Genomic DNA, 144,179 nt, shown 5'->3' on the forward strand with positions numbered 1-144,179 from the left:
TTAGAAGTCTAGGTTAGAGACGTATTCTGGCGTCGTAAATCCTGGTAACTATCGCTTTCATCGTAGGTTGGGTGATTCCTCCTCTTTGAGATGACAAGTGCCAGTACGGACTTGTGCTCCCACATACCGTCGAGTATATATTGGGAGACCACAATAGGCTACATCCTTTATCCTTAGGAAGCCATGTTTGTCGCCCTATCGATCACAATGCACTGAACACATCATTCGGGAAGATTGACTGCCATACAGCAAAAAGTATTATGTAGTTTTTTGATTGGTTTGGTAATCCCTCTATCTAGATTTCCAGAGTAGTCACTTTCGCTCCTTTTCAGACTCCTTAAAATAAAAGGTCCATCTGAGCACTTGTCACTTCAGGCTCACTAAAAATCGAAGGCGACTAGAGTCATCTTTAGCTTTTTCTCGACTCTTAGAAAGTGAAAAAGCAAGTTGTGTCAAAGCGTCATAAAATTCATTTAATTCGGAATAACATTTTCCCCTTTTTATTTTGAGTTGATCAAGTAATTTGCAATCATGGAAGAAAGTCAATCAAAACCTCGTCGTTTGCGGAGACTAATGAGTCAACCGTCTTTGACTCCGGAAACGAAACCATTCCGGGCCAAGTGATCTCATTTAACTGGGTCAAAGTCTCCTGGTTTATTTGAAACTTGTGTTTCAACATCCTCAGAGACTCCAGTTACTCCAACTATTTCTAGTATCCTTGCCTCTACAGAAGAAGTTCCACAGTTACAAGAGGACACTAGAATTGATCCTAGTGTAACGGTAAACACATCTATTCCTGAACCAGCTCCATCTAGGACTGATTCGGAAGGTGTCAACCTTGCAACATCTATCACTGCAGAGTGTGTACCTTCTTCGGCACCAGAAATATTTTACGGACCTGACGGTCTCTCTCTTCCACCTGGACTGATTGCTATAGAAGAGATTGTGGAGGATCTTCCATCCAGTACATCATTGCATTTTGGAACTGGGATCCACCTATATCCTTCTGATACAGAAGTTAGTCACCCTTCATCGCAAGTTCCTGTAGAATCACTAGGAAGTCTTTTGGATAGACTAAATATGTCTGAACAACCATCGACATCTAGGACTGTGTCCTCTGATACAGCAGCAGCGGAACCTCCCGCCACTACTCCAACAATGTTCACTGGTATACCGTCTATCCTAACTATCTCTCAACTGCTACATGGAGTCGACCCAGGGATTGTTTCGATAGTATGGTCTGTTCCTATTTGTTCGTCCGAAATATTATCTGGAATTTCTTATGTTGAGTCTCAGCAAATTGATCCTTCACAAGAGTATCAATTTGGGTAGTCCAGTCTACAAAGACCAATTTTCCCTTTGAACACTGGATTGCCACCATATGGGGGGCAGTATGCCTTTTCCTTGTTCCCTCTGGGAGAACAACCATATGAGAGTTCACAACAGAATTCGAGTCAAGCTGGAATTGCATCCAGTAGTTGGGTGCAAATACTGCCTCAGCAACCAAGAGTTGTATATTCAATACAACCAAATCAGCCTGTGTCGAATATTCCCACTACACCGACTATTGTGACGGTGTCGCACGTACAAGCGCTACCTGTTGTATGTCAACCTCAAGTCTCTCAGGTCGTAATACAATGGCCTCTTGTCTCAATGACTCAACCACAATCACCAATTAGTGGCTTCTTAACTGAAGCAACTCAAGTGAAAACATGTACTATCACCCCTCATCTTGGTCAAACATCCAGTATTGGTCAATTCCAGCAAGCTTACCGAGAACCTGAGCAACAAAACTTTGCGGGTAATGGGCAACCATATATTCAAAACAGTTACCATCAATCATATCATAATGGTTATGCCCATCAACCTTATCAAAGTTATCAGCATCAAATACATTATGCTGGTATGCAAAGACCCACTGCTCAGGCGATCCCATCTTATCCTGGGTATGCTTCACCAAACCTGAATCAACAGTTGCCTTTCATCGCAACGTTGGAATTACCAAATCTGAATCGGCTAACAAATGATCCAATTGCTTACACCCCTTGGTGGTCGATGATTCCTCATAAACTTCCGTCAGATATTCCTAAATTCAATGGAAATCCAGGTGAAGATCCATCGAATCATGTGATGACCTTTCATCTATGGTGTTCATCCAACATTCTCAATGATGATTCAATTAGGCTTTTCCTTTTTTAGCGAATGCTAATTGGTCCGGTGGCGAAGTGCTACATCGAATTGCCTAGAGCTTCATTCGATAACTTCAGTGCCCTTTCCACCACCTTTTTAACCCATTTTCAGTTACCAATAATGTACGAAACATGAACGGAGCTTCTTACCAATTTTAAGAAGATGACAGCCACTCACATATCTAATAATATTCATGAGTGGTGACATCGTCGTCGAATGGTAAAAACATATGTTCCTGATCAGCTGCGAGCTGAATGGTTTATTAAGTCATTGTTACCTTCTATTATAGAAGATGTGGCTAAAGGGGGAGTTGTCACTGAAGAGCAAGTCATTGCTTGTGCGCAATATCTAGACTTGATCTATACTCAGTCTAGCACGCTCTATGACAAAATCCTTGATGCTCCTAGACCAGAGTTTTCTGTTCCTCCTCCTCCTAAATCAAATAAAGACTCTCATGTCGGCGATGGCATGATAGATACGACCAGCGCGAAAACCGTAAAGGCTACATCTAAGAAAGCCCGTAAGGTTTCTGGTCAAAATGCAAATGAAGAACTTCTTACCTCGGAGGTTAATGTCATGTCAACCGACAAAGGCAAAGAACCGAAGCAACCAGGGGCCAAGAAGAAAGGGAAAAGCAAAAAGAAGAAACAGGATGATTCGTCTCTTGAAAAATATTCTGCAAACCCTTCTGGGCAAAAGAAACCTCCTGGGCCATGTCACATATGTGATGAAGACCATTGGACGAGAGATTGTCAGTATAAAGCTGAGATTAAGAAATTCTTTAAGAGTTCAAAAACTTCAGTGGTATTGACCGATCCATTTCCAAACCCAGAAACCAATCTGGTTGCTAGCGACAATGCTTCCCCATCCCAAGTGCTTATGTTGTCCATTTCAAAAAAACAAAATGATGCTTTGATATCGACAAGGAATAAAGATTACGGGAATCCACAGCTGTCGAACAACAAGGCTGCAGATCAACCTAGTAGTTCGACAACAACTTCAACCGAAGTTGTGCCACCCATCATTCCTGAGCTAACAATAAAGCCGCCAAAGGGAGTAGTACACAAATCAATATTTAATCCTCGTGCCTGAGTAGCACAAAATTATAATATAGTAGAGGATCTGGCCCAATCGCCATTCGCTATGTCGACACTTGAAGTACTACAAAATTGCCCCTCCCAAAAGCAGGCTCTATTATCAGCAATAGGTGGGATTGACCCAACGGATTCCAATCTTGTGGCCTTTAATCATAAAGGATATGAACCTTAGTTACTAGCTCAACTCGCTTTCCTCATACAAATGAAAGCCCTCAACAAAACTATTCATCGAACAATTAATGATGAGGGGGCATCTACCTGCATTATGTCAATGAGTTGTTGGAAAACTTTAGGCTCACCACCCTTGTCAAGATCATCAACGACATTAAAAGCATTCGATGGAAGAAAATACACCCCGTACGGGATTTTAAGTAACTTTCAAGTTGAACTGGGTGGCAAGACAGTAGAAATTGACGTCGAAGTTATTGATGGAAACCTCGATTACAATATCCTACTAGGGAGGCCCTGGATTTATGCTATGGCTGCTGTTGTATCAACTTACTTTAGTAAGATTGCATTTCCTTTTCAAGGAGGAATTACAATCGTTGATCAACAAACCTTTCTCCCCAACAGTTCACAAGTTACAGGAAGCATTCCAATGATCCATGGAAGCTCTCAAGCCCAATAGAAATTTTGTATCAATCAATTTTCTTGGCATGGGTGGAAAACCCAAATCAATGCTCATCGAGTGTTTGGATAGATAGGTCAAAGGAATATGGCACCTCCTCAGATCCTTGGTCACATGTACATTCTATAGACGAAGGAATTATTCAGTCGATGATGATAGGAGAGGCACCATGGGAAGATTACCACCATTGTTCCCATCTTCTGGATTACAACAAAGATTATTCCAATGACCTTGATCATCCTTCAGTTTTTGATTTTCTATCAAATACTGTAAATATGGTGGATTTCAAGCAAAATTTTTCCAATATTGAAGAAACTATCGCCATAAATATCTCGACCAAACCTAATGTTGTAGAGAATATTCATGTTGGCAAATCTTGTTCTTCTTCAGAATTGGAAGTATATTGCGCTCTCTTTCGCGAATTCAGAGATGTCCTTGCATGGTCATATGAAGGAATGCAAGGCATTGACTTGAGCATAGTTGAACATGAAATCAAGAGGTATCCAGATGTCAAACCAGTATGACAATGGCTTTGGCAAGTGCACCTGAAGAAAGCCGCTGCCGTAAGGCAGAAGTTGAAAAACTTTTACATGCTGGTTTCATTTACCCGATTCCTCTAACTGATTGGGTATCGAATATTGTTCCTGTGATGAAAAAGAAAGGAACAATTAGAGTGTGTGTTGATTACAGAGATGTAAATCAAGCTTGTCCAAAGGACAACTACCCTACACCCTTCATCGACCAGATAATCGATGAATGTGCCGGATGCGAATTCTTTTCATTTATGGATGGATTTTCCAAGTATAATCAAATAAATATCCGCCACAGGACCAGTCGAAGACTACATTTATATGTCCGTGGGGCACATTCACGTACCGTAAATTACCTTTCGGTTTAAAGAACGCAGGGGAAACCTTTCAGAGGGCTATGAATTATGCCTTCCATGACATCAAGAACATCGTTCAACCATATCTTGACGATCTATCGGCTCATTCGCGAAAGCAGACTAATCATCCACAGCATTTGAGAGCTATATTTCTACGTTGTTGACACTACAAGATACGACTCAATCCACACAAATGTGTGTTTTGTGTCGGTTCTGGTCATTTACTTGGCTTCGTGGTTTCTAAGGACGGAATTCGACTCGACCCATGTAAGGTTCAAGCAATCATCAATATGCCTCCACCTTCAAATTTGCTTCAGATTCAGAAACTCTAGGGGAAAGCAAACTTTCTGAGGAGGTTCATTCCAAATTACGTAGAACTTGCTAAAGGTTATATGCGTCTTTTGAAAAAAGAAGTACCCTTCAACTGGGATCAGGTTGCGCAAGCTTCTTTTGATGCTCTAAAGGAATCCCTAATAAAAGCATCCTTAATGTACACTCCTAACTATCAAAAAGACTTTAACCTGTATCTAGCTACAGCAGATACAACCATCGCAATGGTTTTAGTTCAATAAGAAAATGGAATCGAACATCCTATCTATTATTTAAGCTGAAACTTAAATGATACAGAAAGTAAGTACTCCTATGATGAAAAGCTGGCTCTTGCATCTGTTCAAGCCATACAGAGATTTCGACACTATATTCTCTTTCGCAAAACTACCAATTTGTCAGATTTCAACCGTATGACTTACATTCTGTCGCGTCAGTTACTTGTGGGAAAATATTTGAAATGGATAGCTATTTTGCAAGAGTTTGATCTGGAATTCATAAAATCCAAAATGAAGAAATCTCTAGTTTTCGCATAATTACTATGCGACTTCCCATCGTCGTCCAACGATTCAACATCCAAAGCATCAACCGTGGATGAATCTTTGTTTCTGATATCATTGAGTGATCCGTGGTATGGAGATATAATCATCTATCTCCAAACCCAAACATACAGGCCTAATACCTCTCACTCAGAACAATGACGTACTCGATACCAAGCAAAATACTACATGATCGTCAGTGACACACTTTACCGTCGCGGTATCGATATAGTTCTGCGAAGGTACCTCACCCATGAGGAGGCCGAAAAAGTCCTGAATGATTGCCATTCAGGCGCGTGTGGGGGGCATCAATCTGGTTACACTATGGCACAAAGGATTTTAAGAGCAGGTTACTTCTGGCCGATTGCATAACTGCACTCAGAAGTTGCCATGCTTGTCAAATCTTCAACCGCAAAACCAGAATACCACCCACACCTCTGCATCCAGTAGTTGCTATTGGGCCATTTGCGAAATGGGGCATAGATTTCATGACATGTAACCCCACCTCAGCTAGGGGGCATGGGTATATCATAGTCACAGTTGACTATTTTACAAAATGGGCCGAGGCGATGCCTACATTAAACAATAGCGGAGAAATGGCTACTCTTTTCTTTTTCAATCATGTAGTCTCTAGGTTTGATGTTCCACAGGCTATAGTCACAGATCATGGATCACATTTTCGCAATCACATGATGGTTTAATTAACACCAAATTAGGACTGTCCCACGATAGTTCTACTCCATATTATCCACAGGCTAATGGACAGGTTGAAGCGATCAACAAAGTCCTCAAGCGTATGCTGCAGAGAATGATTGGAGCCCACAAATGGGATTAGCATTTAATCCTATACTCAGCTCTATGGGCATACAGAACCTCGGTAAGGAATGCAACCGGGTTTACATCCTTTCAGCTGGTGTACGACCTGGAAGTCATCTTACCAATTCAGTGTGAGATTTCATCTCTCAAGCTCGCAGTCAACCTTCTCCCCGAAACTTCAGAGGAAGAGGCTCATTTCTTGGAACTAATCCAATTGGATGAAACCCGTTGTAACTCCAACTTGGCTAACAAAGCTTATAAGAAACGAGTTAAGGCGCAATTTGACAAAAATGTCAAACCATGTGTCTTCTCAGAAGGTAACCTAGTCTTACTTTACGATTAGGAATCCAATAAATTGGGAGCAAGTAAGTTCCAATCTTTGTGGATGGGTCCCTGCATTTTTAAACGAGTGTTAGAAAAAGGAGCCTACGAGCTAGTAGATTACGATGGGATTCCACTGGCGCAACCTTGAAACGGGTTGTACCTTAAGGGTTACTATGCTTGACTAAGTGTAGTAATCTCTTTATATGCTTTTGTTACGTTTTTTTTTTCATCAAGAGTGATCGTTTTGGTTAGGTAATCCATTTTTGCATTTGTTGCAGATGTCGAACCTATTGGAATCATTTGTTGGATATGTCGATGGAGCTAGTCATAGTATGCGGAACCTATCTTCTGCAGCCTGGGCCATTTTTTATCCAAGCGGTGAGTTAGTGAGTTTCAGAGGGGTATGTATTGGTCGGTCAATGAACAACATCATTGAGTATAGCGCGTTGATAGAACTTCTCTCTGATGCCATCGCACGTGGCATACGTCGACTTATTGTCAGGCTAGACTCACAACTTGTCATCCTACAGCTTACTGGCATCTATTCCATTCGAAATCCAGCTATCTATCGTATGTTCCTAAGGGTCAAGATTTTGGAAAGGCAGTTTGATTCTATTCAATATCAACACATTTCCAGAAACTTAAACACATTAACTTATTCATTAGCAAATTATGTGTTAGATAGACATTTGCAACATTTATAGAAGAAGGCATTTCAATCAAGATTTGCATCAGGATCATATAACTTAACCAAAATAAAGCTCCGAAAATCAAAAATATATATAACTGTTTATAGTTTGTCAAAATGTTTTGTGTCCAAGACAAAATTGGTCACATGACCCAAAAAATAAAAAATGCAGGAAAAGCACCCTAGACTAATGGTGCTGGTGATAACAAGTCACCACTTGTGCAATCATACGTAAGAGCCTAGTCCATCCGCTCGACACGCCAGTAGTATGGCGCCGATATCTCATAGGTAACTTGTCGGTCCTCACATCCTGAATACCAAGGGTGAGACCCTTGATCTGATCCTGCAATACTGCAAGGGTCTTGGCTACATCCAGATCACGAGGGACAACCCTCCCTACAACCTCTCTTATTGGAACGACAGCTGCTACCCTCGGGTGCACTGCTGGTTGCACTGGTCGAATATCTACACAAATATATGGGTTTGATTAGTCTTGATAACATTTAAAAGACACAAGAACATTATAAAAACAATAATTAGAGATATGGTCAAATTTTTTTACCTATAACACCCTACTGCTCGCCCGCCAGCAACACCAAATCTGGGTCACCCCGGAAATCCATCCCAGCATACGAATACTCGACAAAGACCATCTGCTAATGGTTGAACCACTCAAAGAAGGCATCAAAGAATGAAATCTGCGATTGACCAGCATGCCTGGCCATAAGATCAACCCATCTATGCATCCGTGGTTCTGTAGGCGCTGGCACCCCGAGTGAAATGTACTGTGGCTGCATCAGTGGGATTTTCTCCAAGGTGAAAGCGGTCAGAATAGAACCATAACCAAAGTTCTTGGATCTTCCGTTCTTCACCTTGGTAAGCTGTTCTTTTATAACCAGAAGTACTGCATCACACCAGTTGAATACCTTTTGTTCAAGGCATTCCAGAGCATACTGCATATAGGACCTGTTGACCAAATGAAGAGTCACACTACCTGCCAATCTAGCAAAGGTGAATAAGATAGTCCTCAAGGACCGATCAGTGACATCTCGAATACTGATCTTGCTATCCCTGCTCGGTTGAGATCCATCTCTATAGAATCGTGAATATAATCCCTCACGAATTCACCTCCACGGGCGGATCCTGATAGTGAGAGAGGGGCACCACGCCTCGATAAACCGGTCAATAAGTAGATATCCTCAACTATCAAAGGGATGGATTTACCTCGAATTCGGAACACTTGGTTGGTAGGATCCCATGCATCGAGAAAGTATTGCAACAAATTGATTTGTTGCTTCATGCTGGATATGTGGAAGAATTTGAGCAAGCCACAGTTCCGCAATGCAGTCACCGTCCTGGATCATGTAAGGCAACCATATCCTCTTCTTCATGCTCACATTCACACCATGTAATGACCATCTTGATCCGATGAATCTTTGAAAGACAAACAAGAGAAGAATTAGGATCCTGATTCAGGCAAAAACAAGCAAAATTTCCATGAAAAAACAATGCATAAACTTTCCTCTTTGCACCCATCGCACCCTAGCTGTGTACTAGGTGGGGTGCATACTGACTGGCTAATAGCCAACTCAATATGCATCGCACCTTTCGATGTATACTAGGTGCGATGGGGAAAGAATGAATTGTTCAAACCCCATAGGCCCAAAAGAACAGGAAAACATGCTCAGAATCAGAAAAGGAAAGAATGCAATTGAAGAGCTTAGGATTAGCTCCTACCTGGTCTAGACGGCACCGAAAATAGTCCACAGAATCTCCCGAAATCAGCTGGTGAAAATTGAGGGGGGAAACACCTCCAGAGCTCCAAAAATCCCAAATTTGAATGAAATGGTAAAAATGAGAGGTAAAAACTACTTTTATGTTACTATTCACATAATTCAAGTAAAATATTTGTGTTTAGCTCATTTTTCAAGCATGTATTTACATTTCTAAATCAATTTGATGGAGTAATTGAACAAGCAGTACGACCGTTAGAAGAACATAGTGTTAATGGTGAAATCAACATCTATGACTATCATCACGAGCAGTTTTATGCGAAGTTCAAGCTCGTTAAAAAATAAACCTAGCAATGAGAAAATGTCCCCCCAGAGTTCAAGCTCGTTAAAAAATGAACCCACCTTCGATAAATAGCCATTGCGATCGCATAATTATTAGCTTTTGAACCTTGGTTGTGTTCTTACCATCACCTCCACTTTTTTTTAGCGGATCATATGCCTCCATTTGATTGTTTACCCTTTTGAGGAACAGTTGCGACGAGTGATTCTATTAGCCACCTTCTTTACACTGCCATGACTGAAAAGTTCCAAACCTTACCTAGAACTAGTTACTATCCAAAAACATCACTCGTTCCTCAAAAAACAAGTCTCCTTTAAGCTCTTTTCATCTGACTCGTAAAATATGAAAAGATTGCCAAGCAATTGGCCTCTCCAGCTCGTTAAAGCGATCGGAAGTGCCATCCCTCCTCTAGATTTTAATCTTTTTGGACTTGAGAGATCATTACACAAAAAGATCTACCGCTTGTCTTGTTCGGCTCATTAAAATTATCGAAAAGTCATCCCTTTCATATTATTTTATACTTTTTTGGACTTAAGGGATTATATTATGAAAAACGACTACTGGAGTTTCCTTTCCATCTCTTTTTAGATTCTCTAAAATTGAAAAGGACCGAGTTATCTTTGTCATTAAACTCGTTAAAACAATAGCGACAAACTTGTCCATGCAGACAAGAGCGAGTTTCACTATCGCTAGGCTCGTTAAAACATAGCGACAGGTTTGCCCGAAGGGCAAATTATAGAACAAGCATATGTTATCCTCCTCAAGCTTGACAAAAATAAAGAGGTACTGGTCAGCAATGACTGGGGAAAAAGGGAAGAAAACTTGAATAACTTCATTGGTAGCAGGTCACTCTTGAACATGACACTTTCACTCCATCACCATGATTGAGTTGGGTTGGGTTATTCTGTTCACCGGTCATATCACCATTGGTCCACCGTACCATCCATTTTGGGGTTAATGCTACCAATCCATTTCAGTGTCGCCGATATGTTCAAGAGAAGTCACTCAGAGAATTCACCAACCCAGCTAACACCTCATCCGCTGCAATACCTAAGCGCTCCATTCTTTCATGATCGCCACCCTAAACCGTGTATCATCAAATCGTTTTCACCTCCACAAAATCATTTGCTTCGTTCTGTGTCATAGATGTGGGATTCATTAAGGCCCTCCTACGACGAGTCACTTCTTGTCGACATCAGCTCATTATCTAAGAAGTTGACTTAGGAACAACCCTTTCAGTACTTTGAAGCTTGCATGCCTCAATGGCAAGCTTCTCACTTCCGGCGACAGGTTTACATGAATGGCCTTCGACCGAACGATTTTGCGTGGCGTTCAACATCGACTCATGTATTCACGCCATGTGAATTGTACTGCAGTACCTTGAGGGTCATTATCATTATCGGTGACTCCTCTCACGCCTGTTAACAGCTTACATCATTGGCTGGTAATCAGGTGATGTCTTTCCATGTTTGACATCAGAACATCTTTTCACATGGATCGACTTGTACTTCGGGCGAAGATTGAATGAGTTTGAAGACCAAAAATCTAGTTTCATCCATCCGGGCTGCGATATATTCAAGAAAATAAAGACATCAAATGTACATCATTGCTGCACAGATAATCATCCAAGCTAAGGGATGATGGTTCTACCAGAATCATCAGTCTGCCACATAGACGATTGTCTGTCCTATGTACATGAAAATGAATTTATAAAGCTGAGCATGGGATGCCCGACTCAGCTAGATCATGAAAATATTATGAAGATAATGTATTGTATTATGTCTTATTATAGGTCACCTTCCAGTTCGAAAAACCTCAGATCCTCGTAATAAAGCATTTCACCCGACATCAGAAGATTTGCGACCTCATGCTTTAGGGGGCAGCTACTATAGACATATTTGGGCACTGCAACCCCAATCATGTATTTCCATAAACCAATGGCTTGTGTTGTTTCATACTCTAAAGGAACAAGGTCAGCTAATCACATCATTTCCCAGAAGTTCTCCCTGAAAAACTACTCAGAACTAGTCAAAACTGGACCATATAGACTGCTCCATGCTGAGGGTGCAATGCATATCACCTGTTACACACGGGGGGTGCGACACATACTGAAAAAGCCCTTCTGTAGGGTGCGATGAGCGAGGGCAGACAAATGGCAGAAGCAATTTGCTAGGTGGAAACTCAGAATATTTTCGAAACTGCTCATATGACACTTGCCTCTCTGAATTCAACCATTGATGAGTAAGAGATCATGAAATCTCCAAGTGGAACCAAGAACTATCAGTGAAATGACACTTGTCCTGACGATGAGCCACACTGGTTGGTTCGAAACGCATCAACAAATGTCTCTCTTTATGTGATTTATGCCGAAGTCCTACTTATAAAGAAATGACACTAATCAAAATCCCTGAAGCTAACTCACTCTCCTGCAAACATCTATATATGGATCCCTCATCCTAGAGATCCAGAGGCTGGAATTTGGTAATTTGCAAGGAAGTGTTGTTGGTTTCTCTTTGAAGACATTGTTGGGTGATCTTGCTTTGTATGAGGTGAAGAGGGCTTTCATGCTGGGAGGATGATGCTGGATCAGATAGCTTGGTTGTAATCCTCTCTTCTACTACTTCTATCAATAAAGCTATTTGAGTTTTCCTCCATATGCTTGTATATCTCTGAATCTTGTATTTGTATATGCATTTATATGGTTAATGTACATCTGATCCTACATTGTTTATGGTTATAGATATCTATGCTTTGATGGTATTTTGCTGCTTTGACTCTACAGGTGTTCTTTGAAGTGGGACAAGTGAGAAAGGAGTGGCGAAAGCTCTATCAAGGGAGAGAGGAAATGAGCAAGGAGACTAGCGAAAGATTGAGGTTGGTACTCTCTGCTTCTCTCTCATCTATCTCTCATAAAGGAAAACACAAGTAACTTTAGTTTTTTTGTTTCTAAGATAGCTACTCGTCTTAGTGGGACTAGCAGCTCTGAATGGACACTAGTTTTCCTAATAACATGCCTTGCCTTGTATTTGGCTTGGCTCTTTTCCAGTTGTTCGTGCACTACCTGGTGAATTTCTTGGATCTATTCAATGAATCTAGTTGCTTTGTCCACATCACTGTGTCCAGCAACTGCTATGTATTTTTCAAAGACAAAATACAAGGGATACCTTGGTATGAAACCAAAGTAGGTATCAAAAGGAGATCTCTGTGTAGAAGAATGTTTGGCATGGTTGTAAGCATGTTGCACATAACATAAGTGTTCATCCCAAAGCTTGGGATGCTTGCTGCAATAACCTCTAAGAAACTGTATCACTGTCCTGTTGACTACCTCTATTTGGCCATCTGTCTGTGGATGAAAGGTTGTGCTTTTCTTCAGTCTGGTGTCCATTAATTCCCATGGAATTGACCAAAACTTCCCAACAAATCAAGAGTCTTGATCAGATACTATGGAAGTGGGTAACCCAAAATGCACCCAGACAAGCTGAAAGAACAATTTCGTTGTTTGTTCAGTTGTAATCTGCTTATTACAAGGTATTAAAATACATATTTTGTTGAACCTATCCACAATAACATATAAATAGTCATGTCACTTTCTAGATTTTGGCAATCCCCCAACAAAGTCCATGGAAACACTTTCTCAAGGACGGGAAGGAACTGGTAGTGGGGTGTACAAGCCTAGTTTTCTATTGTTGGGCTTGCTTTTAGCACACATGGTACACCATCTTACATATCTAGAAACTGTTTCATGCATTTTTGGCCAATCGCAGTATCTTTGCAGCTGTGCAACTGTTTTACTTACACCAAAATGACCTAATATCAAGGAAGTATGTGCCTCCCTAATTATGTTAATTCTCTCTGTTTGTGGAATGCATAGCTTTCCAAAATGATACAAGAGTCGGTCCTTAACATAGTAATCCAATTCTTCTACCTTTTTTCCATTACTTAATGCTGCATATACAACTTTAAAGTCTATATCTTGAGCAAATTGTTCAATGTAGCTTTCATGCATTACTGAGTTATGCTTAAGTATAGTATATGCATTTATGATTGGTCTGGACAACATATCTGGAACTTTATTGTGTATGCCCTTTTTATATCTGATGACTAAGTGAAACTGTTGTAGGAAACCCATCCACCTATAGAGTCTTGATTGCTGCAATTTATTTTGTGAGTGCAAGTACTGAAGTGGCTGATGATTAGTATGTATTATTGTTTCTTTGCCCATTAAGTAATGTTTCCACTTCTTCACACTCTGAACTAATGAATACAATTATTTATCATATGTAGGATAATTAACTACCGCATAATTAAAATTCTCAAAATGATAGCATATGGGTTTACCTTGTTGTATCAACACTGCTCCCATGGCATAATCACTAGCATCTGTTTCAATCTCAAATGGTTGTTGAATATTTGGCAATGCTAGTATTGGTGTTGTACTAATTTTTTCTTTCAAGGTGTCGAAGGATTTCTGCTGTTTGCCTCCCCACTGAAACACCTTGTTCAATCCTGTCAAAGCATGTAAGGGAGGTGCAATTAAGGAAAAATTAGCAATAAACTTTCTCCAATATTGTGTTTCTCCTAGGAAGCTTCTAACTTCAGTAGCAGACTTGGGTTTAGGTCAGTTTACAATGACTACAACCTTAGAGGGATCTATCTTCAGTTCACCACCCCCTACAATATGACCCAAATAATTCAAAGATGTTTTACCAAATTCACACTTTGATAATTTAACATAAAGATTTTCTTTTTTCAAAACTTCTAGAATCTGCTTTACATGCTTCAAATGTTCTTCCCATGTGTTACTGAATACAAGAATGTCATCTAGATATACAATTAACAAATCATCAATAAAAGGCATGAATACATCATTCATAACCATCATGAAAGTGGCAGGAGCATTAGTTAAGCCAAAAGGCATAACTAGCCATTCATACAGCCCTTTCTTTGTTTTGAAAGCAGTCTTCCATGCATCTTGCTCTGCTACTCTGACCTGATGGTAACCACTATGTAGGTCCAACTTGGAAAAGTAAATAGCCTCTTTCAGCTGATCCAATAGATCATCAATGCGAGGAAGGGGATAACGATTCTTGATCGTTATTTTATTCAGTGCTCGGTAATCAATGCACATCCTCCACGAACCATATTTCTTCCTCACCAACACGATTGGAGATCCGCATGGTGATGTGCTTGGTCTTATGAACCCTTTCTCAAGCAACTCCTGTACCTGCTTCTTGATTTCTACATTCTCTAAAGCGGATAACCTGTACATTTCGATGTTAGGCAATGGAACATCTTGTTGCAAATTAATATCATGTACAATTTCCCTTTTTGGTGGCAGACCTTTAGGTTCTTGAAATAAGATATCATATTCTAAAACAACCTTTTCTAAATCAGCTTTTTGTTTAGCATCACAACCCTCAAATACATTGGTTTTTTCAGGTTTCTTTTCCTTTACAACCATCAGTGAAAATTGTTTGAATGAATTTACAATCCTTTTCATCTACCCTGAGTTTATGAGAGTATAATTATTTTTTAGTTTGTGAGCTCTTACAGTATATTCTATTCCATCTTTAACAAGTTGTTACTTATTTTCAGCTCTATATGGCTTTTCTATCATACAAGTAAGGACTTCCTAAAACAATTCCACATATATCCAAGGGAATTACATCTAACTTAATGTTATCTACAAATGTTGAACTAATGGCAAACCTAAGTTTACATTGTCTAGTCACTTGTAGCTTTGCTTTATCACATAACCAACCCAATGGATATGGATTCTTGTGAGGTGTGGTTAGTAATCCCAGCTTCTTTACAATTGCTTCAAAAATTAAGTTTACTTGTGAGCCACTATCAAATAAAGTATCAATCTTTTGATGCTTGGAAATAACTCTAATATGAAAAAGAAATCTTTTGATGCTTGGAAATAACTCTAATATGAAAAAGCTCATGCCGTCTTCTCTCATTTTCTTCACTATCAATAGTTTGGGCAGAATTACTAGTAGATGCTTCAGAATTTTTACCTTGTATACCTGTGGTTGTGATGGTTGTTTCATCACTTGAGTCTAACCCCAAATCTCTCTAAACAGCAGCAGCAACCTTCTTCTTCTTGCCATTGAACTTCTTGGGTTTTAGCTCCGGATGCAAAGACCAACAATGTTCATCATCATGTTCATCCTTCTTACAGTGAGTGCATGAAGGTTTGGCCTTTTGTACAACATTTGCCTTCCTCTCTTTCCATTTCTGCTTCCTCTTTTCCTTGTTCTTGCTTGTAGTGGGTTTTGATGATCCCCCAATCTCTGGGTTCACATTCTTGCCTCTAGCCTCTAGATGGGTAGCCTGAACAGATACCTCATCTATGCTAGTAGGGTTAAACATGAGAATGGTGTGCCTCAAATAACTATGTAGACCACCTATATACTTCAGCAAAGTTTCAGGTGAGTCTAAAGAAATGCCTAGAATCAAAGATCTTTTTCTAAATTCTTGGGTGTAGCTTTGTACACTCTGCCCTTTTAATTGGCGAAGAGTTTGCCAACTCATCATAGCTTGCTACATATAAGCTAGTGGATAGAATTGTTTTTTAATTGCAGAAACAAATTCACTCCAGACAGAAAGAATTTTACCATGCTTCTTCAAGTCAGCTTGTGTCCTACCTTCCCACCATACCAAGGCAGTTCCTCCAAGGCGTAGGCTGGCTAGCTGAATTTTACTCCTGTCTGAATCAATGCTCTGCACCCTGCAATACACATCAATCTATCTAATCCAGTTATCTAGCTTCTCTGCATTTAACTCTCCATCATATATTGGAAAATTAAATTTAACATCTGATTTAATCAAAGATGTCTTCTTCTTTGTATTTTTAGGGCTATCATGAGGTGTGGATAAAGGAGCCTCTTTTCCTTTCCCTTTTCCTTCAAAATGGCCATCTATAAGAGATTCTTCTATTCCTTTGTCTTGTTTGGAAGTTGAAGAATCTTCACTTTGACCTTTCTTAAATTCTCTATACATTTCTTCTACCATGGCTCTCATGGTCATGAAACTATCCATGAACTGAGAGTCTGATTCCAAGGGAATTTCTTCTGTCATTTTCCTCTTAGGATAGACTCTACCAATTTCTGGGTTAGTTTCAACCAGTTCTCCTTCTCCTAATTTAAGCTTTGACCTAGTTATCATTCACAAACAGTCCAGCACAAGCTTGTCTAACCTTAGCAACCTAAAGCTCTGATACCACTTGATCTGATAATGAGATCTAAGACAATAATAAGGTATTACAGACTTATGTGCATGGATTAGTCTATGTCATTTTATGCAATGGATCGATAAGATTTCGAAATTCATAGACACCAGGAGTATTGGGTGAACCCCTCATTAAATTTGTTGTGTTATGTGTTGTCTATTATGTTTTGTTTACTACTTCAACATCTCCTAGTCTAGCCTTCAAGGGTGGCCTCTCTATTATGTCTTCAAGCAGAGTTCTTTTTACAACAGTGAGCTCTATTTGAGCCTCACACACAACAGGATACAATAACAAGAGCTTTACTTGAACCTCTCAAGTTCTCTATGAGTACACAGACTCCCTCAATGCTCTCTATCTCTGTGCTAACTCTGTCCTAGCATTTGCCTGCAATACTGCCTCCTCTGCTGTACTCTGTGTCTGTGGATTTATAGCCAAAACTGCACTGCTTGTTCGTTTCAGGTTCCTGTCTATCAGTCTCCCTGGCCTCTGTACACTTCGAATCCCCCTCTTAGCGTGATACAATCATTTCTTAACGCATAGAGAGGAGGCGGCCACCCATTCTGCAATGCAAGAGTGCCTCGGGCCTCTACAACTCCTGAAACGGCCGCACTTTGTTTTCACAGTGAAAATGTGTTTTAACAGAGAAAGTCTACCAAAACTCAATGTATCGAACTTCAAAAGTCCTTAAATCCTCCCTATTCTTCTATCGAGTCCGCTTATAAGTCACCATCGCATGTCGCAATGGCCCTACTCCAAAGTCCCCTTTGTATTTTTGAAATACGTTAAAATCATGAAAATAACATAAGAAATGGCTTATGGCAGATCTGAAAATATATTTATTAGCCTTAAGGAACCCTTTCGAGTCCGGATTATCACATCGGCCTTCCTCCTTCATATTTCATTTAATAACGAAAATCACGAAAATACATTGAAAATGTGTTTGTTGTGGATGTCAAATTTTATGAAACATTACCGATAAACCCGTCGGGTCCGGTTTATCGAGTCGCACATTATGGTTTCTCTGATTGCGATATCACAATCACTCATCGCAATAACCCCTGGGTCGTTGTAAACACTCCTCCGATAGCGATCTTGTGATTTAATATGGGTCGTAGATCTGCGCACTTGATTGATGGTCCATATTAACTCTGCCAATCGTCGTCGCCATATATATGTGTTAAGTGTCGATATCGCTATTCGCCATCGCAATTTTTAAGTAGATCCCGCCGATCTCTGCCAAAAGTTACCGCCGATTGCGATTTCCAATCCGATTTGGATCGTTGATTGGCCAAATCGGATGGCTACTGTGCATTACTTGTTCCGCCTCCAATACTCTGTTTTTCATTGATTTCACGGGTTTTTGCGTCCCAATAGTGTTTTAAAAGGCTTCCTTATGCGATTTTTCTTTGGTCTTTGGCATGATTTTTGAGTTTTTGAAGACATAGAGAGTGTTTCTTGGATCCTTTTGGATCAAAACCTAAGGAATTAATAAACCCAAGGGAAAAATATTAGAAACCAAAGGGATAAAAAATGGCAAGGGATCAATATTAAAAACAGAAGGGATTAATGGGAATTATTTTTTTAAACCCAATAGATTGATCATTCCACATGACTATGAATATTATAAACCTAAGGGATAAATAAACTCTAGGGATTGTTAACATTATGAAAGCAACACGTTAATAAATTGGAGGGATAAACATTGTAAATGTAGGGGATTAATATTAAACCTTGGGGCTACTATTTAAACCTTAATATTGGGGATTAATAAACCAAAGGGAATAAATGATAAACCGAAGGAATTATTAATATTACAAACTTAAAGAATAAATAAACCTAATCATTTAATATTATAAACCCAAGGAAATAGTAAACCGAACCTAAGCCTTATATCCATGGCATCAATATTATAAACACAAATAATGTTATAACACAAAACAATAATAAAAAACATAAACCAAAACCAATATAAAAACCACATTGCAAACCATAAAGCATTAAAACATGATAAATCATCATTAAATTAATAATAACACATTTAGATCGCTACATTGTAAACAATAAATAAATTTTAAGCCATAAATACATTGATATCAATACATGAATGTATTAATAGTATAAATCTCAAGAATATTGATATAAACACCTAGAACATGAAATCCCAACAATAATATTATAAATGTAAACAATATTTTCATTTATGAAAGACGTGAACAAAGTGAAGGGATCCACACAAAAGACCACAACAATCACAAATGCAAGAGAAAGATATAAAATAGTAACACTGCCATTGGAGCAAAGCAACATAAATGAAAAAACCACATCTAAATTGCACACATTGGATTTAAAGAAGAACAACATAATAGGACATTTTAAGACCAAAGATATAAAATTTTGTACATAAAAAGAACATTAGTGTTTAAAAAAAATAAATTTAACCAACATTGCAACCATAGAAAGAACATTGAGTCTTAACATATATTTTTTGTTTTCTTTACATCAAATAATTCCACTACAAACTTGAACTTGTTGACAATTTTTCAAAAGTCATCTATGGAGTTGCCTCTTCCAAAACACAACCAGACCGATGACAAAAGCAAAACCAATTCAAATCAACAGGATAATGATCACAATACTTAACACTTTCTCACCAATTCCTTCTTGTTCTCCTCCCAGACACCCTCTGGTGCACATGTTTCAAGTATTTTACATGTGTTTTTGTTTGATCTAGCTCACAAATATGATCATCCATAAATGCATGATGTAACCCACATTTTCTATCAAACTTGTTCTGAAGATAGGAAAGAAAGCTTATAGCTCCAACAATATCGTGTATTGTTCTGGAATAATATATGACATCATTATTGTCCATATTTGCATTTGAAAGACACAAAAACAAAAGCAAAATCAATAAAGACATGCACAAATAAATAAGCATATATATATATATATATATATGTATGTATGTATGTATGTATGTATGTATGTATGTATGTATGTATGTATGTATGTATGTATGTATGTATGTAAAACATAACACCCTATTTGTATTTATGTTTAAAAACTTAATGTTATAGTGTTACATGAAAAAAAAAGAAAACAACAATAGGCACTTAATAAAAAATAAGTAAATTGAAAAACAATGTAAACAACTTTCTCAAATATTACTATGAATATGATGAATTTATTAATCTAATAAATATATGAAAGTGATTATTATATTAAAAATAAATCAAGAGGACAATAAAAGCAATTCAAAAAACATACTATAAAGAAGGTCACAATGTTATTAGTTGTATGTCATAGAGATATGGACTTAATCGCTCCTCTTCCTTCTTCCTAATTGTAACATATGCACTATCTTTCATCTTGGCACAACGTTGAAAAGAAAAAGGTGGTGCAATGCATAAACCATCGATTGATTTCACTCTTGATATGGCTGTGAAGGTAAGGCCTTGCTGCTCTTTATTCTTGATATCAACTGACGTTCGTTCTAAAGTCAATCCCTGTGACTTGTGGATTGTAAGAGCCCATGCCATCTTCAAAGGAATTTTCTTTCAATTTCCTCTAATCACTGGTGTTATAGGGACAATGTTTGGATTACTTGCATCAAATGGAAGGAGACAAAAATTATTTCTTGGAAACATGTGAACTGCTGCATTAAATAAATCTCTTTCTCTAGGATGCAACCTCATATCAGCCCGTGACATAAGAAACTCCCAATCTTCAAGAACAGGTTCTACATTTCTTATGTTATTGAGGACTCTACGAAAACAAGATTGTTTCTCATTATTCCCTTGTTGGCAAAAGATTGTGTCAAGAGTGACAACAATGTTGAATTTGTTCCACAAGACTTTCCCTGTTGTATTACCTGCATACAAAGGCTTATCTCTCACAGGAGGTAGTTGGCCAAGGTCACCCACAAGGATGATGGATCTGCCACCAAAAGGACAATTCTTTTTCTTTGGAAATGCTTCTCGTAATCGAGCATCTATTTGCATAAACAACCTTGATCCTAGAAAGCTCATTTCATCAATCAATATATATCTAACATGTCGCATTTCTTCTTGGAATACTACAAGTGACTGCCCCTGTAGTGGCTGCATATCTTTAATTGGAATTTTTAGAGCTGAGTGTATTGTTTTTGCATGTATATTAAAAGCATTTATTCTTGTTGGGGCAAGAAGAAGAAAAGGGCTTCTTCCATTACTTGACAAATTAGAAAGAGCTTCAAAAATACAATGGATAAGGAAAGACTTCCCAGTGCCCGTAGTTCCCTAAATAATCATAAGAAGAGCTTCACGAATCTCATATTCAGCAAAGTGCCTTAAGACAATTTCAAAAGAAAGTCATTGTTTTTCTGACAAAGAATTTGGAGATGCAAATGTTCTGTTTGAAAGGTCAACAATATCACCCCTTGATTTTTCATTCCTTATAAAATTAATAGCTTCTTCTGCAACATCATCAAAAATAGTTGTACTTTCCCAGTCAAAGGATATATCAAAGTCCCTTCAACCAAGGGTGTGAAGATCAGAAACATTCACATCATTTGGTGGAACCAAGCGAGAGAAAATCTATCATTCTTGAAAATCATCTTCAAGATTCATTTCCTAGTTAGAAAAATCACCATCTTCTTCATCGGGAAACTGTAAATGAAAAAATGAGAAAAATATCAAATGCACTCAACATTTACATTTTTTTGGTGATGTGGATGAACGCTATGAGATGGTTCCTCTTCACTTCTAACATTAGTAGATGGAACATCTACGAAGTTAATTTGTATGCCTCTATTGAAATGACTTGTGTCTTGTTCAAAGAAAATAAAATACGCCATAAAATTCAATGTCCAAGCAACTAGAAATTTAAAAAATGAAAAGAAAATCAAAAACATTGAAAATTTACATTAGTCTGGCAATTTGATCGTCGAGGAGAATGCACAGGAAGGTTATGACATGCTTCATCTTCACTTCTCAGATTAGTAGATGGAACACTTTGGGAGTTAATTTCTAGACCTCTATTAAAACAAGTTGTATCCTATTCCAAGAGAATAAAATAATATAAGTTTAGTAAACAAAACTTTGTAAATATAGGAATGTAATAAAACAACCACTATTGCAGCGAAAATCAAAATATCATTGTGTTACCTCCATTGTTCCATGTGAAATGCTATCAGGGATGACTGATTCTCTTGGTGGGACCACATTACTTTGAGAAGCGGGATTTGAAGATCCGATGTTTCGAGCAACTGGATCCAAATTATCAAACAAATGGCCAAGTAAACTATCATCCAAATCATCACACAAAATGTCATCATTACCTCCACCATGGATGTTTTGCAACCTTTGGCCATCAAAACATGCAATTGGACACACGGAAGGGTTAGGGTGGACATTTGCATCCACATTATTGATATGGTGTTCTTCCCGATTGCAAGATGTTTCCCCAATGTTATGAACATTTTCAGGAGAGCATCAAACAACAAGATTATGCTGACAAGGAGCATATCCTGATAATGAACTATCAACAGGAAATGTTCTTTCCATTATATCATCCATAGTATGATACTTACGAGGAATTATAAAATCATTTTCAAGAGTGGCTTCACTCGTTTTTCTATTATATGTAGCTCTCCTATGCTCATTTATGGCATCCTTATTTTGTTGATACCGTAAACGATGACTTTCATTAGACCTCTCACGTGATTTTGGTGACAAATTTCATTTTCTTGTACGCTTGCTTGTGCCTTCAGATGACATGTCTACAATGAATAATAAAATATTCATTATGGAATCATAAACATGGAACATAACAAATATCTAATATAAACAAACAAAAAAGAATGAAAAAGGCACAAGTTTTTTTTGGGAAATTGTAAAAAACATAAAAAGTGTATATGTTATTTTTTTCCAACCATATAAACTTATCAAAATGTATAAGGCTTTTTCCAAATGGCTAAAAACGAAAAACAAAAAAAATTCAAAATGGCAAAAAACAGAAATGAATTCTTCCAAATGGCTTAAACAAAAAAGTCTAAATTTCCATGTATCATATTAGAATCAAAACGAAACCCATACTATTGGGACACAATACTCTAAGAATTATATGAATTGGAAGTATATCTAAAAATTTGGAACTATATACTATCAAAATATAAATGTAAATATTAAAATGAACATAAACATATAACATTGTTTGAGAATCAATGACAAAAACCAATACAAATAATATGTATAACATAACTCATAGAAATTATAATTATACAAACAAAGAAAAATGCATAACATCGAGAAACATTTACATGTAAATAAGAAAAATTTAGGGGAAATAATATGAAATATTTTACATCACAAAGATCGATACAAATATAATTTTAAAGTATTACCATAAAGACCCATAGTATGTATAGAGACAAAAATGGAAATATTTTCCACAACCATAGAGAGTATATAAAATGGAAATATTTATAAGAACTCCTAAGAATACTAATATCGTAAGAATCCATATCCATATCCAATGGTGGAATCTCATCAACGGAATCCATACGGGGAGCAATTGCAAAAACATTTCCATACTCAATCAAATCATTGCAATCCTCCAATGTTGGGTACCAAAACCGAGACATCTGCTCATTAGTTGAATTATCAATATCTATTGGAAAACATATGTGAGTCATCATGTCATATAATAAGAAAGGAACTTCACTGCAGTTGCACATAAGAACGAGACCATGGACTGTTCGAAACAGAAGATAACCAGGACATTTTCTATTTATATATGCAGAAATTTCTTCCAACAACTTCCATCTGAAACCCCAATCATCTTCAAAGTAGTCAATTCTTCATTCAACACACAGTTGACCAAATTGGAAATGTAGAAATTCTCACTGTAGATTAATCTGATTATGCAATTTACTAAAGCAAAATACTTAATCTACTTCTACCATCAAACTTGCATAAGCTTAATCGATTTGAGCAAGATCAAACAGAACACATATAACAAAGAAGAAGAATCAATACACATGAAACACAGAAGAATACTCTGGAGAAAGCCTCGGCTAAAAACCCTGCTATATGTATTATCATACAAGTGAAATATCTCAGGATTACACAAAGCTTTAGCTCTCATAGCTATCCATTTATCAGTACAATCCCTCTCACTGCTCATAGACAAACTAGACAACTCATATGCCTTTCCCTCTGTCCTCCAAGCCTCCTATTTCCTTGCGATGTTTTCCTTGGGTTCTCTAGCTGTAACCTTGTGTGACACTTATCTCACACACTGCTCCAACCCATTGTAAAACTGCGCAAATCTCAAGGAATGAATTCCTTCTGCATGCAAGAGATTTTCTTATAGGAAAATTCTTACAACTGCTAGTACATTGTCCCTGCCTTTAATCTCAACTGGGTCTTTGTCTAAACTGAAATGCATGAGTTATTTATGAGAGAATATTCAGTTACCTGGAGTAAGCTAGTTTCATGCATGCAAGCATTAACTGACTAAACTCACAATTAGTTCCACAAAATGTTTGGAACTAATTTAACTGGACTTAACTCAGTTAACTGAGCTAACTAATTACAATTCATCCTTATCTCCTTAATTAAGGAATAACTTCCTCAATCAAAGGGATAACTATTGCATGACTTCACAAAGACTTCATGTTTGATTTTCTCCAACTAATTAACTCAAGATGAATTAATTAATTATTTTTCAAACAGCTAGTGAGACTAAATTCGAATTTTAATTTTCAAGTTTAATTCGAGGACAAATTAAAATTTGAATATTCTTGTTGCCACATTTCAACAGGAAATGATCTAATTCTTCAATTGACCATACAAAAGTGGAGCCATCATTGACAAGGCATATCAACTGATTCATGTATATTACTAACAACATACACCGTATGTCACTGATTGGAACAAATAAAAAACCCCACTCATTTTTTATTACGTCAAACTAGTAGATTGTATACCCGTACCGAGGATAATCTTCATACTCCTTGTCAATATACAACCGAAACAATTTACTTTTATAAAACACTACATTCTTCGGGGGTGAAGTGCCACCAAATGGAACAACAACCCTGTTCCATACCCTATCAAGACTACCACAAACATAAAATTTAGACTGCATTCTGTGATACATATGTTTTAGAACAACCCAGTCATATTTTCTGTTGCCTACATTTTCCAATAATGAAAAGAATCCCCAGTCTCCAATTCGTATTGGACCTATGTTTTTAAATGCCTTTGTAAATGGATTTGTTACATAATAGTGGTATGTTTGGGAGCATTCTGTTGGTAAGGATAAAACCACAATTGGTCCAACAATACACTCTACTATGTATCTTGAATCTATGAATAAGTTATGAAACCAACTCACAAAATATAGAAAAGATAAATAAATGCCTTCAAAATAAGCCTCTTCGAGAGGGCAACCTCTTTTACATTACACAAATGAACAATTCTTGGATGATATAAATGACAAGACCTCCTTTCTATATATAGTAATCTAAGGGGTCATAATATAATCAGAGTCGACATAACAATAATAATGTAAGGGCACAATAATAGCAATAGTGGGATTCTATGGGGCACAATAATAACAATATGGGGACTACATGGGCACAAAGATATAATAAGGGGGTTGTACTAATAACAATAAGGGGTTACGCTAGTAGTATAGGGACCTAACATGCCCCTCTCCTTCAAAAAGTGTTGTCCTCAATGCTTGAGTAGTTCTTGATGCTTCTATATAAATTCTTGTCCTCCCATGTGGAATCTTCAGCGGGTAATTTCTTCCACTTGATGAGATACTCTAAAATTGATCTATTTCATAGCTGTTGATTTCTCAGTTCTGTGACTGCTTCAGGTTCCAATATGATTTTTTCTTCCTTGTCAAGTTCTCGCAATACTATTTGAACTGGGATCTTCTGCAACTTTTGAATGAGTTCCCACTCCTTTGGGCATATGGATCTCTGTAAGCCCTGATGTTTGGAGGAACACTTCCTGGAATCAAATGAATAGCATGATCATGATCACGAATAGGTGGGAGGCCTTTGGGAGTCTCAAATACCTTGGAATGATTGTCCAAAACATTTTGGAGATCTGGATAAATACATGATTTCGATGTGGGATCTTCTAGTGAACATAATTGTGCAATTACACCCCGTTTTTCTTTATTTAGAATCTTTTTCATGCTGTTAGAGTTGATTAGCTTTCCAGTTTTCCCTTCAATACTGCTCAATTCACTTCCTTTCCTTCCCAAAAAAAATTCAAGAAAAGTTCTTGAAAATTAAAAGCTATTGTACCCAAAGATTGTAGCCATTGGACTCCTAGTAAAACATCAGCACCGCCCATTGGAATGGAAAGAATTGGGCTATTCAATACATATTCTCCCATGGATAGCTTGATATTATGGCACTTTCTAGAGCAATTTATGGTTCCTCCACGCAACCATCACTTGACACTCTAGTGCTGGATATAAGCAATTCAATTCCTTGGCTATCTTTCAATGAATAAAAATATGGGTACTACTCGAATCAATCAATGCTATTACCTTTTTCTTCTTGATATGTCCTTCTATCTTAATAGTTTGAGGAGTGGTAATTTCTTCCAATGCATTACAAGATATGGTCGGATTCATTTCTCGATTCTCAATGTGATCTTTCAATTCTTGAACATTTTTCTTCTTGATATGTCCTTTTATGTTGATAGTTTGAGGAGGGGTAATTCTGGCCAATGCATTACAAGATATGGACGGATTCATTTTTTCTTTCTCGATGTGATCTTTCACTTCTTGAACCTTTTTCTTCTTGATATGTCCTTCTATCTTGAGAGTTTGAGGAGTGGTAATTGTTTCCAATGCTTTACAAGATATGGTCGGATTCATTTATTCTTTCTCAAGGGTGGGTTCCTAGTGTATATCCTCTTCTTTTGATGTTTCTTGATCCTTTTCTTGATCCTCTTCATAATCTATGTAAAATAATATCTTCTCAGCACACTTATGACCTTTAGTGTATTTGCTATCACAATTGTAACAAATCCCTTTTTCTCTTTTTTCTTCCAATTCTTTTGGTGTAAATCTTGTAGGTTGTGGAAGGCTAGGAGAAAAAACACTTCCATAATTATAGTCGTGAGTGGTGGGATTCCTTGTTTCCATAATTTCACTTTCAAATTTTCTTGCCAACTTGAATGCCTTCTCCAATGAATCAGGTTCCCAAGGATGAACATCGTGCTAAATGTTATCCTTTAAAGTCCCTATGAAGACATCAACCATTTTCTTCTCTGAAATATCACTTACCCTTATATTCAATTTTTGGAAGTCCTCAATGTGCTCTGCCATTGAATCCTTTTGTTTGAGATTTATCAAATGGCTAAAGAAGGTGTTTCTCTTTGTATCCTCATAATGTCTATCATTTCCTCTGTGAAAATTAACCATGTGACAAGTTGTTTATGAGAACAAAGCCCTTTATACCATAAAAATTGATTCCATTCTAAATAATTAGATGCAATATGTACCTTTTGTAATAGTGGTACACCATGTAGATCAAAATATTTCTCCATCTGTAGTATCCAATTTACCAGACCCTTGCCATCAAACTTCCTCATCTCGCCTTTTCTTGATTTTAGGAGCTCAATCTTGAAACAATTTTAACTTTGTACTTTTGGATATTTAAGTTCTAAAATTTCGGTCTGTAATAACCCTCTAATTCCTCTTTCTAACTCCATAAGTCTGATCACAATTGGATTCCTGAAGAAAGATCTATTCCCAATCTCCTGCGATGACCTAATTATAGACTGGTTCAGTAGAGCGAACTTGTACTAAGTACCACGTATCACTGTTTCAACCTTAGGTTCTAAAACTCATACCCAACAAACTACAGTCTGTCTTGTTTCTGTCACTTCTTACGAAATTTGAATCAAATGCTCCGAGAGAGAGTTATTAGGATTTTCCCAAGGTCACCTATTTGGGATTTAATTCGAGAGCCTACAAAAACCCTATATTTCTTGGACTGTATATCCGAAAATATAGCAAAACAAGCTCTGCCACCAAATGTTATGAAACCAGCTCACAAAAGATAGAAAAGATAGATAAACACCTTCAAAATAAGCCTCTTCGAGGGGGCAACCTCCTTTACATTACACAAATGAACAATTCTTGGATGATATAAATGACAAGACCTCCTTTCTATATATAGGAGTCTAAGGGGTCATAATATAATCAGAGCCGACGTAACAATAATAATGTAAGGGCACAATAATAACAATAGTGGGCTTCTATGGGGCACAGTAATAACAATATGGGGACTACATGAGCACAACAATATAATAAGGGGGTTGTACTGATAACAATAAGGGGTTACACTAGTAGTATATGGACCTAACAGAATCACAAATGAAATTGAGATATGTGTCCATTCTGATTAAGGTATTGAGCAACAAAACAATTGCCTTCACTATTGAGGAAAGGAATGAGAAATCCAAATTCATTCATAGAGACATTCTTGCAACGTAAAAAGAAAGAAGGGTTTTGCAAAGCATTCTTCCATTTTTTACAAACAGTGCTAAACTTCATCATAACGGATAAAGGGAGCCACAGGAAGACAAGTTCAAGAACTTTGAATGGAAGACAGCTCCAAATAGCTGGATCCATGATGAAACAATGAAATCACCTAACAGTAAAAAAAACACATTTGATATCAACAAAACAATTTAATGTTGAATAAAATTAAAAGTAACATACATGCATAATTTACCATACGCAATTTTTCGTTTTGTTAAGAATAAAAAATGTTAATGGTTGTGTAAGAGTAAAATTTTAATTAATAAAAAATAGTTGGAGAGCAACTTGGTTTTCTTTCTAGATTCAAGATCACATGGCTACCTATTTTGTATAGTAGTAAATTTATTTTAGTTATATGTTTTAATTATGTATGTAATGTGAATCATAATTAACAATTTGTCAATTTTGATTAGCTATAATAACCACCTAAATAAGGAGTATTCTTTAAGGTGTAATAGCCACCTAAATAATTTCTGGTTGGAATTTGACAAAAAAAAATGACTTAATCATAATGAATCCAAAAATATCAAATTAAAATTATATTATTAAATTTCTAAAACAAAACCCCCCGATCGGGGTGATAAAAGGGGAGAGTATGAGCATGAAGACAGCGCAGGTGAAAGGACGACCAGGACGCCCACCTATTGCCATCAAGCTGGATCAACTGGACGTGGTGGCGTCCTGCATGACTGCGGGAATTTCGAGGAGGAAAAGTGGTAGGAGTATGGGGGGAGAGGTGGGCAAGAACGACGGCGGTAGTGGGATGGGACATAGGGTAGATGGGAAGGGGTACATGAGGGTGGTAAGTTTAGAAAGAAAGCTCAGATTGCAGCGAAGGAAGGACGGGAATAGAGCAGCGCGAGCGACGAGATCTTCTGTGGCCGAGCTCAATTCCGGGTATGTTTCCTTTGGCTTACCTCCTGCAATTCACTCTGTTAAGCATAGTATGTTGGAGGAGGGGGGAAAGCTGGGAAACGCAGGGGAGGGGCTGTGTCAGGGCGGGCCTGAGGACCGCATTGAGAGGCAGCGAGAGGATCAGAGCATAGGCATGCCTGGGGAATGTATGGCAGATGGCTTGACCACCAACCTTAGTCCAGGGGGGGCGAGACCTTCGATTCTCCAGAGAGACGGGGGAGGCTGGAGTGGGGAAGGAATGCTAAGAGACAAGGATATGTTGGCTTACGAAAAGACCAAAGTTCCTAGAATGCTAACGTTTTCTATTGATAGTTGTAAGCAGGAGTCTGTAAAGGAAGACATGGCACGCCTGGGTAGGGGCCGGGGTTGTGGGGGCAGAAGGCGCCAGAGCCAACTGTTTGAAAGGGATCCTACAACTTCGACACCAGCAGGTCAGAGAAGAGGCAGGAAATCTATCAAGATAGTTGTTCATGAAGAAGCTCGCGCATACAGAGAAGGGATAGATGCTGACATTCATCAGCTAATCTAGGAGATGGAGGATAGTGTCATGGAAGAAGATTTTGAGCCAGAAATGGAAGAATGGGGTGATATAGTCCTTGACCCAGGGCACACTAGAGGCAGGATGACGCTATATAAACAAGCTCTGCACGTGTACTGGGTTATGAAGCGTCTACTAGCCAGAGCCCTGCAGCAGGTGGCAGGGGAGGTGGCGGAAATAGCACAAGGTATGCCCACTATCAAAAAGGACATGAAAAATCTGCAAATTATCTTCTTAATTCAAGACAACAAGCTGGATGAGATCCAACAATGTTTGATGAAGCTGTCTCCAACGCCAGGTGACTCTGATGCTACACCGGTTATTGTGGAATCTAATAAAGATGATAGAAAGGAATAGTTTTTTAGTTTCCAGTTTTTAGTGGATAACATTTTCTTTTCCTGTGTTTTATGTTAGGTCGGAACCTGAACAGTGTTTCTAGATGTGAAGTATATTTAGCTTGGATTGAAAGACTGGTAAAATTTTGCTACTGGATGGCATATAACAGACTCAGGTGGCCAACAGACTTGGTTTCCAATTTGGGCAAGTTGAGGCCACCAAAATTCTGTACATGGAACAACTTGCTTTATAAATAGAAAAAGAAGGAACTACCGCAGCTTACAAAAAAAAAATTCTAAAACAACACATTAGTATATATTAATTTTTTTCATATTTAGAATTAATCTAAAATCATTTTACTTATTTATTAATAAAACAATAGATTGTTAATATCATAAGATAATCCTTGTAATGGACTGCATTAATATCACAACTTAATTATTCTAATGGACTACCTTAATATCTACATGATTATGATTATGTGGTATACGGAGGTTAAATTAATAAATATTAGGAAATTTAAATAATAAAAAATGTAATATGTTTTAAGTTTGTGAGATTTTTCAACATAATTTTATATATTTATAACTTTTTTTAATTATTTGAATTTCTTAATATTTATTAAAATAGTATTTCTTATTTAATAATGTAATTTTTAATCATACACTAATCATAATAATTATAATTTAAATGTTCTTAACCATTAAGAAAATGTGTTTCTAAAACAATTAATTCTATATGTCTCCATTGTTTAAAAAAAAATAATGATATATAAGTTGATCTTAATCTTAAAACTAAATTATTATTTTTATTTTACGTGTTTATAAATATTTTTAATGGGTTGTCTAACATGTAGATGTTTAGGAATTTTTGGTTGGAACTAACTACATTTTTTGTTGACTCAATCTTAATTTTTATTGTTTATTCAAATTTACTTGTAATTCCAAACAATCTGTACTAAAATTTACATGTAATTTTTAATTTTTTTTGTTGAATCAAATTTACTTGTAATTCCAAACAATCTTTGCCAAATTATAAACAATAGAAAATCTAACAACACATGAATTTAAACATATATTAAGTAAGGTGTTTAAAGTTTCTTTAAAAAAAATTGAAAATATTTGTTTTATTGAATTAATCTATTCTTATACATATTTTTATTATACAATGTTTTTTTTTTTTTAATTATAATTTATGAAGGAAAAAAAAAGGGTTACAGTAAGAGATTTATTATAACGTTTTATAATATAATTTTATAAAATCCATATCTTATTTTTTTAACATATTGTGATATGTATGTAATATAATGAGAAGAGTTTTTTTCATTATTCTCTTATATAATTATATTATTCTATTTCTTTCAAAAAAGTTTAAAAATAAAATGTTTAAACAATTCTCAATAACATATTAAATACATTTAATTATTTAAATTAATACATTCCAGCTAAACACATATACATTATACAAATTCCTATAATATTAATAACAACCAATTACATTACCCATATTACACATATACATTATCCAAATTCCTACAATATTAATGACAACCAATTACATTTAAAACCCATATTTGTTCATTAGTCAATGAAATTTTTATTCAACAATACACATGTAAATATTCATAATTATACCTCACACCCTTTTATTGAATCCAACAAAATTTCCTCAGTCAAGCAACCACACACACATAAGATTTGACATTATCAATTAGCAGGAAACTTGGATTTCTTTATCCACTTGATTATGATTATGGGGTATATGGAGGTTAAATTAATAAATATTGGGAAATTTGAATAATAAAAAATGTAGTCTGTTTTAAGTTTGTGAGATTTTTCAACATAATTTTATATATTTATAATTTTTTTTAATTATTTGAATTTCTTAATATTTATTAAGATAGTGTTTCTTATTTAATAATATAGCGTTTAATCATACAATAATCATAATAATTATAATTTAAATGTTCTTAACCATTAAGAAAATGTGTTTCTAAAACAATTAAGTCTTTATGTCTTCATTGTTTTAAAAAAATAATGATATATAGGTTGATCTTAATCTTAAAACTGTATTATTATCTTTATTTTATATATTTATAAATATTTTTAATGGGTTGTCTAAAACCTAGAAGTTTTGGAAGTTTTGGTTGGAATTTGACAATTTTTTGTTGAGTCAATCATAGTGAATCTAGAAATTTCAAATTAAAATTATATTATTAAATTTCTAAAACAACACATTGTTATATATTAATTTTTTTCATATTTAAAAGTAATCTAAAATCATTTTACTTATTTATTAATAAAATAATAGATTGTTATATCATAGGATAATCCTTGTAATTTACTGCAATAATACCACAACTTAATCATTGTAATGGTACATTAATATCTACAGGATTATTATTAGGTGGTATATGGAGGTTAAATTAAAAAATATTAGGAAATTTAGATAATAAAAAATGGGTTTATTGTGAAATACTTTCCTAGTTATCCAAAATTTCAACATCTTTTAGATAATTATCTATTATTTTTTATTTAGATATTTTAGGAAAAAAGTAAATGCACCATTGAATTTGATATCTAAAGATTTTTTAAAAATAAAATTTTCTATAAATCTATGTACCAATTTACCTTATGCTAATGGACCACAGTAACCAAATTCACTTTAAGTACAAAAATGAATACATAAATTTCCTAAAATCCATTATAATCCTCACACCTTAGTGCATTGAAATATGGATGAAATATGGATAGCATATGTGAAAGTTGGAAAAATAGATATTATTGTGACAATGAAGTAATATTTATCCCAAATAACTTGATGAATCTTCAACCATCATAAATAAGTGGATACAACTAAGAACTCCACACCTAACAAGGCCTTCTTCAAAGAGGAAATGTCTATATCAATCTCTAGGTTTTCTCTGGTAATATCAAAATCAAATGTTTAAATTCAACCTTGAATTCCTATTCCATATAGATCTAAATACTTTAAGTAATTTTAAAAGGTCTATCTATCTCAACAAATCAAATCAAAAAGAGAATTTAATTACATTGATAATTGGCTAATACAAATAGACACTTCTAGAAATTTTAAAAGGCCTATCTATCTCAACAAATCAAAAAATTGAATTGAAATGTATTGATAGCTTGCTAATAGAAATGGATATGCCTTTGATACAATAGTGTTTAATAGTGATATCTATTTTTTTCAAAAACTTGTGAAAATAAAAAGATTTATAATTATCTTAAAACATTTTAACTATTTATATATATTTTTAAAGATATTCAAAATCGGACCATACAGACTGCTCCATGTTGAGGGTGCGATGCATCTCACCTGTTACGCATGGGGGGTGCGATGACAAAGAGCAGACAAATGGCAGAAGCAGTTTGCTAGGTGGAAACTCAAAGAATCTTCTAGAAACTGCTCATATGACACTTGCCTCTCTGAATTCACCCAGGGATGAGTAAGAGATCATGAAATCTCCAAGTGTAACTAAGAACTATCAGTGAAATGAAACTAATCAAAATCCTAGAAGTTGACTCACTCTCCTGCAAACATCTATATATGGATCCCTCATCCCAGAGATCCAGAGGCTGGAATTTGGTAATTTGCAAGGAAGTGTTGTTGGTTTCTCTTTGAAGACATTGTTGGGTGATCTTGCTTTGTATGAGGTGAAGAGGGCTTTCATGCTGGGAGGATGATGTTGGATTAGACAGCTTGGTTGTAATCCTCTTTTCTACTACTTCTATCAATAAAGCTATTTGAGTTTTCCTCCATATGCTTGTATATCTCTAAATCTTGTATTTGTATATGCATTTATATGGTTAATGTACATTTAATCCTACATTGTTTATGGTTATAGATATCTATGCTTTGATGGTATTTTGTTGCTTTGACTCTACAGGTGTTCTTTGAAGCGGGACAAGTGAGAAAGGAGTGGCGAAAGCTCTATCAAGGGGGAGAGGAAACGAGCAAGGAGACTAGTGAAAGACTGAGGTTGGTACTCTCTGCTTCTCTCTCATCTATCTCTCATAAAGGAAAACACAAGTAACTTTAGTTTGTTTGTTTCTAAGATAGCTACCCGTCTTAGTGGGACTAGCAGCTCTGAATGGACACAAGTTTTCCCAATAACAAAATGGCAACTCTACTAGGAAGCGAATAGTTTGTTTGTTTTGTTACTGTTGTTTGCTTTATAAACCACAAGAGCTTGAAGTTAAGCCAGCTAGCCTTCAAACTGCTTTTGCTATGCAACTACAATGTAGATCAATGTTGCTTCAGTCAATCTCCGGGTTGGTTTATGAACTGAACATCTGACTTGAAAACATCCTAAATGCCCTGGTGGTAGCTCAAATAACCTCATTAGATCAGCCCCTATACTTTGTGTTTACTGACTATCATTAGCTCAGCCTAAATCCCTGAACTTAGCTGCAAACTGTGAGTGAAAACCAAGCCCAGTCTCATCCCTGGACCATCGCACTGTCTCTCATTGGAAATCTGGATGCATCGCACCTCCCGTGTGTTGCAGGTGAGATGCATCCCTGTTTCCCTATGTTATAGGTGCGATGATTGAGTAAGACTGTTTCTGCCTCCAGATTTTGGTTTTTTCTTCATTGTCTTCAACTTTATTCAGTAGTTTTATTGTCTATGATCAGTATATCACTATCGAAACCATCTTCCTTTGCATTATTCAGCCTCCACTGATAAGGAATTGTGAATGTTTTTTATGTATTTTTCATCATTTACAGTCCTCCTTTGCAAATAGTAGCTTAATCGAACTGTCATCTTTTGATTTGAAAGTGTCGCAAGTGTCGTTTTCAGTCAAGAAAAAGAGTGTCATAAAGCATTCCTCTTTTAGATAGTCGATTACACTTTTGCCATTGTATTTGATTTGAATTAATAGTATTTCAAGTGTCGAAAGAAATTTTAAATTCGAAATCGCAAAGTGTCGTCTTAGTCTTCCTTTCGTTTTTTGAATTCGAAATCACAAAGTGTCGTCTTAGTCTTCCTTTCGTTTTTTTGAATTCGAAATCGCAAAGTGTCATCTTAGCCTTCCTTTCGTTTTTTGAAGAGAAAATTGTTAGTATTGTCGCTTTGAAAGAAGATAGTTCAAATCTGTACTTAGTTTTCTTTTGTCATTCTCACATTAAGGAAACTGAAAAACAATACATGCATGTGCATTTGCATTTAGACTGCATGCTGAAATTGATTTAGGAAAAGTGCATCTAGTGTGTGCTCTCTACTCTATGTTGAAAGAATTTCATCTCTCTTTCCTTAGTAGCTAGGATTTTCATTGCAAAAAGAAAGTAAATGACTGTTTATCATCTTAGATTGCATATTTAGGAATTGTATATCTACATCACGTGGTGAACCTTAAAGGCAAACTTCTTAAGAAAGATCAACTGTAAAATAAACCTCAATGAACATAAAAACGCTTTGGAACCTAACGCACAACATTTAGAAGTCTAGGCTAGAGACGTATTCCGGCGTCGTAAAGCCTGGTAACTATCGCTTTCATCGTAGGTTGGGTGATTCCTCCTCTTTGAGATGACAAGTGCCAGTACGGACTTGTGCTCCCACATATTGTCGAGTATATATTGGAAGACCACAATAGGCTACATCCTTTATCCTTAGGAAGCCATGTTTGTCGCCCTATTGATCGCAATGCACTGAACACAACATTCGGGAAGATTGACTGCCGTACTGTAAAAAGTATTCTGCAGTTTTTCGATTGGTTTGGTAATCCCTCTGTCTAGATTTCCAGAGTAGTCACTTTCGTTCCTTTTTAGACTCCTTAAAAGAAAAGGTCCATCTGAGCACTTGTCACTTCAGGCTCATTAAAAATCGAAGGTGACTAGAGTCATCTTTAGCTTTTTCTCGACTCTTAAAAATTGAAAAAGAAAGTTGTGTCAAAGCGTCATAAAATTAATTTAATTCGGAATAACATTTTCCCCTTTTTATTTTGAGTTGATCAAGTAATCCGCAATCGTGGAAGAAAGTCAGTAAAAACCCTGTCGTTCGCGGAGACTAACGAGTCAACCATCCTTGACTCCGGAAACAAAACCATTCCGGGCCAAGTGATCTCATTTATCTGGGTCAAAGTCTCCTGGTTTATTTGAAACTTGTGTTTCAACATCCTCAGAGACTCCAGTTACTCCAACTATTTCTGGTATCCTTGCCTCTACAAAAGAAGTTCCACAGTTACAAGAGGACACTAGAACTGATCCTAGTGTAACAGTAAACACATCTATTCCTGAACCAGCTCCATCTAGGACTGATTCGGAAGGTGTCAACCCTCCAACATCTGTCACTGCAGAGTGTGTACCTTCTTCGGCACCAGAAATATTTTACGGACCTGACGGTCTACCTCTTCCACCTGGACTGATTGCTATAGAAGAGATTGTGGAGGATCTTCCATCCAGTACACCATTGCATTTTGGAACTGGGATCCACCTATATCCTTCTGATATAGAAGTTAGTCACCCTTCATCGCAAGTTCCTGTAGAATCACTAGGAAGTCTTTTGGATAGACTAAATATGTCTGAACAACCATCGACATCTAGGACTGTGTCCTCTGATACAGCAACAGCGAAACCTCCCGCCACTACTCCGACAATGTTCACTGGTATACTGTCTATCCCAACTATCTCTCAACCATTAGATGGAGTCGACCTAGGGACTATTTTGATAGTATGGTCTGTTCCTATTTGTTCGTCTGAAATATTATCTGGAATTTCTTATGTTGAGTCTCAGCAAATTGGTCCTTCACAAGAGTATCAATTTGGGCAGTCCAGTCTACAAAGACCAATTTTCCCTTTGAACACTAGATTGCCACCATATGGGGGTAGTATGCCTTTTCCTTGTTCCCTCCGGGAGAACAATCATATGAGAGTTCACAACAGAATTCGAGTCAAGCTGGAATTGCATCCAGTAGTTGGGTGCCAATACTGCCTCAGCAACCAAGAGTTGTATATTCAATACAACCAAATCAGCCTGTGTCAAATATTCCCACTACACCGGCTATTGTGATGGTGTCGTAAGTACAAGCACTACCTGTTGTATGTCAACCTCAAGTCTCTCAGGTCGTAATATAATAGCCTCTTGTGTCAATGACTCAACCACAATCACCGATTAGTGGCTTCTTAACTAAAGAAACTCAGGTGCAAAAGGGTACTATCACCCCTCATCTTGGTCAAACATCCAGTATTGGACAACAGCAAATGGCCTCACAACCATGGCTGGTGCAATATCAACAACCGCAATTCCAGCAAGCTTACCGAGAACCTGAGAAACAAAACTTTGCGGGCAATGGGAAACCGTATATTCAAAACAGTTACCATCAATCATATCATAATGGTTATGCCCATCAACCTTATCAAAGTTATCAGCATCAAATACATTATGCTGGTATGCAAAGACCCACTGCTCAGGCGATCCCATATTATCCTGGGTATGCTTCGCTAAACCTGAATCAACAATTTCCTTTCGTCGCAACGTTGGAATTACCAGATCTGAATCGGCTAACAAATGATCCAATTGCTTACGCCCCTTGCTGGTCGGCGATTCCTCATAAACTTCTGTCAGATATTCCTAAATTCAATGGAAATCCAGTTGAATATCCATCGAATCATGTGATGACCTTTCATCTATGGTGTTCATCCAACATTCTCAATGATGATTCGATTAGGCTTCACCTTTTTTAGTGAATGCTAACTGGTCCGGTGGCGAAGTGGTACATCGAATTGCCTAGAGCTTCATTCAATAACTTCAGTGCCCTTGCCACCACCTTTTTAACCCATTTTCAGTTACCAATAAGGTACGAAACATGAACGAAGCTTCTTACTAATTTTAAGCAGACGACAACCACTCACATATCTAATCATATTCACGAGTGGTGACATCGTCGTCGAATGGTAAAAACATATGTTCCTAATCAGCTGCCAGCTGAATGGTTTATTAAGTCATTGTTACCTTCTATTATAGAAGATGTGGCTAAAGGGGGAGTTGTCACTGAAGAGAAAGTCATTGCTCATGCCCAATATCTAGACTTGATCTATACTCAGTCTGGCACGCTCTATGACAAAATCCTTGATGCTCCTAGACCAGAGTTTTTCGTTCCTCCTCCTCCTAAATCAAATAAAGACTCTCATGTCGGCGATGGAATGATAGATACGACCAGCACAAAAACCGCAAAGGCTACATCTAAGAAAGCCCGTATGGTTTCTGGTCAAAATGCAAATGAAGAACTTCTTACCTCAGAGGTTAATGCCGTCTCGATCGACAAAGGCAAAGAACTGAAGCAACCAGGGGCCAAGAAGAAAGGGAAAAGCAAAAAGAAGAAACAGGATGTTTCATCTCTTGAAAAATATTTTGTAAACCCTTATGGGCAAAAGAAACCTCCTGGGCCATGTCACATATGTGATGAAGACCATTGGACGAGAGATTGTTAGTATAAAGCTGAGATTAAGAAATTCTTTAAGAGTTCAAAAACTTCAGTGGTATTGACTGATCCGTTTCCAAACCCAGAAACCAATCTGGTTGCTAGCGACAATGCTTCCCCATTCCAAGTGCTTATGTTTTCCATTTCGAAAAAACAAAATGATGCTTTGATATCGACAAGGATTAAAGATTACGGGAATCCACAGCTGTCGAACAAAAAGGATGCAGATCAACCTAGTAGTTCGACAACAACTTCAACAAAAGTTGTGCCACCCATCATTCTTGAGCTAACAATAAAGCCGCCAAAGGGAGTAGTACACAAATCGATATTAATCCTCGTGCCTGAGTAGCACAGAATTATAATATAGTAGAGGATCTGGCCCAATCGCCATCCACTATGTCGACACTTGAAGTACTACAAAATTGACCCTCCCAAAAGCAGGCTCTATTATCAGCAATAGGTGGGATTGACCCAGCGGATTCCAATCTTGTGGCCTTTAATCATAAAGGATATGAACCTTAGTTACTAGCTCAACTCACTTTCCTCATACAAGTGAAAGCCCTCAACAAAACTGTTCATCGAACAATTAATGATGAGGGGGCATCTACCTGCATTATGTCAATGAGTTGTTGGAAAACTTTAAGCTCACCACCCTTGTCAAGATCATCAACGACATTAAAAGCATTCGGTGGACAAACATACACCCCGTACGAGATTTTAAGTAGCTTTCAAGTTGAACTGGGTGGCAAGACAGTAGAAATTGACGTCGAAGTTATCGATGGAAACCTCGATTACAATATCCTACTGGGGAGGCCCTGGATTTATGCTATGGCTGCTGTTGTATCAACTTCTTTTAGTAAGATTGCATTTCCTTGTCAAGGAGGAATTACAATTGTTGATCAACAAACCTTTCTCCCCAACAGTTCACAAGTTACAGGAAGCATTCCAATGATCCATGGAAGCTCTCAAGCCCAATAGAAATTTTGTATCAATCAATTTTCTTGGCATGGGTGGCAAACCCAAATCAACGCTCATCGAGTGTTTAGATAGATAGGCCAAAGGAATATGGCACCTCCTTAGATCCTTGGTCACATGTACATTCTATAGACGAAGGAATTATTCAGTTGATGATGATAGGAGAGGCACCATGGGAAGATTACCACCATCGTTCCCATCTTCCGGATTACAACAAAGATTATTCCAGCGACCTTGATCATCCTTCAGTTTTTGATTTTCTATCAAATACTTTAAATACGGTGGATTTCAAGCGAAGTTTGTCCAATATTGAAGAAACTATCGCCATAAATATCTCGACCAAACCTGATGTTGTAGAGAATATTCATGTTGGCAAATCTTGTTCTTCTTCAGAATTGGAAATATATTGCGCTCTCTTTCATGAATTTAGAGATGTCTTTGCATGGTCATATGAAGAAATTCCAGGCATTGACTCGAGCATAGTTGAACATGAAATCAAGATGTATCCAGATGTCAAACCAGTACGACAACAGCTTCAACATGTGCACCTGAAGAAAGCCACTGCCGTAAGGCAGAAGTTGAAAAACTTTTACATGCTGGTTTCATTTACCCGGTTCCTCTAACTGATTGGGTATCGAATATTGTTCCTATGATGAAAAAGAAAGGAACAATTAGAGTCTGCGTTGATTACAGGGATGTAAATCAAGCTTGTCCAAAGGACAACTACCCTACACCCTTCATCGACCAGATAATCGATGAATGCGCCGGATGCCAAATCTTTTCATTTATGGATGGATTTTCCAAGTATAATCAAATAAATATCCGCCACAGGACCAGTCGAAGATTGCATTTATATGTCCGTGGGGCACATTCACGTACCATAAATTACCTTTCAGTTTAAAGAACGCAGGGGAAACCTTTCAGAGGGCTATGAATTATGCCTTCCATGACATCAATAAGATCGTTCAACCATATCTCGACGATCTACCGGCTCATTCGCAAAAGCGGACTAATCATCCGCAACATTTGAGAGCTATATTTCTACATTGATGACACTACAAGATACGACTCAATCCACACAAGTGTGTGTTTTGTGTCGGATCTGGTCGTTTACTTGGCTTCGTGGTTTCTAAGGGTGGAATTCGACTCGACCCATGTAAGGTTCAGGCAATCATCAATATGCCTCCACCTTCAAATTTGCTTCAGATTCAGAAACTCTAGGGGAAAGCAAACTTTCTGAGGAGGTTCATCCCAAATTACACAGAACTTACTAAAGGTTATATGCGTCTTTTGAAAAAAGAAGTACCCTTCAACTGGGATCAGGTTGCGCAAGCTTCTTTTGATGCTCTAAAGGAATCCCTAATAAAAGCATCCTTAATGTATGCTCCTAACTATCAAAAAGACTTTAACCTGTATCTAGCTACAGCAGATACAACCATTGCAATGGTTTTAGTTCAAGAAGAAAATGGAATCGAACATCCTGTCTATTAGTTAAGCTGAAACTTAAATGATACAGAAAGTAAGTACTCCTATGTTGAAAAGATGGCTCTTGCAGCGGTTCAAGCCATACAGAGATTTCGACACTATATTCTGTTTCGCAAAACTACCATTTTGTCAGATTTAAACCCTATGACTTACATTCTGTCGCGTCAGTTACTTGGGGGAAAATATTTGAAATGGATAGCTATTTTGCAAGAGTTTGATCTAGAATTCGTAAAATCCAAATCGAAGAAATCTCTAGTTTTCGCGTAGTTACTATGCGACTTCCCATCATCGTCCAACGATTCAACATCCAAAGCATCAATCATGGATGAATCTTTGTTTTGCGTCAGTTACTTGGGGGAAAATATTTGAAATGGATAGCTATTTTGCAAGAGTTTGATCTGGAATTCGTAAAATCCAAATCGAAGAAATCTCTAGTTTTCGCGTAGTTACTATGCGACTTCCCATCATCGTCCAACGATTCAACATCCAAAGCATCAATCGTGGATGAATCTTTGTTTCTGATATCGTTGAGCGATCCATGGTATGGAGATATAATCATTTATCTCCAAACCCAAACATACAAGCCTAATACCTCTCGCTCAGAACAACGACGTACTCGATACCAAGCAAAAGACTACATGATCATCAGTGATACACTTTACCGTCGTGGTATCGATACAGTTCTGCGAAGGTGCCTCACCCATGAGGAGGCCGAAAAAGTCCTGAATGATTGCCATTCAGGCGCGTGTGGGGGGCATCAATCTGGTTACACTATGGCACAAAATATTTTAAGAGTAGGTTACTTCTGGCCGATTGCATAACCGCACTCAGAAGTTGCCATGCTTGTCAAATCTTCAACTGCAAAACCAGAATACCACCCTCACCTCTGCATCCAGTAGTTGCTGTTGGGCCATTTGCGAAATGGGGCATAGATTTCATAACATGTAACCCCACCTCTACTGGGGGGCATGGGTATATCATAGTCACGATTGACTATTTTACAAAATGGGCCGAGGCGATGCCTACATTAAACAATAGCGGAGAAACGGCTGCTCTTTTCTTTTTCAATCATGTAGTCTCTAGGTTCGATGTTCCACAGGCTATAGTCACATATCATGGATCACATTTTCGCAATCAAATGATGGTTTAATTAACTGCCAAATTAGGATTGTCCCACGATAGTTCTACTCCATATTATCCACAGGCTAATGGACAGGTTGAAGCGATCAACAAAGTCCTCAAGCATATGCTGCAGAGAATGATTGGAGCCCACAAACAGGATTAGCATTTAATCCTATACTCAACTCTATGGGCATACAGAACCTCGGTAAGGAATGCGACCGGGTTTACACCCTTTCAGCTGGTGTATGGCCTAGAAGTCATCTTACCAATTCAGTGTGAGATTTCATCTCTCAAGCTCGCAGTCGACCTTCTCCCTGGAACTTCAGAGGAAGAGGCTCATTTCTTGGAACTAATCCAATTGGATGAAACCCGTCGTAGCTCCACCTTGGCTAACGAAGCTCATAATAAATGAGTTAAGGCGCAATTTGACAAAAATGTCAAACCATGTGTCTTCTCAGAAGGTAACATGGTCTTACTTTACAATCAGTAATCTGATAAATTGGGAGCAAGTAAGTTCCAATCTTTATGGATGGGTCCCTACATTGTTAAACGAGTGTTAGCAAAAGGAGCCTACGAGCTAGTAGATTACGATGGGATTCCACTGGCGCAACCCCGAAACGGGTTGTACCTTAAGCGTTACTATGCTTGACTAAGTGTAGTAATCTCTTTATATGCTTTTGTTACGTTTTTGTTTTCATCAAGAGTGATCGTTTTGGTTAGGTAATCCACTTTTACATTTGTTGTAGATGTCGAACCTATTGGAATCATTTGTTGGATATGTCGACGGAGCTAGTCGTAGTACGTGGAACCTATCTTCTGCAGCTTGGGCCATTTTTTATCCAAGCGGTGAGTTAGTGAGTTTCAGAGGGGTATGTATTGGTTGGTCAATGAACAACATCGTTGAGTATAGCGCGTTGATAGAACTTCTCTCTGATGCCATCGCACGTGGCATACGCCGACTTATTGTCAGGCTAGACTCACAACTTGTCATCCTACAGCTTACTGGCATCTATTCCGTTCGAAATCCAGCTATCTATCGTATGTTCCTAAGGGTCAGGATTTTGGAAAGGCAGTTTGATTCTATTCAATATCAACACATTTCCAGAAACTTAAACACATTAACTTATTCATTAGCAAATTATGTGTTAGATAGAAATTTGAAACATTTATAAAAGAAAGCATTTCAATCAACATTTGCATCAGGATCATATAACTTAACCAAAATAAAGCTTCGAAAATCAAAAATATATATAACTGTTTATAATTTGTCAAAATGTTTTGTGTCCAAGACAAAATCGGTCACATGACCCAAAAACTCAAAAATCCATGAAAAGTACCCTAGACTAATGGTGTTGGTGATAACAAGTCACCACCTGTGCAATCATACGTAAGAGCCTAGTCCATCGGCTCGACACGCCAGTAGTATGGCGCTGTAATCTCAGAGGTAACTTGTCGGTCCTCACATCCTGAATACCAAGGGTGAGACCCTCGATCTGATCCTGCAATACTACAAGGGTCTTGGCTACATCCAGATCGCAAAGGACAACCCTCCCTATAGCCTCTCCTATTGGAACGGCAGCTGCTACCCTCGGGCGCACTGCTGGTTGCACTGGTCCAATATCTGCACAAATATATGGGTTTGATTAGTCTTGATAACATTTAAAAGACACAAGAACATTATAAAAACAATAAATAGAGATATGGTCAGATATTTTTACCTATAACACCCCACTGCTCGCCAGCCGGCAGCACCAAATCTGGGTCACCCCGGAAATCCATCCCAGCATACGAATACTCGGCAAAGACCATCTGCTAATGGTTGAACCACTCAAAGAAGGCATCAGAGAATGAAATCTATGATTGACCAGCATGCCTAGCCATAAGATCAACCCATCTATGCATCTGTGGTTCTGTAGGCACTGGCACCCCAAGTGAAATGTACTGTGGCTGCATCAGTGGGATTTTCTCCAAGGCAAAAGCGGTCAGAATAGAACCATAACCAAAGTTATTGGATCTTCCATTCTTCACCTTGGTAAGCTGTTCTTTTATAACTGGAAGTACTGCATCACACCAGTTGAATACCTTTGGTTCAAGGCATTCCAGAGCATACTGCATATAGGACCTGTTGACCAAATGAAGAGTCACACTACCAACCAATCTAGCAAAGGTGAATAAGATAGTCCTCAAGGACCGGTCAGTGACATCTCAAATACTAATCTTGCTGTCCCTGCTCGGCTGAGATCCATCTCTACAGAATCGGTGAATATAATCCCTCACAGATTCACCTCCACCGGCGGATCTTGATAGTGAGAGAGGGGCACCACGCCTTGATAAACTGGTCAATAAGTATATATCCTCAACTCTCAGAGGGATGGATTTACCTCGAATTCAGAACACTTGGTTGGTAGGATCCCATGCATCGAGAAAGTATTGCAACAAATTGATTTGTTGCCTCATGCTAGATATGTGGAAGAATTTGAGCAAGCCACAGTTCTGCAATGCAATCACCGTACTTGGATCATGTAAGGCAACCATATCCTCTTCTTCATGCTCGTGTTCACACCATGTAACGACCATCTTGATCCGATGAATCTCTGAAAGACAAACAAGAGAAGAATTAGGATCCTGATTCAGGCAAAAACAGGCAAAATTTCCATGAAAAAACAATGCATAAACTTTCCTCTTTGCACCCATCACACCCCAGCTATGTACTAGGTGGGGTGCATACTGACTGGCCAATAGCCAGCTCAATATGCATCGCACCTTTCGATGTATACTAGGTGCGATGGGGAAAGAACAAATTGTTCAAACCCCAGAGGCCCAGAAGAATAGGAAAACATGCTCAAAATCAGAAAAGGAAAGAATGCAATTGAAGAGCTCAGGGTTAGCTCCTACCTGGTCCAGATGGCACCGAAAATAGTCCACAGAATCTCCCGAAATCAGCTGGTGAAAATCGAGGGGGAAAACACCTCTAGAGCTCCAAAAATCCCAAATTTGAATGAAATGGTAAAAATGAGAGGTAAAAACTACTTTTATGTTACTATTCACATAATTCAAGTAAAATATTGGTGTTTAGCTCATTTTTCAAGCATGTATTTACATTTCTAATCAATTTGATGGAGTAATTGAACAAGCAGTACGACCGTCAGAAGAACATAGTGTTAATGGTGAAATCAACATCTCTGACTATCATCACGAGCAGTTTTACGTGAAGTTCAAGCTCGTTAAAAAATAAACCTAGCAATGAGAAAATGTTCCACTAGAGTTCAAGCTCGTCAAAAAATGAACCCACCTTTGGTAAATAGCCATTGCGATCGCATAATTATCAGCTTTTGAACCTTGGTTGTATTCTTACCATCACCTCCACTTTTTTTTAGCCGATCATACACCTCCATTTGATTGTTTACCCTTTTGAGGAACAGTTGCGATGAGTGATTCTATTAGCCACCTTCTTTACACTGCCATGATTGAAAAGTTCCAAACCTTACCTGGAACTAGTTGCTATCCAAAAACATCACTCGTTCCTCAAAAAACAAGTCTCCTTTAAGCTCTTTTCATCTGACTCGTAAAATATGAAAATATTGCTAAGCAATTGGCCTCTCCAACTCGTTAAAGCGATCAGAAGTGCCATCCCTCCTCTAGATTTTAATCTTTTTGGACCTGAGGGATCATTACACAAAAAGATCGAGCGCTTGTCTTGTTCAGCTCATTAAAACTATCAAAAAGTCATCCCTTTCATATTATTTTATACTTTTTCAGACTTAAGGGATTATATTACGAAAAAGGACTACTAGAGTTTCCTTTCCATCTCTTTTTAGACTCTCTAAAATTGAAAAGGACCGAGTTATCTTTGTCATTAAACTCGTTAAAACAATAGCGACAAACTTGTCCACACAGACAAGAGTGAGTTTCACTATCGCTAGGCTCGTTAAAACATAGCGACAGGTTTGCCCAAAGGGCGAATTATAGAACAAGCATATGTTATCCTCCTCAAGCTTGACAAAAATAAAGAGGTATTGGTTAGCAATGACTGGGGAAAAAGGGAAGGAAACTTGAATAACTTCATTGGTAGCAGGTCGCTCTTGAACATGACACTTTCACTCCATCACCATGATTGAGTCGGGTTGGGTTATTTCATTCACCGGTCATATCACCATTGGTCCACCGTACCATCCATTTTGGGGTTAATGCTACTAATCCATTTCAGTGTCACCGATATGTTCAAGAGAAGTCGCTCAGAGAATTCACCAACCTAGCTAACACCTCATCCGCTGCAATACCTAAACGCTCCATTCTTTCATGATCGGCACCCTAAACCGTGTATCATCAAATCGTTTTCACCTCCACAAAATCATTTGCTCGGTTCCCTGTCGTAGATGTGGGATTCATTAAGGCCCTCCTACGACGAGTCACTTCTTGTCGACATTAACTCATTATCTAAGAAGTTGACTTAGGAACAACCCTTTCAGTACTTTGAAGCTTGCATGCCTCAATGGCAAGTTTCTCACTTCCGGTGACAGGTTTACATCAATGGCCTTCGACCGAAAGATTTTGCGTGGTGTTCGACATCGACTCATGTATTCACACCATGTGAATTGTACTGCAGTACCTTGAGGGTCATTATCATTATCGGTGACTCCTCTCACGCCTGTTAACAGCTTACATCATTGGCTGGTAATCAGGTGATGTCTTTCCATGTTCGACATCAGAACATCCTTTCACATGGATCGACTTGTACTTCGGGCAAAGATTGAATGAGTTTGAAGACCAAAAATCTAGTTTCATCCATCCGGGCTGCGATATAATCAAGAAAATAAAGACATCAAATGTACATCATTGCTGCACAGATAATCATCCAAGCTAAGGGATGATGGTTCTACCAGAATCATCAGTCTGCCACATAGACAGTTGTCTGTCCTATGTACATGAAAATGAATTTATAAAGCTGAGCATGGGGATGCCCGCCTCAGCTAGATCATGAAAATATTATGAAGATAATGTATTGTATTATATCTTATTACAGGTCACCTTCCAATTCGAAAAACCTTGGATCCCCATAATAAAGCATTTCACCCGACATCAGAAGATTTACGACCTCATGCTTTAGGGGGCAACTGCTATAGACATATTTGGGAACTGCAACCCCAATCACGTATGTCCATAAACCAATGGTTTCTAAACCCTTAAAAGTGTTGTTTCATACCCTAAAGGAACAAGGTCAGCTAATCACATCATTTCCCAGAAGTTCTCCCTGAAAAACTACTCAGAACTAGTCAAAATTGGACCATACAGACTGCTCCATGCTGAGGGTGCAATGCATCTCACCTGTTACACACGCGGGGTGCGACACATACTGAAAAAGCCCTTCTGTAGGGTGTGATGAGCGAGAGCAGACAAATGGCAGAAGCAGTTTGCTAGGTGGAAACTCAGAATATTTTAGAAATTGCACATATGACACTTGCCTCTCTGAATTCGCCCATGGATGAGTAAGAGATCATGAAATCTCCAAGTGGAAACAAGAACTATCAGTGAAATGACACTAATCAAAATCCCAGAAGCTAACTCACTCTCCTACAAACATCTATATATGGATTCCTCATCCCAGAGATCCAGAGGCTGGAATTTGGTAATTTGCAAGGAAGTGTTGTTGGTTTCTCTTTGAAGACATTGTTGGGTGATCTTGCTTTGTATGAGGTGAAGAGGGCTTTCATGCTGGGAGGATGGTGCTGGATCAGATAGCTTGGTTGTAATCCTCTCTTCTACTACTTCTATCAATAAGGCTATTTGAGTTTTCCTCCATATGCTTGTATATCTCTGAATCTTGTATTTGTATATGCATTTATATGGTTAATGTACATCTAATCCTACATTGTTTATGGTTATAGATATCTATGCTTTGATGGTATTTTGTTGCTTTGACTCTACAGGTGTTCTTTGAAGTGGGACAAGTGAGAAAGGAGTGGCAAAATTTCTATCAAGGGAGAGAGGAAATGAGCAAGGAGACTAGCGAAAGACTGAGGTTGGTACTCTCTGCTTCTCTCTCATCTATCTCTCATAAAGGAAAACACAAGTAACTTTATTTTTTTGTTTCTAAGATAGCTACCCGTCTTAGTGGGACTAGCAGCTCTGAATGGACACTAGTTTTCCTGATAACATGCCTTGCCTTGTATTTGGCTTGGCTCTTTTCCAGTTGTTCGTGCACTACCTAGTGAATTTCTTGGATCTATTCAATGAATCTGGTTGCTTTGTCCACATCACTATGTCCAGCAACTGCTATGTCTTTTTCACATACAAAATCCAAAGGAGACCTTGGTATGAAACCAAAACAGGTCTCAAAAGGAGATCTCTGTGTAGAAGAATGTTTAGCATGGTTGTAAGCATGTTGCACATAACATAAGTGTTCGTCCCAAAGCTTGGGATGTTTGCTGCAATAACCCCTAAGCAACTGGATCACTGTCCTGTTGACTACCTCTATTTGGTCATCTGTCTGTGGATGAAAGTTTGTGCTTTTCTTTAGTCTAGTGTCCATTAATTCCCATTGACTTGACCAAAACTTCCCAACAAATCGGGAGTCTTGATCAGATACTATGGAAGTGGGTAACCCAAAATGCACCCAGACATGCTAAAAGAACAATTTCGTTGTTTGTTCAGTTGTAATCTGCTTATTACAAGGTATTAAAATACACATTTTGTTGAACCTGTCCACAATAACATATAAATAGTCATGTCCCTTTCTAAATTTTGGCAATCCCCCAACAAAGTCCATGGAAACACTTTCCCAAGGACGGGAAGGAACTGGTAGTGGGGTGTACAAGCCTAGTTTTCTATTGTTGGGCTTGCTTTTAGCACACATGGTACACCCTCTTACATATCTAGAAACTATTTCATGCATTTTTGGCCAATAGCAGTATCTTTGCAGCTGTGCAACTGTTTTACTTACACCAAAATGACCTAATATCAGGGAAGTATGTGCCTCCCTAATTATGTTAATTCTCTTTGTTTGTGGAATGCATAGCTTTCCCAAATGATACAAGAGTCGGTCCTTAACATAGTAATCTAATTCTTCTACCTTTTATCCATTACTTAATGCTGCATATACATCTTTAAAGTCTATGTCTTAAGCATATTGTTCAATGTAGCTTTCATGCATTACTGAGTTATGCTTAAGTATAGTAGATGCATTTATGATTGGTCTAGACAACATATCTGCAACTTTATTGTGTATGCCCTTTTTATATCTGATGACTAAGTGAAACTGTTGTAGGAAACCCATCCACCTATAGTGTCTTGATTGCTGCAATTTATTTTGTGAGTGCAAGTACTGAAGTGGTTGATGATTAGTATGTATTATTGTTTCTTTGCCCATTAAGAAATGTTTCCACTTCTTCACACTCTGAACTAATGCATACAATTATTTATCATATGTAGGATAATTAACTACCGCATAATTAAAATTCTCAGAATGATAGCATATGGGTTTACCTTGTTGTATCAACACTGCTCCCATGGCATAATCACTAGCATCTGTTTCGATCTCAAATGGTTGTTGAATATTTGGCAATGCTAGTACTGGTGTTGTACTAATTTTTTCTTTCAAGGTGTCGAAGGATTTCTGCTGTTTGCCTTCCCACTGAAACACCTTGTTCAATCTTGTCAAAGCATGTAAGGGAGATGCAATTAAGGAAAAATTAGCAATAAACTTTCTCCAATATTGTGTTGCTCCTAGGAAGCTTCTAACTTCAGTAACAGACTTGGGTTTAGGTCAGTTTACAATGACTGCAACCTTAGAGGGATCTATCTTCAGTTCACCACCCCCTACAATATGACCCAAATAATTCAAAGATGTTTTACCAAATTCACACTTTGATAATTTAACATAAAGATTTTCTTTTTTCAAAACATCTAGAATCTGCTTTACATGCTTCAAAAGTTCTTCCCATGTGTTACTGAATACAAGAATGTCATCTAGATATACAATTATAAAATCATCAATAAAAGGCATGAATACATCATTCATAACCATCATGAAAGTGGCAGGAGCATTAGTTAAGCCAAAAGGCATAACTAGCCATTCATACAACCCTTGCTTTGTTTTGAAAGTAGTCTTCCATGCATCTTGCTCTGCTACTCTGACCTGATGGTAACCACTATGTAGGTCCAACTTAGAATAGTAAATAGCCTCTTTCAGTTGATCCAATAAATCATCAATGCGATGAAGGGGATAACGATTCTTGATCGTTATTTTATTCAGTGCTCAGTAATCAATGCACATCCTCCACGAACCATATTTCCTCCTCACCAACAAGATTGGAGATCCGCATGGTGATGTGCTTGGTCTTATGAACCCTTTCTCGAGCAACTCCTGTACCTGCTTCTTGATTTCTACATTCTCTAAAGCGGATAACCTGCACATTCCGATGTTAGGCAATGGAGCATCTTGTTGCAAATTAATATCATGTACAATTTCCCTTTTTGGTGGCAGACCTTTAGGTTCTTGAAATAGGATATCATATTCTAAAACAACCTTTTCTAAATTAGCTTTTTGTTTAGCATCACAACCCTCAAATACATTGGTTTTTCCAGGTTTATTTTCCTTTACAACCATCAGTAAAAATTGTTTGCATGAATTTACAATCCTTTTCATCTACCCTGAGTTTATGAGAGTATAATTATTTTTGAGTTTGTGAGCTCTTACAGTATATTCTATTCCATCTTTAACAAGTTGATACTTATTTTCAGCTCTATATAAAATGGATTTTCTATCATACAAGTAAGGACTTCCTAAAACAATTCCACATATATCCAAGGGAATTACATCTAACTCAATGTCATCTACAAATGTTGAACTAATGGCAAACCTAAGTTTACATTGTCTAGTCACTTGTAGCTTTGCTTTATCACATAACCAACCCAATGGATATGGATTCTTGTGAGGTGTGGTTAGTAATCCCAGCTTCTTTACAATTGCTTCAAAAATGAAGTTTACTTGTGAGCCACTATCAAATAAAGTATCAATCTTTTGATGCTTGGAAATAACTCTAATATGAAAAAGCTTATGCTGTCTTCTCTCATTTTCTTCACTATAAATAGTTTGGGCAGAATTACTAGTAGATGCTTCAGAATTTTTACCTTGTATACCTGTGGCTGTGATGGTTGTTTCATCACTTGAGTCTAACCCCAAATCTCTCTGAACAGCAGCAGCAACCTTCTTCTTCTTGCCATCGAACTTCTTGGGTTTCAGCTTCGGATGCAAATACCGACAATGTTCATCATCATGTTCATCCTTCTTATAGTGAGTGCATGAAGGTTTGGCCTTTTGTACAACATTTTCCTTCCTCTCTTTCCATTTCTGCTTCCTCTTTTCCTTGTTCTTGCTTGTAGTGGGTTTTGATGATCCCCCAATCTCTGGGTTCACATTCTTGCCTCTAACCTCTAGATGGGTAGCCTGAACAGATACCTCATCTATGCTAGTAGGGTTAAACATGAGAATGGTGTGCCTCAAATAACTATGTAGACCACTTATATACTTCAGCAAAGTTTCAGGTGAGTCTAAAGAAATGCCTAGAATCAAAGATCTTTTTCTAAATTCTTGGGTGTAGCTTTGTACACTCTGCCCTTTTAATTGGCGAAGAGATTTCCAACTCATCATATCTTGCTACATATAAGCTAGTGGATAGAATTGTTTTTTAATTGCAGAAACAAATTCACTCTAGACAAAAAGAATTTTACCATGCTTCTTCAAGTCAGCTTGTGTCCTACCTTCCCACCATACCAAGGCAGTTCCTCCAAGGCGTAGGCTGGCTAGCTGAATTTTACTCCTGTCTGAATCAATGCTCTGCACCCTGCAATACACATCAATCTGTCTAATCCAGTTATCTAGCTTCTCTGCATTTAACTCTCCATCATATATTGGAAAATTAAATTTAACATCTAATTTAATCAAACATGTCTTCTTCTTTGTATTTTCAGGGCTATCAAGAGGTGTGGATAGAGGGGCCTCTTTTCCTTTCCATTTGCCTTCAGAATGGCCATCTATAAGAGATTCTTCTGTTCCTTTGTCTTGTTTGGAAGTTGAAGAATCTTCACTTTGACCTTTCCTTAAATTCTCTATACATTTCTTCTACCATGGCTCTCATGGTCATGAAACTATCCATGAACTCAGAGTCTGATTCCAAAGTAATTTCTTCTATCATTTTCCTCTTAGGATAGACTCTACCAATTTCTCAGTTAGTTTCAACCAGTTCTCCTTCTCCTAATTTAAGCTTTGACCTAGTTATCATTCACAAATAGTCTAGCACAAGCTTGTCTAACCTTGGCAACCTAATGCTCTGATACCACTTGATCTGATAATGAGATCTAAGACAATAATAAGGTATTATAGACTTATGTGCATGGATTAGTCTATGCCATTTTATGCAATGGATCGATAAGATTGCGAAATTCATAGATAATGAAGTAATAAACAAAACATAATAGACAACACATAACACAACAAATTTAATGAGGGGTTCACCCAATACTCCTGGGCTACATCTCCTGGTCTAGCCTTCAATGGTGGCCTCTCTATTATGTCTTCAAGCAAAGTTCTTTTTACAACAGTGAGCTCTATTTGAGCCTCACACACAACAGAATACAATAACAAGAGCTTTACTTGAACCTCTCAAGTTCTCTATGAGTACACAGACTCCCTCAATGCTCTCTGTCTCTGTGCTAACTCTGTCTTAGCATTTTCCTGCAATACTGCCTCCTCTGCTGCACTCTCTGTCTGTGGCTTTATAGCCAAAATTGCACTGCTTGTTCATTTCAGGTTCCTGTCTCTCGGTCTCCCTGGCCTCTGTATACTTCGAATCCCTCTCTTAGCATGATACAATCATTGCTTAATGCATAGAGAGGAGGTGGCCACCCATTCTGTAACGCAAGAGTGCCTCGGGCCTCTGCAACTCCTGAAACGGTCGCGCTTTGTTTTCACAGTGAAAATGTGTTTTAACAGAGAAAGTATGCCAAAACTCAATGTATCGAACTTCAAAATTCCTTAAATCCTCCCTATTCTTCTATTGAGTCCGCTTATAAGTCACCATCGCATGTCGCAATGGCCCTACTCCAAAGTCCCCTTTGTATTTTTGAAATACGTTAAAATCATGAAAATAACGTAAGAAATGGCTTATGGCGGATCTGAAAATATATTTATTAGCCTTAAGGAACCCTTTCGAGTCCAGCTTATCACATCGGCCTTCCTCCTTCATATTTCATTTAATAACGAAAATCACGAAAATACATTGAAAATGTCTTTGTTGTGGATGTCAAATTTTATGAAACATTACCGATAAACCCATCGGGTCCGGTTTATCGGGTCGCACGTTATGGTTTCTCTTATTGCGATATCACAATCACTCATCGCAATAACCCCTGGGCCGTTGCAAACGCTCCTTCGATAACGATCTTGCGATTTAATATGGGTCGTAGATCTGCACACTTGATCGATGGTCCATATTAACTCTGCCAATCGTCGTCGCCATATATATGTGTTAAGTGTCGATATCGCTATTCGCCATCGCAATTCTTAAGTAGATCCCGCCGATCTCTGCCAAAAGTTACCGTCGATTGTGATTGCCAATGCGATTTGGACCATTGATTGGCCAGATCAGATGGCTACTGTGCATTACTTGTTCCACCTCCAATACTCTGTTTTTCATTGATTTCACGGGTTTTTGCCTCCCAATAGTGTTTTAAAAGGCTTCCTTATGCGATTTTTCTTTGGTCTTTGGCATGATTTTTGAGTTTTTGAAGACATAGAGAGTGTTTCTTGGATCCTTTTGGATCAAAACCTAAGGAATTAATAAACCCAAGGGAAAAATATTAGAAACCAAAGGGATCAAAAATGGCAAGGGATCAATATTAAAAACAGAAGGGATTAATGGGAATTATTTTTTTAAACCCAACGGATTGATCAACCCACATGACTATGAATATTATAAACCTAAGGGATCAATAAACTCTAGGGATTGTTAACATTATGAAAGCAACACGTTAATAAATTGGAGGGATAAACATTGTAAATGTAGGGGATTAATATTAAACCTTGGGGCTACTATTTAAACCTTAATATTGGGGATTAATAAACCAAAGGGAATAAATGATAAACCGAAGGAATTATTAATATTACAAACTTAAAGAACAAATAAACCTAATCATTTAATATTATAAACCCAAGGAAATAGTAAACCGAACCTAAGCCCTAAATCCATGGCATCAATATTATAAACATAAATAATGTTATAACACAAAACAATAATAAAAAACATAAACCAAAACCAATATAAGAACCACATTGCAAACCATAAAGCATTAAAACATGATAAATCATCATTAAATTAATAATAACACATTTAGATCGCTACATTGTAAACAATAAATAAATTTTAAGCCATAAATACATTGATATCAATACATGAATGTATTAATAGTATAAATCTCAAGAATATTGATATAAACACCTAGAACATGAAATCCCACAATAATATTATAAATGTAAACAATATTTTAATTTATTAAAGACGTGAACAAAGTGAAGGGAACCACACAAAAGACCACAACAATCACAAATGCAAGAGAAAGATATAAAATAGTAACAGTGCCATTGGAGCAAAGCAACATAAATGAAAAAACCACATCTAAATTGCACACATTGGATTTAAAGAAGAACAACATAATAGGACATTTTAAGACCAAAAATATACAAATTTGTACATAAAAACAACATTACTGTTTAAAAAAAATCAATTTAACCAACATTTCAACCACAGAAAGAACATTGAGTCTTAACATATATTTTTTGTTTTCTTTACATCAAATAATTCCACTACAAAATTGAACTTGTTGACAATGTTTCAAAAGTCATCTATGGAGCGGCCTCTTCCAAAACACAACCAGACCGATGACAAAAGCAAAATCAATTCAAATCAACAGGATAATGATCACAATACTTAACACTTTCCCACCAATTCCTTCTTTTTCTCCTCCCAGACTCCCTCTGGTGCACATGTTTCAAGTATTTTACATGTGTTTTTGTTTGATCTAGCTCACAAATATGATCATCCATAAATGCATGATGGAACTCACGTTTTCTATCAAACTTGTTCTGAAGATAGGAAAGAAAGCTTATAGCTCCAGAAATATCGTGTATTGTTCTGGAATAATATATGACATCATTATTGTCCATATTTGATTTGAAAGACACAAAAACGAAAGCAAAATCAAAAAAGACATGCACAAATAAATAAGCATATATATATATGTGTGTGTGTGTGTGTGTATGTATGTATGTATGTATGTATGTATGTATGTAAAACATAACACCCTATTTGTATTTATGTTTAAAAACTTAATGTTATAGTGTTACATGAAAAAAAACAAAGAAAACAACAATAGGCACTTAATAAAAAATAAGTAAATTGAAAAACGATGTAAACAACTTTCTCAAATATTACTATGAATATGATGAATTTATTAATCTAATAAATATATGAAAATGATTATTATATTAAAAGTAAATCAAGAGGACAATAAAAGCAATTCAAAAAACATACTATAAAGAAGGTCACAATGTTATTAGTTGTATGTCATAGCGATATGGACTTCAATCGCTCCTCTTCCTTCTTCCTAATTGTAACATATGCACTATCTTTCATCTTGGCATAACGTTGAAAAGAAAAAGGTGGTGCAATGCATAAACCATCAATTGATTTCACTCTTGATATGGTTGTGAAGGTAAGGCCTTGCTACTCTTTATTCTTGATATCAACTGACGTTCGTTCTAAAGTCAATCCCTGTGACTTGTGGATTGTAAGAGCCCATGCCATCTTCAAAGGAATTTGTTTTCGATTTCCTCTTATCACTGGTGTGATAGGGACAATGTTTGGATTGCTTGCATCAAATGGAACACCAACATACTTATCAAAAACAACAGTTGTGAACATTGGAAGTTGAGGTGGCTTAGAGGTAGGCGGATAAAATATATCCTTAACATAACCAAGTGCACCATTCACCAAGCCAGCTTCAACCCATAAATTACATGTCAACATAACATGCTGACCATGACACAACAAAACTTCACGGTCCAATTGATCATCATCAACACCACTGATTTCTGAATGCCTTGAATGCTCAACAACACATCATGCAATTGGAGAATTTAATGATTTTAACATATGCCTATTATGGAAGGAGACAAAATTATTTGTTGGAAACATGTGAACTGCTGCATTAAATAAATCTCTTTCTCTAGGATGCAACCTCATATGAGCCCGTGACATAAGAAAATCCCAATCTTCAAGGAAAGTTTCTACATTTCTTATGTTATTGAGGACTCTACGAAAACAAGATTGTTTCTCATTACTCCTTTGTTGGCGAAAGATTGTGTCAAGAGTGACAAGAATGTTGAATTTGTTCCACAATACTTTCCCTATTGTATTACCTGCATACAAAGGCTTATCTCTCACAGGAGGTAATTGGCCAAGGTCACCCATAAGGATGATGGATCTGCCACCAAAAGGACAATTCTTTTTCTCTGGAAATGCTTCTCGTAATCGAGCATCTATTTGCATAAACAACCTTGATCCTAGAAAGATCATTTCATCAATCAATATATTTCTAACATGTCGCATTTCTTGGTGGAATACTACAAGTGACTGCCCCTGTAGTGGCTGCATATCTTTAATTGGAATTTTTAGAGCTGAGTGTATTGTTTTTGCATGTATATTAAAAGCAGTTATTCTTGTTGGGGCAAGAAGAAGCAAATGGCTTCTTCCATTACTTGACAAATTAGAAAGAGCTTCAAAAATACAATGGATAAGGAAAGACTTCCCAGTGCCCGTAGTTCCCTAAATAATCATAAGAAGAGCTTCACGAATCTCATATTCAACAAAGTGCCTTAAGACAATTTCAAAAGAAAGTCGTTGTTTTTCCGACAAAGAATCTGGAGATGCAAATGTTCTGTTTGAAAGGTCAACAATATCACCCCTTGATTTTTCATTCCTTATAAAATTAATAGCTTCTTCTGCAACATCATCAAAAATAGTTGTACTTTCCCAGTCAAAGGATATATCAAAGTCCATTCAACCAAGGGTGTGAAGATCAGAAACATTCACATCATTTGGTGGAACCAAGCGAGAGAAAATCTGTCATTCTTGAAAATCATCTTCAAGATTCATTTCCTAGTTAGAAAAATCACCATCTTCTTCATCTTCAATATTGTCTATAATTGATGGATTTCGATCAACATGCCATCCTCGATATGAAAATTCCTCCAATTTTCAATAATAATTTCAGCTAAAAGGCCAATTTCTGTAGGAATGTCACAAAATGGCTTGTACAAGAGCAATTATGTCCAGCAAAAGGTTTCAAATTCCTCTGAAGCCTCACCAGGAATAGAATAAAACCGTGGCCAAACTTGAACAATAGCATGAACATCTCTAGGCTTCCATGGATCTTATTTATGCTTGTTATCAAATGTCCAAGATCTTGTTGTTTCTATCAAAGATAGATGTTCACAGAAAAAAGGTCTCTTCTGATAATGTTGAACAAAAGTATTCTCATATGAACATTGCAATCCATCCCTTGAGATTTTCCTAAAAACATTTCTTCCAACATTTAAGGAAACAAATTTCCGACTACAAATAACAAGAGGTAGCTTAAGCAACCTATGGCATGTTTCTTGTGCTCCAATGTCATGGTCAATAATCATTTCGTCAAGAAACTTTCTATATACACATAAAGCATGATCCTTATAGCCAATAGAATTTGAAATTCTAGTTAACATATGATGATAACTTTTAGACCTTTTTTCTACTTTTGATGCATACTTAGCAATTTATTTCAACACAGCATAGCGAGAAAGCACTAGATGGCAATTAACATTTTCACGCCACATTGTTAGAAGGTCAATGTTATGTACATTATGCCTGTCATCATTTTTTGCTGGATCATATTTTTTCTTCCTTGATCATCTATGAACAATCTTGATTCATCACAAAGATCCCATGGAGCATTGTACCGACATGTTAGAATAGTTCCCTTTTTGCGCAAACAAGAATCTACAGTACACTTTGTGTGCCTTTGGACACGGTTTAACAATTCTTTGTAATCATTATGAGGATTAGAAGAGAAAATCTTACCAGTATTCAATAGGCAAGGGTCATCATTGAGGCTTCGTGGAACCATTATGTTGCAATGATGTATGTCATGTGGATTCCATGCAGTTACATATTTTTCGAAGAATATCTTTGCAAGTTGTACATCAAAACTATTTGACCAATCAAGTATTTCCATGTCAAGAGCACCTTCTAACCATAGGAAACCATGGATATGTGTTGAAACTCTATGTTGCCACTCATATCTGAAAAAAATGAAGATATAGTTACTACAAACAATATAAATAGAATCATAATAAAAGTTGAAAAAGTATAGAAAAAAAATTGAACACAAACCTGTACCAGAAGTCTTTAGCTTTAAGATATTTTTGGATAACTTCCTCTCAAAAAATATTGAATCTGTGGTGCATAAATGTCGCAACAATATGAGGGTACTGGATAACATTCTCAATTTTCATATGATGCTCATTTGAAGAACGAGAATGTGAATGTATGGGCATGAGGTTATGCAACTATGGCCACTTTGTGTCAGCTACACTCAAAGTAAAAAATAAAGATGGACATCCTAACTGAGTAATCATGTCCATCAATTCAGATTGACACTTAGTCCAGTATGCCCTTGTACCTCTCAGAGAAGAACCAAACCGCATAAGATGCTCAGCCAACTTATTATTTGGTAAATCAGATAGTTGGTGATGCAACTCTTCAATTGTTGTAGGTGAGTTATCATGTAAATGTTTATTTGAAAAAACTGCAGTAGTTGATTGGCTCCGATGCTGCATTATCATGTTTAATAGGTAATATCGAAAGCGAGGATGGCTTCTAGATCTCTAATCATAGTACCTAAGAAGATGCAAAGCATACTCATGAAGTTCAACACTACAAATACGTGGTTGCAACCAATTAGCATCACCAATGGGGAACAATGTTAGCAATGCCATATCTAATACCCCTCTATATTATATTCATTCACTGGAGAGGTTCCAATACTGGGCCAATCCATGTCTTGAACATGTGAAGAATCAACATTATCAAGAAATGCTCTAATTTCTTCCACTTCTCTTCATTCGTTTGGTAGGTGAGCAACAAAAGAAGAAGGATGAGAGGGCAAATGCTCAATAGGAAACCCTTCATTATTAGTTTCATTGATCTCAGATTCTTCAATATCACAATCAACAAATTTAAGCCTGGAGGAGACATTTGTTGATCTTTTGGGCAGAGCATTCACTGAATCATAATCAATTACAACATCTCAATAATATTGATCATGTTGGATTTTGAAAAGCAATGCAACCATCACTCGAGATCTTTTGACATAACATTCATAATATTTAGACTGAGCGGCATGTCTCCTCACAATTAGAAAGTCAATATCTTCAACATGTCAGGGAAGGCTTTGTACAATTGTAGAAATATCTTGAGGAAAGCTAATTGTATGACCACTATACTTATATTGCCCACCTCGAGCATGTGTCACTTGCAAAATAGGATTCACATGTGCTATTAGCATTTCTTCAACTTGAGTAAGAACTCTTAAAATATGAGGTTGCTCACCAGGATCCATGTTATTATATCGACAAAAACGATGGGCTCCTCTTTCACTCTTATATTGTCTGCAAATAGGTCCTTCAGAATGTCTCACAACATGGATTCTAGGATATGATTCTTGGCAAATGTGGCACATTTGGACAACTGACAAGCTATCTATCTTTGCTCAAAATATTTTATGCACTACAATCATGTTTTCATCAAAATGAATATGATCTCTATTGGCCGAACCATGTTGAAAACCATTTGGAAGAGTAAAATTTCTTCTAACATGTACTTCATCTTCAAGAACATGAGATTCCCTTCGCAAATTTGAAGCATGTGGAATGGATCTATGAGAATGTCTTTCCAAATTTATGGTGTGCATTTCACAAACCTGAGAGGATGTAAAGGTCCCTTTGTCATAAAAGACTTCAAAATTTAATTTCCAGCTAATTATAAATGAAAAAAAATGAGAAATAATCAAATGCATTCAAAATTTACATTTGTGTCTTCATGTGGATGAGGGTTATGAGATGGTTGCTCTTGGATTCTAACATCAGTGGATGGAACATTTTGGGATGTAGTTTCTATGCCTCTATTCAAATGAGTTGTTTCATGTTTCAAAAAAATAAAATACGTTATAAAACTAAATGTCCAAAAAAGAAAGATTCAAAAATTGAAATAAATCAAATACATTGAACATCTACATTAGTTTTACAATTTGATGTTTTGGATTCCAATTCTCCAACCTAAGGAGATGAGATCATGGTTTCTCCATAAAAGGTTACAAAATACAATTTTCAGGCAACTGTAAATGAAAAAATGAGAAAAATATCAAATGCACTCAACATTTACATTTGTTTGGCGATGTGGATGAATGCTATGAGATGGTTCCTCTTCACTTCTAACATTGGTAGTTGGAACATCTACGAAGTTAATTTGTATGCCTCTATTGAAATAACTTGTGTCCTATTCAAATAAAATAAAATACACCATAAAATTCAATGTCCAAGCAACTAGAAATTTAAAAAATGAAAATAAAATCAAAAACATTGAAAATTTACATTAGTCTGGCAATTTGATCATCGAGGAGAATGCACAGGAAGGTTATGACATGCTTCATCTTCACTTCTCATATTAGTAGATGGAACACTTTGGGAGTTAATTTATAGACCTCTATTAAAACAAGTTGTATCCTATTCGAAGAGAATAAAATAATATAAGTTTAGTAAACAAAACTTTGTAAATATAGGAATGTAATAAAACAACCACTATTGCAGCGAAAATCAAAATATCATTGTGTTACCTCCATTGTTCCATGCGAAATGCTATCAGGGATGACTGATTCTCTTGGTGGGACCACATTACTTTGAGAAGCGAGATTTGAAGATCCGATGTTTCGAGCAACTAGATCCAAATTATCAAACAAATGGCCAAGTAAACTATCATCCAAATCATCACACAAAATATCATCATTACCTCCACCATGGATGTTTTGCAACCTTTGGCCATCAAAACATGAAATTGGACACACGGAAGGGTTAGGGTGGACATTTGCATCCACATTATTGATATGGCGTTCTTCCCGATTGCAAGATGTTTCCCCAATGTTATGAAAATTTTCAGGAGAGCATCAAACAACAAGATTATGCTGACAAGGAGCATATCTTGATAATGAACTATCAACAGGAAATGTTCTTTCCATTATATCATCCATAGTACGATACTTACAAGGAATTATAAAATCATTTTCAAGAGTGGCTTCACTCGTTTTTCTATTATATGTAGCTCTCCTATGCTCATTTATGGCATCCTTATTTTGTTGATACCGTAAACGATGACTTTCATTAGACCTCTCACGTGATTTTGGTGACAAATTTCGTTTTCTTGTACGCTTGCTTGTGCCTTCAGATGACATGTCTACAATGAATAATAAAATATTCATTATGGAATCATAAACATGGAACATAACAAATATCTAATATAAACAAACAAAAAAGAATGAAAAAGGCACAAGTTTTTTTTGGGAAATTGTAAAAAACATAAAAAGTGTATATGTTATTTTTTTCCAACCATATAAACTTATCAAAATGTATAAGGCTTTTTCCAAATGGCTAAAAACAAAAAACAAAAAAAATTCAAAATGGCAAAAAACAGAAATGAATTCTTCCAAATGGCTTAAACAAAAAAGTTTAAATTTCCTTGTATCATATTAGAATCAAAACGAAACCCATACTACTGGGACACAATACTCTAAGAATTATATGAATTGGAAGTATATCTAAAAATTTGGAACTATATACTATCAAAATATACATGTAAATATTAAAATGAACATAAACATATAACATTCTTTGAGAATCAATGACAAAAACCAATACAAATAATATGTATAACATAACTCATAGAAATTATAATTATACAAACAAAGAAAAATGCATAACATCGAGAAACATTTACATGTAAATAAGAAAAATTTAGGGGAAACAATATGAAATATTTTACATCACAAAGATCGATACAAACATAATTTTAAAGTATTACCATAAAGACCCATAGTATGTATAGAGACAAAAATGGAAATATTTTCCACAACCATAGAGAGTATATAAAATGGAAATATTTATAAGAACTCCTAAGAATACTAATATCCTAAGAATCCATATCCATATCCAATGGTGGAATCTCATCAATAGAATCCATACGGGGAGCAATTGCAAAAACATTTCCATACTCAATCAAATCATTGCAATCCTCCAATGTTGGGTACCAAAACCGAGACATCTGCTCATTAGTTGAATTATCAATATCTATTGGAAAACATATGTGAGTCATCATGTCATATAATAGGAAAGGAACTTCACTGCAGTTGCACATAAGAACCAGACCATGGACTGTTCGAAACGGAAGATAACCAGGACATTTTCTATTTATATCTGCAGAAATTTCTTCCAACAACTTCCATTTGAAACCCCAATCATCTTTAAAGTAGTCAATTCTTCGTTCAACACACAGTTGACCAAATTGGAAATGTAGAAATTCTCACCGTAGATTAGTCTGATTATGCAATTTACTAAAGCAAAATACTTAATCTACTTCTACCATCAAACTTGCAGAAGCTTAATCGATTTGAGCAAGATCAAACAGAACACATATAACAAAGAAGAAGAATCAATACACATGAAACACAGAAGAATACTTTGGGGAAAGCCTCGGCTAAAAACCCCGCTATCTGTATTATCATACAAGTGGAAATATCTCAGGATTACACAAAGATTTAGCTCTCATAGCTATCCATTTATCAGTACAATCCCTCTCACTGCTCATAGACAAACTAGACAACTCATATGTCTTTCCCTCTGTCCTCCAAGCCTCCTATTTCCTTGCGATGTTTTCCCTGGGTGCTCCAGCTGTAACCTTGTGTGACACTTATCTCACACACTTCTCCAACCCACTGTAAAACTGCGCAAATCTCAAGGAATGAATTCCTTCTGCATGCAAGAGATTTTCGTATAGGAAAATTTTTACAACTACTAGTACATTGTCCCTGCCTTTAATCTCAACTGGGTCTTTGTCTAAACTGAAATGCATGAGTTATTTATGAGAGAATATTCAGTTACCTGGAGTATGCTAGTTTCATGCATGCATGCATTAACTGAATAAACTCACAATTAGTTCCACAAAATGTTTGGAACTAATTTAACTGGACTTAACTCAATTAACTGAGCTAACTAATTACAACTCATCCTTATCTCCTTAATTAAGGAATAACTTCCTCAATCAAAGGGATAACTATTGCATGACTTCACAAAGACTTCATGTTTGAATTTCTCCAACTAATTAACTCAAGATGAATTAATTAATTATTTTTAAAACAGCTGGTGAGACTAAATTCGAATTTTAATTCTCAAGTTTAATTCAAGGACAAATTAAAATTGGAATATTCTTGTTGCCACATTTCAACAGGAAATGATCTAATTATTCAATTGACCATACAGAAGTCGAGCCATCATTGACAAGGCATATCAACTAATTCATGTATATTACTAACAACATACACCGTATGTCACTGATTGGAACAAATAAAAAACCCCACTCATTTTTTATTACGTCAAACTAGTAGATTGTATACCCGTACCGAGGATAAACTTCATACTCCTTGTCGAGATACAGCCGAAACAATTTACTTTTATAAAACACTACATTCTTCGGGGGTGAAGTGCCACCAAATGGAACAACAACCCTTTTCCATACCCTATCAAGACTAACACAAACATAAAATTTAGACTGCATTCTGTCATACATATGTTGTAGAACAACCCAGTCATATTTTCTGTTGCCTACATTTTCCAATAATGAAAAGAATCCCCAGTCTCCAATTCGTATTGGACCTATGTTTTTAAATGCCTTTGTAAATGGATTTGTTACATAATAGTGGTATGTTTGGGAGCATTCTGTTGGTAAGGATAAAACCACAATTGGTCCAACAATACACTCTACTATGTATCTTGAATCTATGAATTAGTTATGAAACCAACTCACAAAAGATAGAAAAGATAAATAAATTCCTTCAAAATAAACCTCTTCGAGAGAGCAACCTCCTTTACATTACACAAATGAACAATTCTTGGATGATATAAATGACAAGACCTCCTTTCTATATATAGGAGTCTAAGGGGTCATAATATAATCAGAGTCGACATAACAATAATAATGTAAGGGCACAATAATAACAATATGGGGACTACATGGGCACAACGATATAATAAGGGGGTTGTACTAATAACAATAAGGGGTTACACTAGTAGTATAGGGACCTAACATGCCCCTCTCCTTCAAAAAGTGTTGTCCTTAATGCTTGAGTAGTTCTTGATGCTTCTATATAAATTCTTGTCCTCCCATGTGGAATCTTCAGCGGGTAAGTTCTTCCACTTGATGAGATACTCTGAAATTGATCTATTTCATAGCTGTTGATTTCTCAGTTCTGTGACTGCTTCAGGTTCCAATATGATTTTTCCTTCCTTGTCAAGTTCTCGCAATACTATTTGAACTGGGATCTTCTGCAACTTTTGAATGAGTTCCCACTCCTTTGGGCATATGGATATATGTAAGCCCTGATGTTTGGAGGAACACTTCCTGGAATCAAATGAATAGCATGATCATGATCACGAATAGGTGGGAGGCCTTTGGGAGTCTCAAATACCTTGGAATGATTGTCCAAAACATTTGGGAGATCTGGATAAATACATGATTTCGATGTGGGATCGTCTAGTGAACATAATTGTGCAATTACGCCCCATTTTTCTTTATTTAGAAGCTTTTTCATGCTGTTAGAGTTGATTAGCTTTCTAGGTTTCCCTTCAATACCCCTCAATTCACTTCCTCTCCTTCCCAAAAAAAATTCAAGAAAAGTTCTTGAAAATTAAAAGCTATCGTACCCAAAGATTGTAGCCATCGGACTCTTAGTAAAACATCAACACCACCCATTAGAATGGAAAGCATTGGGCTATTCAATACATATTCTCCCATGGATAGCTTGATATTATGGCACTTTCTAGAGCAATTTATGGTTCCTCCACTTGCAACCATCACTTGACACTTTGGTGCTGGATATAGGAAGCAATTCAATTCCTTGGCTATCTTTCAATGAATAAAATTATGGGTACTGCCCAAATCAATCAATGTTATTACCTTTTTCTTCTTGATATGTCCTTCTATCTTAATAGTTTGAGGAGTGGTAATTTCTTCCAATGCATTACAAGATATGGTCAGATTCATTTCTTGATTCTCGATGTGATCTTTCAATTCTTGAACATTTTTATTCTTGATATGTCCTTCTATGTTGATAGTTTGAGGAGGGGTAATTCTGGCCAATGCATTACAAGATATGGTCAGATTCATTTTTTCTTTCTCGATGTGATCTTTCACTTCTTGAACCTTTTTCTTCTTGATATGTCCTTCTATCTTGAGAGTTTGAGGAGTGGTAATTGTTTCCAATGCTTTAAAGGATATGGTCGGATTCATTTATTCTTTCTCAAGGGTGGGTTCCTAGTGTATATCCTCTTCTTTTGATGTTTCTTGATCCTTTTCTTCCTCCTCTTCATAATCTATGTAAAATAATATCTTCTCAGCACACTTATGACCTTTAGTGTATTTGCTATCACAATTGTAACAAATCCCTTTTTCTCTTTTTTCTTCCAATTCTTTTGGTGTAAATCTTGTAGGTTGTGGAAGGCTAGGAGAAAAAACACTTCCATAATTATAGTCGTGAGTGGTGGGATTCCTTGTTTCCATAATTCCGCTTTCAATTTTTCTTGCCAACTTGAATGCCTTCTCTAATGAATCAGGTTCCCAAAGATGAACATCATGCTAAATGTTATCCTTTAAAGTCCCTATGAAGACATCAACCATTTTCTTCTCTGAAATATCATTTACCCTTATATTCAATTTTTGGAAGTCCTCAATGTGCTCTGCCATTGAATCCTTTTGTTTGAGATTTATCAATTGGCTAAAGAAGGTGTTTCTCTTTGTATCCTCATAATGTCTATCATTTCCACCATGAAATTGACCATGTGACAAGTTGTTTATGAAAACAAAGCCCTTTATACCATAAAAATTGATTCCATTCTAAATAATTAGACACAATATGTACCTTTTGTAATAGTGGTACACCATGTAGATCAAAATATTTCTCCATCTGTAGTATCCAATTTACCAGACCCTTGCCATCAAACTTCCTCATCTCGCTTTTTCTTGATTTTAGGAGCTCAATCTTGAAACAATTTTAACTTTGTACTTTTGGATATTTAAGTTCTGAAATTTCAGTTTGTAATAACCCTCTAATTCCTCTTTCTAACTCCATAAGTCTGATCACAATTGGATTCTTGAAGAAAGATCTATTCCCAATCTCCCGCGATGACCTAATTATAGACTAGTTCAGTAGAGCGAACTTGTACTAAGTACCACGTATCACTGTTTCAACCTTAGGTTCTAAAACTCATACCCAACAAACTACAGTCTGTCTTGTTTCTGTCACTTCTTATGAAATTTGAATCAAATGCTCCGAGAGAGAGTTATCACGATTTTCCCAAGGTCACCTATTTGGGATTTAATTTGAGAGCCTGCAAAAACCCTATATTTCTTGGACTGTATATCCGAAAATATAGCAAAACAAGCTCTGCCACCAAATGTTATGAAACTAGCTCACAAAAGATAGAAAAGATAGATAAACGCCTTCAAAATAAGCCTCTTTGAGGGGGCAACCTCCTTTACATTACACAAATGAACAATTCTTGGATGATATAAATGACAAGACCTCCTTTCTATATATAGGAGTCTAAGGGGTCATAATATAATCAGAGCCGACGTAACAATAATAATGTAAGGGCACAATAATAACAATAGTGGGCTTCTATGGGGCATAGTAATAACAATATGGGGACTACATGAGCACAACAATATAATAAGGGGGTTGTATTGATAACAATAAGGGGTTACACTAGTAGTATATGGACCTAGCAGAATCGCAAATGAAATTGAGATGTGTGGCCATTCTGATTAAGGTATTGAGCAACAAAACAATTGCCTTCACTATTGAGGAAAGGAATGAGAAATCCAAATTTGTTCGTAGAGAAATTCTTGCAACGTAAAAAGAAAGAAGGGTTTTGCAAAGCATTCTTCCATTTTTTACAAACAGCACTAAACTTCATCATAACGGATAAAGGGAGCCACAGGAAGACAAGTTCAAGAACTTTGAATGGAAGACAACTCCAAATAGCTGGATCCATGATGAAACAATGAAATCACCTAACAGTAAAAAAAACACATTTGATATCAACAAAACAATTTAATGTTGAATAAAATTAAAAGTAACATACATACATAATTTACCATACGCAATTTTCCATTTTTTTAAGAATAAAAAATGTTAATGGTTCTGTAAGAGTGAAATTTTAATTAATAAAAAATAGTTGGAGAGCAACTTGGTTTTCTTTCTAGATTCAAGATCACATGGCTACCTATTTTGTATAGTAGTAAATTTATTTTAGTTATATGTTTTAATTATGTATGTAATGTGAATCATAATTAACAATTTGTCAATTTTGATTAGCTATAATAACCACCCAAATAAGGAGTATTCTTTAAGGTGTAATAGCCACCTAAATAATTTCTGGTTGGAATTTGACAAATTTTTTTTTACTTAATCATAATGAATCCAAAAATATAAAATTAAAATTATATTATTAAATTTATAAAACAACACTCCCCGGTCGGGGTGTAAAAGGGGAGCGTATGAGCATGAAGACAGCGCAGGTGAAAGGACAACCAGGATGCCCACCTATTTCCATCAAGCTGGATCAACCGGACATGGTGGCGTCCTGCATGACTGCAGGAATTTCGAGGAGGAAAAGTGGTAGGAGTATGGGGGGAGAGGTGGGCAACAACGGCAGCGGTAGTGGGATGGGACGTAGGGTAGATGGGAAGGGGTACATGATCTTTTGTGGCCGAGCTCAATTCCGGGTATGTTTCCTTTGGCTTACCTCCTAGAATTCACTCTGTTAAGCATAATATGTTGGAGGAGGGGGGAAAGTTGGGAAACGCAGGGGAGGGGATGTGTCAGAGTGGGCCTGAGGACCGCATTGAGAGGCAGTGATAGGATTAGAGCATAGGCATGCCTGGGAAATGTATGGCAGATGGCTTGACCACCAACCTTAGTCCAGGGGGGGTGAGACCTTTGATTCTCCAGAGAGACGGGGGAGGCTGGAGTGGGGAAGGAATGCTAAGAGACAAGGATATGCCGGCTTACGAAAAGACCAAAGTTCCTAGAATGCTAACGTTTTCTGTTGACAATTGTAAGCAGGAGTCTGTAAAGGAAGAGATGGCACGCCTGGGTAGAGGCCGGGGTCGTGGGGGCAGAGGGCGCCAGAGCCAGCCGTTTAAAAGCGATCCTACAACTTCGACACCGGCAGGTCAGAGAAGAGGCAGGAAATCTATCAAGACAGTTGTTCATGAAGCAGCTCGCGCATACAGAGAAGGGACGGATGCTGACATTCATCAGCTAATCTAGGAGATGGAGGATAGTGTCATGGAAGAAGATTCTGAGCCAGAAATGGAAGAATGGGGGGATATAGTCCCCGACCCAGGGCACACCAGAGGTAGGATGACGCTATATAAACAAGCCCTGCACGTGTACTGGGTTATGAAGCGTTTACTGGCCAGAGCCCTAGAGCAGGTGGCGGGGGAGGTGGCGGAAATAGCACAAGGTATGCCCACTATCAAAAAGGACATGAAAAATCTGCAAATTATCTTGTTAATGCAAGACAGCAAGCTGGATGAGATCCAACAATGTCTGATGAAGCTGTCTCCAGCGCCAGGTGACTCTGATGCTGCACCGGCTATTGTGGAATCTGATAAAGATGATAGAAAGGAATAGTTTTTTAGTTTCCAGTTTTTACTGGGTTTTTAGCGGATAGCATTTTCTTTTCTTGTGTTTTATGTTAGGTTGAAACTTGAACAGTGTTTCTAGATGTGAAGTATATTTAGCTTGGATTGAAATACTGGTAAAATTTTGCTACTGGATGGCATATAACAGACTCAGGTGGCCAACAGACTTGGTTTCCCATTTGGGCAAGTTGAGGCCACCAAAATTCTGTACATGGAACAACTTGCTTTATAAATAGAAAAAGGAACTACCGCAGCTTACAAAAAAAAAAAAAAAAACTCTAAAACAAAACATTAGTATATATTAATTTTTTTCATATTTAGAATTAATCTAAAATCATTTTACTTATTTATTAATAAAACAATAGATTGTTAATATCATAAGATAATCCTTGTAATGGACTGCATTAATATCACAACTTAATTATTCTAATGGACTACATTAATATCTACATGATTATGATTATGTGGTATACGGAGGTTAAATTAATAAATATTAGGAAATTTAAATAATAAAAAATGTAATATGTTTTAAGTTTGTGAGATTTTTCAACATAATTTTATATATTTATAACTTTTTTTAACTATTTGAATTTCTTAAAATTTATTAAAATAGTATTTCTTATTTAATAATGTAATTTTTAATCATGCACTAATCATAATAATTATAATTTAAATTTTCTTAACCATTAAGAAAATGTGTTTCTAAAACAATTAATTCTATATGTCTCCATTGTTTTAAAAAAATAATGATATATAATTTGATCTTAATCTTAAAACTGAATTATTATTTTTATTTTACATGTTTATAAATATTTTTAATGGGTTGTCTAACACGTAGATGTTTAGGAATTTTTGGTTGGGACTAACTACATTTTTTGCTGACACAATCTTAATTTTTATTGTTTACTCAAATTTACTTGTAATTCCAAACAATATGTACTCAAATTTACTTGTAATTTTTAATTTTTTTTGTTGAATCAAATCTACTTGTATTTCCAAACAATCTTTGCCAAATTATAAACAATAGAAAATCTAACAACACATGAATTTAAACATATATTAAGTAAGGTGTTTAAAGTTTCTTTAAAAAAAATTGAAAATATTTGTTTTATTGAATTAATCTATTCTTATACATATTTTTATTATACAATGTTTTTTTTTTAATTATAATTTATGAAGGAAATAATAGAAAAAAAGGGGGTTATAGTAAGAGATTTATTATAACTTTTTATAATATAATTTTATAAATCCATATCTTATTTTTTTAACATATTGTAATATGTATGTAATATAATGAGAAGAGTTTTTTCATTATTCTCTTATATAATTATATTATTCTATTTCTTTCAAGAAAGTTTAAAAATAAAATGTTTAAACAATTCTCAATAACATATTAAATACAATTAATTATTTAAATTAATACATTCCAGCTAAACACATATACACTATACAAATTCCTATAATATTAATAACAACTAACTGCATTACCCATATTACACGTATACATTATCCAAATTCCTACAATATTAATGACAACCAATTACATTTAAAACCCATATTTGTTCATTAGTCAATAAAATTTTTATTCAACAATACACATGTAAATATTCATAATTATATTTCACGCCCTTTTATTGAATCCAACAAAATTTCCTCACTCAAGCAACCACACACACATAAGATTTGACATTATCAATTAGCAAGAAACTTGGATTTCGTTATCCATTTGATTATGATTATGGAGTATATGGAGGTTAAATTAATAAATATTGGGAAATTTGAATAATAAAAAATGTAGTCTGTTTTAAGTTTGTGAGATTTTTCAACATAATTTTATATATTTATAATTTTTTTAATTATTTGAATTTCTTAATATTTATTAAGATAGTGTTTCTTATTTAATAATATAGTGTTTAATCATACAATAATCATAATAATTATAATTTAAATGTTCTTAACCATTAAGAAAATGTGTTTCTAAAACAATTAAGTCTATATGTCTTCATTGTTTTAAAAAAATAATGATATATAGGTTGATCTTAATCTTAAAACTGTATTATTATCTTTATTTTATATATTTATAAATATTTTTAATGGGTTGTCTAAAACCTAGAAGTTTTGGAAGTTTTGGTTGGAATTTGACAATTTTTTGTTGAGTCAATCATAGTGAATCCAGAAATTTCAAATTAAAATTATATTATTAAATTTCTAAAACAACACATTGTTATATATTAATTTTTTTCATATTTAAAATTAATCTAAAATCATTTTACTTATTTATTAATAAAACAATAGATTGTTATATCATAAGATAATCCTTGTAATTTACTGCATTAATACCACAACTTAATCATTGTAATGGTACATTAATATCTACAAGATTATTATTAGGTGGTATATGGAGATTAAATTAAAAAATATTAGGAAATTTAGATAATAAAAAATGGGTTTATTGTGAAATACTTTCCTAGTTATCCAAAATTTCAACATCTTTTAGATAATTATCTATTATTTTTTATTTAGATATTTAAGGAAAAATGTAAATGCACCATTGAATTTGATATCTAAAGATTTTTTAAAAATAAAATTTTCTATAAATCTATGTACCAATTTACCTTATGCTAATGAACCACAGTAACCAAATTCATTTTAAGTACAAAAATGAATACATAAATTTCCTAAAATCCATTATAATCCTCACACCTTAGTGCATTGAAATATGGATGAAATATGGATAGCAGATGTGAAAGTTGGAAAAATAGATATTATTGTGACAATGAAGTAGTATTTATCCCAAATAACTTGATGAATCTTCAACCATCATAAATAAGTGGATAAAACTAAGAACTCCACACCTAACAAGGCCTTCTTCAAAGAGGAAATGTCTATATCTCTCTCTAGATTTTCTCTGGTAATATCAAAATCAAATGTTTTAATTCAACCTTGAATTCCTATTCCATATAGATCTAAATACTTTAAGTAATTTTAAAAGGTCTATCTATCTCAACAAATCAAATCAAAAAAGAGAATTTAATTACATTGATAATTGGCTAATACAAATAGACACTTCTAGAAATTTTAAAAGGCCTATCTATCTCAACAAATCAAAAAATTGAATTGAAATGTATTGATAGCTTGCTAATAGAAATGGATATGCCTTTGATACAATAGTGTCTAATAGCGATATCTATTTTTTTCAAAAACTTGTAAAAATAAAAAGATTTATGATTATCTTAAAACATTTTAACTATTTATATATATTTTTAAAGATATTCACATATTTTTTCATTTAAAAAAACTATAAATAAATATATAAATTTTGTCTTAAAAAAACAAGGAAATAAGTATACAAACATATAACAATTTTGTATTAAAAAAAAACAAACAAACCATCAAAAAAATCCAAAAAAAAATAATCGTTGAAGTTGGAAAAAAAACAATCATTTTATTTTGGATACAAATGAAATTGAATTTAAATTTATGTACCATACAAATAGTAAGATATTCAAATTTATATATTATACAAATTGGAAGATATTCTGAAAAGAAAAGACAAACTATAAAAAAAAACCCAAAAAATTCATGAGGGAAAGTGGAAAAAAATGAATCATCTGGTTTTGCATACAAATAAAATGGAATTTGAATTTATATACCATACAAATTGTAAGATATTCAAATTTATCTACCATACTAATTGGAAATATTCTTAATATTTAAGAAACCACTTTTTCATAGATATTATTCTTTACCCTTAACCACAATTATAAGGGTTTTATTTTAAAATTATTATCTTTCCATTTAAGGTTGAAAAACAAAATTATTGTTTTTTTTTAAGTTAAAGCCAAAAATGTATGGATCAAAATGCAATTTATTTTTAATATGATGAAATTAATTTCAATAAAAAAAGAAATAAATATATAAATATATAACAATTTTGTATTGAAAAAAAATCATTGAAAGAACCCAAAAAAATTAATCACTAAAGGTGGAAAAAAATCAATTATCTTATTTTGCATACAAATGAAATTGAATTTAAATTTATATACCATACAAATAGTAAGATATTCAAATTTATATACTATACAGATTGGAAATTATTCTTATAAAAAAAAAAAAAATCATGAAAAAAAAAATTAAAAAATAGAAAAAAAACAATCATCTTATTTTGCCTACATATAAAATGGATTTTGAATTTATATATATAAGATATTCAAATTTGTATACCATAGGAATTGGAAATATTCTTAATATTTAACAAACCATTTTTCCAGAAATACTATTCTACACCCATAACTACAAATAAAAGGTTTTTATTTTAAAATTATTATCTTTCCCCTTAATGTTGAAAAACAAAATTATTGTTTTCTTTTTTCCAAGTTAAAGCGAAAAATGTATTGATCGAAATGTATTTTTTTTTATATGAAGTGATTATTGGTAAAATAAATATGGATTTGAGAATTAAATTTGAGTGATTACTAAACAAATAAATATGATTGTGGAAAGGATTGATTTATTTTATTTCTTAAGATTTTAAATTAAAATATTACATCATTACTTCTAGTTTTTATTTATGACTTCTTACATTTTATTTATATATGCGGAGATGATTCTTTGGTGGACAAAAAGTTGATCAGAAGGCTTTTATTGATGTTTACTATCTATTTTTAACTTTTCCTAAAAATTTCAGATTACTAGTATTATTGTTTCTCTGGGAGTAAATTAAACCTAAAAAATGGGTTTCTTTTGAAATACTTTCCTAGTTATGCAAAATTTCAACATTTTTTAGATAATTATCTATTATTTTTCATTTCAGTAGATATTTTAGGAAAAAAGTAAATTCACTATTGAATTTGATATCTAAAGATTTTTTATTATATATGTAAATAATGTTTTTGTAGAGCTTATCGAATTTCAATTGGATATTGAAGAATATTTAAAAATAAAATGTTTTCTATTAATTTGTAGGGTTGAAAAGTTATTTGTTTAAAATGTTCATAGTATATGCATCTATAAATCTATAGACAAACCATCAAAAGAACCCAAAAAATTCATGAGGGAAAGTGGAAAAAAATGAATCATGTTGTTTTGCATACAAATAAAATGGAATTTGAATTTATATACCATACAAATTGTAAGATATTCAAATTTATTTACCATACTAATTGGAAATATTCTTAATATTTAAGAAACCATTTTTTCAGAGATATTATTCTTTACCCTTAACCACAAGTATAAGGGTTTTATTTTAAAATTATTATCTTTCCATTTAAAGTTGAAAAACAAAATCATTACAAAATTATTGTTTTTTTTTTTTTTTTAAATAAAGCCAAAAATGTAGGGATCAAAATGCAATTTATTTTTAATATGATGAAATTAATTCTACTTAAAAAAAGAAATAAACATATAAATATATAACAATTTTGTATTGAAAAAAAATTATTGGAAGAACCCAAAAAAAATTAATCACTGAAGGTGGAAAAAATCAATCATCTTATTTTGCATACAAATGAAATTGAATTTAAATGTATATACCATATAAATAATTCGATATTCAAATTTATATAATATACAAATTGGAAAATATTCTTTAAAAAAAAAGACAAACCATGAAAAAAAAAATGGAAAAAAAACAATCATCTTGTTTTGCATACAAATGAAATGGAATTTGAGTTTATATATAAGATATTCAAATTTGTATACCATAGGAATTGGAAATATTCTTAATATTTAACAAACCATTTTTCCATAGATACTATTCTACACCCTTAACCACAAGTAAAAGGTTTTTATTTTAAAATTATTATCTTTCCATTTAATGCTGAAAACAAAATTATTGTTTTTTTTTCAATTTAAAGCTACAAATGTATTGATCAAAATGGAATTTTTTTTAGAATTAATTTGAGTGATTATTAGACAAATAAATATGATTGTGCAAAGGCGATTGATTTATTTTAGTTCTTAAGATTTTAAATTAAAATATTACATCATTACTTCTGGTTTTTATTTATGACTTCTTACATTTTATTTATATATGTGGAGATGACTCTTTGGTGGACAAAAAGTTGATCCGAAGGCTCTTATAGATGTTTGCTATTTTTTTTTTTAACTTTTCCTAAAAATTTAAGATTAACACCATTATTGTTTCTGTTAATGTTATGATCCAAACATTTAGAATGGTTAATGTTATGATCGAAAAATCGCATGGTAACATAGATGAATTACACACCTAACGTTTGGGCAATGTTATGATCAAAAAAGCGCATGGTAATGGTAAAGTAATCCAAATTCAAACCTAAGTAGAATCAATGCATAAATATACAAATGCCTTCAACTGCAAAGCGTCCATAATCAATAAATATAACCAATGTTAAATATACCTTAAGGATGAGTTGATTTGGAAATTAAGATAGGGCATATAAAAATAAACATATACAGGAGAACCAAAATTGTATGGGTCGATATAAGGAACTACAATGGATGAAATTATTAGTCTCTTCTCGGAAAGTGGCTGATTGAGGCTTTTGTATCAAGTGAGATTCCCAGTTATGTTATGTTATGTTTACGCCATCAATGCATATATATACTATTTATTTTTGGTATGGGTTGCTCAAGAAGACTTCAGTAAAAATGAACAAAGCCATTCCACATTAGAGTAATGACAAATTTAGTTAACAACGGCCATTGAAAACAAATCTAGGTAATTAATTGTCCACCTTTCTTAGGAGATAGAAGCTGAGAGAAGCCCCTTCAAATCATTCCAGTAATCCTTGCACCAATCCTTCTAGTAATCTTTCAACAATTCCAACAACCCAATTAGTAAGAAAGGGTTCCTCCAATGCATCTTGAACCAAACATGAAAAAACACTAGGTAGAGAAAACGAAGGCTATGAAATATTTTTCACCTTTCTTAGCAGATAGAAGCCAAGAGAAGCCCCTTCAAATATTTAGAGTAATCCTTCCAGCAATCATTCCAGTAATCCTTCAACAATTCCAACAACCCAAGCAGTCCTTCAACAATTCCAACAACCCAAGCGCTAAGAAGAAATGCATGCATCCATGGAGCCTTTGATTATAATAGATGGAATGGTAATGAATAATAAGTACAATAAATATTTAATGACAATTTGAAACACTCAAGATGGAGTGGCGGTGTTATTCTATTATTCCTCAAGGTTACAATCGGACATGGAGTGGGAGAGTTATTCTATTATTCCTCCATGTTACAATCAGAGATGGAGTGGAGCAGTTATTATTAAGAGCATGAATGGTGAAATTGATGGACACCTATATTTTTGGAGTTATTATTTCCATTGCGGATTACTAGAACGATTGCTGGAATGGTGAAATTGATGGACACCTGTTTTTTGGAGTTATAGAGACACTTGTTTTTTGGAGTTATTATTAATAGCACGAAAGGGTGAAATTGATGTAGAATTTAATGAAACGACACACAACTATTATTTCGAATTGGACAGGTAAGCAACAACTTTTAATTTGGCTTACTTTTCTAGTTAGACTTGCGGGCAGTTTTGTTAATCTAAATCTATATCCTCAATAATACAATAATAAAGGACAACTCTCTCTCTCTCTCTCTCTCTCTCTCTCTCTCTCTCTCTATATATATATATATATATATATATATATATATCTATATATATTCTCAAGTTTAAGATATAAAATCTTCACCATTAAGTGACATAATAGAGAATCTTCTATGAGACTTTTCCAATCGCATGTTGTAGACTAATTACATTAAAGGGGAATATCTAAGGAAAATCAATTAATTAGCAAAATAATTATTAATTCTAGAATCAAATAGAGAAAGAAAGCTATGAGGCTTTTCCAATCTAACATTGTAGACTAATTACATTAAAGGGGGATATCTAAGGAAAATCAATTAATTAGCAAACTAACTATTGATTCCATAATCAAATAGAGAAGGAAAAGAATATATTTATCATTATTTATTAATATATTAGTTTATCCATAAACTCAAAAATTAATTTAAAAAATTAACATGTCCTTCCTTTAAATTAAATTTTCTAACAACTTAAAAACTTCATAATCATTAAATTATAATATTGACATCTCATTATATGTCAATATATCTAAGGAAAATCAATTAATTAACAAACTAATTATTAATTCCATAATCAAATAGAGAAGGAAAGGAATATATTTATCATTATTTATTAATATATTAGTTCATCCATAAACTCAAAAATTAATTTAAAAAATTAATTTGTCCTTCCTTTAAATTAAATTTTCTAACAACTTAAAAACTTCATAATCATTAAATTATTATATATTGACATCTCATTATATATCAATATCTACATATGCATATTCAATACATTTATTCATTATTTTATTCCAATATCTACATATTCACAATATTTCATCATTAGTTTATCTCAATATCTAATTATATATTATATTTGAAGTAATTTTATAATTACATAATTTTTATGTTCCAAATCATTTTATTGTAAAGTAAATTATGGGAAAATAATGAAATTTACCTATGTGTAAATATATGCAATTTTATGAAATCTTTTGATATGGATAAAGAAATAATGCTTTCAAGATAGGTACAAAAATATACAATAAGATAGCTTGTAATAGTTGGTACAATGAAAAATATAAGTCAACAGAAAAGAAATTATTAAATGTCAATTGAAATGAGGAGATTCATAAAATGAGTGAATGCCAAAAAACTTATGCATACTGGAAATAATCCTCTTAAAAAAAAATACAAATTAATTGGCATTGTAAATTTTCATCCTAAAAGAATGTGAATATAGTTACATTCACAAAGTTTATTGCTAGGGAAAAAATTAAAGATTAAATGATAACATATGTTTTCTAGCTTAATAAGAAAGAGATTAAGGAAAATTTCTCCTTTCTAACTAAATGTATAATAGGTTATTTTACAAGGAAATTTAAAGAAGTGTTAAACATGTTGTTAAGAGAAAATGCCCTTTATCTTCCTAAGTTAGTTTTTAACCTATGGACACCTATTATTTAGAATTGGACACATGTTTACCAATGGTTTGAAACGGATGATCATCTTATTCGGAAATACACCTTTCCACTACTATGCCAAGTGTATGTGTAAGGTGTGTGTTACATTTTGTAGTCTTCCCATTATGGTTAATCGTGATAGGTGTCAATTAACAAATGGCATGGTAAATTTTTAATGGAGCTTTGTAAAAAAATAATTTAAACAAGGTTTAATCATGCGATTTAGATATGCAGGGAAGTTAGTGGTGTGAATTCAATCCATTGATATTGTGGCAACGACCAAAATATACTGGCATCTTTCAATTCAAACAGTCCAATCAATTTTTTTGATTAGTAAAATCATTAAAGTGCCCAACTCCAATAGGAGGGATGCCTATCAGCGTAAATATGTGGAAACATGTGATCCATATATATATAAAAGAAAGAAAAGAAAGAAAGATTAAAAAAATGATTTATTGAAAAATTGTATAATTATGTAAGTTGAGAAATTAAAAATCAATTATATATTAATATATATAATTTTTTAATAAACTTTGATACCTTATTTATATAGAAATATATGGATCACTCAATTGGTGAGTTCTTGTTATTTAACCACCTCTCTAGTGGGAGGTTATGGGGTAAATTCTCCCCGATTCCCTTGGGGTTAGGTTGTGCTAATAATCCAATAGGATGTGATTCTTTGTGTGGATCTACCCAAATATTTCCTAAATATATATATATATATATATATATATAGTTGGCAAATTTTTTTAGAGATCAATTTATGATGAGCATCAAAACACTTTCTTTATGATATGTCTCACATTGTTAATATTTAAAAATTAATTATAATAAAAATCATGCTAACTAACTAAATTATAATTTATTTTAAATTATTATTATTAATTGTAAAAAAAACAATATATAAATTAAACACATATACATTTAAAAAACTATGTAGTAAAATTTTTAATCATGGAGATTCACTCCAACCATGGCCTATCAATACCAAATGCAAAAATAACCATAATTCATTTTATATGTCACTTGTTCACATCACTATTTTTTAATTAATCAATATAATTAAAAGGAAACAAAGAGCATTTAACTACTTTTAAAATAAATCTCAACCTTTAATTTATAATTGTTAGTAAGAAATTCTAAATTTTTTAATGAAAGTTAAATATCTATTATTTATTTAATAATTATTAAGAATTAAAATAAAATTTCAAAAATCCTCGGATGTGTTCTAGTCTCAAGTGGTGTCAATGAGGCTAGAAACACAAATAGATTAATTATCTCCAAACATAGTTTATTTTTCTAAGTGAAAATGTCATAATTAAATTTATTAATCAGTTTTAATTATTTCCTTAACTCTAACTTAGGGAAATGGTAATCAATAGTATTAATTTAGACAAGTCAATTTCTCTCTAGTGGCTTCTGGAAAAGTAATTTGATGGAGTCGATATGATCTTAGCTATCAATTGTAATTAGATCATGGCCTTTGATTGCTCAATGAGATATTATAAGAGGAAATCGATGGGCATCTTGTAGACGCAATTCAAATGAGTAAGGGTGCATAGGTGGCGTGGGTTGACATTGGTGTTAGCCGCATGGTGTTGGCATTGATGTCAAACCTGGGAGTTAGTCAGCAAGTTGTAGTTGACATTGATGTCAACGGGCTTTTGGAGCTTGTGATGATGATTTGGTATTTGTCAGAGGTTTTTTGATCTTATGAGGTATTGCAGAGGTGGTACAGGTCCTTAGAGAAGTGTTGGAGAATGTTTGAAGATAAGTTGCAGAGTTTTGGGCAGAGAAAGTGTGATTTTCCTTAGTTAAGAGGAGTCTTGATGTCTTTGAAATGTCAAAATGCAGCGCTGGACGAGTTCCTATACCCTCTCATTGTTTTCCTACGTACTTTAGTGCTAGGCCACCCATTTATATCCCATGCAGATGCATGTAGAGTGTAAAAGATAAACCATGGGCCTTGACTAGTGATTTTCCCATGGTAAAGGTTGATAATGGTTCGTTTGACTTGTCTCTTCATCAATCGAATTGAATTGGTCATCATTGAGAGTGAGAATGCATTCAAAGTTTGAATGATCGATTGATTTGGTCATAATGCTCTAGATCACACACAATGGTAGTGGGTTGCACTCATCTCATAGATTTGGTCCCTTATGGTATGAATGCATTAATCATTGAAGTATCATTGATTTGGTGTCTCCATCATTGCATTGATCTCATCCATGTAACAACAATGGATCTAGATAACAACAATGGATCTAGTCCAAGTTAATTAGCTCGTTGCAGTGGCTTACAGTTTGGTCCAAGTTAGAGTATAGGAAGTTATTTAAAAGGTGTTTCGATTGTTATTGCATAGGTTTGATTATTTGTAGAGACTGGACCAAAGATAGCTATATCAATTTGGGATAGTGTATATGGACAAATCCAAAGATAGAAAATGTGAGTGTGCATGTAAAGAGATCGATGGCTCGAGTCTAAAGTGATGTGCGTTAGGCATGGCTTAGAGACTCTACATTATTGATTCATGTGTTCACATGGTTGTAGGGCATGCATTCAGCCTGATATGTTGTATGCAAAGATCATTACTAGAGGTAGTGTGCTACTAAACATGACAGAGGAAATCCAATGCAGGAATGATTGTAGCCGAGCATCATATGTTGATATTATTTTTTGATGATGTTCACATAGACAGTGATGAAATGCATGAGAGAGAGAATTCATTTTTTAGGAGTCAGAGCAGAATTACCAAAGGGTCTATATGGTTTATATTGTTGGTGTTTCAACTATTAATTATTGTGGTTGTGGGTCTATCATGTGGATTTTTTTGATGTTGTTTTTCAGTTATGTGTACCTAAGAGTAGTGTGTCATATAAAGGATACATGGTTGAGTGTGTTTATTATATGTTGTTGTAGTTTGTATGGTTATGCATTGTCATGCATATACAGAGATGATGTTGTAGTAGTTTTATACTGAGTTGTTGTGATATATAAAGTCTAATGAGGAGAGTTAGTTGATTTTGCGTTGCTAAGTTATGTATGGTAGAGTATCTCATTGTCTTGTATTTCTATAGCATTGCCATTGTATTGTCTTGAAGTGTTGCTAGGGTTGGAAGCTTGTTATCTTGTCATGATGTATGTATCAGAGAGTCATGTATTGTCATCTTGATGTATGTATGTTAATGAGTGAGGTTACTAGTGTCTAGAAAGTTTATGTGTTAGAGTTTGGTCATTAGTTGATTGTATGTGCAGAGTATAGTTGAGAGTTGTTTGCAAAGGTTTTGAATCAATTAATGAGCATAGAGTTTGTATATGGGTCTAGTGTGAAAATGGACGAAACTTGGTCGATGGTTTGTTGTGTTTGAGTCAAGTGGATCCTAGTCTAAAATATTGTGAAATGAAGCCCACAAAAGAACTTGAAGGTTGGAGCATTTAGTGATAGCAAGTGTTGGCTTGTAGATTCAGAGTGTAGTGACATCCTTCATGTAGTGGCCTGAAAATTCAGAAGTAGTGGCTTCGATCCAATGGTGGTTGGATAGACTATTGTGTTTTGGGGCATCTAATAAGTGGTACCCTAGAAAGTCGTGGGAGTATTGACTTCCATCAGATGATGGTCAAAAGAGGTCAAGAACTGGTGGGTTCCTTTAGGTAGTGGACTAGAGCGAGAGTTTCTCGTGTGATTAGCAAGTTGTGGTTTGCACACTTATGGTGGCCAATGCAAATGATGTAAGAATATTTCTAATAGTAATAAAGAAGCAGAAAAGACAACAACAAAATTGGTTTCTCCCATTTGGGTTTTCCACCTAATATCTGGCATCCCTATGTGTATGATTGATGTGTTGTGCGTTGTTTCTCTTGTGGTTGTTTGATGATTTGTATGTTATTTCTCATATGTTTTATAAGTATGCTTAGATGTGTTGTTATACAATGTGATGTGCTAATAATAAATGAATGAATCAGTTAACTGTTAAAGAAGGGTAAAAAGTGGAAAAATATTGACCTCTAATTCACCCCCTGTTGACGATGTTGGACCCAACAACATGTGAGGGGATCTCCCCGGTAAGAAGTCCCAATTAGACCTCAGACCATTTGGTGTAGGAGTCCCAACAGTGGGCAGTACAGTATTTCCTTGACCATGATTGTGCGCAGAGGTAAGTAAGGTGTCCTTGTTGGTAGCAAGGGTGTAACCTTGCAGCAAGTCTAGGACAGTGCATGAATGGATCTAACACATGGAAGGGGGAGTGAGTGCACCCCTTAGAAACATGTGATAACATGCAACTTGAAAGGGAACACACGAGTAGTAAGACATCACAAGATGGAAATCAGGACAGCCGACAATTCAAAGTGATGGGTTATATCAGCAACACACTTCGATAAGATTCATACAAACACATACGGAATAGTCCATCAATACATGCATAATTAACAACTACATACATCATTAAAGTAACCAGGATAGTCGAACTATAATAACAACATATGCATGAAACGCGATGGCACTATTATATTAAGAAAGTGAAAGATCCAATGATGCATACAACCGAGACTTCCACTAGCCCCGAAAGCAGAACATTATAGTCATTTTTGCCTACTCCTCCAAAGAGATGTACTAGCTCTGCACTGTGGAGAAGCCAAGGCTTGTTACAATACACTCCAACCTTTCTCTAAGTCACAACTATAGGAAGCTTGGCTCCCAAAAGCATGTACAATGAGTTATGAGATTCTATAAATAGCAAAGGGTGGGGTGACCCTTGGCATTCCCCTTTGTGACTCTTCACCTACCCTCATGACTCTTCAACTACTACATGACTGTTACATTCTACTATCGACACTTGGTCTTTCACTTTTACAACATGTTTACATTACAATCTACACATGTACTCATGTGAGAAAAAATTATGCTTGAGCAAGCCATGCAAGACATCGCTAAGACTCGGACAGTTGTGGGAAGACCAATTCTTCGACATCCTCACAATGATCGATGGTGGCGAACTGATGCCAATATTAGTAGTCTTCTATGGTGTTTGCATGCTCTATGGTGACATCCTTCTGAAAGTGAACCCTTACATCCGTTGCATTCGGGTACACTTATTTGGCACCTTTGTCCAACTCATCTCATAACATGTGCGTCATAGTTTTGAGTGCAGACGGACCAGCAACATACTTATGCATAGTGTCTGTGTTGATCTCCAAGTCTACACTGGTGGCTACGCGCATCAACTCATCAAAGTACATGTCCATCTCCTGTCATACTTGGTTCTTTGACTTCGCCCCGGTGAGTGTGCCAATGGACGGGATCGCATGCATGTGCATATTGACATCCATGCTCCTGAACACCCATGCATGTGAAGCCTGAAAACTGGTGATGAACTGCAAGAGTTCCTCATAGTTTCGGATCTGACTTTGGATGTGTGCTTTCAAATCTACCACCTTTGGCTTCATCATCTTGGGAAAGTACAATGGGGCTCCTTTGTACCTCATTGTCCATGTTTTCATGTAATTGATAGTAGTTTCCATATCTGACAAGATGTGTGCTCTCTTAGCACAACGTTGTTACCAACTGTTGAGATGGACAACTGAGTTATGCACGGTAACGAATTTGGAATAAAAATTTCGCATGACTGTCTCGAGAGATGATACTTCATCTAGTATCTCTTTCCTCAAATCTGCTATGGTAGATGTTGTAACCTATTCTCCTCGCTACTTGGCCGCTTGTAACTCCTTAGTCATGCACTCATTCTCAGCTATCAAGAATCTAGCACTCGAGTTGGTGGCTTTGGCATATGATTTGGTAGCATCGGCCAATGCAGCTGGATGCTTGTGTACATCGGACATGATCACTTGTTCTTCAAACTGTGTAGGAGATACATGGACATCTGGAGTAGGCACTCTGCGCAACTGCACAACCCTGTGCTGTGACTTGTCGAAAGATATTTTGTGCATATTTGCTTCTGGATTGTCTTCAAGGATCTCTGTGTCTCCTTGATCGCTTGGTACTTGCTCTGCTTCTGGAAATGGTGAAGTCGGTGGGGTGACCTCTTTGTTATGAGGCATGAGGTCAATGTCCTGATTTGACTCTGGCTAAACCATATTTGTGTCCATCTACTCCAGCATCTGTTCAATCTCTTGAGCTAAGTCCTGCTCCTACGACTGCTCACTCTGTCTGCTCTGTGCCAGCTACTCGGATGAGTCTGTAACCTGTATGGGTGCAGTTTCATCAATATGTGCATGTTGTGCCTCCTGATGTACATGTTCCTTTTGTGCTTCCTTCTCTCTTCTCAGCAACTCTTGTTCTTCTCGGAGTTACCGCTTCAACTCCTGCAACACCTTTTCTGTTTCCTCCATCCTTTGTTTCTCTCTTTCCCTTTTTCACGTGCAGGTGTGCTACCCTATGCTGTTGTTGATGATGTTGCTCTCTGAGATGCTACTTCCTTCTGCTTTGCTAACCACTCTACAACTATGCTGACCAGTTCATTGAGCCTTGAGAAGTGATAGCAGTATCTCCATGGGTCTTCCTTAGGCCAATGACATGCCCCGTGGATCCAAGGATGTTGCACTCTCGCACAGTGGTCCTTCACTAAGTAATGTGGGTCATACGGATTGAAACTTCTGGTGTCAAAGGTCAATCTTTTGAATTCCTCTGTCTCAGCCTCAGCATGCTTGAGATTCCAAATCTCATACGACCTGATCCACAAAGGAAGAGCAGGCCAATGTGCCTTCTTCTTCCTATGAAATCTCGCATACAACCCTGTGGAGATGTGATATGACACCTCTTGCATCACGAGATTATCCATGGAAAACATTTGTAAATCATGCAGAGCCTTCTCCGTCATGTACATCCATGTGAAGATGACAAAGGGTGAGGCATACCAATCTGTTATGTCGATAAATGTCTGCATCGTTGCCTGCGACATGCAAGGTGGATCCTACTCGAAGATCATCCTATACACCAGGGTGACGAAGTGGTCTGATAACATTATGATAAATCCATGGAAGCTGCGTTCAGTGAACAACTTGCAATAAGTGTGCACAGAGGTTTCTGAAGGTGTCCATGCACAACCCAAGCCTGGGAACTACTAACGGGCATAGACTGCATCAAGTATGTAAATAGACATGTATATATTTTCTTGCTAATCTTTGGGTGGATGTTGGTCTTCTGCTACCTATTCCTTCAGCCTGAGTGCCAACATGTCGGACCAGTTGCAAGGTCTTCCTTCGCTGGCCAGTTGATCCAACACGATCACCCAACTCTGCGGTAAGGTTTTTGTGCTCTCTTGGTTGTATAAGCGACATGCAAAGATGAACAAGAATTGATATTCCTTCCACAGTATCTTCGTCTTGTAAACCTGGTTGGGTATTTTCCTAAACTTGGTTGGATCTTTCACCCAATTCTTCAAGATATCTCTTGAGATATCAATGCTGCTAGATCTAGTGAAGGGTGTATCCATCGTGATCACCAGTTGTGGCAAGTGATACATCTCCTAAAATTCCTTCTCCCTGAAGGTAGAAAGTTGTGTTCCACTAACACTACTCAACACCATTGTCTCTAGATCAGTATGCGAGACAATCCAATGGATCATGTCCGCGCATGGAAACATGGGATACCTGCATGCAATCTGGTACAATAAAGACTTGTGAATGTTCACATAGACCCTGCGGTCTTCCAGATTTTCCTCAAATGTGCCTGAGAATGTATCATTGATGTCCTGTCATTTCATCTTGATATCTTTGTCTATGAACAACTTGGTGTCTTCATAGATAGGAAAGCTCATAGACACTTGCTCAACTGCATCTCTAGTTACACTCTCAATGGCATCATTTGACCCTGCTCTCTTGGAGGCCATTATACATGTACTACTGAGAGGCAGACTAAACACCTGTGATACTTGGAGACATAGCAATACTCATGGCAAGCAATCCTTCAGTTGAAAACCAAAACAACTTGAGGACTGACATGCAACATACTCAAGTGACTGACTGTGAACGTTGCACAATTTTCACCGAGAGGCTGGGAGACTAGCTGCCAAGACTGTGCAAGGCATAGCTCGAATTGTCAGTGGGCTGACTAACTACTAAAACTGTGCAATGCACAGTCTAGCCTGGCCTGCTGAAGACTGAAACTATGCAATGCCCAGTTTTAGCCAGCAATGACTGCATCCAGCAAATTTCATTTGAGCAATTTTTGGAGGGTAGTGTTGGGGCAGTTTTGCACAATTTCTAGGGGGAAGGTTGAGACTTCACTCTCAGAAATGCGCATTGCCAGCCAGGCAAGTAAAGGTTCGAGCCAAGGCAGCCTAGACCCATGGACGGGCAACTGAAAACGTGAAAATTATAAATGCATGGTGAAGTTAAGTGTAAACAAGAATGAATGAATGATCATGCATGCAAAAAGTGAGTACATGATTCAAAAAATGAGAAAACAAGCATGTGTGTGAAGCAAGTCGCTGCAACGGCAACCGTTGGTGCAGAAACAATATCATGCATGCGAGAGCAGTGAGATGCAATAAAAAACTTGAAACAATGCTTCTGCAAGCTAACATACATTAAAACGACAACAAGCGTTCATTGAAACTAAGAAAACAACACTCACGCAAACCAAAATACAAAAAGCAACAAAAAAATAGAAAAAGACATGAAAAGCAGACTTACCCAGAAAAAGATGAGTTGAATGTGTCGAAGGCTCCTAGATGTAATGTGGGATGTAAGAGCTCTAATATCGATGTGAGGAATGAGCTTTTCAGCGTCGAACAAATTATTTTTGATAAGAATGAGGCTTATGACATGCATGCCACAAATCTAGGAAAAAGTGACTCTTGGCAGGAGGTTTCTAAAATGGTTTTTGCATTTAACCTCCAGCTGCTAAAAAGGGATCCCTAAAATCAAGGGATGTTTTTCACTTTTTTTTTTTTCTTTTTTCTTTTTTAGGAAAAGCAACCCATGCATGCAAATCAAGATTGTTTAGTCTTAGAAGGGACCGGTCAACCTGGAAGCACATGCAACAGTCTGCAAGCCCAGAAATGACAATTGTGCAGTTTATGGGTGGAGCAAGTCTGGTTGTCCCTCATGCATTGCACAATTTCTGGACTGAAGCCCTTGTTGTCAATTAGAATTGCACAATTTTTTAGATGAAGCTCAGTGTTGGGTTATATTGCATAGTTTTCAAAGGAAAGGTTGCCTAGCTCGATTGCGTATTTCTAGAGCCCAGTAGGTAGCCCAGGTGGATTGCACAATTTCCAGAGGGAAGGCTGGTTCCCCTCTAGAATTGCGCAATTTCCTAGGTGAGCATCACAACCAGAAAATGATTAAGTCCCGAAGTGTCAGCCTGCAGGTGGGAGGCAAAAAAGTTGACAAGCACAGGTTGGTAAGCCACTGAAACTCAACTGAAGCATTTGTACTTGGACAGTGCAAGACATGCTGCTAAGGATGGTTGGTAGGGAGGCTCCAAAACGAAGTTAAGGAAAAATTTTGGAGGGTGGTTGTAGCCACTACAACACTTGACGACACACTAGTAGAACTCCAGCTCTTTGAATGGACCTTGGTTCATGAAAAGCAAGTCTAACTCCTCCAGACGTATTGTTCGGTTCTCTGATCATCTTGGTTTCCACACAAGCTTGATTGAAATATGTAGCACCTGCCATGCTCTTGATCGGTCAGCACACATTCCAAGCCAAGTCAGCACATTTGTTTCAATTGGTGATGAGGGGTTTATTGGTGCACAAGAAATATGATAGTCAAAGTTTAAGTTTCATCTTTGGTGTTGCTCTGTTGCTAGCAGGCATGGATAGTACCTCAGCGGACTCACGCAGGAACACAAGCATCGCTCTGCTGCCAGAGAGCCTGGTCAATACCTCGACAGAGTTACTTGCATCACCTCTCTACACAGGAAGTTTTCTCTTCTTTCGCCTTATTCATTTTTCAAAATTTTTCACATTTTCATTTTTTTCATTTTCACTTTTTTCAAGAACTGTGCATAACACTTATTTATTTAAGAGACGGAAGAGGGATCCCAACTTATTGAGAGCATAAGAGGTTGTTCCTTCAGAGAATCATTTTGTATATGCCTCTGACATACTTGTTAAGGTTTTCCCCCTCACCTTACTCTACTTGATTGGGTTAACAAGGTTTAACTCAAAAACAACCAACCAGAGTAGGTGGTACTAGTTAGCGCACAAGCGTTGTGTTTTTGTCAAGGTTCATTTCGAACAAAATGTATTTTCCATTAGTGTATCATTGACTGAAGACAACAAGTTCTACATAAAGAGACAGGACAATAGATAACCATGTATTAATAACTGCACAAGTCCTCTTGTATTTTACCTTGCTTGTTTCAAGAGTCGCGCACAGTTTCATGTGAAACTAAGCTACTAGTGTAAACAAGAAAACAAAAAAACAAATCAAAGAGTAGAAGTAAATGTGAAAGTAAGGCAAGCAGGCAAGCAAACAACAAACAAAGCAGAAAGAAAACATTCATGCAAGCAAACCAGACATAAATCAAACACTACTCCTACTCCTACGCTAACGATGCATGGATCTAATCACGTGAAGTGATATTTCCAATGTAGCCACTAGCACATTGGTTGACCCATGTTGTTGAAGGCATGGTTCATGAAGAGCACAGTAATGCGATCCATAAAACATGAAAGATATAACAATGAAGACAAACACACTTTGAGTTTAAGTATGTCCACATAAAATAAAAAGGTGAAAGCGCACAACATGCACTCTGTGTACTTGCCATGGTGTTGGGCTACACTACATGCAAATGTTAAGCATATGCATTCTCTTGACTTTGACATGCAATAAAACATGAGAAACATAGACAACTTGTGTCACGCAAGTGTGCTTGTTGTGTAAGATTCCTCCAATGCATGAGTGATGGGATCATGTGGTTTGAGTGGAGGAAGCAAAATATGTGCATTGGATTTATCTTCAATGCATACAGATGAGTGATGAGGAGCCTTGGGTGTTTCAACAATTTCCTGATCGGAAGTGAAACCAACCTCAGGACAACGAGGGCTTGACATAACCATCAGCTTGGGCTGAAGTGCCTCGACAGCTTGTGGGGTTTCAACTTCATCAATAGATAGATCATCGTAAACATGTGGCTTTGAAAGATCAACATCGATAGAATTAACATCGTTATAAACTATAGGAGTAAATAGATCACGACATCTACGATTAAAAAAAAAAAAAATCAATAAGTTCGTCAGCATCCTCATGATCAAATAAATCAAACATAGGGGTAGATGAGAAGAAAGAATGTTCACCCTCTACGTTTCTGCAAAAAGTAGTGCAAAATCAATTGGATTTCCAATGAATAATCTATCCTCTCCATTATCGAATGATGGACTGACATCGGGTGTGTTCTACAAGTGATCAGCAGTGGATGCATCTGTGGATGGATTTACACAAGGAAAATTAGAGATAGTAGAATCACCAAAGATGCAGTAAAAAGCGGAGGAGGTGCGGACAGAAGGAGGTTGTCCTTCGTCGCAGGTTGATGTTCAGGTTCCTATTCATACTCATCATAGATGACAACGTAGGTTGGTTGTACAACACCAACTTCGTCGATTGCTTGATCCTCGTTCACAATAGGTGTAGAGTCCAAAATGGAGTAACACAAGACAATGCAATCCGAAGGATCAACAAAACGTGGAGATCAAGGTTGAGGTAACAAGTGCAAGTGACAGCCCATGGGCTTCCCAACCAATTATGTGCAGAAATTGAGAGTAGTGATGATGGGAGGATGTGACATTTGAACAGATGTGTGTGCATGTTCTCCCACCACTCTATGGTGGTGGAGATGTTTAATGAGGGGAAGATGGACAGTCACTTGTGACAGCAACTGTGTCCACCTGTGATTGTGCAACTCCATTTCCGAAGTATGCTAAGCAGGGTTTGAACTTCAACTTCATTTTGGGATAGAATGATTTTTGAAGGAAATATTCAAATTTGTCCCAAAGATATTGGAATTTCATCTTGTTTTTCGAAGTTTCAAACTAAAGTACATGGAAGCAATGTCAAAAATCCATAGGCGATTCATGCAGAGTCTTCCATTGTTTTAACATTTTTTGTCAAGAGGCTCAGGATCAAAATGATGGAAAGTAGATTCAATTAGATCACAAAACTACTTAAATGAGTGCATGCAATTGTGAGGTAGGTTGCGGCACCATCATTCCAGGGATTTGTGAAGTGTGTGTGAAAGAAAAATGTTGACCTCAACTTCATCAAACTCCTCTACATCCTCCACGAACACGAGGAAGTCATGTAAGTGCTCAAGCTAGGCCACTTCGCCTTCACCATCGTACGTGAATTCCAACAAGAGATCATAAAACTCCTCCATGATGTTAAAGATTTTGGCATTAGAAAGACATCGTGAAGGGTGGACTCTAACGATATCCATGACAGATGTGCGAAGATTCAAAACAGGATGTGAGGACTCAACTTGTCATTTGGCCCTCCTTCTAGCGCTAGAAATTTTGACTGTGTTGGACTTGCCAACATGTCAAGGGATTTCCCCGGTAAGAAGTCCCAGCTAGACCTCAGATCGTTTTGTGTAGGAGTCCCAGCAGTGGGTAGTACAGTATCGCCTTGACTGCGGTTACGCACAGAGGTAAGTAAGATGTCCTTGTTGGTAGCAAGGGTGTGACCTTGCAGCAAGTTTAGGACGATGCATGAATGGCTCTAGCACATAGAAGGGGGAGTGAGTGCACCCCTTAGAAACCTGTGATAGAACGCAGCTTGAAAGGGAACACACGAGTAGTAAGACATCACGAGATGGAAAGCAGAATAGCTAACGATCCAAAGTGATGGGTTATATCAGCAACACGCTTCGATAAGATTCATACAAACACATATGGAATAGTCCATACATGCATGCTTAAATAACAACTACATACATCATTACAGTAACTAGGACAACAAAACTACAATAACATATGCATGAAACGTGTTACCTCTATTATATTAAGAAATTGAAATATCCAGTCATACATACAACCAATACTTCCACTAGCCCCAATAGCGGAACATCATAGTCACTATTGCCCGCTCCTCCAAAGAGATGTACTAGCTCTGCACTGTGGAGAAGCCAAGGCTCGTTACAATACACTCCAAGTTTTCTCTAAGTTACACCTATAGAAAGCTTCGCTCCCAAAAGCCTGTACAATGAGTTATGAGGTTCTATAAATAGCAAAGGGTGGGGTGACCCTTGACATTCCCCTTTGTCACTCTTCACCTACCCTCATGACTCTTCAACTACTACATGATTGTTACATTCTACTATCGACACTTGGTCTTTCACTTTTACAACATGTTTACATTAAAATTTTCACATGTACCCATGTGAGACAAAAATAGGCTTGAGAAAGCCATGCAAGACATCACTAAGGCTCAGCAGTTGTGGGAAGACAAACTCTTTGACATCCTCGCGATGATCGATGGTGGTAAACTTATGCCAAGATTGGTAGTCTACTATGGTGTCTGCATGCTCTATGGTGACATCCTTGTGAAAGTGAACTCTTGCCTCCGCTGCATCCAGGTACACTGATTTGGCACCTATGTCCAACTCATCTGATAACATGCACATCATAGCCTTGAGTGCAGCCAGACCAACAACATAATGATGCATACTATCTGCATTGATCTCCAAGTATGCACTGGTGGCCACGCACATCAACTCATCAAAGTACATGTCTAGCTCTATTCAGACTCGGTTCTTTGACTTCGCCTTGGTGAGTCTGCCAATGGATGGAATCGCATGCATGCGCACAATGACATCCATGCTCCTAAACACCCGTGCATGTGAAGCCTACAAACTGGTGATGAACTGCGGGAGCTCCTCATAGTTCTGAATCTGACTCCGGATGCGTCCTTTCAACTCTACCGCATTTGCCTTCATCATCTTGGGAAAGTACAATGGGGCTCCTTTGTACCTCATTGTCCATGTTTGCATGTAATCAACAGTAGTGTGCAGATCTGACAATATGTGTGCTCTCCTAGCACAGCGTTGCTACCAACAGTGGAGATGGACAACTAACTTATGCACGGTGACGAATCTGGAATAGAACTTCTGCATGACTGTCTCGAGAGACAATACTTCATTCAGTGTCGCTTTCCTCAACTCTACTCTAGAAAATGCTGTAACATGTTCTCCTCCCTGCTTGGCCACTTATAACTCCTTAGCCATGTGCTCATTCTCAGCCATCAAGAATCTAGCACTCGAGTTTGTGGCTTAGGCATATGCTTTGGTAGCATCAGCCAATGCAGATGGATTCTTGTGCACATCGTACACGATCACTCGTTCTTCAAAATGCGCAGGAGATACATGGACATTGAGAGTAGGTACTCTGTGCGACTGCACAACTCTGTGTTGTGATTCATCGAAATATATGTTGTGCATCTTTGCTTTCAGATTTTTTTCAAGGATCTATTTGTCTCCTTGATCGCTTAGGACTTGCTCTGCTTCCAGATGTAATGAAGCCAGTGGGGTGACCTCTTGGTTCTGAGGCATGAGGTCAATATCCTGATCTGACTCTCGCTTAACCATATCCATGTCCATGTACTCTAGCATATGTTCAATCTCTTGAGCTAAGTCTATCTCCTGCGACTCCTCACATTGTCTGCTCTATGCCAGCTACTCGGATGAGTCTATAACCTGTATGGGCACAGTTTCATCAATTTGTTCATGTTGTGTCTCTTATTGTACATGTTCCTATTGTGCTTCCTTATCTCTTCTGTGTAGCTCCTGTTCTTCCCAGAGTTGTCACTTCAACTCCTGCAACTCCTTTTCTGATTCCTCTATCCTTTGTTTCTCTCTTTGCATTTGTCATTCACAATTCTGCTACCCTCGACTACTGCGCTATGAGATGCTACTTCCTTCTACTTTTCTAACCACTCTACAACTATGTTGACTGGTTCATTGAGCCTTGAGAAGTGATAACAGTATCTCCATGGGTCTTCCCCAGGTGAATGACACGCCCCATGGATACAAGGATGTTGCACTCTCGCACAGTGGTTCTTTAATAAGCAATGTGGGTCATACAGATTGAAACATCTGGTGTCGAAGGTGAATATTTTAAATTCCTTCATCTCGGCCTCAGCATATTTGTGATTTTAAATCTCATACGATCTGAAAAGGAAGAGCGGGCCAGTGTGCCTTCTTCTTCCTGTGCAATCTCACTGACAACCCTGTCAAGATGTGATATGACACCTCTTGCATGACGAGCTTATCCATGGCAAACTTCGGTAAAACATGTCAAGCATTCTCCGTGTTGTACATCCGTATGAATGTGCCAAGGTGTGAGGCATACCAATCTTCTATGTCGATCAATTCCTCCATCACTTCCTACGACATGCAAGGTGGATCCTACTCAAAGATCATCATGTACACTGGGGTGACAAAGTGATATGATAACTGTATGATAACTCCACAGAAGCTGCATTCAGAGAACAACTTGCAATAAGTGTGCACAAAGGTTTCTGAAGGTGTCCATGCCCAACCCAAGCCTGGGAACTGCTGACGGGCACAGACTGCATCAAGTATGTAAGTGGACATGTATATCTTCACTTGCTATCCTTTGGGCGGATGTCAGAATTTTGTTACCTATTCCTTCAGCTTGAGTACCAGCATGTCAGACCAGTTGCAAGGTCTTCCTTCATTGGCCAGTTGATCCAACACGATCACCCAACTCTGCGGGAAGGTTTATGTGCTCTCTTGGCCATATAAGCGGCATGCAAAGATGACCAAGAGCTGATATTCCTTCCGCAGTATATTCATCTTGTAAACTTGGCTGGGTGTTGTCCTGAACTTGGCTAGCTCTTTCACCCAACTCTTCAAGATATCTCTTGAGTTTGCACTGTTGTTGGATCTGGTGAAGGGTGTATCCATCATGATCACCGGTTGTGGCAAGTGATACATCTCCTGAAATTCCTTCGCCCTGAAGGTAGAAAGTTGTGTTCCACTGACACTACTCAACACCATTGTCTTTGGATCAGTATGCGAGACAATCCAGTGGATCATGTCCGCACATGGAAACGCGGGATACCTGCATGCAATCTGGTACAAGCTAGACTTGTGAATGTTGATATAAACCCTTCGGTCTTCAAGATTTTCCTCAAATGTTCCCGAGAATGCATCATTTTACAATAACATGTTTATCCCTTTGATAAGTGTGGGGCTCATGGCCAATCTAAATGTGGGACTTGTGGCCAATGCAAATAGATTAAAGGGTGATTTAGAAATATTTTAATAATAAAAAAATATTTTGTTTAATAATTATTTTAATATTTTCTCTAATTATATATCTATATATATATATATATATATATATATATATATATTCAAAATGTTCTATCCATTAAAAAATAGACAAAATCCTATTTCAATACTCTTCTCATAAATTATATTTTTTAAATTACCTAGATCTTCAATACCCTTAAGTTGGACACAATGTCATTTTGTCGTAAGTAATTCAAGTACTACTTATAACTGAAATTTTAATTTGCTGTAACTTTTGTAATTTTTATTATCATTGTGAACAATAATTTTCAAAATTTACATATTATATATATATATATATATATATATATATATATATATATATATATATATATCTATAGTAGATTTTGTATTACATGTTTATTTATATAGGATACATTATATTAGTGATTGAGCCATAAAACTAAAATGTTTAGTTGTATCACGGTAACCCAAAAGATGTGAGACAAAAAGACAACCCCAAAAAATCCCAAAGGGTTCACTTGAGCTAGAGAACCAGGTGCATAGCTACAAGAGGAATATGGCTTGAGGTTGATAGAGAGGCTAAAGCCATCATTCCCATAGTTTGAGTACATCGAGTCGAGTAAAGAAAACAACTAATATATGAAAGCATAAATGGCTTTTTTGTTTTAGAGAACCTAGTTGAGTCAATTTTTTGCCCCATATGTTGTTGAGGAACCTTTCCAGAATCGACATTAGAACATAGTAATCATTGCCTTCTAGTTGAGGATGAATAGTTGACCTAGGCATGACACCTACACCAAAGTCGTTGATCGGGGCCAATGACGTGGAGGGAATGTCCTGAGCTAGAGGCAGGGATGTGTTGAGTTGTTGTTGATGCCTTGTGCTAGGAGGATGGTCGATGCCACTACCTTTATGAATTTAGGTGTCCTACTTCAGAGTGACAATTGGACTCTGATATGTGGAGGTGGTAGAAGAGGTGGTGGTAGAGTGCAGCTGGAGCCTTAGGGTTATCTCCATGTCTTTCATCACTGCCTTTACACGTCCCAATTAGAATTCCAGGTCGAGGAGACGAGCCTCGAGCACTAAGGATCCCTCCTCATGATCACAAAGATAATGTTCTAGGGTGTTGTGTAGAGTCCATGCATGGTTCCCAACATTGCGAAGCTATGAGGTTTCCATATCAGCCACCATGTGTTAGTATAGATGAGGGATACTAACCTCAAACCAATCAAATCTAAAATCATACCATGGCAGAGGCCTGGGTCTCCTTCTTCCTCTTCCCCAACAACAAATACATCCCCTTTCACAAACCATTAAAGCGTGCTAACAATGAGTACATACTATGGAATCACTGCCCAGGAGCAGAGCACAATTTTTCTTCTTAAGAGATCTTCTGAAGATTCATATATTCCATCTACTAGAACTTATAACCAAGCCTGTGGCAAGAATAGAGGAGGTGAGTATGAAAGGTATGTCAGGGTTGTGAAGACTAAATGCCTAGAGGCTAAAATGACTCCACCTTGATACACTATGAAATTGCATAGGTACAAAAATTGACGAGGTCGCAGGGAAGCCTAGTTGTGAGCGTTGTCGAGTGGGGATGTCAAGGTCAGAGAGCACCTTTTCCATCAATGGTGTGGGTGTTATACATGGCCACTTGTTTGACACCCACATATGGGGAAAAGTATGAGATATATTACTAACCAAATAAATAATAAAATTTAATATCATATTAATGTAATTTTGGAAAATTTACAAATAAGAAATTAAGTCACATTTATCTATAGAGTGATAAATGTGACCATTGATTCAGATATGAATCAACAATTAACAATAGTATGATTTTATCACTTTATTAGTATGATTACTCACCTTTGAATTTGACATACTTTTAAACTTCTTCGATCTCGCTTTTCTTCTTCAGTGCATATGTTTGTTTCTTCCTTGTGCGCATACTTCATTCTTACAATTTCTATTTGTTCCTTATGCACATATGTCATGCTTACAATTTAATAGTTATCTTTACACACCAAATTCCATGCATACTTTGATGTTGAATGTCTTGATGCTCTTGCATTTATTTACGAATAGTTTGTGGTTCAATAATGATGAGGATGGTGGCATGTGAGGCTATTCATCAAGATTCAATTATCATAAACATAAAAATAGGTGATCGAGGCTAATTCGAAGTCATAGGTGATATTTATAGAACATCATCCCCTTATTGTTACAACACAACCAAATACAAATGATCATACTTAGTCCACAATATCTTGGATAGATGGTGATTGGGTGCTCTGTTAAGGCACTCCTTGATGTGAAGTCATTAGTTCAATTCCCCGCCCCGATTGGGGTGATATATTGGACATGATGAATATGTAGTCCCACCAAGCTAACAAATGATCATACTTAAGAATTTCTCCCCTTTCGAACATTTCACTTGCATAAGAAAGTCCCTTCTGCTCCATAATATCTATTGGATAAGTTCTAATGCTACTATTAAGTTAAGAAAACACTTTAATTCTAAAAAGTGACATATGTATGTAGACTTAGATTAATTGCACATACATGCATTTGCATTGTTAACTAGATTAGATCCATCTTAACCTCAAATATATTGAGCACCAAGAAGTATTGAATATATTGATTTGCAAATCATTCCAACAATACAACTACTTTTGGAAATGTTCCATGTGTTTTGTTCTTAAGGAATTTGATACCTACGAATGCTTGATTCATTTGGGGTTAATATTAATTGAGATAGGTTATTATTATCCTTCTTTTTTCTTTGTGTGTGTGTTTATTTTTTCCAAGTAATACCTTGTAGGGAAACTCCCAAGTGCTTTCCCATATTCATAAATGATACCTAATATAAATATCTCAATGTGAATTACGATAGTTATCTTGATATTGATATTGAGTGAGGCATGTCATAATGGTAGTTGGCCCAAATAATCACATTGAAAAAAGGATAAATGGATGATGGAAAGCTTATTATGGGGCTTGGAAACAATTGTAAAACAATAGATCTGTTAGATATGGGATAAAAAGAAAAGTCTTCTTTAAGACTCTCATCACACCTATTATTCTATATGGATATGAGCCTGTTTGGGGTTGCAATATCTACAAATATTCATGGGAGAAGATATAACCAATCAAAAATTAGTTTATAATCTACGATCTCATGATTAAAGGAGATACTCCTTATCTTATCTTCCAAATTGAAGCAAGATTTTTCCTCATTGAAATCATGGCTATGACTAGGTATCTTATGTATAAGAATAAGTTAAACAACATGGAAGCTAGAGGTTTCCTAAAATTGCTTCTAACATTGGCGAAAACCCCCACTTTAGGCTATGGGGGCATGACATAAGTATACCTATTTTTCTAAACCATTGGGGGAATAGAGGAAGAGATCATTTTGTAGCGCAAGGGTAATATTAAAAATATTATTACATCAAAATTTAAGGAGAAATTGTGGGGTGATAAAGACTTAGAGGGAAAATTGAAACTAAAATATTACAAGGAGGTGATCAACCCCAATATTGAAAATAGAAAATATCGAGCTATTTCTTGACTAATGTTAAGAAGAAAATAAACATTGCTAAAATAAGAACAAATTCTCATGAGCTTCATAGTGAAACTAGGAGTGGGTCAATTCCCAAAACACCATGCAATAAAAGAGTATGTAGTCATCTTCAGCACAGTAAGATGATTGAATATGAAAAGAATTTTCTCTTAGATTGTCCATCTTATACTCACATTCAATCTAATTTCAAAATATTTGTAGCACTACCAACCTTATTGACCTTTTAAGTCAACACAACTATGGTGATCTTGGGAAGCTTCTCTTCCTTTTAAGTCAACACAACTATGGTGATCTTGGAAAGCTTCTCTTAATGATTTTCTAGCATAGAAATAGAATGCTAAAAAAATCCAATCAATCCCTTCCCTTCTTAAAGTTTGATAGACCATATCAATTTTACTAGACATTAATCATCATCATCAATTGACTCATAAAAAGATCCTACACTAAACTCAAAGTACACTTTCACTCAAACTAACCAGCCCCTCTCTCTCTAACATTAACTAAATCAACTTTTTTTTTTTTACATATACTCTTTTAAACTAAGTTGTAAAACCACCTTTCAACTTAATTATATTACATTGATAATTTTCCTATTAAAAAAAGTATTATTATAATATATATATATATATATATATATATATATATATATTAATATTACAAACTTCAACTTAATTATATTAAGTTAATAATTTTCCTATTTTAAAAAAATCATTATTATAATAATAAAATATATAAAAACTACATATTTATATTACAAATACTATTTTAAAAATATACTTTCTTATTAAAATAATATACTATTATAATAATAAAATATATAAAAATTATATATATATATATATATATATATATATATATATACATATTATTAAAAATATTTTAAAAAAAATACCTAAAATATAACAAATATATATTACGAATATTATTTTAAAAATATATTATTAAAAATATAAAATTCAATATATCTAAAATATAACAAACATAAGTTTCACCGAACATATATAAACTATAATATTAATTTATATATTAATATTAGTTTATAAATATAAAAATAAAATAAATTTATATATATATGTAAGGTTCAAACTAAATATCAGTGATTTACAATAATTGTAAAACATTTACACCCCGTATTTATCTGACACTCGAAGAAAACAAGACTCTATAGTGAAAAGAAAAATAATAAGACACCTCAACAAGAAACGATGGATATATGTGTACGAATTTTACGTGTAATGCAACACTCGCCTGATCATAGGGTTTCTTACATTGTCAAAATTCATCGTGAATGCTAATGAGTGTAAAATTAGAACTCCTATCCAACGCAACAAGATACGTTCATATGCCTACTAATCACAATTAAAAAAATACATACATCATCTATAATTGTTTTTTATTTTTATTTTTTTAAGTTGTCTTTTTAATTTTAATTTTTTTAATTGTTTTTGTTAAATTGTTTTGTTTGGATTTTTTTTATATAATTTATTTTATTTTTTAGTTTTTTTTTAATTGTTTTTTTTTTTTATTTTGTTAATTATTTTTATTGGTTAAATTAGGTCTATTTTTGTTTTTTTTTGATATTTTAATTTTTTTTATAAGTTTATTTTATTTTGCTTTTTACATTTTTCTAGTTTTTTTTTCTCTTTTTATATTTGATTTTTCTTGGTCATATTTTTAATTTTTTATGTTTTATTTTTTTTAATATTTTTTTTTTCTTCTATATTTGAATTTTTGTTGTCTTTTCTATTATTTTTTGTGTTTTTTTTATTATTTTTTATTTTTTACAATATTTGAATTTTTGTTTTCTTTAAATTATTTTTTTAGTTTTTTAATTGTTTTTTTTTTTCCATAATTGACTTTTTGTTTTCTTTTGTATTATATTTTGTGTTTTTTTATTGTTTTTATTTTTTTTCAATATTTAAATTTTGTTTTCTTTTGTATTATTTTTTGTATTTTTTTATTGTGTTTTCTTTTTATCAATATTTAAATTTTTGTTTTCTTCTGTATTATTTTTTCTATTTTTTTTTTTATTTTTTTTTTCAATCTTTGAATTTTTGTATTCTTTTGTATTCTTCATTTCTTTCTTCTTCTTTTTTTTTTTTTTTCTTTTCTTTCTTTTTTTTATGTCAATGCTTGTCTAGCAACCTGATCCCATTATGTACAATTTGATAGTTGATTTTAAAATTTTCGTTATAATTTCATTGAGTCTATCACCACAATGTATCAATTTCATGGTTGGTCTTTAATTTTTATTGCAATGGGTCGAGTTCACCTACACCACGTGTTAATTTGATAGTTGATTTTTAAATTCTTGTTGCAATGTATCAACAGATTTTAAAACCGTTATATATTTAGCATTTAAAGAATAAATTACTCTCGGTATAATAACTCTTTCATTTAGGTATTCATTTTTAAAGTTATTTGTCATAAAAAAAAATCCCACAATGTCATACTTGAAATATTTTTTAAACTTGAGATTTTTTTGTAGTCATAATCTTTGGTTTTAATTGGATGGTTGAAAAATTGTCAAGATTTTAATGTTTTTCTAAGTCATGATATTTTATCTTTAACAACATGGATTAGAAATTGTTGGAATTATTGGGATTTGAAACATGATATTTTATCTTTACCATCATGTCTGAGAATTGTTGGAATTTTACAGTTTTTCAAAGTCTAGATATTTTATCTTTAATTCCATTGCTAAAAAAATGTCAAAATTGCAACTCTATTTTTTTTTGTTATTCCAAAATCAACACTTAATTTTTTTAAGGGTGTATTTTTCATCCATTTTGCAAAAAAAAAAAAAATGGTTTTTACTTCCATTTAAAAAAATGTTGAAAATTTCCCCTAGAAAAACATTGTTCTGGCAGACACAATTTTCATTTTTTGGTTGTTTTTTCCTTCTTCTTTTTTTTGGGGCTAGAGTACTCGTTTCGAGGTAATAGTTGTCGTTTCATCAGTAACTATGTTAATATTGAAAATGGAAAATAAGTCTGGATATTTTATCTTTAATTCCATTGCAAAAAAAATATCAAAATTGCAACTCTATTTCTTTTTGTTATTCCAAAATCAACACTTATTTTTTTAAGGGTGTATTTTTCATCCATTTTGCAAAAAAAAATTGGTTTTTACTTCCATTTAAAAAAATGTTGAAAATTTACCCTAGAAAAACATTGTTCTGGCATACACAATTTTCATTTTTTGGTTGTTGTTTCCTTTTTTTTTGGGGGGGGCTAGAGTACCCGTTTCGAGGTAATAGTTGTCGTTTCATCAGTAACTATGTTAATATTGAAAATGGAAAATATCAAGTTATTTCTTGACTAATGTTAAGAAGAAAATAAACATTGCTAAAATAAGAACAAGTTCTCATGAGCTTCATAGTGAAACTGAGAGTGGGTCATTTCCCAAAACACCATGGGATAAAATAGTATGCAGTCACCTTTTCCATTGTAGCACTACCAACCTTATTGATCTTTTAAGTCAACAAAACTATGGTAATCTTGGAACGCTTCTCTTAATATTTTTCTAGCATAAAAATAAAATGCTAAAAAAATTCCAAATAATCTCTTCACTTCTTAAAGTCTGATAGACCATATCAATCTTACTGGACATTAATCATCATCATCAATTGACCCATCCAGATCCTACACCAAACTCAAAGTACTCTTTCACTCAAAGTAGCCAACCGCTCTCTCTAACATTAACTAAATCGGCTTCTTGTTTAAATATACTCTCTTGAACTAAATTGTAAAACCACCTTTCAACTTAATTATAATACATTAATAATTTTCCATTTTAAAAAAAATCCACTATTATAATAATAAAATATATAAACTATATATTTATATCATAAATACTATTTTAAAAAATATACTTTCCTATTAAAATAATATACTATTGTAATAATAAAATATATAAAAATTATATATTTATATTACATATATTATTTAAAAATATATATCATTAAAAAATATAAATATAAATATAATTAAAATATAACAAATATGAAATTCAACCTAAAACATATATATTACGAATATTATTCTAAAAATATATTATTAAAAATATAAAAATAAATATATCTAAAATATAACAAACATAAGTTTCAACTTGGAACATATATAAACTATAACAAACTCGCACGTGAGTGCATGATGTAATGGTCGGGGCGGTCGGTTTACACGCCCCCTGGCCAATATCGAGTCCTGCGGAGTTGCGCTGCAGCGTATTTGGGCCATGGCCAGTGATGTATGTACTATGTACAGAATGTATTTGACAATATATATAACTTCTTCAGCGCGCCCCCCCTCCCCCCCCCCCCAAAAAAAAAACCTATAACAAACTCATCTGCCTTTAAAAAATAGATACATCATTTATAATCTACTAAATAATTGTTTTTCAATAGCTAGCATATTAAGAAAAAATCAATTGTTTCTGAATTGTTTCTAAATCCTGGTGAGATCTTCCTAAGACATGCTAAATACTGTTTCAAAACATCAGAAAATATAAAATGCCAAAAACAACCCATACTATGGTAAATCTATGGCCCACACTCCACAGATAATCCCATCCAAGCAGTGACAGAAATTACTGGCACCTTCTTTACGAGTTATTATCCATACGACTTTGTTTCATAGAAACACTTCCCCTGGCCGGAAATATTGCTAAGAAGGTTATAGAAAATTAGTAATTACAGTTCTATTGCTCTTGGAAACGATGCCGGATACAAAACATTATGCGAAACCCTTGGTGATCGGTGTTAATCAAGGTTGCATTCATTCAACTGTGTCATTTGGAGTCAGTTTAGTATAATTATTTTTAAAATAAATCTTAATTTTTAATTTTTAAATACTATTAAAAATATTTTATAAAAAATACATTTTTAATTTATATTTAATAATTATTAATAACTAAATTAAAATTTTGAAATTTTTATTTTATTATAAAATATAAACATTTATTTATAAAATTTGATAATACACAGAGAACTAGGTATATAAATATAATAAGTATTAATTTAAGATAGAAAATATATCTTAACAATACAATTAATTAGTTGAGAAAATATCTCAAATAAATACCAAAATAGGAGCTATATTAGTTGGACTAAATCTCTCTGATCCAACCAATTAACAATCACGCAGCAATTACATTTAATGATGAACATCAATTAATAGGCACATGACAAGTAGGAGTTAATTCTCCAAGTCCCTCCCTTAATGAGTACTTGTCTTGATCTTCTTGATCTTCTTGTCTTCAACATCTTCATTAGCTTCTTTAAACATCTTGGAAATCTCATAGAGCAAACTCCATCTTGTTATCTCATAACTGGATTCCCGAGATCCAATCCCGAACCACGGATCTCCCGAAGTCAATTATTGAACAAAGTCTCAAGTTTTCACATAACCTCACCAGAAGGCCACTCCCACGTCTTCAAAGAATGAGGGATCCTTCCCTAGATTCACAAATGCCAAACTATCTGGACAACCATCCATATTGAGTTTTACACCACTAAATCTCTTAAAATAATTGTTTTAGACAACTAATCACTGATTTGCAATAGTTGAACTGCTAGTCATTCTATGGACGAGCTTCTATCTATCGAGATACATGGATACCAGCTATTGTACTCACTAGTTATCTAGGGAAGCCATCTAGATACAAAATGTGTCTAGAATCAGTTTTACAAAATGACCTCTATATCTTATTTGAAATTTATCAATACTTAATTTAAAGAAACTTCTAAACTTTATATAGTTTATAGAAAATCTACTACTAATTAATATTGTTGCTCCCTTTCAAAACACAATAACAATGACATCATGTAGAATAGAACATCTATGTAATCTGACTAGTGTTGCCTCCCTTGCATTCAAATTGCATTGTGTTCACTTGTTGCGAAGTGACAAACGTAGATACCAATGAAATATCCTCAAAACATGTAAGTCTATAGGGCATCTTCAATGGCTTCTTTGAATGGTTGACCAGGGTTCAAACCGAGATGTTTTTTCTCTTTCTTTGTCTCCTGGCATTGCTGGACTTCTCTTCGTGATGCTTGGAATAATCTCCACATGTGATCTTCATATATGTTCTGTTAAGGATGTCTTGTGATATACGGTTTTTCTTCTGCAGCAGTCAAGAAAATGATGCCCAATCCAAAGATTACATCCAAATAGCTTTTGCGATTTTTTCCTTTAACAATAGACCCAAAAAAATGTCATGGTGTCGCCACGTAGAGGATTTCGATCACAAGAATGCAAGTCGATTCAGCTTGTCGGTTGAGCCAGGCATAGTATCTTCATAACACTCTCTGGCACAACAACTTCTTTGAGAAGCCCCAACACGAACACGCCTCTCGTTCTGTGCAAGACTGCAGAGAAGCTAGTAGTACTTGCTTTGATCAGCTTCCTCTGCCATAGAATATTAAAGACCATGTGCTCTAACAAAAAATGTCGAAACAACATGGTGCCACACCAGTGAATTTGACTGACAAACAATTTGCACTTCCATATACAAACTAACACACTAGTAAAAAAAGATGCAGCAACGAATTATAGTCTCCCTGCAACAAATTACGCTCTCACTATGCCCCTGGGCTCTCCCATGAGGGAGTTAGCCTAGATAGACTCTGATACCACGATAAAATTTGAAAATACACACAGAACTACACTTGTATTCTATTAAACATCACATATAGATATAATAAGTATTAGTTCAAAATAGAAATTATATCTTAACCATACAATCAATTAGTTGAGAAAATATCTCAACCAAACACTAAAATAAAAACTATATTAATTGGACTAAATCTCTCATACCCAATTAAATTAACAATCACAATTTAATAATAAATATAAACATAAATTAATTAATAAACACATAACAAATAAGAATTAATTCTCCAAATCTTTATAAATTACCTTTTACAAAACCATATCCTTTAAAATGATATATATATTTCTTTTTAAGTAATTATGATGAATGGCAACTTATACTACCATTTAATCACTTCATCCCTCCTTTTAAACCAGGAACCCTCCTTTATCATCTTCGTTTTAAGCAATAAACTCAATGCGGAATATATTTTCAATCTCATACCAAATTTCATAAGTCAATTATTTGTAGATAGAAATCATTAAATCATACACAATTACAGAAACACAATCATATTATGCACAACTGGTGTATGTGTAAAACACACTCACACACGATTACATTCAGATTACTCTTTTAAATAGAGTTTCTGAGATCCAACTTATTCCTAAATTAGATAGAGAGGTTGAGAGAATTTCTCAACCATCACAAACCAACTTCTTAAATATGGAATGTAAGCATTAACTCCAACATCCCCCCTTAATGATTACATTATATGAAAATAACAAAATAATCAAGCTTATCACTAGATGCTCCATCAAGTTGCCTCATAACCCTCGGAAAGGTGTAGTTGTCAAGTTGGATTCCTGAGTTCCCTCAACTCCCGAATCAAGGACCTCCCGAAGTCAATTACTGGACAGCATCCCAATCTGTCGCATTACCTCATTAGGAAATCACTTCCATGTCTACCACTAATGAGGGATCCTTCCCTAGATCCGCAACTACCATACTATCTGGACAACCATCCATATTGAGCCTTGCTGCTACTTGATCTTTAAGTACTGGCATCAGACACATAGTTGAACTGCTGGTTATTTTTAAAAAAGTTTAATAGGTTCACTCTCTTCATTGAATTCATCATCGGAATTCAATTGGTATTCATCTGTGGCTATATTTGCTGATTCTTTCCCTTTTAACACATCACTAGCACGACTTCTGCAATTCCACGCTGTATGCCCAATTTTCCTGCAATAGTAGCATTCAATGTCACCTTTGTTTGCATTTTTCTTTCTCATCCTTGACTTTGTCCACAAGGCATTTTCTACATGAGAGTTCTCTTCGGCATCCTCTGGTTTCAGTCGCTTTTCCTCCCCCAGAAGTGCTGCAATTGTCTCTTGCAATGTTTGTGTAGACATTTGACTCAAAGTGAAAACAACATTACTATAACTTGAAGGAAGACTATTTAATAATATAGCTTTAACATCTTCATCCTCCACCTTAGTCCCAGCTTCACTTAATTGTCTTAAAAGAGACATTAAATTATTTATATCACTGGACATAGATGTCTCCTCATTCATTTTCAAACTAAATAATTGCAGCATTATGGAAAATTTTGCATTTGTAGATTTTACACCAAACAATTGAGCCAAATGTTCCCATATTTCCTTTGATGTTTTAGTAAGATCTACATGATGTAATTGCGAATCAGAAAGAGCAAGTCCAATAATAGACTTAGCTTTGTCATCTCTATTTTTCCATTCAAGTAACTCTTTGGCATCTGTAGGTGCTGCTTCTGAACCATTCACTATTCCCCACAAGTTTTTATTCATTAATTGCAGTTGTATTTTTACTTTCCACGAGGGAAAATTCAAACCATTGAATTTGTCTAACACCATAAACTCCATGATAAAAGAGAAGACAAAATAAAATACCTTTTCTAAAATGGCGAGAAAAATCATGTTGAGGAAAAAAATGATCTTACAGGCTTGGGAAAAAACCGTGCGTTCCTCACCTCTTTCGATCGGATTCAATTATAACTGGGCGTTTGGAATTGGCTGTCAAAAAAACAACATTGGCGCACAGCTTCATCAAGGGTTTAAACGAGCAACATTTTGTTGACAGGAAAACTGTCAGGCATGGCGACGATGGTTGGACGCCCGCCCTCGATGCCACAGGTTCGATCCCTCTTTCGCTCGCTATTACGCACTACTAGCAGGTTCCCCGATTACAACATACGAGAGTATGTCAAGAGACGGACAGCTGAGGGCTTCAAACAAAATCAACTACTGACGGATCGAACGGCTTGTTCTTGCATTCCTCGATGGCAAATCCCAGCCTGAGCGGAATGGCATCCGTGGCCTGAGTGGAATGGTGACGAATGTTACCCTTGATCAGCAGCCGGCTGCGCCAATAGCCGTCTTGACCTTCTACAAACTGTTCGAGATCAGACGCGTTCTTGTCATCCCCTCTCGCCCTAGGGTACAGGCGTTTGATAATCAGTTTCTCTATTTCATAAGGAAGACCAGGTTCAGGTCCATACTAGCTCTGATACCAAGATAGAAATCATTAAATCATACACAATTACAGAGACACAATCATATTATGCACAACTGGTGTATGTGTAAAACACACTCACACACGATTACATTCAGATTACTCTTTTAAATAGAGTTTCTGAGATCCAACTTATTCCTAAATTAGATAGAGAGGTTGAGAGAATTTCTCAACCATCACAAACCAACTTCTTAAATATGGAATGTAAGCATTAACTCCAACATTTGTTTCCTCATCCAAACACTTTTTAATTAAAAAAGGATGTACACAGCCAACCTACGGCAAAGGGCGAATATTTCATTTTTATGGATTATCGACAAACCTCCGAGAACTTTAAATGTATCACGCATCGAGTTACATTCCCGCAGGTTGGTGATGTGGACAGATCAATGTTGTTCCTTCAGAATATGTTCTTTCTTTCAGTCCGTCGCATTAAACTAATCGTTCTCCTTACGAAGCCTAATCAACGCCTTGGATAATGGTGTGCAACTAGGACACCATTTACAAGTTAAAAATAATCTACGCATCGAAAAAAGATATACATATATATATAAAATAACCTGTCACGTAAAGATTGAGAACAAAAAAAAACGTTATGACCTAAGTAACTAATTTTTCATAGAATTTCAATATATTTCTAAAATATGTAACCTAGATAAGAATAATTGATCGTAAGTGAATAAACCTATTTTTTTATTATATTGAGGTATATTTTAAAAATTATTAAATAAATAATAATTATTATATATTACATTTCTATATTAATATATTTTCTTTAAATTTAATAAATTGATTTTTTAATATATATTACATTTTATCCAAATGTAATATATATTATATTTTTTATTAATATATTTTCGAATAATATTTTAAAGTTTATAAGTCTTGATTGTTAGTTTAATTGGTCGAAGTTTCGTTACCAAAAATACCTTGTTATTGGGAGGTCACAGAGTTAATAAGCCAACGACAAGATGTGATTCCTTTGAGTGGATTTGCCTAGGTATTTCCTCAAAAAATATTTTATTACTTATACATATTCACAAAACCATGTATTAATCTTCTCATAAATTGTATTTTTTAATATAACTTCAATACCATTAAGTTGTACATACTATCATTTGTCATTTGTCATATAATTCAAGCATTAATAATTGATTTTTTCATTTATTTTAATTTTTGAAATTTTTTATATCTTTTATTATTATTGTGAATAATACTTTTCCAACTTCACATTAAAATTAGGTATTTATTATTTTTATATTTTAATATAAATATTATGTTTATTGATTCTATACTAAAATATATAATTAATTTTTTTTTATCATGGTGTTGGAGTATGTGCAACGAAAGAGGGGTAGCCCACCACCCTGTTGCCTCCCATCACAGTTAAGAGGGGGAGATGGTGTGGTTATCCCTCTCCAGGTAGCCACACATGTTAACCGTCATGCATTCCCTTTGCACTAAAATGGCAGCCCTTATTTCGCCTACAAGCTATTTTCCCATCTATTGTGGATCCATGACATTCCCCTGCCACAAGTGGGTTATTTACCCATGGCACTCGCTTTGTGGAAACCTTGTTCATATGCTATGGCTTGGTGTTGTTCTACAATTCCTATGGCACACTCATGTTGCAGTTGGGATATCTCTCCCATAGAGATATCCATTAAGTTATACCGTGAGTTATACATAATGTCATTTTTCATATATAATTCAAGCATTAATTATAATTTATTTTTAAATTTATTTTAATTTTTGAACTTTTTAGTATCTTTTATTATTATTCTAAATAATATTTTTCCAACTTCATATTAAAAAAAGGTACTTATTATTTTTATATTTTTATATAAATATTATGTTTATTGATTTTATACTAAAATATAGTTAATTTTTTTTATCAAGGTGTTGGAGTATGTGCAATGGAAGAGGGGCAACCCGCCACCCCATTGCCTCACATCACATTTAAGAAGGGGAGATAGTGTGGCTATCTCACCCCAAGTAGCGACACATGTTAACTATCATGCATTTCATTTGCATCAAGATGGAAACCCTTATTCCGTCTGCAAGCTATTGGCCCATTTGTTGTGGCTTCATGACATTCCACCACCACAAGTGGGTTATTTATTCCATGGCGCTAGCTTTGTGGAAGCCTTGTTCATATGTTATGGCTTAGTGTTCTTCTACAATTCCTATGTCACACTTATGTTGCGGGTGGGATATCTTTCCCATGGCATTGGCTCTATGAGAACTCAATTACACAAAGGTCTTGGTTCCCTGGAAGCCAGCCTTCAATACATGCACCTGGTGTCAATATTTCAAGCATGGAGGAGAGTGATAACAACTGAGGTGACTTTTGGGACATCAGGTGTGGTGACATCAAGGGACATATCTGAAACGTGAAGTGATTGGCAAGGATTCAAACCTCGTCTACAACATTTCCATGCTCAGTGGGCAGGCAATTGTGGGGTTACTTTTTCTATGTCCAATCGCTACAACTTTTTAAATTTGTTAGTGTTTGTGTGGTGGAATCTAGTTCATGGTATATAGTGAATCTTGGTGGTGTGTACTTTCATTGGAGTGTCAGAGATTTTATGGCTATTAGACTCTGCCAAATGCTTATATTTGTTTGTTCACCCTCTATCACAACTTGTTAATCTGAGTGTTAAACCTTTCTAGCAGTTGAGTGTTAATATTTTCTTGAATCATATTAACTTGTTTCATTAGCTTTCCCTTCTACTAGGTGACATATTTAATTGGGCCTCTCTTATCCCTAAGTACCATGCCTCACTAGCAAATCTGATGTTGGTAGGGCTATGGAGGCAAAGGCCCTCAAGGCTGGCCTTGGGCTCAGTCCCAAGCTCATCACTCTATAGAAATATTCCATTCCTCCACCCCTCCTAAAATCCAAGACAAAATTCGCAAACTCAAACCCTTAACTACAAATGACCACCAAGCATACTTTGATTCCAAAATCCAAGATGAAGTAATCAATTTGGTTCTAGACTCTAGTCATATCAAGGGACCACTGAGCCAATATCTTAATTCGATTACCTTCCATTAGAAAATTAAGACGCTCTTGGGCAGTGTCTTGATGGAAAAACATGAGGACTCCAATGATGTTATCTCTTGTATCAATAAAACTCAACTAGTCCAACATCACCAATGCTCCTATCTTTTCAGCTTAGATGTTTGTTTCGCTCAAGTAGAGGTCCTTCTACAATGCAGCCTCAAGCCTCTAGCTCTAGCAAGCATAAGCGCCCATGATTCGGCCCCTATCACTTCATCATATAATTGATGCTTCATCCAATGTCTTAGCTTATATTTTTTACTTTCAGTAGGATAGTTTCCTCCAATAGCTGTGTATATAGTAGTCACTGGTATTTGATTTTTAATATATCTAGACTAGGACATGCCAAAAACTTGGAGTGTAAGTTAGCTTATTTTAGGATGGTTTGTACTAATAAAATATAGACCTTTTTCAACTATTTTGGTTTCCCTTTGGGAAAATTACGGTAAAGCTCAATTTAAACAATGATATCTAGTTTTGTATAATAATATTTTGAGACAATAAAAATCTTAATTAACAAAATAGAATATAATTAACTTACTTATAATAATAATAATAATTTATATCTTTTTAAAATATATATATAATTTGATAAGCTAATAATATAATTTTGAAAATTTTATTTATAAATTACATTTATCACTTTATAAATTTTTCAAATTATTAATTAAATATCTATTTCACCTATAATTAGAATATAATAAAATTGTTTGTAACTTTTAAATTTAAAAAACAAAATTACTAATACTACATGTAAGTTTTAATAGTTTTAATCTTGAAAATGTTTAACAGCCTAATTATTATCTATATATATATAATTTTAAAAAATTATTGAAAAGGAAAAAATCATTAATATAAATTACCTCAATCAATACGTATTAACAATGATATGATTTATCACTTTTTAGAATGATCACTCATAAATAGTATGATTTTTTTTTAAGAATGATTACTCATTAATTAGTATGGTTATTTTTTTAAATGATTACTCATTAATTAGTGTGGTTATTTTTTTAAATGATTACTCATTAATAATGGTATGATTTACCAATTTTTGTTTTTTAAATGATTATGATTACTCAATTTTAAATTTAGCATATTTGTAAATTTCTTCGGTCACACTTTTCTTTAGTGCATTTTTCTCTTTCTTGGGCACATATTTCATTTCACTTTAGGATTACAATCTATATGTTATCTTTGCACACGGAATTTCATTCATATTTTGATAGTCATACTTTTCTTTAGTGCAACTTTCTCTTTCTTGTGCACATACTTCACTTCACTTAAGGATTACAATCTATGTTATCTTTGCATAGGGACTTTCATTCATATTTCGATGTTGAATTCTTTGCTCCTCTTGCATCAATTTATTAATGGTTTGTGGCTTAATGATGATGAGGATGGTGACATGTAAGAGTATTTATCAAGATTCAATTATATTCAACAAATATAATTAATTATGGCTAATTCTCAGTTCTACTAATATTTATAAAACATTGTTATTTACTTATTATGATAATACAACCCAATAAAAATGATCATGTTCAATAATTTGTCCTCTTTTAGTCGTTTCACTTATCTAAACGAATTAATTTCACTTCTAATATCATTTGCATTAGTTTTAATGTTACTAATGAGTTTAAGAAAACATTTTAACTCTAAAATGTAATTTTGCTTCTAATATCTTTTGCATCAGTTTTAATGTTACTATTTAGTTTAAGAAAACATTTTAACTCTAAAAAAAGGATATATGTATTTAGACTTAAACTAATTGTATGTATATGTATTTGCATTGTTAATTAAATTATATCCATTTTGATTTCAAATTTATTAAACACTAGAAAGTATTGAACTTATTGAGATGCAAATAATTCTAAGAGTACAACAAGTTTTAGAAATGATACCCGGGGCAAGGAATTTGATCCCTATGAATGCTTGATTCATTTGGGGTAAAGATTAACTGAAATAGATTATTATTATTCTTTGAGTGTGTATGTGTGTTTGCTTATTGGGAAAACCTTGTAGGGAAACTCCCAAAACACTTTCTCGTACTCACAAATGGTAGATAATGTAAATTGGTCAACACTAATAACAATAGTTATCTTGATATAGATATTGAGTGAGGCATGTTAGAGTGGTAGCTAGCCCAAATAATAACAATGAGAAATGATAATGGGAGGATGGAAACCTTATTATGGGATTGAAAACAATTGTAAGTCGTGAGATCTTTGGGTATGAGATAAAAAGAAAACTCATCTTCAATACTCTTGTCACTCATGTTATTTTATATGGTTTTGAGGTTTGGAGATGCAGACTCTCCAAAGAGTCATGGTGAAAGATAGAATATATTCAAAAGCACTTTATAACTTATAATCTCAAGATTACAGGAAATACTTCCGATCTTATCATCGTGATTGAAGCAAGCATTTCCCTTGTTTAAATCATAGTTATGACTAGGTATCTTATGTATAAGAAGTAAAACATCATGGAAGCCAAGAAGTTTCCTAATTCTAAGTCTAGCCAAAACCCCCACCTTTTCCTCAGGATGACATAAATATACCCAATCTTGGCTAAACCATTAGTGGATAAAGGAAGAGATCATTTTGCAAAACAAAGATAATATTAAAAATATTATTACATCAAAATTTAAAGAGAAATTATGTGGTGATAAAAAGTTAGAGGGGAAAAGGTAACTTAAATATTATGAGGTGAGCAACCCCAATATCGAAAATAAGAAATATTTGCGACACTAAGATGATTGAAGATGAAAAGCACTTTCTCTTAGATTATCTATGTTATACTCACAAATTCAATCTATTTTTCAAAATATATGTCACACGACTAATCTTATTGGCCTTTTGAGTAAGCAAAACTATGGTGATTTTGGAACGCTTCTCTTAATACTTTTCCAACATAGAAATAAAATGCTAAAAAATTCGGAGTAATCTCTTAAGATATGATAAACTATATGGATCTTAATGGGCATTAATCGTCACCATTGTCAATTGACCATATAGAAGTCCTACACTAAACTCAAAACACTCTCCCACTCAAATTAACTATATATAAATTATACTATATTCTAAACTTCAAACTAAAAATCTGAAAAATATAAACAAATTAAAAACTCAATAAAAATTTCAAAAGATGTACGCCTCGTATTTACCTAACAAAACAAGACTTCATAGTTAAGAGAATATATATATAACCCTAGTCCTAGTCATACTCATAGGGTTTGTTACCATGCAAAAGTTCATCGTCAATGATAAGAAGTGTAAAATTAGAACTCCTATCCAACAGAATGTTGCTTGCCCATCCTCATAAGTTGCTACTATTACCTTTTATGAAGAAAGAGGCGATGTTCGAGAATTGTTTTCGGTATTATGTTTTCTGAAAATATTTCCCATGTTATGTATGTATTTATAGTATATTACTGAGATATTATCCATATGAATTTGTCTCTCCTGGCCTAAAATATGGTTGAGAAGGTTATAGAAAATTACAGTTCTATTGCTCTCAGAAACAACGCTAATTGTGTTAATTGAGGTGGTCATCATTCAACTGTTCAAGCCGTTATCTTCTAGGATTAAGTCGCAGAGAAACATATGTAGGAAGTTAGGAAGAGTGGTTACTTCTGATATGAGGAACTGGCTCCTTCTGATATGAGGAACTGGCTAGCAAACTTTTGGAAACCGGTTATTGGTTACGTTCCGGTAATCTCCAGCCTAATGAAGGACTGGTACTGCTTCCATTTCTTAAGCGATGCTGATGCTGAAGCCATACAGAGTCGGCCTTGGGTATTCAGAAGGAGCTTTCTAGCTCTGTATAGATGGTACATAGGTTTCAACCCGCTGAAAAACACTCCTGTAAACAATTTAATTTGGGTAAAGTGTCCAAATCTTCCCTTGGAACTTTGGTCAAATGAGTCCTTGGAGATGATAGGCAATGCTATTGGTCGTTTTGTCTATGTGGACCCATGGTGTCTGGGTGAAAGAGACAAACGAATAGCTTGGATTCTTATTCAAAGGTCTTTTAGGGGGGGCTATCCGGACCATATCGAGATCAGCTGGAAGAATCAGATCATCAACCAAAGGCTGGATTTTTGGGGTATACCTTTCAGATGTGCTGCATGCAGGAAAACTGGTCATCTGGTTAAAAACTGTCCTAGTGGAAAACTATTGGGAAACAGAAGGTATAACAAAAAATCATTCATTAATGGCAGTCAATCCTCTCCTATCTCATCGTCATTACAGCTCCATAGTCCTTGTAGTCCAAAGCTTCATCCAGATCTTCATACCCACATGGAAGATCATTCTCAGAGCTTGGAACCTGTTTCTGGCCGCCCATGTTCAGCCGACAGCCCTTCCACCGTTAAGAAGTCAGGGATCCTCAGGTCTCCCTTTACAGAGCCAAAGGAGGATAGCCCTATTCCCCCCCCGCCTCCCATGCAAAAGGATGATTTCATTCCGGACTCTTCTCCCGGGCCGTCGAAGGGGGCTAACTTTGCGGTTGGTTCTATTCCCATATCAATTTCCTCCTCCACTCCGGAACAGGCTGACCAGCGTATCCACAAGGGGAAAAATAAAGAAGGCGGCCCGACCCCCTTTAATTCCCCGTCGTCGTCTCCGGTAAACCTCTTTGACAGCGACTTGGACCATTTGCTTAACAGAGAATCTCTTGAATTAGAACCGCTCACGATTCATAAGCCTGGTCCTAACCACATGCCCTCCATAAGCCCGGACTCGGCTAGAAATATTACGGTTCGGAAAAAAGTCAGAGGAGGGAGCCGTCATTTTAGAGGTAGGACTATTGTTTCAAATGAAGGCATCAGAAACTTATCCCTGGTCGAGATTCCTATCCTTGAAGTCTCTGAATCACAGCCCCTTAGAGCGAGTTTGGCTGCAGAATCATCCAAATGATCCCTATCATTTCTTTCAATATTCGGGGTCTTGGCGTTGATCCCAAATTCATAACGCTAAAAGACTTCTTTTTTCATTCCAGGGCCGCTATCATTCTAATTCAAGAAACAATGCACAAGAAGGAGGACACAATCTCTTATTTCAGGAAAATGCTTCCTAATTGGTTCATCGTCGCTACAGAAGCTAATGGATTGTCTGGAGGTATGGCTACACTGTGGGATCCTTCCCGGGTAAAAGCAAAGGCATACAAATGCTACGCGGGGATTATAATTTCGGCCTCTATCAGGGGATATGATTTTCCAGTAAATGTTCTCAATCTATACGCTCCATACAAATCCCGCATAGCTTTCTGGAATAGACTATTTGATTCTGAGCTGCTAGATATCAATAATCTCCTCATGGCTGGTGACATGAATGTGGTCTTGAAATCTAATGAAGTATGGGGTAAAGGGAAGATAAACAATGGCCTCGCGGACTTCATTAATGCTGAGATGCTCAACAGAAACATGATCGACATAATCCCAGCGGTCATGAAACCGTCATGGTCTAATGGCAGAGTGGGCGAGGCCTACATAGCAAAAAGACTTGATCGAGTCTTTATTCACTTTGATATTATCGATAAGATTGGTATGCCACGCCTTTCTGTGGAAAATGTCCTGATCTCGGATCATAATCCCATCCTCCTATCTTGGCCTGCTAATCTCTTTAGAAGAGGTTATTCCTTCAAGTTTGATCGGGGCCTCCTACAGGATTCCGCCTTCAATGAATATATTCAGAATGCTTGGAAAAGGATAAAGGACAGAGACAAAGATTTTATTTTCTCCTCCTTCAGAGAAAAATTGATAGAGATAAGGGGTCTGATAAAAAAATGGCAATTTCAAAAACATCAGAAGGATAAAAAAGACCTTCTATCGATCCAACAGGAATTAGATCAGCTTATGGCATCTACAGACTACTCCACATGCTCTCTAGAGATGAAAAGTCGCATCAGGATCTTGGAGAAAGATAAACACCGTTTGCTGCAACAAGAGGAAGCCAAATGGAGGCTAAAAAGCAGAGCTCTGTGGATGAAGAATGGAGATAAAAATACGAAATTCTTTCACAAATATGCAAACGCAAGGAGAGCAAGGAACTTCATATGGAGAATAAAGGATGACCAGGGCAACTCTGCGGTCTCACAGGAGGATATTACTAAACAGGCCGTGGATTTCTTTAAAAAACAATATAGCAGGAATGATGAGATTGCCTTCAACGACATAAGATGGGGCTTAGATTTGGTGCCACAGATGTTTGATCAAGCGAAAAATGAAGCCCTGTTCAGCCCAGTAACAGAGAAGGAACTCCTTGAGATAATGAAATCATTTAAAAAGGATAAATCTCCTGGCCCCGATGGATGGTCAATTGACTTCTTTATTCATTTCTTTGACCTATTCAAAAGGGACCTGCTCAGCATGGTGGAAGCATCCAGACTCTCGGGCAGTATTCATTCATATACCTCTTCTACTTACATTGCTCTTATTCCTAAGAAGGAAGAGCCAGTAACTTTTCTGGACTTTAGGCCCATATCCCTTTGCAACATAACTTTCAAGATTATTTCTAAGATTATTGCAGAGAGACTCAAGGGGACATTGGCATCTTCTCTCTCCCCTAACCAGCATGCGTTTTTAAAGGGCCGAAATATTCTTAATGCTGTTGCCAGCACGCAAGAATGTATCCATTCCATGGCTATGCACAAAACAAATGCAGCTATCATGAAAATCGACATTCAGAAAGCATACGATGTCCTGGACTGGGGATATCTGCAATGCCTCCTTACGAAAATAGGCTTAGAACGGGGTCCGATCCGATGGATTATGGCCTGTTATGAAAATGTAAACTATGCTGTTTTGATTAATGGTTTTCCCTCTACGTTCTTTCAGGCGGAAAGGGGCTTACGACAGGGATGCCCGCTGTCGCCACTTCTATTCATATTAGCCATCAATACTCTGAGTTTGCATATCAATCGTGCTGTGGAGACAAATGAGTATGCTCCGATCAGAATATGCAAACACATTCACATATCTCATAACCTCTTCGTAGACGACGTTCTACTTTTTGCTATGCTTTCTAAAGTCACCTGGATATGCATCAAATCCATTCTTGACCGGTTTCAAAAAGCATCTGGGCTCGCCATCAACAAATCAAAATCGGTCCTGTTCCATAATGACACTGATGAGGTTCTTACAAGCTGGATCTCCCAGCTCTTTGGGATTTCCTCCAGGTCGCTATCTGAAGGAGTTAAGTATCTTGGATTCCGCTTAAAGCCTAAGGCATATTCAAAGGATGATTGGAGATGGCTAATTGATCGATTTCACAGTAAGATTTCTCTATGGGAGTACAGGTCTTTATCTCTGGGAGGAAGGGTAGTTCTTGCCCAAGCAGTATTGATGCAGCTATCGGTCTACTGGGCTCACCTTTTTCTTCTTCCGGCTAGCATTTTACAGGCCATGAATAGGGTCTCTGCCAATTTCATCTGGGGGGCAAAAGCGGCAAGGAGCAAAATCCATCTTTCAAAATGGGATTTCATAACACTGCCAAAAAATTTGGGTGGCTGGGGTCTGAAGGATATTAGGATTTTTGGGAAATCCCTTCTCTGTAAATCCTTATGGAGAGGCTTTTTTGATTCAAATCCATGGAGTGCTATTATTCGCCATAAATACCAAAAAGGGAGGAGCGTGGAGTTCTGGTACAGGTTTGGTGCCATCGGTATCAAACAGGGGTCCGCCATTTGGCTAAGCTTCAGGAGAATAGAACATTACTTCCTAAACAATCTCAAATGGAGGATTTTTTCTGGTCGTAAGATCTTCATTGGCCTCGACCCTCTTGCTGATTACAAAGGACTTCCTCAGATTCCAGATTCTCTTCTTTTTCATCTCCACAGGTCTGGTTTTTTTACGTGGAACAGGATCATTGATAAATGGAATGGGCTCTATCCTGTGATCAAGAGTGCAGCTGATCTCGGCATCCCGCAGGCATTGTCTTCGCTATGGGATAACCTCAAATTATCTATTGAACAAGTAGGTTTGAAGCGCGCTGGGAATGACGATCATTTGGTCTGGTCTTTTTCCTCCTCAAGAGCAACTGTCAAGGATATTTACTCGGATCTCATCTCCAAGAAAATTATTCCGGCTAGAAAGATCTTCCCATCGAAATGGTGGAAGCTCGCTTGCCCCCTAAAAGTGATCATATTCTCTTGGCTTGTCTTCTACAACAAGAATTTAACTTGGGAAAACTTAAGAAAGCGATCTTGGCATGGTCCCAGCAGATGTGTATTTTGCAATATGGAGGAGGAAACCAACTTCCATATGTTCTTCTCTTGCAGGACATCCCAACAAATCTGGTATGAACTTGCCATGCATTTTTCTTTTCAGCTCCCTAACTTCTCTTCTGTGGATGCAGCTTTTCAATGGTGGGGACGTCAAGATGTAAACAAGTTCCCTGTTCTCCCTACAACAATCTGGTGCCTGTGGAAATGGAGGAATTTAAAAATTTTTGAGAATTCAAACATTTCCTTCAATTATGTGCTGTCGTCTGTCACAGCACTCTATCCTCCTATCACATGACCGCAGATCGTCCGGAGGGTACAATGCTTATAATTTTGATTCTGAAGTTTGTCTATAGTTTGGCTGTGGGATTCTTCCCTCTCTTGATGTTTTAAAGGAGACAATGGTGGTGAAATCTTTTATCAGATCTTAAATCTCCTCTTATGTGATGCTTCAGCTCATCTTTTTCTGAATGCCATACTGTCTTTCCTGGACAATCATGTTTTTCACGAGAACTCATCAAGTATATGTTGTATATATTGCCTCAATATAAATATAATGCTTTTCTTTCTGAAGAAGTTAGGAAGAGTGGTTCATAAAGTTATGGAAATTTTGGTTATATTTAGAGAAAATTTGACAAGGATTTTTGTAAATCCAAGTTATAATTGTTAAACTTCAAAATTTTAAGTATCCTGTACATCTTTTATGGTGTTGAATCTATTTCCACCATCAAAAATACAATTCAAACACTGCCTCTACCAGTCTAGGCAATTCCTCCACCTCTTTAAAACACAAAATTGCAGAAGCAATAACATTCTGCAATAACAGAATCTCAGGAAGAACATCGCGGTGGGAATCAAATCCTTCTTGTGGTCAACGACATTGTTCGTAACAACGTTAACAGTGATTGAAAAGATCGATTGATTATGTGACGATATGGTTGTACCTGTCTATTGAGAAAAAAAAAATGATCCTTAAAAGGCAAGAAAGCCCCGTGGCAGCATGAACTGTCAGTCGTGCGTTGAAGGGAGTGATGGATAACGTTGAAAATAAGTGATTTGCTCATGGGTATTAAACGCACTAGGGCAGTAACTTGTCAATGGATATTAAATGTTCTTTTCTAATTCGTGTGGTTTATTATTTGGTGAAATTTGTAGTTGTTGTTTTATTCATTTTTATAGGAAATTAATTTGTTGACAAAAACAATCATTAAAAGATAAGTGAATAATTACGAGATTAACTATAATAGAATTTTCACACTTTATTTTCTCACATCAAAAACCATCTCCTGTGTGATCTAAAACTTCCTACTCCAACTCGAACAAGCCCTCAAGGCCATCATGAGTCACTTCTTCAAAATTTTGATGATATGCATCAGTGGATAATTTTTTATTTTGAATTATCTGAACTCTAATCAATAGTTAAGAGAATTGGTTTCCCTCCAGGGAAATTGAGACTAGACATTAAATAAACAATGATATTTTTGTATAACCAAATTTTAAGAGAATACATTCTACATTCACAAAAGAAAAAAATTGGTTTATTGCAAATTTTATTTGTTAATATTATAAATTTCTTAATATCCATTACAATTCAAGACTCCTTAATTATAATAATATGTTTATCCCTTTGAGAAATGTGGGGATCTTGGCTCATTAGATTAAAGGGTCATTTAGAAATTGTTGGACACCTAATCCTCTAAGTGTTGGTGTGGAAGCTGAACAGCCAAAAGGAGTCCAAGAGACCACTTGGAATATGAATCCAAGGGTCACACCATGTATTATAAATGTATATCATTTGTTAATAATAAATGTACTCTCTTGTTTATCATTCATATTCTGTTGTTGCCATGTGTGTGTTTAACATGGTATCAGAGCAGGCGATCTCCTGCCCTGCTCAACTGTGAGCCACTTGTTTTTGTGGCCCTTCTATGCATGCTTGTCCTGCAGCTTTGCCCATTTTCCTGATATAGAAAAACTGACATCTTTCCCTCATACCCAGGTGCGCAGGTCTTAAATTAATTTTTTGTATTGTAACTCCCTTCTGCCATTGTTTTCAGAAATTTGTCCTGCATTTCTTGCAGTCTGCCATATTCTTGAGTTCTCTGCCCTCTGCCTGATAATATGGTGTAACGCTTGGTATATTGGAGGAATCCAGTAGAATCATTAGTGCACACTCAAGGCATTTTCTGGGCCTTTCAGCGTTGTTTCCTATCTTCACTGTATTGCATCATTGCCGCAGCCAATCACCAGTTGGTATTAAATTTGATGGATTCACATCTGGTCGGTGGTAAATATAAGACTGCAAGCGCTCGCCCCTCTCAGAGATAACCTCCACTATATCTCTCTCATAAAGATCAGGAAAATATTCTCTTCGTTCAAATTCATCCAGCAACCTTGTTATACCCGTAGAATCATTTGTAGAAACAGCATGTCCAGACTCGTCCAGTTTAACCGCAGCACGCCTGACACCTCTTGTACTAAATGAATACAGGTGGCTGCCAAGTAGCCAGGCTCACTTGATCTACAACCCCGGAAGGCTCTGTGTATTGTTGGGAGCATCAGGCCTTGAGTCTCCATATAGAAATATGTAATTGGGTGCTCGAGAGGAAGAATGGGAAGAATTCACTCCATTGCTGCTATTACTATTGCCATTGACATTGGGACAGCGATCCCAATTTTCTCAAGCAGCCTGAGCCATGGTAGCTGCCATTGTCATTGAGACAGTGATCCCAATTTTCTCAAGAAACAAACCCAGATATCGGCCTTCTAGCTGATTTGATCCTGTGACCAATATGCTACTTCATTGAGAAAAAAGCAATTTTGTTCACGTGAGGTATAGCGATTGAAGGCCGACTGTGGAGTGACATGAGAAAGGCGATGGCGTGATATGCATACACTGCTCCTCGGTCCATACACTACTCCCATACGCCCATGGTATGACAGCCCATAGTCCTGTCGCTACTCCCATACGACTGCTCTTCAATACTTTGTCCATACTTTAACTAGTAAACCACCAGGAGCCACGAGCTTTGAAACAGAACCCCAATACATAATCCTTTTAACTGCACCATCACGATGAAGTCCAATTGCATCTAAAGTCCCATTATCATTGACAAGTCTAAATTGTCTCTATAATTTGGATTCCAATATATCATCTGCCAGGAAGTTGATATTGGTAAATCCATCCCGAACAGCAAGATTTCTAACCAATTCCATAGCCGCTTCACTGTAATCTGTTCCAGTCAAGTTTGAATATCCTTGCTTTGCAAGTGCATGAGGGAATAGTCCATTCCTTGTTCCAATATCAAGGACACGTTGTATAACGTTGTCTCTGCTTCAAACTGGTGGCCTATGTTGGTATTGTTTCCCTTTTGATATCTGCTATCATAATTACCTCCTCCCATAGCGCGTGTCACCAGAGTCGGCATGAGAGGGATGTGCCAAAGGTGCGGGAGCATGTTTTCCTTCCATGTGATCCATAGCAAAAGAATTCAGCTATAAGGATTGGGAATTCAAACAGAGGCAAGGGGATGCAGCTATTAAGCACACTAGGGCGTTTATAAATAAATTATAAACAGAAGGTGTAAGCAGGATGTGCTTACAGATTTCAGGATGTCCATTCAAATTCCACTGAGAATTTTATTCTCTACACATTATATTGAATGTTTGTGTTGACTAATCTCCAACAGCCTTTGCGCATTGAAACTCCTAGTTAACATCGTTCACTGGACCCATGGAATGTGCAGTACTATAAACTTCTGGCGGTGCAATATATGGTGGCACACTGTCAGAGTACAACATACTGGTCTTGGGATCAACAGAAATAGTTATCCCATCAGCAGCTCCAAAAATATATGGTGTATCATCATACCAAGTTCTACTGAGATCTGAATCTTCAACTGGTGAAAGAGATTGTCCTCCATTAATATATGTGATTGTTGAATTCAGTGAAGCCTGTCACTTAAAACTGTTAGGAACGCCATAGAAAAGTATAAAGAGCACAGAAATCACAAATGCCACTTTGCCCATTTCCATTGCATCGATGGAGGTTTTGAATCCATAGTTCGAAGCATTGTTCCCTTTCTCTTTTTATCAGGCTTTATATATTAAGATATTTGTCTCTTAAAATCCTATGATTGCTGCTCATTCTGCATCAACATAACTGTGAAAAAATTGGGCTAGACTAGGAAAGGATTGGTGCAGCCAATATCTTGTGTGGTGAAATTCTTATTTATGAACATCATGTTTAGTTTAGCAGAAGAGTTATAGCATGTGGGGTTTTGGATATTTGAACTAATTTGGAGATTGGAGACTATTGAGAGCTTCTTTGTCTTGGCATTGTATTAGAGTTTGGAGTGCGTTGAGGTCCTCATTATTTTACTATATTTTTTGAGGTTAAAAATGGCTCCAATTGGTGCAATATTAGAGTTACTGGACAATCTAATACTCTCTACTATGGATAATACAATCAAAATCAGCAAGGATTTTCTCACCAATATTCACAGTTGTTTACAAGATGTACATGACAAGATTGAATTTTTGCAGCTTGAATCTCAGCTACAACAAGCAGAATTACAACAATGGAGTCGTCATTCTGAACCTGTTTTTGTTTAGAACATTGAAACAACAACCCATTAGCAGCAAGTCAATAATGTTACAAATTCAGATCCAGTGCCCAATGAAGCAGCAAAGTCACATGCAGATGCAGAAGTTCAGTTTGCACTTCCCAAGCCCATCATCAGACCTTGGGAAGAGCTTGTCCACAACAAGCACAGAACAGGTCTTGGATATGATAAGGAGGTGTCCTTTCATATTTCAGATTACTCAAAGCCCATCCAGTTTTAGAGTGTTGGATTTCTTCATGACAGTTCATCTCCAGCTGTTCCAGATTCTGCTTCTCTTCCACAGCAACAGATTGTGAAGTGCCAACACTGTGACCGAGTTGCCCATCTGAAAGATCATTATTTTGATCTTCATCCATGTAAGCACTGTCATAAAACCATTCATTCTTCAAACAGGTGTTTTAGAAACAAGCCTCCTGCAAGAACAAAGATTCATCTTGGATGGATCGCTTCTTGGCAATGGGCATCAACAACCAAGAAGATATTCCAGTCACATGTCAGAACTTGTTCTAGAGTATTGAACAATCTTGCAGTTGAGTTTTCTCCATCATCTCACCTTGTATCTAACAGGGGGGGAAGTGATGGTCATCTACAAGCTTCAAAGCCACATCAAGCAAGCTTGAGCCACAACCTACCATACCAGATTCAGAGTTGTAGCCAGAGACAAAGATGCCCCTGAGCATGCCTTCAGTCAGTGATACCTCTTCAAAGAATTGGGGACACTTCCTCTAGCAGAAGACTTCAACTTCTTGCCAGTTTCGGAAGAGTTCCAGGAATTTCATTAAGCATTCCAAAGTTGTTGGTCATCCTTAAACCATCACAGGTTGAGACTTCCCTTTTCAGGTTGAGGTTCTCTCTTTTATGTGAGGTGAGACCTCCCTTTCATGGTTGAAGGTTTCCCTCTTCAAAACATTAGGAGCACTTCCTCTAGCAGAAGACCTGAGCTTCATGCCAGACTTGGAAGAGTTCTAGGAACTGCACTAAGCGTTCCAGTGTTGGTGGTCATCCTTAAACCACCGCCCTTTATACCAACATTTCAAAGAGCACATTCAGCCTAGTGCTACCATGCATTTTTGCATGTTTTGTATTATAGCTCTCTTCTTGGACTCATACATAACCCTTCGGATTAGGGGGGGAATGTTGGACACCTAATCCTCTAAGGGTTGGTGTGGAAGCTGAACAGCCAAAAGGAGTCCAAGAGACCACTTGGAATATGAATCCAAGGGTCACACCATGTACTATAAATGTATATCATTTGTTAATAATAAATGTACTCTCCTTATTATCATTCATATTCTGTTGCTACCATGTGTGTGTTTAACAGAAATAACCTTCAATTTTAATATATTTTGAATAATAATAAAATATTTTATTTGATAATTGTTTTAATATTTCGTCCAAATTGATTTTTTAATTTTTTTTTTTAAATATCATATTACATTTTTATATTAACATATTTTCAGATAACATTTTGATGTTTGTGCACATTCAAATTATACTATTCATATAAAAAAAATTCAATAATCTTCTCATAAATTATATTTTTAAATTTACTTAGATCTTCAATACCAATATGTTGGACACAATGTCATTTTGTCGTAGGTGATTCAAGTACTAGTTACAAATTATATTTTTAAATTTATCTGGATCTTCAATAGCAATATGTTGGACACAATGTCATTTTGTCGTAGGTAATTCAAGTACTACTTATAACTGAACTTTCAATTTGCTTTAATTTCAGGATGTTTTGTAAATTGAATTATCATTGTGAATAATATTTTTAAAATTCTACATATTTTTTATTTTAATATTATTTATTTTAACAAATTTATATTAAAAATATATATTTAACATAAATTAATTATAATTAAAATTATGATTTTTTTTAAGCAAGTAGATTTTATATTACATTAAATTTATATAGGGTACATCATATTAGTGATTGAACCATAAAACCATAATGTTTAGCCATACCATGACAACTTTGAAGATGTGAGACAAAAATACAACCCCAAAAATCCCAAAAAGTGGCTTGAGCTAGAGAACCAGGTGCATAGTTGAAAGAGGAAAATGGCTTGAGGTTAATAAAGAGGTTGAAGCCATCATTCCCATAGTTTTAGTACAGAGAGTCGAGTAAATAAAATAGATGAGATATGAAAGCATGGATGGCTAAGTGGTTTTAGAGGACCTATTTGTGTCATCTTGCTACTCCACTTATGTTGAGGAACCTCTTCTAGAATCAACATTAGGTCATAGTAAACATTGGCTTTCGGTTGAGGATGAACAGTTGACTTGGTGATGACACCTACGCCCGAGTCGTTGATGTGGAGAGAATGTCCTGAGCTAGAGGAAAGTCCATGTTGAGTTGTTGTTGATGCCCTGTGCCATGAGGATGATCATTGCCACTGCCTTCAGGAATTTTGGTGTCATGCTCTAGAGTGGCAGTTGGACTCTGAGATGTGGAGGCGGTAGCAAAGGTGGTGGTAGAGTGCAACTGGAGGCTTAGGGTTTTTCCCATGTCGTTCATCACTGCCATAACACGACCCGGATAGAACTCTAGGTCGAGGAGATGAGCCTCGAGCACCAAGGAGCCCTCCTCATGATAACAAAGATGACGCTTGAGTGTGTTGTGCAAATTCCATGCACGGTCCCCGACATTGCGAAGCTCCAAGGTTTCCAAATCGGCCACCATGCGCTAGTAGCGATGAGGGATACTGGCATCAAACTGATCAAATATGAAATCATGTCATGGCAGAGGCATGGGTATGCTTCTGCCTCTTCCCGCTTCACAAGGACTTCCCCTTTCACGAACCATTAGAGTGTGATAACAATGAGTACATACTATGGAATCACTGTAGAGGAGCAGAGCACAACTATGCTTCTTGAGAGATCTTTTTAACATTCATCTGGTCCATCTACCAAAACTTATAACCATACCTATGGCATGAAGACGAGAAGGTGAATATGATGGGTGTGCGAGGGTTGTGGAGAGTAAATTCCTAGAGGTTGAAAGGTCGCTACCTCAATACACTCTGCAATTTCATAGGTACAAAAATTGATGAGGTCACAAGGGATCCTGGCTATAAGAATTATTGGGTGGGGATATCAAGGTCGAAGAGCATGTCTGTCATCAATGGCGAGGGTGTTTTCCATGGCCACTTGTTTGACACTCGCATCTCAGGAAAAGTATGAAATATTTTACTAACCAAATAAACAATAAAATTAATATAATATTAATGTAATTTTGGAAAATTTACTAATAAGAAATGAGGTCACAATTATTTATAGAGTGATAAATGTGACCATTATTCATATATGAATCAACATTTAATGATTGTACAATTTTATCACTTTCTTAGAATGATTACTCATCTTTGAATTTGGCATACTTTTAAACTTCTTTAGTCTCACTTTTCTTATTTAGTGCATCTGGTTGTTTGTTCCTTGTGCACACACTTCATGTTTACAATTTTTGTTTGTTCTTGTGCACATATGACATGCTTACAATTTATGTGTTATCTTTGCACACCAAATTCCATGCATACTTTGATGTTGAATGTCTTGATTCTCTTGCATTGATTTACCAATAGTTTGTGGTTCAATAATGATGAGGATGGTGGCATGTGAGGCTATTCATCAAGATTCAATTATCCTAAATATAAAAATAAGTGATCCAAGCTAATTCTAAGTCATATGTAATATTTATAGAACATCATTCCATTATTGTGACGACACAACCAAATAAAAATGATCATGCTTAATAATTTCTCCCATTTCAAACATTTCACTTGCATAAGCAGCCCCTTCTGCTCCCTAATATATTTTGCATCAGTTATAATGCGACTATTTAGTCAAGAAAATAATTTAATTCCATAAAGCGACGTATATATGTAGAGTTAGATTAATTGCACATACATGCATTTGTGTTGTTAACTATATTAGATCCATATTAACCTCAAATATATTAAGCACCAAGAAGTATTGAATATATTGAGATGCAAATCATTCCAAAAGTACAACAACTTTTGGAAATGTTCCATGTTTCTGTGACTCAAGGAATTTGATCCCTTTGAATGCTTCATTCATTTGGGGTTAAGATTAATTGACATAGGTTATTATTATTCTTCTTTGTGTGTGTGTATTTATTTTTCCCAAGGAAAACCTTGTAGGGAAACTCTCAAGTGTTTTCCCATATTCACAAATGGTACCTAATATACATATGTCAACATGAATTATGATAGCTATCTTCATATGGATATTGAGTGAGCCATGCCATAATGCTAGTTGGCCCAAATACTAAACATTGAAAAATGATAAATGGAAGATGGAAAGCTTATAATGGGGCTTGAAAACAATTGTAAATCAACAGATCTTTTGGATATGGGATAAAAAGAAAAATCTTCTTTAAGACTCTCATCACACCTATTATTTTATATGGACGTGAGATTTTGGGTTGTAGTATCTACAAAGAGTTATGGATGGAGATAGAACCAATCCAAAATTATTTTATAACCTATGATCTCATGATTAAAGGAGATACTCCCTTTCTTATCCTCCTGATTGAAGCAAGATTTTTCCTCATTGAAAGCATGGCCATGACTAGGTATCTTGAGCATAAGAAGAAGTAAAACAACATGGAATCCAAGAGGTTTCCTAAAATAGTTGATAACACTAGCCAAAATCCTCACCTTAGGCTAAGGGGGGATGGCATAAGTACCCAAATTTCTAACCATTGGGAGAATAGATGAAGAGATCATTTTGCAGCACAAGGATAATATTAAAAATATTATTACATCAAAATTTAAGGAGAAATTATGGGGTGATAAAGAGTTAGAGGGAAAAAGGAAACTAAAATATTATAAGGAAGTGATCAACCCCAATATTGAAAATAGAAAATATTAAATTATTTCTTGAATAATGTTAACAATAAAATAAACATTACTAAAACAAGAACAAATTCTTATGAGCTTCATAGTGACACTGGGAGTGGGTCATTTCCCAAAATACTATGGGATAAAAAAAGTATGTCACCTTTGCCACATTAAGATGATTGAAGATGAAAAGGATTTTCACTTAGATTGTCCATCTTATACTTACATTCAATCTAATTTCTCTAATTTCAAAATATTTGTAGCACTACAAATTTTATTGACCTTTTAATTCAACAAAACTATGGTGATCTTGGAAGCTTTCCCTCAATACTTCTCAATGCTTTTCTTGCATAGAAATAAAATGCTAAAGAATTCCAAACAATCTCTTCCCTTCCTAAAGTCTAATAAACCATATCAATATTAGTGTACATTAATCATCATCATCAATTAATCCATACTAAAATCCTACATTAAACTCAAAGTACTCTATCGCTCAAACTAACCAAAATATATATATATATATTAATTAACTAAATCAATTTTTTTTTAAATTATACTCTCTTAAAGTAAGTTGTAAAATTCACCTTTCAACTTAATTATATTATATTAATAATTTTCCTTATTAAATATATATAAACTATATATATTACCAATTTCCTAATTAAATATATATAAACTATATATATTACCAATACTATTTTAGAAAGTATATTTTCCTACTCAAATAATCTATCCTATTAAAATAATTATCTATTATAATAGTAAAATATATAAAAACTATATATTTATACTACATTTATTATTTTAAAAAAAATTAATAATATATTATTAAAAATAAAAATATCTATTAATTACAAATATTATATTAAAAATATATAAAAATTAATTAGAAAGTATCGATAAATTCAAACTAAAAATATGGAAAATAACAGCACTTTAAAAACTCAATAATAATTTCAAAACATTTACACCACCTATTTATCTAACACACGAAGAAAACAAGACTCTAGGGAAGAGAATAATAACAGACACCAAGAAACGTTCGATATATGTGTATGAATTTTACGTGTAATGCAACCCTCGTTATATGTGTATGAATTTTACGTGTAAGACACCTCAACAAGAAATTTATGTTTAACGCTCATTAACCATCTACAACGAATCGATAATACACACTGTATCCTACAGGTATTATAAGAATAAGGTGACAACCGCCATATTATTGTAAGCCAATATGAACAAGGATTGCAGGCAATGGCAGTCCCTGCCGGTTTGAAACCACATTTTACATTTGCGATAATGCATATCTAAGGTAATTAAGGAATTTGCAAAATGTATATAATAGATAAGACATAGTCAAACATTATTGTCAAAGTTATTATGCACAAAAACATCATTGTCAACGCTGAAGCCTGCCCGATCACTCATTGAACCTTGCCCGAGTTCATCCGGTTGCTATTCACAGCTGAAGTCCTCTCGGGATGAAGGGAACAGGCACCGTTGTAGGACCTCAAACACTACAGAGAATGCAGAAATGTTTTCATTGTAGCTACCCAAATAAGATAATAATCATAGCGAGCCCTGGTAGGCTTGGGAACAAAGGTTAGACAGCATTCATCAGATCCTTGAACATTTGCAAACTTGCTAAAAGATCTATCCATTCAAAACCATAGGAAAAAGAGTTGTACATTATAAAGACTACACCATCAGCAATTTTTCCAACCTTTCATCGAATATTTCCAGGCTGAAAACAAAGAAGGAATACAATGGGCAGTCACAAAAAGCTGCCTCTCATGATCCGTGCACTGGGAATCAAATTCCTCTGTGATAGTTGTTGCAAGTCGTGGACTTTGAACAACATTTACTTTATTGGAATGTTCTGTAGTCACATTTCTTCCAGTGACAGAACCTACAGCAGAACTATCTCTAAGAAGTGTTTTCACTGAAATAATTCAAAACAATCGCTTGCACTACAAGGGAAAACTAAAAAATTCTTGAACTAAGGGAAAAATAAAACAAGGTAACATAATTTCTAATCTTTTACAATTACCTGATTTTTTTGGATATGCATTTCACTTGAGACAACATCAAGAATAAAATGCCGAAACAGGTCAATGGGACTGAAAGTACAATCCAGTAGCAACATATAGGACTAATATTCAAACTATTTATAATGAAAACAAATTCATTTCCACGCCTTTTCTCCTCTCAAATTTATTGAGTTCTCACTTACTTTTCCCACGTTTACCCGTTGTTGTGGCTGAACATGTTTCATAGTAACAAGCATGCCAGTGCATTGATTAGCCCTAAGCATTGACTCACATAATATCATAAGCAATAATCAATGAAATATGATGACATATGTAATAATGGAAGCGGTGCATCAAATGTTATCCTCACACAAGCAGTAATCATCCTGGTCTAATGATACATATTCCAACCATCAGTGATTAAGAACTTAGCATTAGCGGGATTAACTACTACTTATTGAACATGAATAAAGAGCGTAATTACATATATAAGGAATTACAGCCATGTCTTTCTGTGAAAAAAATGAGTCCGAACCGCTTTTCCATCCTTTTTTCCTCTAACATGATAAGAACATCTATAAATGAGAACCAAAACGGAGCCGGAAAAGAAAATCCAAGGTCTTCAAAACATATTTTTGTAATAGAAGAATACGAAATATGCTAGTAGTTTTCTCAACCTTTCATTTAGGACCTCAACATTTTACTGCTCCTGGTTGGCTCGATGAATCCCCCGCTCTACAGCAATGTGGCGACTATGGATGAGGTTCTAGTTGAATCATGTCAAGTTTAGTCACAGTACTTACTAACTAAAAATAACCTTATGATCTCATTCTTCCAGTAAAAAAAAAAAAACCTTAATTAAAAAAAATGTAATTAAGGAATAAGTAAAGTTAAATTAAACCAAAACAAAACCAAACCAAGTGGATCTTGCATGCAGTAGCCAAGTGGCTGCCCCTTCTGGATCTTCGGCCTTCTGCTCTAACATGAGACTGTTGGTATCAATTTTATGAAATCGATTTCCCTATCCGCCAATCTTTTGTTGTCCATAAACACCACCAATGCACAAATTTTGTTGTGTGCATTCACAGCTTTAGCTGTATGTATTCACCAAGTGGGTCTTGCATGCAGTAGCCAAGGGCTTTAGCTGTATGTATTCACCAAGTAGTTGTATGTATTCACCAAGTGGGTCTTGCATGCAGTAGCCAAGTGGCTGCCCCTTCTGGATCTTCGGCCTTCTGCTCCAACATGAGACTGTTGGTATCAATTTTATGAAATCGATTTCCCTATCCGCCAATCTTTTGTTGTCCACAAACACCACCAATGCACAACTTTTGTTGTGTGCATTCACAGCTTTAGCTGTATGTACTCACGAGTGCACAACTTTTGTTTTCTGCATTTACTCGTATTGGAGCAAGCAACACCGATTACAGTTTTATGGTGGTGATATGAAAGGAGGTAACATTCATTGGTCCGGTAAGCCAGGGAAAATCCTCCGGACATGCAAAGAAAGCTCAAACGATCCTTTTATGGTATTGTAGCAGAGCACGAGACGATGAAGAGGAATAAATAATGCTAATGCTCCTGAAAACTCCCATAACGCAATGAAATATTGCAATAGGGATTCGACCTGGCAACCTATTTATCATGATTGAAGGTATGGGCTGAAATACTCTTAAATTTGAATCTTTGTTTGTAGAATTTGTCATTGTTTCAGTTGAGTGTATACAACACAATGTTTTCCCTTCAGAACGAGGGCAAGAGGATGAGGATATTGGAGGAAACATCATCTGGGCACAATTTAAAGGGTCTCAGATCCGAAAAGGGTGAAGAATTGAGGAAAAATGATAAACAATTTAGGGTTTCTGGCGCATGAGAGGGTTTGATACCCAAGGTTGAAGAAATGAGGGTTTCCGTAAAGGTCAATGCAGAAAATGTGCGGTGGAAAAATGATAAACATGCTTTCTTTCGCTAGGCGTATGGTTGTATAACCCTGGATCGCAGAAGTCAAATCTGTTATTTGGATCGAGGAGAGAAATCTGAACGCCATTTCTTTCATATGATACCTGAGGGGCCCGTTCCAGAGCCTACTTACGTTCCAAATAATGCATATCCAAAGCCAATTCGAGTTCGACCAGCATCCCTTTGCTCGAGTCCAAATTCATCTGCAGTATGTCGATGAGCTGCCACCTTGACTTCCCCAGGCAAGGAATATCGACAAGCCCTAAGAATTTCCACATGCTCTAGTGGCGCTGACGCAGATGATATTTCAGATTCACTTGAGATTAAACCTCAAGGTAAGCCAGAAAAATTACAATTATTACTACCCATTGATGAGTCACATAATTTCTGAATACATGTTTAGAACTCTATGTTATTGTAATCAGCAAGTCCATGCAAGTACTCGGCACTGCGATCTAGCAACACAATATTTGAGTTTATAGACGACAGAGACATCACGATGAAACAATGCAGGCTATGGCTTCGGTGTAGATCAAAAGAACTCGCCAGAGTTAGGAACGAGTACACAGAGGTGATGCAGGCTATGGCTTCAGTGTAGATCAAAAGAACTCGCCAGAGTTAGGAACGAGTACACAGAGGTGGAAGGCTCCTCCCAAGGTTTTCTGCTTGTCATATAAGCTTTGACAGGGTTCCATACGCTGTGTAAGCTTGGGTGGTAAACACGGGCTCTGACAGGTGGTCAACATGCAAATATCTCTATGAACAAATGTCTAAACGTTGATGCTGCTAGCTTAGGTGCTGGCTAGTCTTGCTTGCTTTGGTGGGTTACGGGTTGAATCGTGTAAATACAAACACAGTGACCTAAACTTTCATGTAAATATGATCGAAACTTTACATATCCAAGGAAACTTGACCTCCCAAATAAAACTTTCGATAAAAAAAAGCGACACAATGTTTTTTTAAAACATTGGTTAAATGGATTGGTACGCCTAAATTAATATGAAATCAATCGATATACCAGCGATAAGACCTCCAAAAACAAAACTTTTATAAAACAAAAAATTGACGAAATGTTTTTTTAAAACATTGGTTAAATGAAATCAATCGATATACCAGCGATAAGACCTCCAAAAACAAAACTTTTTATAAAACAAAAAATTGACGAAATGTTTTTTTAAAACATTGATTAAATGGATCGATACGCCTAAATTAATATGGAATTGATATGGATCGCTATAGTCCCATGCTGGAGGCACGGACTAATAAGGTGACAACCGCCATATTATTGTAAGCCAATATTTATCACAGCTAAATGTGGTAAGCCAAATATATTAAGGGAGCGTGCTGATTACAAAAGTTATAGGAATAGTAACCTTTAAAAAGCGTGCTAATTACTCAACTTTTGTTTACAGCATCCGTAACCTTTTATAATAAGTGAATATGATTCACTATGATGGGTTCTTTGCATTTATGTCCATACTAAATCTAAATCTCAGGTTGATGATGAAGGAATAATAATTAAAAAAAAAAATTAAAATTATTTTTAAAAATTTATAATAAATATAATAAAACTTATTTTATTTTATGATATATATCATATTATTAAAATTTATAAAAATTAATTAAATTATAGTTTTATTTTAAATTATTATTAATAGAGGTTTATTCTACAACTGAGTATGATGTGTAATTATGTGTAATTTTGTCCGTTTGTCATCAAAGTTGAAATTTTGTTAATGTCAGACCAAAAAAAATTAAGTAACTAGACAAAATATTTAAATAATATTGGTTCATTAAAAAATTTGCACATGAAGATATTGGATCCTGCTCTACTCATGTTAGATCCATATTTAAGATAGATCTATGCTGGTTTGTAAAAAAATTAATATGAATTTCTCACTTTACAATGAACATTCTTGACTTTATTACAATATCATGGTCCAATGCTATAACTTATCAATATTACATGAATTAATATGAGTTTCTCACTTTACAATGAACATTCTTGACTTTATTACAATATCATGGTCCAATGCTATAACTTATCAATATTACATGAATTAATATGAGTTTCTCACTTTATAATGAACATTCTTGACTTTATTACAATATCATGGTCCAATGCTATAGCTTATCAATATTACATGTCCAAAAAATTGTAATTCATTTTATATACATTTCGTCATATAATAGGTTTTTTTTCAATTAATTAATTTAACTAACACAACCACATTAGTAAATATGGTTGGAATGTGGTTGGTGTACCTCCAATGTATCATTTTCCATCATTTATATGCCAATTAATTTTTATAAAAAAGACTAACTAACATAATTTAAAATTACTTATATTACAATTTATATTAATGTATTTATTATTTGAAATCGAATTTATTGACAAGATTAAGAAACATATCTTTAAAAAAATAACACTAATATTTAAATATTTATTCTATACTGTAGCAAAATTAAAAGCACATTTATTTTATTTTATAAAGGAAATTATTTATTTCATATTATTTTATGTAATCATATTTATTTATTTCTGTCTTATTTTAATTTATTTTTGTATTTATTATTTTTTGATAATAATAATTTCTAAAATTACAATTTAATTAAAAAATATCAACATTTTTTAATCGTTTTCATAATTTATATAATACTTCCTTACTTTAAAATTTTTACTTCTATTCTAAAAAATATGATTATTCAAATGTAACCATAAATTGATTTGAACCTCCTCCTCATGTTTAGTTGCATGCTCGAAAATCCATGAATAAATATTAGGTTAGTTAATTCCAAAATACAAAAATTCATTTGATAAATTTTTATTTATCTCAATCTATACTAGCATTTGCACCAGATGTTGCAAAGGAAACGCCGTAAGGCATAAATTGAAGAACACAAATACAACAAAAGAATACTTTGATAAAGAATAAAAATATATTGAATGCTCAAATCTACCACTGTCTTTCGCGGACCCTGAATAGGCGAATCCACTACTTACGCACATTAAAGATTATTTATAACCCAGTAATTACTTAGATCAGCTTAAGTGTTTGATAACTTCAACATACAACAAGATAATATTCGCGTAAACAGTTAACAGTAATTGCGTTCATATAATAGTATAAATCGTGTAAAATCGCACATCAATACATCATTATTTCATAAGTCCAACATTCATCATAACATAAAACGCATTCATTCATAACAAAAGTAAATAGGAAAAACACAGGAATTTCTGCAATAATATTCTTTATTAATACTTGGTTTAGCTTACAGACTCAAGACTTCCTTGCACACTCAGCTACAAGAGTCTACGCACTCAGCTGCGGACTCTACTCTAGGCCTCTGCGCACACAGTTGCAGAGTATTTCTTCTTACTCTTCTTCTCTAACTCTTTAGACTTCTCTCATAGACCAAACTTCATTACTTGCCTTAGACATCCTAAGACACACCTATTAATAGAATCCCATTGTCTGCGGACCATGGGTAGATCCTCAAAAAGCCGACTCAACTTACATAAAGAAGGGTAAAACCTTTTATGACTCTTTAATTATATACATGCTCCGCGACCACAACTTGCGGAGACTTTACATATTTATACCACAAAACTTGGGCTTTTGCCCCAAAATTGACCCTAGGGGACCCCATCCCAACAATGATGAATGTTATGTTGGGATTTTTTTCTTAATGATTTTAGATATAGGGTTCCTTACACTATCCCCTCATCCCCATGAATTTACCTAAAATTTTAGGGGTTTCTCTAGACATCCCCGTGTCTGTTTCCTCTCTCCCACACTTATACATCTTAGGAACTTGGTGGAAAACTAAGTCTTTGCATTTCTTTTATACAATATGAAGAAATATATGAAATTTCAGTGTTTTATATAATAATAATAAATGTTATATTCAAATTTTAAAAAAAATAAATAAAAATAAAAATAAAAATAAATAAAAAAATAAAAATAAAAAAATACGACTATTGTTTTGACATACAACATTAAGATTTAAGCATAAAATTAAATCAATGTTTAAAGTAGAACATCATATAAAAATTTCTAGACTTGAAAGGTAGGACATCAAATTCCAACCATGCATAGAATGACATTGTTTAATAACAATATATCATTTTATTTTTATAAACCATTAATATACTAAAATTTTCTACATTTGAAAAGTAGGACATCAAATTTCAACCATGCATAAAATGAATTGTTAAAGAACAAGATATCATTTTAGTTTTGTATTCTAGGAATATACTAAAGCTTTAGGAAGCTTGATAAAATAGTTGTATACAATAAAGGATTATTGAAGAATTTGAAAAGGATGACTAAAGAATTTGAGAAGGAACAATTGTGTACATTAAGAGATCAACTAAAGAATTAAAATTTGAACATTAGATGAAATGAGTATTTAAATTAGAACTTCTCATAAAAAATTCTTAACTTGTGAGGTAGGATATCAAATTTCAACCCTACATAGAATGACCTTGTTTAATAATAAAATACCATTTTAGTTTTCCAACCCAGGAACATATTAAGGTTCTTAGGAAGCTTATAAAACAATTATGTACTTTAAGAGATCCTTGAAGAATTTGAGAAGGACAAAAAGAGCAAGTTGTTCCACATAAATGTCAGTTACTTTATGTATAGAGTTTCCAACATGATAGGAAACATGTATGTACAGAGTTTCTCTTTTGTGGTTTCTTCAATTATTTTAAGGATTAGCTCTCAAAATGACTAAACTATTGTAAAAAATTTACTTCAAAAGAATTGAATAAGAAACACAATAATTCACAAAAATACAATCATAACACACATAAACACATTGAATTGTTTATTCCATCTAGTTCAATGTGAATTTAGACATGGAGGTTTTCGACTAAAGATAAATATACTATTCCATTGAGACTTCAAGCCAACAACAACTTAACTCCACATTCTATTCTAGGAAAAAATCTTGTTGGAGAGAATCTCTCATATCCAACTAAGATTCAACAACCTCCACAATAATAGACAAGGCATATATGTGTAGATAATGAGGAATACTCATTAGGCACACCAACAACGACTATTGAAAAATAATAAACCAGCTAGCGAGCACTAGAGTCATATTTTCTAAGAAAACCAAGATTGTCATTCAATATTTCATAATTTAAGCTGCCGTGATTTTGCTTGTGGCAAACATGAAGCACAAAAGCTCGTATTTTGAAGTATACGACTCATAAAGTTTGTTTCAAATATCACTTTAAGACTAGGATGCCTCTAGAATAAAAAAATATAATATTGAACAATTTGTAAGGGTCCAAAGAACAATTTGGAGAGAGCTAGTGAAATTTTAGAAAATTCCAATATGGTGATGATGATGAAGATAATGAAAAAAAGAACGTCCATTAACACTTATATGATCTATCCTAACTTAAAAAGAAAAAAATAAAAAAATAATTGAGATTTTTTAATACATTGTTTCCTACCATAAACATCATATATTAAATGCTATAAAAGCATTTTTGGAAGTGAATATAAACATAAATATCAAATTTGTATAAGAAAATCATGCCTAAAATATACCGCATTGTTTTCATAAAATTGAGTTTCAATTCTTGGTTCTATGAGACGTTCATAGGAGTGTAGGTGTTGAGTAGAATTTGAGATTCAAGTATTGATTCCCTGCTTTCCCGCCTCTGCAGAAAACTCTTGTACCAATGAGCAGATAGTTTGGGATAACGCTTCAAATTGTCATTGAAGTCCACATAATGAAGACCAAAACGCCAAGTGTAACTACTCAAAACTTCAAAGTCATTTAAGTCCACATAATGAAGACCAAAACGCCAAGTGTAACCACTCAAAACTTCAAAGTCATCTAGGAAAGACCATATAAAGTATCCACGGATGTCTGACCCATTCCTGCCACAATGAATAAACGTTTTATGTCTGAGAGATATTCATCATTTCACAAATTCCTGCCACAATGAATAAACGTTTTATGTTTCAGAAATGGTATACCTTATTGCTGCAAGCACATACTGAAGGACCTCTTGATGGAGATCCATCCTGAATTGGTCATTCAAAGCCTCAGAAAGGGGAATAGAAGAATTATTAGGCTCTGAAAATCCTGTCCAGACATGAAAGCTGATATTGTAAGTCCAGAACAGATAATTAGATGGTCAATGATCAAAAAGTGTAGCACCAATCTGCGTATATTTTCTTGAACCTGCATAAATCTTAAGTGTACAGAGAGCTCTCATTGAGGACCTGAAAACCTAACTTGTGGTAGAGGAATAACATAAGAAGAGTGCCCACCATTTTCATGCACAATAATAGGAATATTATGGGAACGGTCCTCAATATATTCAAGCACTGCCTGCATGCTTTGTGGTACAACTGGCATACCCAAAAATGATCTCTGCCACAAATTTCAGCATGAGGTAAATATTTTTTTGTCAAGATATAAACATACTTAGAACAAATTTTTTACAATTTATAAAAAGTTTAGTTTGGATTCTATTTGTCTCTCAGTTTAGAATTATGTTTCTAAACTAAGGCATAGTTTAAATCCAAAATTTCTATCGAACTGTAAAAATCTACATACTCATATTTATAAAAAGCTCCTGCTAAAAAGAAAAAGAAAACATATGATTATAATAGGACATGTGATTCTTCAAAATCTTCTTACATCGACGCTGATGGGAATTCCATCTCGTTCCACTGCATTCATCAAGCAGTACAGAACAACCATAAAATGTTCTTAATACCAATGTTCTTGCAATGTATCACTTTTGAATTTAAAATAACATAAAACTTCAACGGATCAAAACCATTTTCCTTTATGATTTGAAGACAGTAATGTTATTCTTCATAGATTTAAGGAGGCCAAGTTGAAAGGCTGTTAGAAGATGAGATTTATTGAGTTAAATCTATTTGTGAGAATGACTCTCGTACCTGCAGTTCCAATGGACATATCTTGAGCATAGTCTCTTGACATAAGTTCACCTTTTCTTGGAACATCAAAACAATACCTGGTAACATAGTGATTGACACCAATGAAGTCCAATGACCCTTGTAACTTTTGAGCCTGTTCCTTTGTAAATGAAGGTAACCGAGAACCCACTATATTCCTCATGCTCCCTGGATAGTCTCCAGAAACAAATGGGTCTAAAAGCCTAGATTTTGGAAAAAGAAATTAATTTAGGGTGGTTGTCTGCCCTCAACCAAACAAAAGTACACCTATTTGCATCCACTTCAACAATATAGCTATTAATTATTTGAATCACTACGAAAACCCCAACTGAAAAAGAGGAGAAATAACAATTGGTGAGACTGCTCTATGGTACTCAAGGTTCTGGAAACATAAGTTAACTTGAAAATTCATTGTTAAAGAAATCACTCACCAGCCCACCATAAAATCATTTTCTCTTTGAGTAGCAGCCACATCTGTGGATTTATTGGTAAGAGGTATCATCCAATGTACTAAAATTACTAATCCAATCCAGCCCTTTTGCTTTTCCTGCATTCATCGAGAAATTTATAAAATCTCATAGAATGAATGGAGATGAACATAGATCAGAGAGGAAAAGAACCCGATAGGTTTTCTTGTACAGCTCCACAACAGCTATATGTGATAGCAAAACATGGTGACCAACAATATATGGCTCAACAGTTGAGTTTCCAGCAGTACAATTTCCAAATGGTTGGGAACATCTTTGAGGTGGGAAAACGCCGTCATCATATCCTGCAGTGCCAAAAACATTGGGCTCATTGAAAGTGGACCAATATTTCACTCGATCACCAAACTCTCTGAAACACACATCTGCATAACCTTTAAAATCCTCCCTGCATAAGATTGAAGTAGATTAGAGAACTCTGCTTCTCTAACCCTAAGATTATTAATGCACCAATAATTGATGCTTTGACTTGTGTGTCAACCCACATGGGAAGAAAAACAAGAACAGGAGATGAGGGATCTAACTTAGCAGGCCCTGTTTCTCTCGATTGCTGTGCAATGAGGGATATAACTTTGCTACCACCTAACCATGGATGTAGAGGATCTAATCAAGATAAATGCTCAGATTCTTCATTTTACTACCCAATACCCACTACTCACAAATCTACCACCGAATTTTCCAGACTGAGGAATAATTGAAATTCTCGGCTTAAAGAAAGGCAAATGCTGCATGGTTAACCTCTTTCTCAATGATTACTGGCGCTCCATATTCGTAAGCCGCCTGCTATCAGATAAAAAAGAAAAAAGAAAAACACTGAACATAAATTTACAGGAATGGAGGATGTATATCACTTCACATCGTTGCATGAAATTTTTAAAATCAAATCAATTCCCCATTTATTGAGCCAATCTTATTTGTAACCAATAATCAGAGGGATAGACACAAAGAATTTTCAGATAAATATACTCTGCGTTACCTGTGTCGCCTCATCATTCAATTGTTGGAACTCTGCACTCGCCGTACATTCCTTCAACCTGTTTAAACCCTCTTCCATATATATATATATACACGAAATCTAATATGGATCTACGATTCTATACTATTTTAACTTGCAGAGTTGTAACCTATAGAATTGAGATAAAAACAAACGTCAACAATTCATATAGAGCAACCAACCTGGAGCTGAGGAGTTTTCCATGGCAAAATTAGCACTACCAATTTTTTTGAGTTTACTGAGGCCATTCTTAGGGCAAGGCCCTGTGAAAGTACCGTTACACTACTTATCCAACAACCCATTTGCTCTTATTTCTCCCTCTATGTAAACAGATAGGGTTATTCAGAGTTAGTGATACCCAAATCCTAGCAACTGAAATGGGAGATATCACTTACTTGAAATTTAACAGCATCATGATGGAGGATTACGAAACCTTAGCACTTCTATTGATTCTGAAATTGTCCACTAGGTCAACTGAAACTCCTGCCCCTGCCTCTGCCATTGGCCCTGCTGCATGCTCTATTACTGGCTGTCTTAATGAAATTAGCCATGCCACTGGATCTACTAAATCTCCATCTATCACTAGTAGTGCTTAAAGAAGGGTTGTTGTTGGAACCCAGTAAACAGCTCCAAGTCCTGAGTAAACAAGGTCTCAGAATGTGTTGCCTGGCAGTCTCCACCTCTCAGAGAACAAAAACACACCAAACAGATGACAATGGACAAGACAGCCATGCAGATTATGGGGAAATAGATTGAATTCGGCGAGAGGATGAGTACAACGTCGGATTTTCTGATGCCAAGGCCGGCTAAACCAGCGGCAAGTGACTTTACGCTCTGCCATAGTTGGGGAAATGTGGTGGTTTCCCCAGTGGCAGAGTCGATGAGGGCTATGCGGCCATTGTGGCGAAGCGAGGAGACGTAGGTGGGGAGATCCAGGAATTCGTCTTGGGGAAAATCCACTGGTTTTTGATTGCTGTAGTAAGTCTGGTTGGAGCTACAATATCCGCTACGGAGATTGATCTAGACACCCATTACTCTGTGAAATAACTTTGTTCGCTTCAGCTTCCCAGTGCAGGCTCATTCCAAACCCTGTGACGGTTGTGGTGACGTGAGGTTATCGTGAACAGTTACAACCACTCAACTACCTTCCCTTAATCGAACGATTAACAATACTCTAATCGTCTAACACATAATCTAACAGCACTCAAAGGGAAACGCCTTAAGGCGTAATTATTCTTACACCATTTTTTCACTCGTGTATTAATTGTAAACTAGAACTAGTAAATCTACACATAACATTGCATTTTATTGCCTATGGAAGGGATTAAAACAATCAGCGAAATGACGGTCTCATTCCATACTAGAAAATTTAGATTAAACTGGGTCTCTGTGGCCATCACTAGAATAGAACATAAGACACCCATGCTGACATTGAACTTGGCGCTAGTGGATGCGTGAGTGCCTTGGTTTATCTCCAATCATTCAGAAGATTGGTTTTCTCAATACAATATTTGATTTTGTGGCTTTTCTTATCTTAACAATGAATTTCACTAAAACTCATTGGGGAAGGAAAATTACATGAAGAGACATTAATTCTCAAGATAATGAGGATTTGAAATTTAAATATGTCCTTAAATTAGTATACCTACGGTGTAAATAGACAACTTCCTAGTTGAAAGAAGTGGAAATGATTATTGAAAAGTAATTGGTATCTTGATGAAAATATGACACTAATAGTATTGGTGAGATAACCTAGATCCAAGATGGATGTTGAATAATCTTATTTCATTGTTGGTATTCATTGTTTATACAAGTAAATGACATTGATTTTTCTAAATGAATCGTGATAAGAACGTTTGTAGTTTATTATTGCTCTATATTTGATATGTAGTGAGGTGATTCGCATATTTATGATGTTATGATATGAGGTTATATTGACATGTAGTTAGTTTATTATGTGATGTCATGTTATATCTTTGATGCAAATATGTTAATGTTATAACCTATGGTGGTATTTCAGAAGGTGAAGCATGTGATAATTGCATGTAGATTTTATGACATGCATGACCATTCAATTCATTATTATTCAGAATGTTATGATTAACAATGATGTTATGTTCTCATGATTACATGCAAGACTTGGCATGTGGATTATTTTCTATGATATAATGATTATAACTAATACATTAGTTACATGTAGAGATGTGGTGACTGACAGGAACTCCACAAATCGAACGAGAGGGTCAGGTTATTTGATGATCTCGTAGGACCCCATATCTGCGAAGGAGAATATGTAACACCATATATGCTGGGGACAAACTCAATCAACACTACATATGCCAGTGGTTCCTTTGTCTTGTATATCTCTTGATGGATAGCTCTTGAAGGACTATTGGACCATCTTGAGGAGGCCAAGTGCCTCTTATTGAATTGGGATGCCGAAGTCTGGTGCGGGTGTAAGGACTTTGATGTCTAGGGCTATGCACCTTATTGAGTGTGGAGGGAGTGGGCCAGCCTTGCGAGACGCTCGGAGTCATTGAGTACTGGGACTGGATGCCTGCCTTGGGGCAGAAGAGGTCTGAGTCAATTGCGAGCCTTGGGCTATGGAACAGACCGATGAGGCTTATGCGTGGTTTTGAAAGTGGAAAAAGGATAGTGATTCCTTGGGATTTCTCGGGTGTTGTGGAAACTTTTGATGCTTGCTGGTTATACTAGTTTAGCAGAGAGTGTAGGGAAAACGTGAAGTAATAAATAACTAAATAAATAAAATGTTAAATGATTCAACTTAACTTCGGGACGAAGTTCCTTAAAGAGGGGGAGTATGTAATGTCCCCTAATAATAATAAAAATAATAAATAAATAAATAAAATAATATAATATTAAAATATAAGTAAATAAATAATAAACAATAAAGAAAAGATAATAATGATAAATAAATAGTAAAATAAAGGAAGAAAATATAATAATAGTAAATAAATAATAAATAATAAAGAAAAGATAATAATAGTAAATAAATAATAAATAATAAAGAAAAGATAATAATAGTAAATAAATAATAAATAATGAGGGTAATATAATAATAATAAATAAATAAAATAGTAAATAACAAACTAGAGTTCTAAATAAATATAGATAAAAGCAAACTATAAAACTAGTAAAAATAAGTAAAGTTAACAAAAAAATAAAAAAGAATAATATAAGAAAGAGTTAAATTAATAGAAATATTAAATTAAGTAAAACTTGAAATAAAGAAATAAAAGTTGCATGTTGACACATGGAATGTGTACATGCGATCCCCTTTCCTTTTTTTTGTATATTTAATGGGCGATGAGGAATATAAGATTCATCATTCCTTCATCCATTCTCTTGGGAGAAAGGTGTTGTGAGACAAATGATTCCCTGACAGTAGTACGTTGATTGAGGGCTCGGGGGTGACCATCTATAGAAAGATTATGTGCAGTTTAGCCTACAGTTGGATGGAGATTGGTCCCCAAAACTTTGTTGCAATTAGCGGGATTCAAATAACGTTCAACTCCGAAATCACAAGTAAGGAATATCATCACCACAGGTAAGTCGTCTTTGCTCGTGTTTTTGGAAATTCTATGTTAATTAGTGAAATAGTTGTGTGATGATTATTAATCACATGATTCATCTAATTAG

At 35.4% G+C, this 144,179-nt stretch overlaps 1 protein-coding gene across 1 annotated transcript; it reads right to left on the bottom strand.

Annotated features, from left to right (window-relative positions):
• Positions 1 to 137,555: 137,555 nt before the first annotated feature.
• LOC149154728 (coniferin beta-glucosidase-like) lies at positions 137,556 to 138,486 on the bottom strand. The gene is made up of 3 exons (XM_089438157.1): positions 138,384 to 138,486; positions 138,087 to 138,195; positions 137,556 to 137,987 (listed from the first exon to the last, which is right to left on the bottom strand). The coding sequence occupies exons 1-3, from the start codon at positions 138,469 to 138,471 to the stop codon at positions 137,690 to 137,692; spliced, it is 495 nt and encodes a 164-aa protein (XP_089294283.1). The 5' UTR covers positions 138,472 to 138,486; the 3' UTR covers positions 137,556 to 137,689.
• Positions 138,487 to 144,179: the final 5,693 nt, after the last annotated feature.

Source organism: Pinus tabuliformis, chromosome 9 (genome assembly GCF_031772625.1).
Source record: "Pinus tabuliformis cultivar Carrire ecotype Pingquan chromosome 9, CPIR1, whole genome shotgun sequence".
NCBI lineage: Eukaryota > Viridiplantae > Streptophyta > Pinopsida > Pinales > Pinaceae > Pinus > Pinus tabuliformis.

Coding starts and splice junctions, on each gene's coding strand:
- LOC149154728 (XM_089438157.1), bottom strand. CDS start 138,471: ATGCCAGTTGTACCACAAAGCATGCAGGCAGTGCTTGAATATATTGAG. Junction 138,196..138,383: donor TATTATTGTGCATGAAAATG/GTGGGCACTCTT, acceptor ATGTCTGGACAG/GATTTTCAGAGCCTAATAAT. Junction 137,988..138,086: donor TATGTGCTTGCAGCAATAAG/GTATACCATTTC, acceptor TCATTGTGGCAG/GAATGGGTCAGACATCCGTG.